Source organism: Bos grunniens, chromosome 14 (genome assembly GCF_055505025.1).
Source record: "Bos grunniens cultivar Pamir isolate PY7600 chromosome 14, Bosgru_T2T1.0, whole genome shotgun sequence".
Classification (NCBI taxonomy): Eukaryota; Metazoa; Chordata; class Mammalia; order Artiodactyla; family Bovidae; genus Bos; species Bos grunniens.
In genome coordinates this window covers 10,340,080-10,459,398 of record NC_141178.1, presented here as the reverse complement: position 1 = coordinate 10,459,398, position 119,319 = coordinate 10,340,080, and the positions used below count along the sequence as shown (strand labels likewise).

At 38.9% G+C, this 119,319-nt stretch overlaps 1 long non-coding RNA gene across 1 annotated transcript; it reads left to right on the top strand.

Moving 5' to 3' along the window:
* Positions 1 to 17,812: 17,812 nt before the first annotated feature.
* On the top strand, positions 17,813 to 85,538 carry LOC147359025 (uncharacterized). The gene is made up of 2 exons (XR_015140137.1): positions 17,813 to 17,925; positions 84,564 to 85,538. It is a non-coding gene; the product is annotated as an uncharacterized LOC147359025 (long non-coding RNA).
* The last annotated feature ends 33,781 nt before the right edge of the window (positions 85,539 to 119,319 follow it).

Below are 119,319 nucleotides of genomic sequence, written 5' to 3'. Positions count from 1 at the left end.
AGGGATTATGGAAGAGAGAATTTTACCAACAATATGTATATGAAATCAAACACATACCCACAGGTGTCATTCAACAATTTCAACTAATTTGTTGTATGAACTCAGGGTGATATTGATGTAAACTGCCAGTCTTTCTTGACTTGCCAACTAACCTTCACCAGAACAGCTCAGATGTGAGTCTTTTGTCATCCTGTTTTTGCATTGCTCTGTGGTCACTCTGGTTAGTTCCTTTCTATATCCCAGAATGGTCCCCTGACAGAGTTGCTTATAGGCTGGTAGAAAATGCTATATCTGCATAAATACTTTCACTCAGTGCAGTAACTTTCTGCTGCTTGCCTCAAACATGCAAACTTTGATAACCATACATTTTGATATATTAAATCATTTATCACATTTTATAAAGAATATATATATATATGTTGCTATTTATTTGTTAAGTCATGCCCAACTCTTTTGTGACCCAATGAGCTGCAGCCCATCAGGCTCCTCTTGTCCATGGAATTTTCCAGGCAAGAATACTGGAATGGGTTGCCATTTCCTTCTCCAGGGGCTCTTCCAAACCCAAGGATTGGCAAGAGGATTCTTTACCACTGAGCCACCAGGAAAACTGAATATATACATGTTTAGAATAGTATATGTACTTTATTAATGTAGTTATATGTCACATTTTATGTTAAATAATATTTTAATTAAGCAATTATAAAATAATGTTAATCTAATATTTCATGAAACAGTTTTATTTCAACTTTTCCCCAGCATATTCTCCATCAGTCTTCATTATCATTAGGGAACTTCTAGTCATCTAAAATATTCTACAAAGCTCATTTCTGTTTTTAAGTTGAAACAGAATGTCTTTTGACACTCTGTATAGGGCTGTGACTAGGAATTCCAAGCCATACAATCTCTTTTCTATGATATCAATGCAGGTATTTTATTTAACCTAAGTACTATTCTAATTTGTTAAACTTATATAATTTTTATATATGCTTTCTATTTCATTTGGATCCTCCTACAATCGAGGCTGAAACAAAGACTAGGGTGCAGGAAGTTTACTGAGGAGGTGATTCCAGGAAGCAGAAGTGGGAGAACAGGGAGAGTGACCCAGGTTGGAGAGGAGACCTGGTGCTGCTGTGGTGGCCAGCAAGAGGGGGACAGTCCCAGTAGGACCTCCTGGGCAGTATCTCTAGTCCCTTAAGGATTGTCCGCTGAAGGCTGACTCCCAACCTCCACCCACTGGCTCCCATCTTGTCAGTGAAGGGTAAACCTGGAGGGCTTTATTTCCCATCACTGGCTCTTCACAGGTAACCTTGTGCAGTGATTCTAGTGGGCCTCCATAACTCCTGAGAAGCCGCTGGGCCAGAAAGCCTGTGCTTGAGATATGACCCTGTTGGCATCAGGTTTGTTTGTCCTCCCAAGAAATGGCCAAAATTAGTTGAGCAGATGTGGTGCAGACCGCTGGAGACCTTCATCCTGGTTCAAACAGTATTAAAACAGTATTGCGTGGTCGCTCTGAAAACCAATGAGTCCCCTGCCTCATACTTTCTGATCCCTCATTTCCTGAAACCCAGAAAGTTATTTTCAACTCATTTGTCTATTTATAATTTTATTTCCAGTAATGTGCTTATTCTACTATCTACTGATTTATCACCTTATATGTATTTATATATATAATAAACATATATTATTCACAGAGTACCATATAGTGCTATGATTATATTTCCTTTCTGTCCAACTTCTGTTTTCCTGGAGTTACAGGGCATTATTATTATTATTATTATTGCCATCAAAGATTTAGCCTTATTATTTCTATAGAACTAAAATTCTCCACTGCAAGTTCTTCCAGATTTACTTTTCTTAAATGGAAGCATTCCTCCTGGAGTCCTCCATTCCTTCTTCCGTCTTCCAGGATGGTGAAGCTGTCCTCAATCACCCTCCATTTTTCTGCACAGTCATGCTGAGTTTCTCTTTTCTTTTCATCTGTGTTCTTTTTGCTTTGACTCTTGTTCCTTTGAACCCACATCTTCCTCTTATCTGCTCTCTCTCTCTGAGAAAGAGCATAACAAGAGTTTTGATTTTTTTGAGTATTGGTCTGTAAAAAATATCTTTATTTTACCTCACTCATGCATAGTTTGGCTGGGTATATGACTTTAAGTTGAAAATTCTTTTTGCTCAGCATTTGAAAGTCATTGCATTCTAGCTTTCAGTTTTGCTGTGATACTCTAGAGTCATTGGATTTCTAATCCTTTGAATATATTCTGCTGAATTTTTCTTCTTTTTTTTTCTTTTAGCCACAATAATTTAGATGCAGATTGTCAATGTGCTAAACATTTCATGAGTCATTTCAACCTGAAAATCCATGGTCTTCAATTCTCAGAAATTTTCTTCTGTTATTGTTTAATAATATACCTTTTTTTTTCTAATTGATCATTGCTTTGTTTTCCTGATCTATTTTCAGGATGCTTTCCTTTTTCATTATTTAAAATTTTCTTTCAACTGAAACAGAAAGTGCTTTTCCTCAGGCTTGGAGTCTTCCCTTGTGCATTTTTGTTACTCTTTGCTGACTTCTTTTTAGTGTCCTACCCTTGTTGAGTTTGCTTTGCCCAGAGGCTAATAGTGCGTCTTTTGTTGTTAGCTCTTTAATGCCTCCTGAATTGCTATACAAAAACAAATTCTCTAAGGATATACTTTGGGATATTTTGCAAGTTCCCTTGTACTCCCTGCACTTCTCTGTTTCATACAAGTTTTCCTTACCTGTTTATTTAAGCTTGGATCTTGTTAGAAGCATTCCATGAATATATGGCAATCTTTGGCAAATCACTAATTCATCATACCAAGTCACTAAAAAGTTGATTGAAAGGGTGTGTAGGAGCAGCATTTGTCACCTGATGAGTTTCATTGCAGGATGTTTAGAAGGAATTCTGGACATTTTTATAGGGACTGTAAATATTGGAATTCAGACTCTTATTTTTCTAATGGTTTCTTCAGGGATGATTTCTCTAATTTCTGCCTTTCTACTTTGAGATTTCACAGTCCATTTTCTAGGAGCAAACAGAGGGGAGAAGGCTAGAGGTTTCTGTGCAATGTTTATTTTCTCTTGCTATTTCTTTTTCACTCTGGCACCTCAACTCTACTCTCCTTTGTGCCTGGGATTCAGAGATGGGTAATTCTGTGGTTTAGTTTCTTCTGAGAATAAGGTTCTGCCTTCAGAGCAGGATGAAGTCAGAGTCTCACCTTGCTGGGGATGAGGAAGGGGTGGGGAAGTGACAGGATATGAGGGTCTGACTACTTCTTACAGATACATTTAGACTTTCAGGTAACCTTCCTATCTTCACTTCACCTCTTACTCTCATCTTCTAGGGAAGAAAGCCCGTGCCTCAATTCTGGGCCTTTCTGATTTTCTTCGACTTGAATAAACCTGCTTTGCATTGCTATCCCTTTCTGTGATAGAGTTTGGGGTTCAGCATTTTTTGGTCTCCTAAGCTAGATACTTCTCATCCATTCATTTCCTAACTCTATACACATGCCAGCATCTCTCATCCACTTTCACTTCTTCACCCATTGCTTTTGCATTTGTGAGGTGACACTTTTAAAATTTCTTTACAGTAATTTTAAAGGGGGCTTCCCAGGTGGCTCAGTGGTGAAGAATCTGCCTGCCAATGCAGGAGATTCAGAAGATGTGGATTTGATCCCTGGATCGGGAGGATCCCTTGGAGGAGAAAATGGGAACCCACTCCAGTATTCTATAGTATTTTAAAGGGCTTTCAGAAATACAAATACATATGCTCATGCCACAACATTTAGCCCAAAGTCTCAACTTCTGTTGGCTTTAGCTGCTCACATTTTGCTGCTAATTCTATTAAACAAATTCATAAAACAAAGGAACTGTAGGGTGAGCAGTGAAAAAGAAATGACATTCATCAAGTGATGTTTCTCTGACAAGCACAATGCTAGGTGCTTCCCACACAAAATCCTATCAGAACCTTACAATCCTCATGATGTTCTATAATGGCCATTTTACAGATGGGGACTGAAGCTCATAAAAATTTAGTAATTTGGCAAAAATCACAAAGCTAGCCACTGGAAGAACTAAGACTCCATTTTTTTTGGTTTGTTTTTTAAATTAACTTATTTATTTTTTTTCATTTTCTGTTAAATGGTTTATTATCATTTTTTAAATTTTATTTTATTTTTAAACTTTACAATATTGTATTGGTTCTGCCAAACTTATTTATTTTAATTGGAGGCTAATTACTTTACAATACTGTAGTGGTTTTTGCCATACATTGACATAAGACTTCAGTTTGAAGCCTATGTTCTCAGTGCATCAGCAATTGTCCTGCAGGTAATTTCTCTAAGAGGTAAGGGGATGTCTCAGAATGTCAACTTATACCACCATTGTTGAACAAAATTAGAAGCATCGGATGTTTCATGAAGATTCAAAACTATTTTCATATTAAGTACTGTCTCAAAGATTTTGTCTTAAAAGACTTGCCTGTCTCTCTTTAGAAATTACTTTTGCTTGACTGATTGGTGGGGGAAGGGAAAGCTATCTGGGTGCTTTGCCTTGAGGTGTATAGTTTGGTTTTGCTGTTTAACTCTTTAATATCCACTGAGTTGCTATAAAATCATAAGGCATTCTTAGGGAAGCGGGAAAGCAAGATGTTACCATGCTTAGAGATCTGGCTGAAAAATAAGAGCCTTCCTTAGATGAAATTCCAAGAAAGCAAAGCTTCAGCTGTTAATCCTCGAATCAGAGAGCCATAGTCTCAAGCTGAAAATGAAGGGAGGGTTGAAAACATCCAGTCCAGAGCCTGGGGGGTTGATAAGACAGAGCTGAGAATGGAAATGTGAGGGAGACTCTCTAACCATCTTCTTCATTAGCTGCTCTTTGCCTGAGGTCATGAGGGGTGCAATGTGCTGGGTTTTATGTGTGTTCACTTGTTCACCTCTGTTTATCCCACTGGTTCAGTGATTTGCCACATACACTTACTGCAAATTAGAGCTTTGTTCGCTTGGTCTCCTCCAAGTATCCTCGGCTGCCTTAGGAATACAGAGTTAGTGCTGGCATCCATGTTTTAGCTGTCTATGTAGAATCTTCTCCTTTAATCTGACGACTCATTGCCCTTCTGAGAGGCCTTATATAACTTTATAAAGGAGACACATTCCTCACTTTTCCATTTCTTTTTCTGTGTCTTGCGATATCATCTCCTTACCTTATCCCTATCCTGAACAGACTCACATACACAACAGAATATGGGTGTAAATCAAACACTTCATCCCCAAATGCCCTAAATTATGCACAGGAAACAAGTTCCTCTCCTCAGTGGTAAACCTTCCATTTTCTTCCAGCAAATTCTCTTCTAAGCAAGCCTGTATGTCCTCATTTCCCTTCTATTTAAAGGAGACTTCATTCAGAATAGCCTTTTTTATCTTCGGGGAATATGCTGCTGGATTCCAAAATGCATTCGGTCTTTCATTATGATTTATAAAGACACATATGCACAAATATAGTTAATATATTAAATAAAGACTATAATGCACTTCTATAGACATTGTTATGGCATAGAGTTGAGAGGGCTAATTTTACTTGACACTGTCTTTTAGCAGAGCAGAAATAATGTTACACTTAGCACGCCATGTGTCAAGGATAAAGGGTGGAGAAGATAAAAATACACAAGGGTAAGAATCTGTGACAACACAGTCTCATGACATACGGCTTTATTATTACTCTCAGTAAGAATATTGATAGGGTAGAAAATATTTTTGCACTGGGATATCCCTGTAATTATTTCTCAGCTGCATTATACTATGAAAAACAAGTATTTGTTATGTTTCATACTGAAAATAAGAGGAAAAAAACCCAAAAGTATCAGAATAAAATGAGATTAATGCCCTGACTGAAGGCATTGTTTCACCAAGTGTTATAAAGCTGATGAAAAAGGCTGATGCAAAATCCCCAGTGTTACAGGACTGGGAATGCTCTGGGGACGGAAAGTCGATTATGGTCTTTTCACCTTTGTCTTGTTGATGCTAAATGCAGAGTAGGTTTATAAGTTAGAAACTGCTGAGGCTGTGTGAGGCCAGTTGAGCAAGCTCTGTGAAATGATTTACGGTGATCTCAGGCCACTTGTTTGTAGGCAAGAGCCACATTTCACTTGCGACTGGTGTAAATAGTTCTCATGACAGTGCCTCTGTTGGTTTTCCCCATTTTTGCATCATTAGTCAACATTTTCTGAGAATGATTCTTTTACTTCCTGGGCAATAAAAGAAGCTGTTATTATTGATTACGTATAATGTGCCAAGTTCTGTTTTTGACACTTGACTCCTGTTATTTCTAATCCTTAAGACAATCCTGCAAAATGCACATTATTCTCATTTTACCCAAAAAGGGACTGAGGTTAAAAAGGATTAAACAACATAACTAATAAGTAATAGAAGCACATTGCAAACACCTTCACTAGCCTCAGAATCCTGCACAGTTTCTACTAAATTAACATATACTTGCATTTTAAATGTCACCTGGAAAAAATTTTGTCCTTTTTATAATGATGTCTATAAAATACCATGATTTTGATCCTAGGGACCAGGTGCCAAGTACATCAAGATACCTTCCTCCATAGTGTAAGTGAAGATATTTGTAGAAATTTAACATAACTGATGTATGCAGAGTACATCATGAGAAATGCTGGGCTGGAGGAAGCACAAGCTGGAATCAAGATTGCCGGGAGAAATATCAATAACCTCAGATATGCAGATGAAACCACCCTTATGGCAGAAAGTGAAGAGAAACTAAAGAGCCTCTTGATGAAAGTGAAAGAGGAGAGTGAAAAAGTTGGCTTAAAGCTCAACATTCAGAAAACGAAGATCATGGCATCTGGTCCCATCACTTCATGGGAAATAGATGGGGAAACAGTGTAAACAGTGTCAGACTTTATTTTTTGGGCTCCAAAATCACTGCAGATGGTGACTGCAGCCATGAAATTAAAAGATGCTTACTCCTTGGAAGAAAAGTTAGGATCAACCTAGATAGCATATTCAAAAGCAGAGACATTACTTTGCCAACAAAGGTCCTTCTAGTCAAGACTATGGTTTTTCCTGTGGTCATGTATGGATGTCAGAGTTGGACTATAAAGAAAGCTGAGTACAGAAGAACTGATGCTTTTGAACTGTGGTGTTGGAGAAGACTCTTGAGAGTCCCTTGGACTGCAAAGAGATCCAGCCAGTTCATCCTAAAGGAAATCAGTCATGCGTGTTTATTGGAAGGACTGATTTTGAAGCTGAAACTCCAATACTTTGGCCACCTGATGCTAAGAGCTGACTCATTTGAAAAGACCCTGATGCTGGGAAATACTAAAGGCAGGAGGAGAAGGGGACGACAGAGGATGAGATGGTTGGATGGCATCACCGACTCAATGGGCATGGGTTTGGGTAGATTCATGCAGTTGGTGATGGATAGGGAGGCCTGGCGTGCTGCTGTTCGTGGGGTCGCAGACAGTCGGACACGACTGAGCGACTGAACTGAACTGAACTGGTCTTCCCAGTGGTGCTAGTGGTAAAGAACCCACCTGCCAATCTGAGAGACATTAGAAACTTGGGTTCTGTCCCTGAGTCAGGAAGATCCCCTGGAGGAGGGCATGGCAACTCACTCCAGTATTCTTGCCTGGAGAATCCCATGGATGGAGGAAACTGGTGGGCTCTGTTCCATAGAGTCACAGAGTCAGACATGACTGAAGTGACTTAGCACGTACACCCAAAGAAAATTAACTTTATATTTTTAAAAAATGAGTAAGAGACACATGAAAAATTACAGACAAATGGAAGCAAACCTAGAGCAGGGCAATCAAAACAGTGAGCAGCCCTAAAACCACATAACAAGTGTAGTTAGCGAATAAACCAGGAGTGTTTAGTTTGGAGAAGAATCAATTCAGATGGCGTTTTGTCATTTCTATCAATATTTGAAAGGCAGACATAAGGGAAAAAAACTTGACCTGTGCGTATATGTCCAAATGGGTAAAAAAAAAAAAAAAAAAAAAAGGAGAACTTTGAAAGGTCCAGGTCAGCAATAAACAGGAACTTTTTAAGAACCAATTTTTAGATGGAACAGGCAGCCTAAAGAAGTAGCAAATTCTCGACTTTTAAAGGCGGGTAGGAAAAAGCCTGCCTGTCAGCTAAAGGAATTAAATACAATGACCTGCAGAATCCAAACAGTGATTCAAACAGATTTCCTTTAAACTTTTCTTTCAGTCCTGACTGGAAATTGGCAATCCTGATGCTTCTTGCCAAATGTGTGCCACGAACACTTTGAGATAGAATTAAACTGGCACTCATGAGTGCTCACAGTAGTTTCTTGATAATAAAATTGAGTGACTTCATCAAAGTGCTCAGAACTTCTTCCCTTTTCTGTTTCATTCATGTTCAGGTTCACGTGTCCCGCCACAGGGTTTTAGGCCCAAACGGTTAATTAATGCTCAGTCAGCACAGCCCCTATGTTGATGGCTGACTTCTGTATTTGTGTCAGCGATGAAGAAAGTGACAGACTGAATAGAAAAATCTGGACAGGGTGTGAGAAATAATGCAGGATGTGAGCCCTACACCTGGTGCGCTCACCGGTCAGGACATACCCTTCCGCCTTCTGTCCAGAGCTTCTATTTTACAAGCTTTCTGTGCATTTCTGTTTTGCTGCACACAGCCTTGAGCCAGGGACAGCAGTGCATGCTAAAATGCTTCTCTGCTACAGGCATTGACTGATTTCCTTCATGTGTGACTGCCAGCTCTTATTAAAAAGAAAAAGACAAAGTCAGAGCATATCATAGCGTTCAAACCACAGAAGACTGTTAGGTTCCTTTTGCATCCTTGAAGAAGAGGCTTAAGAACAGTTAAAACAAGGCAAACTAAAACTGGTCTACTTTTAATGAAGAAGAGGCTTAAGAACAGTTAAAACAAGGCAAACTAAAACTGGTCTACTTTTAATGAGTCAGGTTAATTATGGTCATAAGCTGCATAGCTCCAATTTTATGAAAGAAGAAGGAAGTTCTGCAGGTACATTTTTTCCTCAATGCTGGAAACTGATAGAGTTGTTGGATCTACCTAAGCTACCTTCTTCTGGTTTAGCACTGCAAAGATACTGCAACAATATATTTTTAAAAGAAATTCATCGCTAGACATCAACACCTGTACTTAAATTCTGCTTAGGCAGGGTATTTCTTTACTGTGATTAAAAACTTTTCTAAAGCTGCTTCTGCCAGGGTGACTTTTCCCTTTGTTTGTGATAACTCTGGATAATCCAGTAACTGTGTGTGCATAAACACACATCCAAGTCTATTTTTATGGAGAACACTTTGCACTTCACCCTCATCAACTCTCACATGCGCTCCATATATTTCTGAACATGTAAACACTGTCACGGGACCTATAAACTGTTGTTCTTCTAGGTGAACAGACATCAATTATTTTCTTCTATTGTGTTTTTCTTGGAGAGAGAAGAACTAGAGCTTATCCAGAAAGCATTTTTTTTTCTTGAGAGTAAATGAATTGAATGAAAAAATCTCAAAATACTTTGGCCTAATTTCTGTATTTGTTTAGTTGCTTTAGTATGCATGCCGATTAAATGCTGAATAAAACCTTTAGCCAAAGAACAATAAAATGTCCTGTCTATAAGAACTGTTAAGAACCAATACAGCCTTCCTTTGTGTTTAAGAACCAGGTGATGAGACCTTGTATTTGCTCAGATTGTGATCTCTGGGATGATTCTTCAGATACAGAGAGGAAAAAAAGTATGTATTGGAAAGCATTACTGAAAAAGTAAAATTGCGGAGACTATATATTTTTTGCCAGGAGGAGTCCTTTCTGGAGAAATACCTCCTAGTTTCCTCCCCTCTCCCTTTCCCAAGATCTGCAGTGCACTTTCAGCTACGCTGTCTTTTTGCTTCTGAGAAAGCACCTTCCTTTTTCTGTGTGTGCCTGTGCATGGGAGACACATATGTGTATATAAACCTGTGTCTTAAAAAACTGTCTATACGATCAAGCCAAATACAGAATTCTCATCATAAATTAGACTCAGAATTCCCACTTCATGAATGATATGATCCTCCCCTGTTTGGTTCTTTGAGTACGTGGTGAGATTCAATGAGACAAAGTAAACATTTATGTGTATATGTGTTTGAACTGCTTTGCTGAAAGACAATCAGTATTTTAAACTATTCCTATCAGGACACCTGAATCTCAAATACACAGCAAACTCTCAGAAGATCCTGAAAACTACCTCCAAGATATCCTGCCCATCGGGAGTTAAGAAACAACAAGGTTATTTCTTGGGGGGTGGGGGGGGGCGGGAATTGTGCTGCTTTGGCAACGTTTTGACAGTGAGAATTCTCCAGGTTCTTAATCCCCACAGCCTGCTTCTACCCAGCCTCAACATAACCAAACTGCTGTTCAATTACATAATGGCCATTTTAATTACTATTTTGTTTAAGTCAAAACTCATATGAGGTCCCACAAAGCTAATTTTGATCAGGAAGGTAAAAGGTAGGTAGCTCCAAAAGGCGGCTTTCCCTGCAACGCCACATGGGTCTGGGTTTTAGGTGGCTCTCTGTTTCTCCCTCCTCATTTAGCAGGTCTCTTGCCATTTTATTTCAATTATTACCAAAAGCTACCCATGCAGGAATAGTTCCATAAAACTGAAAATTGCAGTTAAGTTCACATCTTAACAGCATTTCAAGTGCGCATTGTAACAGAGACTCCCAGTAATCAAGTTGCAGGAAGGCTGTTATAATAGTCTTTCTCTCTCTCTCAATTGCAGCAGGAAAGGCAGATGTGGAAATTATGAGTAATGTAATTGATGATCTTTAAAGCTTTTAAATACCCAAGCTCTCAACAATCAAGATCTATTTGAGTTCAGAATCTAATAAGAAGTAAATACAATAGATTTCAATAAGACATTTTATCAAGAGCTCTGCAGCTCTCTCCCTCCTTCTGCTTTTATGGGCAACATTATCATCTCATCAGCAGACAAGTTGGAGAATTTTATTGTGACACATAATCATTTTTAGTTCATCATATTTCTCCTTTCCTTGTGCAGTTTTTTAAAAAAAATAAAGTTTGCTCATTAAACACACCATTTCAGAGGATTTTGTCCCTATTAGATCTAATAGGAAAGGAAGCAGAGTGTTGTTAAAACAAGCTGTTTATTGACAACTAATTTATTGTCTTCCATGGTAGGAGGCTCTATAAAACACATCAATGTGTTAAAAATAATACCAGTAAGATATCTTCTAGATACCTAGGTTCACAAAGCCTAGCTAGTGACAATTATTTCCAAATTCACCCTGCGATACATTTACTAGCCTGACTCCAAATAACTTGCATGCCATTAAGAGTTAATTCAAATGCCACATTAAATACACCTCAATATTATTTTCGTTAATATGCAAATCATTCATAATATCAGGGTGATCTTACATTCAGTGGGAATAGCAATAATGCCTGCTTAATGATGTATTCATCAGTGCCGTAGGTGTCTTCATACTATTACTATTATATATTGTTTTCAGAAACAGACTTGACTACAAAGAAAATTGTATTGTCTCAGCAATAATGGTTTCAAAAATTTTTTTTCCCTCTTTTGGTGGAAAAATACCTTTGTTAAGCACACAGAAATACTGGTAATCTTTCCAGTGCTACCTTTTCACATCCAGATGTATCGCTACCACTAACCTGGCTTCTGAGATCTGGAATTATTATCATTACATTTTCACCACATAGGAAACACACACACACACACAATGGCTTGTTATTTTGTTTACTTAGGGGGAAAAATCATTTTGCATTTCTGTCATTTTTTTCCTCCTGCATTTCCTAATAAGACAATAGGGAAATCATTTATAGATGGTGGTTTTCCTAGCCTGAAACAAAACAAAAAAAGGTGTGTGAGAATGAATAAATAATTTCTTGTGAAATAATGCAAAGTTTTTGTAGCAACAATAACTTAAAATATAAATTAGCGTTTACTTTTCTGAACATGTTTTTTCACTTTCCAGTGGAGCAAAAAAGATAAAAATAGCTTATGGAGAGGGAAATGTGAAATTTGATCATGACTGCTCTATCTAGTTTAAAAACTTGTACTGTGATAATCAAATAAATCAGCAAAATCTCCAAAGGGCTTTTACATAGCTCTGCCTCTTGCATTTATGGCTTTATTTTATGCAAAATGTAATCATTACATATTTCAAAATTCCAAATTAATTCTAAATATATATTTTTAAAAAATCTTCTTGTGATTGTAAGCCCTAGGTTAAACCACGAACCATGCCAAACCATAATGCCTTTCATCACAAAGCTGACTTTCAATCAGAAACCTTCCTGACTTGGTTGTGCACTCAGCTCCAGATGACAGGAAGAGCACATCGATTGATTATAAATAACATTCAAATTACATGTATAGATATGAAAGAGGAGGATAAAAGAAGCGGAAGAACGCTCCCCTCTTCCAAAGCTCACCGCCCTAGGATTTCCCAGAGATAAGAATTAAAGCTAACTAAAGGATCTTTTGGAAACAGGATTGTTTTGCCATGGATGAGGGATTACTGATTGGCTTTTTAACTTCAGCTTTTCCAAATAGTTTTTCAGTTATTTAATTTACTCTACATGGAGTCTATTGATTATTCAAGTTGGCAGTCAATTTTATAGGGCACCCCGCTGTTTCTTTGCTTAATGTAGTCAATGATTGTAATTGCTTGATCAGTGCAGCCCATGAAATAGGTTTTGTGTCTTTTTTTACAATGCATTGATGGCTTTATCTGATGCAGCCTTGGCAGGGCCGGGTTTTACAGCACTACCCGGAACTCCCAGAGGTCTCTAGATTAATGGCTATGGCGAGCTGCTGATGCTGCTCTCCAGAATGTATTCACACATCTGGCATGCCGCACTTGGCGCCGGCGCCAGCTTTGTGTTGCGCAGTTACAGAATCTCTCACCAGTGCCTAGTTAACTGTTTTCACTAAGGGAATGAGATAAAAAGCCATCCAGAGAGCTCTTGGCACCCACTCTCTGTCACTGTAGTCACACATTAAAAAATTTTTTCAGTCTTTTTTTTTTTTTTTTAAGAGGCAAATGATGTATGGAAACAACAAATTACGTGGAATGTTTATGTTTTGAACTCTGTTTGGATTCTGAAAAGCATCCCATGGGTGTTCGGATTTCCTGTAAACCAACAAACAGCCCTCCTCCTTCCCTTCGCCGCCGCCTACCCTTGGATGAGAAAACGATAGCATGAAACGCATCCAAGTTTTCTGTACAAGCTGACAGGGGCTTTAGATTTTGAGAGAAAGGTGGATAGCAGAACCACACGTATGAAAAAGCAGCCTGAGCCACCCTCCACCGCTCATTACAATAAAGGTAATTCTCCTGTCCTTCAGTGAATCAGGTGAAACTGCCCAGGCATCATTTCCCTGGGCCTGCACGTCAGTATTTCATATTTGGTACAATTTGAATTGCATTATTAGACATGTAAAATGTAGTTTTAATAAGTAGAGGAAGAAAAAGTAATGAAATATGCAACAGAGTTGCGTAAATCCATGGACAATATAATTATATAGTACACATGCATGATTTACAATGCCCAGGACGACACCCACCAAAAAAGGAAAAGTGGGGTAGATTTTTTTTAGACCAACTAGACTCTGAGTTGATTTTCTCGGCAGAGTTTGACATTGAAACTGGACAGGTGTAGTTTCTTTATTAATACTTTTCTCTCCGAGTAATAAACTATAAATGAATAATGCATCTCTGAGAAGGAAAAGTCTACTTAGAAGACAGAAAATAATACTTTAAATTCCTTGGTCTACGTGGAATCAAAATTTCCATTAAAGTAAGAAACAGTGTAAGAATACCATATATGTATGCAATACTAACTGCCGCCTGTATGCAAGAAAAATATTTAACTTTACTGAAAGTAACCATTCTCATGTTTAGATTTTATCATCATTGTGTGTGATGTCATCGCTAGGATAATTTTGCTAGCATCATTTCACTATTAATTCAGATTTTAATACCTTTGTAAGAGAAGACTCTCCAGCAAATTCCCTCGCTCCCTCTTTATGTTCCTGGCCTTTAGACACACTCTAAATATATTTTACCCATTGCATACATAGCCCTATATATTATCCAACTCTCTTTCCTTATACAGAATGTTATTTAATCAGCCGAACAGAAAGAAGCCAAGTCAGCAATTTAAACCAGTTTACTGCCAGTCCAGGCTTAGAAATATGAAGAAATGCCTTTTTCTTAAGGACTGTGGAAAGCATCTTACCACTCCTCCACTCCTAATTTCATTTTACTCTGAAACGCTATAAAAATGACAGTCGTTTTTAAATGGATGTCTAAGGCACTTTACCATTGCCGTGTGCACCCAGGGGGGTCTGCATGACTGTGAGCCTGGCTCCCACCGCGTCCTCAAAACACACCCACATACAAGGAGCGGCACAGCAAAGAACGACATACCAGCTAAACAAAATACTCAGGAACTGAAGGACTCACGACAGCCGATGAAAAGCCTTGTTTCAAACTGATTGAACATAACTTGTGATGGTGGATGAGGAAGGGAGCTGGGCAAACCTCAAGTCTGGCTAGATCATCTCTGTCCAGGTGAGGATGGCCATACCCCACCCTCCACCCTCTGTCACGGTGATGGAACCTCAGCTAGCCAGTCCCTGAGGAGAGACCCTGCGTATTCATCAGGGATTGTCCTGTGCCCGGACGACCCTGATTCTATCTCCCCAGTCATCTCTCAGCTTGCCAGAGGGCTGATTTGAAGGCTGGGTCCCCTTGCCAAACCCCTGACCCATCTGTTATTGATTGTAAAGTTCCAGAGGGCAGGGCCTTTGTCATTTTCACTTGCATTTTATTGTTCCTTTTGGTAGCAAGGTGTTACGCAGATGTGGCCACTTTGTAAATACTACAGCGCAGAGCTTTCCTGTCCTAAACGAAAGGAAACACATGGCCCAAGTCAATGCAAATTGCAAGTGCGCTTATCCTCCACCTGAAAAGTCAGGGGATGTATTTGAAAAACAGCAGATGTTAATGAGAAAGACAGGGTTCCCTCTGTGATTGTCTTCTTCCCAAGGTACAAACTGTAGAAGGAGTGGCCACGATAGGAACGGATTTATTCAAGAGAAGTAGATTCGAATCCCCGCTCTGGCACTTGGGGCCTATTTGATGTTGGACAGATTACCTTAACTTTCTGAACCTCAGTTTCCTTTGAGGTAAAGCATTCAGATCGCCCAACATTGCTGGAAGGATGAAACGGGCTGGGAGGCTCAGAATCAGCCACATAAAGGTGCTCCATAAATGGTGGTTCCACCTAAACTATACTTAGCAGAGAATGAAGTCCACTTCCTTGTTCTTCTACTCCTGAGCGCCCGTGGTGCACCTCTATCTGTGGTCTCCTCTATGTCCCCTCTGCCTCTGCTTCTTTATTTCAATCCAACATGGCAAATAGATGGGGAAACAGTGGAAACATTGGCAGACGTTATCTTGGGGGGCTCCAAAATCACTGCAGATGGTGACTGCAGCCATGAAATTAAAAGACGCTTGCTCCTTGGAAGAAAAGCTATGACCAACCTGGACAGCATATTAAAAAGCAGAGACATTACTTTGCCAACAAAGGTCAATCTAGTCAAAGCTATGGTTTTTCCAGTAGTCATGTACGGAGGTGAGAGTTGGACTATAAAGAAAGCTGAGCGCCGAAGAATTGACACTTTTGAACTGTGGTGTTGGAGAAAACTCTTGCGAGTCCCTTGGACTGCAAGGACATCCAATCAGTCCATCCTAAAGGAGATCAGTCCTGGGTGTTCATTGGAAGGACTGATGTTGAAGCTGAAACTCCAATACTTTGGCCACCTGATGCAAAGAGCCAATTCATTAGAAAAGACCCTGATGCTGGGAAAGATTGAAGGCGGAAGGAAAAGTGGACGACAGAGGATGAGATGGTTAGATGGCATCACCGACTCAATGAACATGAGTTTGAGTAAAACTCCGGGAGCTGGTGATCTACAGGGAGGCCTTTCACGCTGTAGTCCATGGGGTCGCAAAGAGTCAGACACAACTGAGAGACTGAACTGTATTGAACTTTCATGCCTTGCTTATACCAATTGCTACCTGAAGATATAATCTAAATGTAATTCAGAACAGCCAATCTAATACAAAATGTGATAGACAAATATCATCAGGTTTGGGAGAATATTACTGTTTCTCCTTTACTACCTGTATTTTGGAATTTTTTTTTTTTTTAGTTTATTGTAAATATTACCATATTTTTATTCGTCTCATTTATGGATGTTCCTTTGTTGCCATGGCAGTGGGAGGAAAGAGAGAAAAAATAAAGAGAGACACTTTCTTCAAGCATGCACAAAGGTGGTGATATTAACTGAAGACAAAGGTGAAAATTTCCCCACGTGCTTATGCAGACGGAGGGGCCCTGCGCTGAACCTTGGATACAAATGAGTTCCAGTGCCTGAACCGCCCAGCATGTGGAGTGAGGAATCCTTCCTCCTTGCCCTGGGACGTAGGAGAAAAATGTGGCCTGTCCAGGTCCGGAGTCCGCTGTCCTACCTGAGCAGAGAAAACCACCCCAGGAAGATCGGTGAAGAGTCCCCGCCTGCCCAGCGACCCAGATACATTCCGCTCATTCGACTGCCAATTGTTCTAGAAAATATTAAATTTTAGTTGATTCTGTTTGTTGCCTGAATTTCTTTGGTTGGGACCCTCCTTAGGTAGCAGAGAGAGCTGAGAATTGAGAGCCAGGAGTCCGCCAAAGCAAAGCCTACTGGCTGAAAGACCCTAACCTGAGGTGAAAAGAGCCATAGAGGTGTATCTTAACTACAGTTTACAAAACAAAAAATTATATAAAAAAAATTAAAAGCAAAGGAAGGCAAATGCAAAGTCTATGGTATGAGAGATGGGTGCTCATGTCTGGTGAATATGGTAATGGCAAAGACACAAGGTAGAGAGTCCTGGATGCTGAGCTCGAGCCAGACTGTGGCTAACTCTGCCTTGAAGAAGGCAACTTGGAGATGGTCCCGGATGATGAGAAACCCTGTTTCCTGTGCTGGTCAAAGAGGTCCTTCAATGAAGGGAGGAGCTCGACCGTCTCGCCCCTCTTGACAATCCCGGGTTCTATCCCTGATGCTGCGGTAAACAGAGAAGTAGTCCGTGGCGTCTTCTATCAAGTCTTCTAGCTTGGTATACGCTATTTCCAATTGACTACCCATGACAGACATTTTCTGTTTCTCTCAATATTTCTCAGAAGAGGGTACATCCACAGAGGGTACATGTCCACAGAGAATGTAGGTGGAAAAATCTAGATACTCTGACATCAATGGTTGTAATATTCTCATATACACTGGCCCCATTCTCCTAGATTTTCTGTAAACACTTGTGAATATCACACCATGAATGTCAAAATGAGAACATATTTTGATAGTTAATAGTAAACTGAAGTTTTACCCATTTTCTGTAAACCACATTGTTGGTGGTATTTCCATCATAGACTCAGGGGCATTCCAGTTGCGTCAGGAGAGGACAGACATCAACAAGGTTATGGAAGACAGGGGTGTGATAGGGCCACATCCCCAGTCCTGATAAATTACAAAAACTCTGGTAATAACCAGAGGCCATTCTTCAAATGAGGAAGGAGAGGTCACTAAGAGAAAAAACACCTTAGTGGGGAATAAATTTTAAATTATTTGACTAAAGATTTACCAAAAGTGGTTTGCGTTTTAACTGCCCACTTTGTCACCCTCCCACGTGAAACACCAACCATTCCTCACACTTGGCACCCATTTCAGCTGCAACCAACAAGAACAGGGACTGAAGAACAGGAGAGGCGGCTTCAGAAGTGAGAAAGTTACCTTTCCCAAAATGCTGAGTCATGGTGAGTACACTTCATTTCTACAATAAAGGCCATTCAGCGAGCAATCCACAGAAATTGTGACCCTTTCTCTCTTACATTAAGTCTGGCCCCGGTAGGATACTCTAGCTCATATTCCAACAGAAAGAAAGGGAAAGGATCTAAACCAGCATTTATTGATCACTTAGCATGTCCAAGCTTCCCTGGTGGCTCAGAGGCTGCCTGCAGTGGGGGAGACCCTGGTTTGATCCCTGGGTTGGGAAGATCCCCTGGAGAAGGAAATGGCAACCCACTCCAGTATCCTTGCCTGGAAAATTCCATGGACAGAGGAGTCTGGCAGGCTACAGTCCATGGGGTCACAAAGAGTCAGACACGATTGAGTGACTTCACTTTCACTTTTCACTTAGCAGGTCCAAGAGACAACTAAATATGTGTATATGCTTTCACTGATATGTATGCACGGAGGTATATGCGTATATTCTCTGACTTAAGTTTGTTTCAAAACTATGGGAAGCTGAAGCTCAGAGAGAGGTTAAGCGACTCCCCTGAGGTTACACAGCTAGTAAGGGATGGTTGCGTGATTTACCCAAGGGCGGTTTACTGCAAAACTGTCTTTCACTCTTCATCTTGCTGACAGTTAAGTGCTGAAGGAAGGCGTGATTCAAGATGGGTGCTTGAGGACTTCCCTGTGGGTCTAATTCCCGAGTGTCATAAGCATGTCTGCTAGTAACACTAAAGAGGGTCCTACTTGCTTCATTTTGGACGTGCTGGTTGTGGAGTTACGCTGAAAGGGCGTGCCTCAGTTGTTTGTTGTGATCCGCTCTGTATTGTCATGTGGAACTCCTAACTTGGCATGAATCAAATTTAGTTTGGACACTCTGGACTTTGAATATTTAGGGGAAAATTGTCTATTAAAAAGTTGTTTTTTAAAATATACTCTACACAAATACAGAACACTTAGTATTCAGATATTACTCAGAGAATAATTTCTTTCCAAACATATTCACCTCAATTTTTTAATTAAAGAAAAAGTTTATTATATATGTACATAAAACCTCTGATATAAAGCACATATATTTAATGTGAATTAGATACATAAAATTCTTTTCACAATAATTCAAACATTGTCCTCAGTTCTTGAAAAATTTCCTCCTCCCTCAAATCCAAGAATTCAAAAATTTTTTAAATCAAAATGGTATATTTCTTATTGGGGCTGAATGCCTTGAAGGTGGTTTCAGCCTTTTGCAACCTATGGGCCAACAGAGCCATGCTGTCTTCATGTTGCCGATGAGAGTGTTTGCTCATACTTTGGTTTCTTAAACATGCCATTGAGTCAGTTATCCCCCTGGCACGTTCATCCCAAATGTTCATCATTCCCATGATGGAAACTTAATCTGACTCAAACCCAGTCTTCATAAAAGGCTACGAAAAATATGTTGTCTATGGAAATCTTAACCCATGCTTTCATAAACTACTTTGTTCATAAAGCTATGACCATTTAATCCAAGAGAATTTTTAAATAAAAAAATTATCTGTGATTGGGGAAATTTGTAGGATATCTTACAAAATAAAAAGGAAAAGTTTTATTTATCTGCTCTTGCCTCCTCCAAGTAACTATTAGTATGTTAACTGTACATTACACTTACTATATTTTATCAAAGTCTAAAACATGATACTTACATGTTTAACCTCACTTATTAAGCAGCTCTTTGAAAAATACCGCCATTATAGAAATATTCTATTTTTTAATACCAATAGCATCTCTTTAAAAAATACCAAAAAAAAAAAAAAGTTTACTATTCTTTCTATATACCAGTCAGTCTCGTTTGGGGTAATTCAGTTCAGTTCAGTTCATTTCAGTCGCTCAGTTGTGTCCGACTCTTTGCGACCCCATGAATCGCAGCACGCCAGGCCTCCCTGTCCATCACCAACTCCCGGAGTTCACTCAAACTCACGTCCATTGAGTCAGTGATGCCATCCAGCCATTTCATCCTCTGCCATCCCTTTTTCCTCCTGCCCCCTATCCCTCCCAGCATCAGAGTCTTTTCCAATGATTCAACTCTTGGCATGAGGTGGCCAAAGTACTGGAGTTTCAGCTTTAGCATCATTCTAAGCTGTCTTTAATTATAAGGAGCATTTTTAAATGCTTTTCCCCCATAGATGGGACTGAATGAGAAGTTGCTAGCTGTAAATCTATGTGCACATCCTATGTATTCTACCTTAAAGACTTGTGCTGAAAATGAATCATGGGGGTGTTGGCTGGACATCAACTATGTCATTAGGGAAGCAGTGCTCGTTTAGTCAGTGTTCTCATGGATGCTAGCATTAGATGTGCTCCCACGTTGTTTGTGGCCCTGATTTGAGACTTTTCAATCAGTTTCAATTTTCATATCCCTTTGCACGTCCAGATTCTGGCTGTGCCTTGCAGGGGAAGTGCCAAAATTCCATGAGAAAAACAATCCCTATGGAATTTTTGGCCTAACCAGAAGCAGGAAGAACAGGAAACATTATTTTTAAAAGTCCCGTTTTTCACACTGTTGATGTCTGGAGAGTCAAGATAAGCTCTGAGCCTACTTCCAAATCTTTGGGTGCCCCTCCAAGCATACTCTAAATGGGGTGTGAAACATAGTTTGCTGGGGGTGGAGGCGGGGCAGGGAGGGAATTGAAGCGCAATCAAGATGCGATAGAATTGGCAGCAGGGCTTTTCTCTGTTTAGTTTCCAGAATGATGGAGGTGAAGCTGGAGGTTTCCCATCCTTAATGCCTTATCTAGGAGACAGCTCTGTGAATACTAGTCCAAAATGTTACTTTTCTCTTTTGTAAATATTATACTCTGAGTTGTTGAGTTTTAGTGAGCCAGAGAGCACAAAAATAATCTTTATTCTTGAAATATTTATACATAGAAGCGTTACTGAAATAAGAATGCATGATTCCTTGGATTGGATTACCAAGTTGTGACATAATTACTTTATTTTTAGCTCTTAGAGCTTAATGGAAACACGACATGGAAAGGGCTGTTGGGGCAGAAACCAAGTTGTGTAAAGTATTGTGAATGGTTATTAATGAAACTGTTATTGACTTTCCTAAAGTTCTACATCCTTTTGCTTCATTGAGTTATCAACTAGATCCTTAATTTTACCTGTGAATTTAGAAAAGATGTAAATCATTGCATTTGGAAAGCATCTGTGATAAAGCACTATAGCGAGACCTCCAAAGATGTTTAATACAAGAGTATCTCCAAACCTGAAACTATATTATAAATATCTTACAGCTGTTAAAGATCTACCATATATATATGTGTGTGTGTGTGTGTGTATATATAGATATAGATATATACACATATTTATTTATTTATATATGAGGAGTATAACTGTTCTTCCAAGTTTGGTAAAGAAAAGCATCACATACATAGCTCAGTTTTGAATTTGAATGTCATCCTTTATAACAAACCACATGTGTTTACCTATTTCATAACAAATGTTCTTTAAGCAAAAGGGAGAAAAGTACATTTTGCAAAATGTACAATTCTTCAAATAATGCTGGAAGTGATATTTGACTTTTTCTTAAAATGTACAGGATTTATTAACATTTATTTTCAGTTGTCTAGGAACTCATGAGAATAGAGAAAGCTCAAGACATGTTTTCGACATTGCACTTCGTTGCATGGCAATAGATGAGAACAGCAATTCACCTGCCTCTGCTAATATTCAGTGGTGTTCACAACTGAATTAGCAACCGGAATGACTGAGTAATTTAATGATAACATTTAGTAAGTGGAATTCTTGCAGATGCCCATGCTTAGGGCTGAAATAAAGGACACTTTCTTACCATGAGCAATGTGAAATTGAAAACTACTTTTCATTTTCTTCTTGTTCTTGTACTCTTCAATCAAAAACATATATTTCTTTAGTGTCTCCTTAGTACGTCTAGTCTCTGAGCTTTAAGTTGGTCATCTGTAATACTCATATTTTCTCTGAATTCTCAAGTTATATTATGATAGATAGATAGTAGACAGATAGATTGCCATATGAGTGTGTGTGTATGAAAGAGAGAGATGGAGTGAATGATATTGCATCTTAATAAATCAGGAAACAATAAAACCCATAAGGTCAGTTCTCCTATGCATTTATTATCAAAGTTGAAGAAGATAGTTTCTGTAAGCAGAGGCTCAAGTTTTATCTACTTAATGCCTTTACAATGAAGTCATTTAGGAATAGTTCATATTGAGGTCACCTTGTCCATTACTTGAAAAGGAAACTTCTTAGAGTCCAAGAAAAACTACAAAATTTATGTAAATATTTTTTGGCCAAGTCCTAATTTTCAGAAGTAAGAAGATGCTATAGGGACAGGTTACTGGGGAGATTTCTTTCCCTTCAATGCAGTCACGTCAGCACCATCAGCCTGGTTTGCTCAATGACTTAAATAGCATTTCCTCTCTTTCTGAATATTAAATGTACCAATGCTATTTAATAAACAAGTTTGTGTTCATGGACAATATGCAAGATAGAGAAAAATGAACACAGAATTAATTTCTTCTAGGACAAAATGACTGCATGAGAGAGAGGTCTTCTTCTGCTGGAAGTAACAGCTAATGATGGTATATTTGGGAGGAAATCTTTCCAATGAACTATAAGTTGAAATAACATGCGATTTGAGGCAGGGCATAAATACATAGATGCATAAACAAGATGGTCTTGTAATTTTCAGGGTGTTTTATAATCTTTAACATGTTTTCACATAGATATGCCTCACATGTATGAAAGGGGAAGAGTGAAGTTTACAGAAAACAGTCAGAGAAGTAATTAACAGAGCTAGGTCTGGAGTCAATTTTTTTGACTCTCTCTCTCTCTTTTTTTTTTGTTCCTGTTCCCATTTCACCATACACCTTCTCATTTGAGAATGACTAGGATAAAACTTTGATTCGGAATTTCTCAAGGCAACAGAAATAGTATTAGCACAAGAACTGTATTTTTCAAAAAAGAAATAATTGATTCCTTTTGATTTCATCACACTACCATTTTTAGGTAAACACACATGAGTGCACCCTTTAAGAGTTAAAATGAGTTACTACATTTATTCTCTTACCTTGGCATCAGTTACAACATGACTTAAAGGCAGTGACATGTGGCAGAGAAAAATCAATAGCTAGAAATAGTTAGCTATGCCACGACTCTACTTTGAAAGGTCAATCATTTCATTTTTCTCTGGTATTTCATGGACTTTGTCACCCTAAATTAAAAGAGAGAAGAAATCAAAGTGGATCTTAAAGTTTAATATATGTTTGAGAACTCCTTTTTAGAATAGCTAGCAGCCTTCAGTGTCTCTTGCTTTTAGTCTATTGTGTCCAATAGCCAGTATCATGTACATTTCACAAGAACTAATTTGTGTTATTTAGGAAGAAGAGTTAGATTTATTTGCTCAGCCTTGATTAGATTAGACCTGGCCATATTGGCTGGGTCATTGTGTTTAACTCCTTATACTTAAGTTTTATAACATTAGAATAAAAGGATGGGCACTGCCCATCAGTGCCTGCTCACAATCAGTTATCCTTAATGTGCCTGAAAGAAACAGAGAGAAATGAAAGGAGACACTTTCTCATTCATGATTCTTTTAAAAACGGTTCTCGCTGTCTTCCCCCTCCCATCCTGATATGGCATGCATGGCTTGTTCTCAGCCTGCTCTGAGACAAGCTGGGGCAGGCCCTGTAATATGATTCAAATTGCAATCTCATGTCTTGCATCCCCCAAACACCTCATCTCCAGTGCAACCTGGAACCTTCATTTCAGTCCCCAATTAGACTAATATATCTGCCCAGCTCCGATTGGGGGTGATGGATCTGCTGGGCAGGTTGGGGGAAGACAAGGAGATTTTCTCAGCTCCTCTGCATTCCCATAGGCACGCAGCGTTTGACAGATTGGGCAGAGCTGCCACGAAAGAGTCTGACACAGATGGTGTAATTAGAAAACGCGAAGTGCGAGTGTGAAATTTATCTTTGATCAGCACCTCCTTGCCAGATTGTCATCTATGTTAATATGATGATGGCTTCTTGGAGATGGATAGAAGGAAACAGCAGCCTGGAAGAGGAGAGGGAGACTGTTCACTCCATAGAGAAGATTTTCTGTTTACTTCTGAAACCCAATCAATTTCAACGGGCCAGAATGAAATTGTTCTTATTTAATTCATATGGAAAATGAGCCTAACCTGATTCGAACACTTTATTAAATGTGATCAATATGGTAAAATTTGAGCTTGAGTTAGAAAGGAGACACGTTAATTTTTATGGAGTAATAAATACCAAAATACAATCTCTAACTGTAGGAGCTGTTAAAGACCATGTTCATCTCTGTTTATCAAGACTCTATGAAAAACATATAGAAGAAAATCACTGCATTCCATAGCATGAAAACTTCACACATTGCCACCAAAGTTTTATTTACTACCTTTCCTCCACTCATTCTGCTCCAAAGTAACACATATGATTATTATTCAGTGCAAAGTACACAAGCCTATCTCCTCTCATGTTTTAGATTTTATACTTATTTTTCTATATTTAGCAATTTGCAAAGATTAATAAAATGCATTAGTAGTCAGGACTTGAGGAAATTGCTTCCTTTTGATGTATTTTTCTGAGAAATCAGGATATTTACCATGAGGGGGATCAAGGGTAGCCATAACCCATTTCTTAAGTTCACTATATTTAAGAACAGTAATCTTTTCTTTGGATGGCTCAAAAGGTTCAGGTTTACAAGCAAACTATGACAGACTACATTTTCCCATAATCTGCTCAAATGTTCACGTTGATGGTGCTAATTTTCAGTAAGGTAAATTAGCATAATTAATGAGCAGCCAAATTTGGGGGTAATACAGTATGTAATTAACATTAGAGAGTTCTGTTGTGCCACCTGCCCCCACATTTCATTGTTGCAGGGATCGAACTGTACAGGAGGAAATTTTCCCCTTTGCTGCACTGAGCAGAAAGCAGCTTTCTTCATCAGAATAAGCCATTAGCCGTAATGGCATGTAGGTGTAATGGAATGTGCTCGAAACATCTGTGCTGAGAGCAGGGGAGAAATTGCTGCATGCAGTCGTAGGCCTTTGGGGAGCTTGATTAAGGGTTGCTTCAGAGAACTTGAGATCTGGCTTGGGATGCAAAAACACACACACAGACAAAAAAAAAAAGAGAGAGAGAGACACGGGGAGAGAGAAAGGAAAATAATGCTAATAGATTTACGGACGTACTGCAGGGAGAACAAAGGATTTTTAATTTTTTTCTTCCTTTATTGCTCTTATATTGCATCTGTTCTCTGTTGGGCTTTCACTTATTGAAGTGATCTGGAAAAATGTGGCTCTAAATGTAGTTTAAAGGGAAAGATCATAGCTGTAGAAATAAAATAGCTTGATTTTTTGGTACCTTTTGCTTAGCTAAAGGAAAGTTTCTCACAACATGTAAAGAAAAATTCTAAATATTATTTATGCTAAGTGCTATCTTAAAATTCATCTCAGAAAATGAAATGAGAGTCCAGGTTTATAGCTAGAAATAAATTTTTTGTTTTTTCCTCAGTCAACACACAGCGGTTCTTGTACTGTATCTGCTAACTGACTGATTTGTTTTGAACTGCTTGATTCAGTGCTTAAAAGGAATGCCCTGGACTCATTTTTAAACTCACCTTTTCCACAGAATTTTCATAAATAGGTATATGATAGATAATAACATTGTAACTTCTGAGGACAGTGGGGAATTTTTTTAGTCTTTTTTTTTTTTTTTTAGCAAATCCTTATTGAGCACTTGCTATGTGAAAAACACAGTTTCTTTACCCAGTGTTTGGTCACTATTGCTAGAAATATAATAAATTACATTTGGCAATGAGCATGGCCAATTGCAACACCTCAGCCATCTCCTTATTCCATGCTGACTGCTGAAACTGAATCCAGCATGCACTGATACACATCGATTGATAAACAACTCAACTAAACACATCAATTCTGATGAGCTTTGACCATTTCAGAAGTGTTTAAAAAAAAAAACAAAAAAAACCTGTCTTTTAACCAGAGCCTTCATGGTAAAGATTAGCCAAAAGAGAGTCATATTTAAGTAATGAGCAAGAAAAGGGTTAAACATCTGTGAAACTGATGGAACTGAAATGGAATTAGTATTCTGCATGGGACAGATGTGAATGTATTGCCTAGAAAATTAGAAACAAACCTGAAAATATTGGGTGATTTTATGATTAGGTAAATCTTATACTTTCTAATTATAAATGACAATGAAGCACTCTATTGGCTGGAATCTATCTTCCTTATGAAATAAGAAGCTTGCTGAGCTGGTGCCAAAAATTCCTTACACTGAAGTTTAAAATATGTAGGGAGGCAAGAATGTAATAAAAATTCAAAAGCTAATAATATTATGGTGACTGGCATTGTTTACAATGTACAGCACCTGCTGTTTGGGGAAAAAAAAGGAAGAAGAAAAAGTGAACTCATCAAACTGTTCCTAAATGGAAAATCTGGGCTCTCTGCCAATTACACAATGTGCTTCAGGTGTGCGGTAAATAGGAACAATAAAAGGTGCAGAGCAAAGAATAGGAAATGTTAAATCTCAAATACACGAGAATATTAAGATGATGTTTCTTGAAAGAAAATCTTGGGACTCTTCCAGGGTTCTCCTGTGGAAGGAGAGGGTTTAAAATTTTACACAGCATATGTAAAGTTCTAAAACTTTTAATTGCCTGTATCTTAAAAAGAATATATATGAATGCAAACGCATTTGCTTCAGCAGCAATGCCTTGAGTTGTTTCAGGCAGAAAGGTCCATCTAGACCTGCAAACATGAATTGCATTTCTTCCAACCTCTCTTTATTACTGTGTGTGTGTGTGTGTGTGTGTGCGCGTGTGTGTGTGTGTGCGCGCGTGCGCGCGCGCGCGCGTGTTTTGAAGTTGGCGGTGTGAAGGAGTAAATCCTAAGAGTAAGAAGAGAGGGAAAAGTAGCTTCTGTTGCTTATTGTTGAATGCTAACTTTCTGCATCAAAATTAGCATTATGAGCCACTGCAAAATATCAGACACAAGTGGGGGTGAGATGTTGCATTTCTATCTTTTCACTATGAAACCCCTAATAATGGATTCCTCCAGAATTGGACACCTATTTTTACCAGCTAACAACTCACACATACCAAACTTCCCTTTGTAGTTCAAATGTTTTTCCTTTCTCAATCAGATATTTTAAAATCAAGTCACCTTTGGAATATCTATTACATTTTCAAATGCCAATCTTTCATGAATCAAACTGAAACAACATCTTAATGCATATATTTTAAAATAATGTCTAAGGTGACATAGTTGTTTTACAGTGATAACTGGAAACTAACCTTCAAGAATAGAACACTTTTCAAATATTCAATATTTTAGTGAGTAGAAGTAAAATGAGTTTAGGTGTGTTTCTTAGACACTGAAAATTGTGGAAAACTAAGCAGGTGCAGAGTATCTGAAACAAGTTTTGTTCCTTTCAAGTGGGGAAATAAATGAAACCATGGTAGACCTCCTAAATGTCCCTAGCAGACGTAATATTAAGTCAAAGAGATGGGTCCTCCAATGAGTCAAAATATGTAGGAACAATCTCTGCCAATTCTACATGGAAACGTATTTACTCTTCACCATTTACTGGGTCATCCTAAGGAATTTACTTAAGCTCAGTTTCTCATTTTTAAAAGGCAGTTAAAATAGTAGCTAACTTGTATGATTTTTATGAAGATTAAATGAGATAAGCAAAGCACCTAGTCTAGTAACTAACACATAGTAAGGATTTGGTTAGGTTAGCTAGTGTTATTACTATTATTATTTCTTAAGTTTTCTGAGTTTTCTGTGTCAACAGCTGTCAAGAGGTAAGATAGAGCATTTGCAGTTGGCACTGTTTCAAAGATCTCCAGCAACGGAATATTATGAAGAAATAGAGCTCAACTCCACTGACAGTTCCTTGCAGAATATGAATCAGAATTGTTAAGAAGGTGAAGGAGCTAACGAAATAGGAAATTCACATACCGACCATGAAAATCTGGAAGTGCACAGTGTAATAAAGTAGAAAGATTAGAAAAAGTAGAAGATTAGAAAGATTATAAAGTGAGTTTTGCTTTAGACAGACTCACTTTTGATTCCTGATTCTGTTTATTACTATCTACTGACCTTTGGGTAAGTGATTTATCTTCTTTTAGCCTCAGTATTTCAACTGTAAGATGGGGGTGTTGATATCTACCTTACTGTGAGAACTAAATAGCAAAATGGTTGGTAAATTGCCTGAAAAAATATGCATATAAATATTCGTTCCTATACCATAAATTGTCTGTGACCTCACCTCCTTTTCTAGATCTATTTTCCCAATTTTACATACATATATTATATGTACAAATATATATATGAAAGCACTTTTAATAAGGGATCTTGAGCTCTTTTGATGAAAAACAATCAGGAAATTTATTTCTAAATAGTTTCATGATTAAGTTTCAAGTATCAGGCTTTCCCCATGTTCTTTGATTCTACAATATGCAAAAAGTACATTAATTCCACATAAGTCGTCATGTGAATATGTCAATATGAGTTGCCAATATTCTTCCAAATTTGGAATGAGTAAAACAGCAAAAACATATTTTCAAGATAGCGATATTTTATAAAATGTTCAGGAATGACCATGGTATTAAACTCATCACTAAAACTTCCAAGGGGGTACATATTTTGAGTCAAGCTTTTAGTACTGTCAAATCATTTAAACAAGTGGTGGGCTTTAAATACCACCTAAATATTTGGTAGAGGTTCTGACTGAGCACCTGGCATCTTGTGCCTCAATTATTAAAACTATATTCTTATTAGCTTTCATTCCCTTCTCCAAATACCTTCAAAATCTTCCTTGGAGGGCAGTGATGCTTTAATTGTCCTTCCTTTTAAATTATCTTCTCACTTAAATTTTGAAAATCACCTCATAAATCATAATCATGAAGAATGCACACAGTTAAATATTTCCTTATTAATATGATGAATATTTTGACTAGACTGTTCTACAGATATTAGCCCATTTACATTAGGGCAACTTACTGAAATTATCCTCAATGTATAATATTGCTTTCTGAGTACAAAGCATAAGTTCTACAGAGGCAGTAATAGCATTCAACACTGAGTGAATATCCTCTCATATTGATGGTAATGATGGTGATTACTTAGATGATGGCACTGAACACGTGCCATGCACAAAGTAGAACCAAATGTCCAATGAATGAGCGATGAATTCTGCCTGTGGTCAAAAGAAAGGAGCACTCTCAACCCTGCAGCCCCTAAGGGTTGATCTTGTTTCTCTTGGCTGCTGCTGCTGCTGCTGCTAAGTCTCTCCAGTTGTGTCCGACTCTGTGGGACCCCATAGATGGCAGCCCACCAGGCTCCCCCGTCCCTGGGATTCACCAGGCAAGAACACTGGAGTGGGTTGCCATTTCCTTCTCCAATGCATGAAAGTGAAACGTGAAAGTGAAGTCGCTCAGTCGTGTCCAGCTCTTCTCGATCCCATGAACTGCAGCCTATTAGGCTCCTCCATCCATGGGATTTTCCAGGCAAGAGTACTGGAGTGGGTTGCCATTGCCTTCTCCAGTTTCTGTTGGACCACCTTACTAATGACATCAGAATAAAGATTTTCAGAATTATGAACAATCGTTAACTATTTACACCAATAATTATTGCAGTCACAGTAAGACCCAAGGGATGTTTCTTTGGATAATAAAGGCATATTTGAGCCCATTTCCACTGAAAGACATTTGACACATTTTCTACATATGAGAAATAATACATATTTGCATTCATTTTTTAAAATGATTTTCAATAAAGAGTTAAACTCTTTCAAGATTCTCTTCATTATTTATGGCAGGTTCCCCAGGATTTTGTGAATATAGACATTTGAAAAAATGATCGTTATTGTTCAGTCGCCCAGGTATGTCCTACTCTTCCCGACCCCATGGATAGCAGCAAGCCAGTCTTCCCCATCCCTCACCATCTCCAGGAGTTTGCCCAAGTTCGTGTCCATTGTATCACTAATGTCATCCAGACATCTCTTCCTCTGACGCCTTCTTATCCCTCTGCCCTCTATCTTTTCCAGCATCAGGGTCTTTTCCAGTGAGTTGGTTGTGTGCATCAGGTGACCAAAACATTGGAGCTTCAGCTTCAGCGTCAGTCCTTCCAATGAGTATTCAGGGTTGATTTCCTTTAAGACTGACTGGTTTGATCGCCTTGATTTCCAAAGGACTCTCAAGAGTCTTATCCAGCACCACAATTCGAAGGCATCAATTCTTCAGCTGTCTGCCTTCTTTGAGGTCCAGCTCTCACAACCGTACATGACCACCGGAAAGACCATAGCGTTGAGTATATGGACCTTTGTCGGCAAAGTGATGTCTTTGCTTTTCAACACACTGTCTAGGTTTGTCAAATGATAGCTAATTTTAATTCCTTGCCAGATGCTTAAAGAAATGGCACAATCTACTGCTTTTAAAAATATCTTGTGCAGGATGAGAAACACATGTACACCCGTGGCTGATTCATGTCAATGTATGGCAGAAACCACTACAATATTGCAAAGTAATTAGCCTCCAATTAAAATAAATAAATTAATTAAAAGATAAAAACTCTGTTGTGCAGTATTAGAACTTTGGGACTCAAATCACATACTTACAAAAATAACAAATCTGCTTAAGCAAATAAGGAAATTTTCTAGATCATTGGTGGAAAATCCCTGAGGCATCATTGACTTCAGGTTTGACTTGGTCTAGGGTCTCATACAATAAGTAGGGTGCAGGTTCTCTATCTTACCATTTTTCTCTCCATGTTGGCTTAATGCTCAAATTTCACCTAGGGGCCCACTGACAACTCCAGGATTAAATCTCCCCAAGTTCAAATCCAATGGAAAAGCAAAGAGCCTACCTGTGTATATATTATAAATCCTGGATTTAGCCCAGACTGATTTTCTTGTTTTTTGCCCCATAGTTTGGTTGATTTAGTCGCTAAGTTTTGTCCCGCCTTTTGTGATCCCAAGGTCTATAGCCCACAAATCTCCTCTGTCCTTGGGACTTCCCAGGCAAGCATACGAGAATGGGTTGCCATTTCAATGAGCCAACTCATAGGAAAAGATCCTGATGCTTGGAAAGATTGGAGGCAAAAGGAGAAGGGGGTGGCAGAGGATAAGATGGTTAGATAGGCTCATCGGCTCAATGGACAAGAATTTGACCAACTAAATGAATTTGAGCAAAATCCAGGAGATAGTGGAGGACAAGGGAGCCTGGTGTATTACAGCACACGGGGTGGCAGAGTTGGACATGATTTAGCGACTGAACAACAACAGATTTTAATGAGGTATTTATCTTTCAGTAATAGTTTATCATATGGGCTATAATAGGGGAATAAACAAGGGAGAGTGATGTGGACAGCAATTTCATATAAAGCTTATAGTAAAAGAAATGCTTTGTGTGAGGAGGTTGTGAACCTTGATCAGACTCCATCATAGGTTGTGTGGAGTTTTACCAAATTACAGCAATGATGAAGGTATATGCGTTGATTGCATAGTTGGATATGCATTGATTGTATAGTTATCATAATGCCTACAAAAATTGTGTCAGTCACCTGTATTTATTCATTACTTCTCAGAAATCTTTTCTGTGCTCATCATGTATCCCTTAATCAGACCATCTAAAGTATGGGTGGTCTTGAATGCCTTATTAAGGACCTTGGCTCTTCTCAGTAGAGAAAAAGGGACTTGAAAGAATTTTAAGAGGATCAAAATATAATCTGACTCTGAATTGCTGCAGAAAAACAGCAAAGTAAACCATAAATAACAGAGAGTGCAGGGGAGGGATGTAGGGAAGGAGGAAGAAACAATTTTTCAAAAGAAGTGGTAAGAAGGGGGGAAAGTAAAAACTAGCATAATCATTGAACAAACAGTGATTTCACATGTTTATCTGATTTTTCCTTTTCCACTCTGTTATCAATTTTATCACCAGAGAATTACATGTTATTTTAAATATATAAATATATATATATATATATGATTGTATATAATAAATGTTTAAATTGCCCCTCCATCACTCTGCAAGGTTATTAGTAGTATTATGGCATGTAATCCAGACTATACACGCAAATTCCTTCTTTCCTTCCTTCCTTTCTTACTTTTCTTTTCTCTTTCCTTCAACAAAAATGGTACTATCATCTATATATTATTTCATAACTAGATTTTGCTTTCAATGATATATCCTGAACAAGCTTCTAAGCCAGTCCATCTGTATAAGATATAACTAAGTTTTTTTTTTTTCCTGAAGGCTATATAGAATGTATCGTGGTTTTACTTTAATATATTTAATCATTTTCTTGTGATGGTTGTTAGATGGATGTCTAAATGGTCTCATTTTTTTTTTTTTACTTTAAAGAAAATGCTGCAATATGTACATGCTGTACATGTTCCTTCCCTAATCATGTGAGGATTTCTATGGAATAGATTCCAAGAAGCAAAATGTTGGATTGAAGGAGGTACAGATTGGAAAGACACTGCCAAAATGCCTTTCAAATTTTGTACCAATTTATAGCCGCAGCAATGGTGTTTAAGACTGCCTGTTTCTATACAATGTTGAGAATTTCATATTTGTCTAGTCTCTTAAATTTTTGCCAATATTATAAAATTAACTTTTGATTTACATTTCCCTGATCATCTCATTTAATCCTCACCATAGTAATCTGAAGTATGTATTATCATTTCCCTCAACTTGCAAATTTGGAGACAAGATTCAAAGAAGTTTTTGTTTTTTTTTAACTGTGCTGGGTCTTCATTGCCTGTGGACTTTTCTCTTGTGATAACCAGGGGCTATTCTCCAATTGTGGCGCATGGGCTTCTGACTGTGGCTTCTGTTTTTGCAGAGCACGGTCTCCAGGGCAGGCAGGCTTTGGTAGTTGGGGCACATGGACTCCGTAGTTGCAGCTCTCAAGCTCTAGACTGCAGGCTCAAGAGTTGGGGCACACAGGCTTAGTTGCTCTGCGGCAATGCAAGATCTTTCTGGATCAGGGATCCAACCCGAGTCTCCTGCATTGGCAAGCAGTCAAAGAAGCTTTTATTTTGGTTCAGGTCATTTGTTTTGAAGACTTCTAGTGCTTAAAGGTTGTGGAAACTACCACCCCAAATACATCTGCAATTGATGTATTATTCCAAATATTATATTTGGGTCTTGTTCACAAGTATGGATAACTTGTGAGGCAAACCAAGACAATCCTCTTATGAGCCTAGGTGGAGAAAAGCCAGCTGTTGACTTTTACCTCCCTCACAGGAGGCTCCTGAATATTGATGAGAGGTCATCACTAATATTTTCATATTTTCAGCAATTTGCAAAGTAATACCAATTAGAATAGATGTGTCATGTGAACGGGTTAGATTAAAACACAACTAAACAACTCAGGATCTCCTAAGGAAACTGACATACACCTTGTGTAATTCCTGGGGTCCAGATTAAAAGAACAAGTGGTTTTCAGGCATTCACCTGCCCATGTTCCCAGATGTCATACTCAGGCCCCATAGGTATGCCTTAATTGCCAATTAAAACATATGCCAACTTTAGATAAGTGTGATAATAAGCCTTTTTAAAATTCCTATTGCAGAGATTCCATTTTGACTAGTTAGTAGTTACTAAAAACTGGTTTTGGATTTTGAGTTAATTCCTTCTTCTTGAGTAGCAGGTATTGCCCATTTCCTAAATGTGACCACATTCCAGCCATTAAATGATTAGGCATGTGAGATATCTAACAATTCCTATCACATATGAGACAATCAATATACATCAGTTCATCTTCCATTTTCCTTGCCTTTTCTGTTTCTAGAAAGTGAGCACAAAAATCAAACGGATCTTTATTTTTTTTCCCATTTTCACTATGTTTCCACTGATCCATCCTGTCCACATATGTTTTAGGGCAGTTTGGTAGAATAGCATTCTAAAATTTTAAATTCCACTTTCCAACATTACAACAAAAATAAGATCCGAATTCCAAGACACATATCAAGTTTATTTTTTCTGATAAAGACATTTATTATACATTCTAAAAATAATTCCTATTCATTGGACTAAATAAGGAAAATGTAGTTTGGAAAAGAATGTAACGATGTATATGTGTGGCTGTATCCCTCTGCTGTTCACCTAAACCTATCACAACATTGTTAATCGGCTATAACCCAATACAAAATAAGAAGTTAAAAAGAAAGGAAAAGAAAATGTAGACTTTAACAGAACACAATAAAACCTTTACATAGCACCACTATACAAAGAAAACTGCTGGGTGCATTATACGGTGTATCATAGCTATTATTTTCTAAACAAGAACCCAACCACCACTATTTGCTTCTTTCATTATATTTTTCCATGCCTATAAAATTATTATATCGTTTAAACATTTTTCTAATCTTTTATTGAAGCACATTTATACCTATTTTTTATATTAAAAGTTAAGATTAAGTTAAAAGACACTAACCACTGTGTGTAAAATAAATAAGCAACAAGGATATATTGTGCAGCATAGAGAAATAGAGCGATCGTTTTGTAACAACTTTGAACGGAGTATAACCTATAAAAACACTGAATCCCTGTGTTGTATACCTGAAACTACTATAGTATTGCAAGTCAACTATACTTCAATGAAAAAAAAGCTAGGTTTTATATTCTTGTGTATGTATTTTTGCTCACTTGATCAGTTATTTTTCGGTGAATTTCTATAAACCAAATTGCATGATGAAAGACTGGTATATCTTTAAAGAACAGACTTGCGACAGAGTGGAGGAAGGAGAGGATGAGATGAGTTGAGAGAGCAGCCTTGAAACATACGTTACCATATGTTAAATAGATAGCCAGTGGGGATTTGCTGTTTGATAAACCCTGTGCTCTGTGACAACCTAGAGGGGTGGGACGGGGGGGCAGGTGGGAGGGGACATATGTATACCTATGGCTGACTTCCCTGGTGGCTCAGACGGTAAAGCATCTGCCTATAGTGCAGGACGCGGGTTCAGTCCCTGGGTTGGGAAGATCTCCTGGGGAAGGAAATGGCAACCCACTCCAGTACTCTTGCCTGGAAAATCCCATGGATGGAGGAGCCTGGTAGGCTACAGTCCATAGGGTCTCAAAGAGTCAGACACGACTGAGTGACTTCACTTTCACTTTCATGGCTGATTCATGGTGGTGTGTGGCAGAAACCAACATAAGATCATAAGGTAATTATCCTCCATGTAAAGATATTAATATTTTAAAAAAAAGATTGGTATGTCTTAAATTTTGATGCATCATCTATAATTGTCCTTAAGAGAAAGTGAAAGTGAAGTTGCTCAGTCATGTCCGACTCTTTGCAACCCCATGGACTGTAGCCCACCAGCTTCCTCTGTCCATGGGATTTCCCAGGCAAGAATACTGGAGTGGATTGCCATTTCCTTCTCCAGGGGATTTTCCCGACCCAGGGATTGAACCCGGGGTTCCGGCATTTTGGGCAGACGCTTTACCGTCTGAGCCACCAGGGCTATGATCCCATTTTTTAATCTTTGTCATCTGATAAGTAAATATTATATCATTTTAATATTTTACTGATCTGACTAGTTTTATATATTTTGCATATTCTATTCCTCACATGTTTCTATTGTGATATAAATGTTTTTCATACATAAGCTCTTTTTATTTTAAAAAGCATGGTTATGTATGTTGTGTTTAACAGTTTATTGCTGTTTTATTGCTGAAAGATTTTCATCAAACGGATGTATTTGTTTTAATTCTTATGTGATCAAATTTATCAGTTCTTCACCTTAAGTTTCTTGGATTCAGTATCATTCTTTAAAGAATTTTCCCAGCTCAGAATTTTTAGAATCTTTGTCTAGTTTGTGTATTTAATTTATCTGAAATATATTTACAATATAAAGTATGAGAGGAATAGGATTGAAAATTTTTACCAAATGCTTGAGAATTTATCCCAAAATCAGTTATTTAAAAATCCATCACTTCCAAATAAATTTTAGTGGCTCATTTATCATATTTAAAAGTTTATACATATTTGGCCTTGGAATTTGGCATTTGAAGGCAAAGAAACACTTTAATTCTCAATATAAAAAATATGTACAGCATTGTGAACAAAGCATAAAACAGATGAGATTTTAGGTGAACTTTTCTCCCATAAAAGTTACAAACTTGAGATTATTGTTACTTATGAATCACATTTCATTCTCAGTAACATTCAAGTCTAAATTGTTAACTTATTGGATGGGTTATAGTGCTATTTGTTGACTCTGAGAATATAGAAAAAAAGAGAAGATTAGGTGGAGGGAAGATAGCATGTCACATGTGAACATTTTTGAGTATCTAAGGCAGCTGAGCATGTAAGAATGGAACTCAGCAGAAACATCAGAGAAAACCAATGCTGTAAATGTGACTTGGGTCTCTACTGTTGCTGGAAGAAAACAGTTGAGACCACCCAAAGAAACCATGTCCCAGAGAAATTCTGTAGAGCACAGTAGATAGTTTCATGTCATTCAGACATGAATGGAAAATTTTTTTGTAAAAACTAAATATCCAAATGTTCTAAATCAGGATTTCTAAGTAGAACTCTGACACTCATATGGATAAAAAAAAAAACTCCACAGATGAGCCTAATTATAGCTAAGACTGAGAACCATCAATATAGAGAGTAGTGTAGAGAAAGGGACCCTGGTTGTCATAAAATTTGAGGGTCAAGGTGAAGCAATAAAAAAATTTTCCATAAAAATTGCATACATATCAGTTCAGTTCAGTCACTCAGTTGTGTCCGACTCTTTGCAACCCCATGAATCGCAGCACACCAGGCCTCCCTGTCCATCACCAATTCCTGGAGTTCACTCAAACTTACATCATCGAGTCGGTGATGCCATCGAGCCATGTCATCCTCTGTCGTCCCCTTTTCCTCCTGCCCCCAATCCCTCCCAGCATCAGAATCTTTTCCAATGGGTCAACTCTTTGCATGAGGTGGCCAAAGTACTGGAGTTTCAGCTTTAGCATCATTCCTTCCAAAGAACACCCAGGGCTGATCTACTTCAGAATGGACTGGTTGGATCTCCTTGCAGTCCAAGGGACTCTCAAGAGTCTTCTCCAACACCACAGTTCAAAATCATCAATTCTTCGACGCTCAGCTTTCTTCACAGTCCAACTCTCACATCGATACATGACCACTGGAAAAACCATAGGTTTGACTAGACGGACCTTTGTTGGCAAAGTAATGTCTCTGCTTTTCAATATGCTATCTAGGTTGGTCATAACTTTCCTTCCAAGGACTAAGCATCTTTTAATTTCATGGCTGCAGTCACACATAGTTATACACATCTTGGGTATAAAACAGCTTGTTGGTCTAGAAATGGAGTGTAATTGAGGGATTTAGGTGGGATTTCCCCAGTAGCTCAACAGTAAAAAATTCACCTGCAATGCAAGAGCCACAGGAGACACAGGTTCGAGCCCTGGGTGGGGAAGATTCCCTGGAGGAGGGCATGGCAACCCACTCCAGTATTCTTCCCTGGAGAATATGGACATGGACAAAGGAGCCTGGCAGCCTACAGTTCATAGGGTCTCAAAGAGTCGAACATGACTGAAGTGACTTAGTATGCATTCATGCACAGGGATTTAAATAGGAATAATAAAAAACTAAAAACTCCTATTTATTTATTAATTACTTGTTTTTTTAATGCCAAATACTACACATCTTTATTTATCTATCTAAATGTACATATAGCTAGATGTAATTGTAACCATTACAAAAGAGTAAACTGAAGCTCAAAACGTTTAAACAACCTGATCAGAGTTGTACAATTAATTAGTGATGAAGACAAAATTTTAAATCAATATTCCTAACCACTGTTGCTTTAAAATTCTTACTCTGACATCATAACGGATAGAAGTAGGAACCAACCTGACAGCAGAGAGACCCGGTAATTAAGGTGAGAAACGTTAGCCCGTTATATTTCCTCTCCTCCAGTGATTTCCATCTGTATTACATGTACTCTACACCTCTTACTTTTGTCATTGTGTTTTCCACCCATTTTTCTCTCCATTTTCTTTGGCCACATATTCCAGTCTACTAGTTCTCCTTCTAGCTGAATTTGCTGTTAAATCTACTGATTAAGTCCCTTACACAACAAGGAGGTCAAAGTCAATCTTATAGGAAATCAACTCTGAATATTCATTAGAAGAACTGAGTCTGAAACTCCAATACTCTGACCACCTGATGTGAATTGTTGACTCACTGGAAAAGACCCTGATGCTGGCAAGGATTGATGCAGGAGGAAAAGAGGGTGACAGAGGATGAGATAGCTGGATGGTATTACCAACCCAACGGACATGAGTGTGAGCAAACTCCAGGAGACAGTGAAGGTCAGGGAAGTCTGACATGCTGCAGTCTATGGGGTCACAAAGAGTTGGACATGACTGAGTGACTGAACAGCAACAACAAAACTACCGATTTAATACTTAGTTTTAAGTACTTAATTTTTTAGTTTTTTTCTTTTCTTAGTAGTTTATTCATTCTCTATTGAAGTTCTTAATCTTTTCTTATATCTTTGAACATAGTAAAAGCTATTTTAAAGTGTGTCTCATACCCAAGTGTCTGGAACTCTTACAAATCTTATTGTATTGTCTGTTTTCCCTTACTGATTTTCATTCTTTTATCATGTCTCTTTATGTCCCTGGTTACTTTTTATTGATGATTGAAATTGTATTCACAAAATTGTTCAGAGAAATTATTTGAGGTCTAGGATAATATCATCTTTGTCTAGATTAGATTTATGTTTGAGTCTACAGAGCACTTAGGGGCATTAACAATGACCTCAATTCAATTTCAGTGAAAAAGATGACTTAACTCTGAATAGCTGTCTTTTCCATTTCACACTTATTCCTGTTGTGCAGTCTTCAGAACTCCAACACAAAATCAAGGTAATTCTCTCTGTTTTTTTTGACTCATAGACTTGCTGAGTTTTTGTTCTACCTCTAAACTCTCAACTGGCTTCTTGGATATGAGCAAATGTACCAGAAAAGTGGCCCTAAACATGAAGCTCATTCTCTATACCTTTGTCTTAGTTAATTCTTCACTACCTTGTGACCTCTTCAAAAATGTAGTTTAGAAGAAAGAATCCTAAAGTAAATAAGACAAATTCAAGTATTAAAATATCCAGAAGTAAAATAATATAGAGAATTACTGAATTAGGGCAGGAAAATATTTTGTCTGGGTTGATCAGGAAATTATCTTCATGGAGCTGGCATTTGATTTGAGATCAGAATGATGATACAGAAACAGTCATTTGAAAATCTAAGGGAAGACCATTTTAAAAAGATATGGGACAAAAACAGAAATATAGACCAATGGAACAAGACGAAAAGCCCAGAGATAAACCCACAGACCCATGGGTACCTTATTTTTGATAAGAGAGGCAACAATATACAATGGGGCAAAGATAGCCTCTTCAATAAGTGGTGCTGGGAAAACTGGACAGCTACTCACAAAAGAATGATATTAGTACACTTCCTAATGTAAGGATACAAAGATAAACTCAAAATTGATTAAAGACTTAAATGTAAGATCAGAGACTATAAAACATTTAGAAGAAAACATAGGCAGAACACTTGAAGACATAAATCAAGCAAGATCCTCTATGACCCACCTCCTAGAGTACTGGAAATAAAAACAAAAATAAGATAGTAAAACCTATTTAAACTTAAAAGCTTTTGCACAGCAAAGGAAACTACAAACAAGGTGAAAAGACAGCCCTCACAATGGGAGAAAATAATAGCAAAAGGAACAACTGACAAAGAATTAATTTCCAAAATATACAAGGAGCTCATACAACTAAATACCAGCAAAGTGAACAACCCAATCAAAAAGTGGGAAAAAGACCAAAACAGACATTTCTCCAAAGAAGACATACTGATGGCTAACAGACACATGACAAGATGCTCAATGTCGCTCATTATTAGAGCAATGCAAATCAAAACTACAATGAGATACCACCTCACACCAGTCAGAATGGCCATCATCAAAATGTCTACAAACAATTAATTCTGGAGAAGGTGTGGAGAAAAGGGAACCCTCTTGCATTGCTGGTGGGAATGTAAATTGATATAGCCACTATGGAAGATGGTATGGAGATTCCTTAAAAAACTAGGGACTAAGCCAACATCTGACCCAGCAATCCACTATTAGGCATATACCCCGAGGAAACCAAAATTGAAAAAGACATGTATACCCGAATTTTCTTTGCAGCACTATTTACAATAGCTAGAACATGGAAGCAACCTAGATGTCCATTGACAGATGAATGGATAAAGAAGCTGTGGTACATATATATACAATGGAATAGTACTCAGCCATAGAAAGAAACACATTTGAGTCAGTTCTAATGAGGTAGACAAACCTAGAGCCTATTATACAGAGTGAAGTAAGTCAGAAAGAAAAGGATAAATATCATATACTAATGCATATATACAGAATCTAGAAGGATGGCACTGATAAATTTATATGCAGGGCAGCAATGGAGAAACAGACATAGAGAACAGACTTGTGGACACTGGGGGAGGGGAGGTGTGATGGGGTGAGTTGTATAGAGAGAGTAACATGGATACTTACAATACCATATGTAAAATAGATTAAAGAAAGAGAGAAATGAGGATGAGCTTGGCATGTGTGAGACACAGACAGAGGCTGCAAAGTGAAGGACCATGTGGAGAGCAAAGGGAAGCAGCATTGTAGAGGCAGGAATGGGCCAGGCCAAGCAAATTAGGAATTGAGGTTCATGTATTCTGGTTTCTGTTGGGGAAACCACTGGTCGATACTCAGCTAGAGATATATGCCTTAGAAATATTACTTGGTCTGTGGTGTAGGGATTGGACTGTGAGGAGTCACAAGCAGGCCAGGAGATCAGAGAAGAGGATGCTTCAGAAACCCACTGAGTGGTTATGTGGGTTGAAAAAGGGGTCAGCAAAAGACATGGTGATATGTAGTGGGAATCAGGGTATATTTCATCTCCTTTTTGAAATGTCTGTTTGCTCTCTAGTTCTATGTCCACGTTTATGAATTCCAATATCTTTCTGGCTCAGATCTGTTCAACAAAATAACTCAACTTCTGTCTATATAAAACTCAGCAGGTACAAGGCTCCCATTATAAGTAAATAGAAGAAGTGAAGTGAAGTGAAGTGAAGTCGCTCGGTCGTATCCGACTCTCTGCGACCCCATGGACTGTAGCCTACCAGGCTCCTTGGCCCATGGGATTTTCCAGGCAACAGTACTGGAGTGGGTTGCCATTTCCTTCTCCAGAGGATCTTCCCGACCCAGGGATCGAACCCCGGTCTCCTGCATTGTAAGCAGCCGCTTTTTATAGTCTGAGCCACCAGGGAAGTCCCTTTATAAGTAAATAAGTGAATAACAAAGCTAATGCAGATGAGGCCGAGCAACGTCCTATGTGCTTCACATGTATTTATATAGCTAATCCTTTCAATTATTCTGCAAAGCTGGTACACATATCATTATGCTCACTTTACAGAAGAAGAAACAGGAGCAAGATCTGGACAGTTTCTCCAAGGTCACCCAGCTAGTGAACTGATGTCTGCCTGCTGCTATTGTTGTTCTTTTGCTTCATCATGCTCATTCCCTCATTTTGTTAACAGCACCCCAGTTCTCTCCTGAGAAATCACTCCTTCCCATCTCTTAGTCTCTGTGGTTCCTATGGGGCCAACTTTGCTCACAGCTCCAGGGGAGGCTGTGGGACTCAAGCCCAGCCAATCAGCCAATCAGACTAGAAGTAATGGTCCAGGATGAGCCAATCAGAAGCAAGGACACTGCTGAGGAGTTGGAGGTCTGCTGTCCTGGCTGTCACCATGACGTGAGATGTGTCCAAGTATGATGTCAGCAAACAGAGAGTGAAACTGATGAAACTTCATTCCAGACCCCATGTTCCAGGCCCCAGACCCCCAAGACCCCTACTACCTGGGACCTTGTACTGCTTCAGCTCTGCAAGTGTTATTATGTTACTCATTGAATTTCTTATTTCACTAGGCAAATTTGAGTTACGTTTTTCTATTACTTGCAACTGAGAAAGACTTAAAAGTGCTTATTATTTGAGGACTCCTCTGCACTGTGTAAAGAATCTGAAAACAGGGAAATTGTAATTTCAGAAAAAGTCCATATTTCCTCAGAGGACTCAGACTCTTGCTGCACCACAATTGCTACTCTTTCTCTCCCATTAATTAGACAGCCTAACTGACAGAGAGTCAGTCTCAGTAGTCCTACCCTAAGACTTTTCACTTTAGGCTTCCAAAGGAAAATATTTAAAACACTGCTATATGGCATATTTGAAAGTGGTTAAGGGAGTAAATTCTCAGAGAAGGCAATGGCACCCCACTCCAGTACTCTTGCCTGGAGAAATCCCATGGATGGAGGAGCCTGGTAGGCTGTAGCCCATGGAGTCACTAAGAGTCGGACACGACTGAGCGACTTCACTTTCACTTTTCACTTTCCTGCATTGGAGAAGGAAATGGCAACCCACTCCAGTGTTCTTGCCTGGAAAATCCCAGGGACAGGGGAGCCTGGTGGGCTGCCGTCTATGGGATCACACAGAGTCAGACACGACTGAAGTGACTTACTAGTAAGGGAGTAAATTCTAAGAGTTCTCATGACACACTTTATCTTTTTCATTTCTTTTAAATATTTATTTGAGATAATGCGTGCTAACTAAATTTATCGTGGTAACCATTCCATGATGTATGTAAGTCAAACCATTATTCTGTACACCTTAAACTTGTACAGTGCCATATGTCAATTGTATCTCAATTAAATTGGGGGGAAAAACCCTTAACTGTCAAAATGGAGTGCAAAAAAAAAAAGATTATCTTTTTGTTCTTGAGATAGATAAAATTCTTAAATGGTACCAAAAAATAGAGCTAGCATAAAAGGAAGATTGACAAATTAGACTATATTTAAATATTTGTTGTCATTCAGTCAGTCATGTCTGACTCTTTGCAACCCCATGGACTGCAGCATACCAGCCTTCTCTACACTTTACCATCTCTTGGAGCTTGCACAAACTTATGTCCTTTGAGTCAGTGATGTCATCCAACCATCTCATCCTCTGTCGTCCCCTTCTCCTCCTGGCTTCAATCTTTCCCAGCATCAGTGTCTTTTTCAATAAGTCAGCTGTTTCCATCAGGTGGCCAAAGTATTGGAGCTTGCGTGATGCCTCAGCATCAGTCCCTCAAATGAATATTCAGGATGGATTTCCTTTAGAATTGACTAGTTTGATCTTGCTGTCCAAGGGACTCTCAAGATTCTTCTCCAACACCACAGTTAAAAAGCATGGATTCTTTGGTGCTAGCCTTCTTCATGGTCCAACTCTCACATCCATACATGACCACTGGAAAACCATAGCTTTGACTATGCAGACCCTTATCCGCAAAGAAGTGTCTCTGCTGTTTAATATGCTGTGTAGATTTGTCATAGCTTTTCTTTCAAGGAGCAAGCATCTTTTAATTTCATGCTGCAGTCACCATCTGCAGTGATTTTGGAGCCCCCCAAAATGAAGCCTGTCACTATTTCCATTGTTTCCCCATTACTTGCCATGAAGTAATAGGACTGGATGCCATGATCTTAGTTTTGTGAATGCTGAGTTTTAAACCAGCTTTTTTACTCTCCTCTTTCACCTTCATCAATACACTCTTTAGTTCCTCGTCACTTTCAGCCATAAGGGTGGTGTCATCTGCATATCTGAAGTTATTGGTATTTCTCCCTGCAATCTTGATTCCAGCTTGTGCTTCTTCCAGCCTGGCATTTTGCATGATGTACTCCGCATATAAGTTAAACAAGCAGGGTGACAATATACAGTCTTGATGGACTCCTTTCCCAATTTTGAGCCAGTCAGTTGTTCCATGTAAGATTCTAACTGTTGGTTATTGACCTGCATATAGGTTTCTCAGGTGGCAGGTAAGGTGGTCTGGTATTCAAGTCTCTTTAAAAATTTTCCATAGTTTGTTGTAATCCACACAGTCAAAGACTTTAGCATAGTCAATGAAGCATAAGTAGATGTTTTTCTGGAATTCCCTTGCTTTTTCTATGATCCAACATAGAAAACATAGATCAGTTGGCAACTGATCTCTGATTACTCTGCCTTTTATAAATCCAACTTGCACATCTGGAAGTTTTCAGTTTATGTATTGCTGAAACCTAACTTGAAGCATTTTGAGAATTACCTTGCTAGCATGTGAGATGAGTGCAATTTTGCGATAGTTTGAACCTTCTTTGGCATTGTCCTTCTTTGGAATTGGAATGAAAACTGACCTTTTCCAGTCCTGTGGCTACTGCTGACTTTTCCAAATTTGCTGGCATATTGAGTGCAGCACTTCAACAGCATCATCTTTTAAGATTTGAAATAGCTCTGCTGGAATTGTGGGCATTTCAATTGGCACTAGTGGTAAAGCACCTACCTCCATTAGGTTTGTTTGCAATGATGCTTCCTAAGGCCCACTTGACATCATAATGCAAGAAGTCTGTCTCTAGGTTAGTGATCACACCATTATGGTTATCTGTGTCATTAAGATCTTTTTTATACAGTTCTTCTGTGTATTCTTGCCATCTCTTCCTGATATCTTCTGCTTCTACTAGGTCCATAATATTTCTGTCCTTTATTGTGCCAATCTTTGCATAAATATGCCTTTGATATCTCTAATTTTCTTTTTTTAAATTTCATTTTATTTTTAAACTTTACATAATTGTATTAGTTTTGCCAAATATCAAAATGAATCCACCACAGGTATACATGTGTTCCCCATCCTGAACCTTCCTCCCTCCTCCCTCCCCATACCATCCCTCTGGGTCGTCCCAGTGCACTAGCCCCAAGCATCCAGTATTGTGCATCGAACCTGGACTGGCATCTCGTTTCATACATGATATTTTACATGTTTCAATGCCATCCTCCCAAATCTTAGAGATCGCTAGTCTTTCCCATTCTATTGTTTTCCTCTATTTCTTTGTACTGTTCACTTAGGAAGGCTTTCTTATCTCTCCTTGCTATTCTTTGGAACCCTGCATTCAGATGGGTATATCTTTCATTTTCTCCTTTGCCTTTCAGTTCTCTTCTTTTTTCAGCTATTTGTAAGGCCTCTTCAGACAAACATTTTGCCTTGCTCCATTTCTTTTTCTTGGGGATGATTTTGATCACCTTGTTCTGAATAATGTCATCAAGTTCCATCCATAGTTCTTCAGGTACTCTGTTTATAAGGTCTAATCCCTTGAATCTATTGTCACTTCTACTGTTCAACACTTCTACTGTCAAACAGGAGATGGCAAGAGTGAATATCGACATTTTAAGAATCAGTGAATTAAAATGGACCAGAATGGGTGAATTTAATTCAGATAACCATTATATCCATTACTGTGGGCAAGAATCTCTTAGAAGAAATGGAGTAGGCCTCATAGTCAACAAAAGGGTCTGAAATGCAGTACTTGGCTGCAATCTCAAAAATGACAGGATGATCTCAGTTCATTTCCAAGGCAAATCATTGAATATCACAGTAATCCAAGTCAATGCCCCAACCACTAATGCTGAAGGCCTGAAGTTGAACAGGTCTATGAAGACCTACAAGACCTAGAACTAACACCAAAAAAGATGTCCTTTTCATCACAGGGGATTGGAATGCAAAAGTAGGAAGTCCAGAGTTACTTGGAGTAACAGACAAGTTTGGCTTTGGAGTACAAAATGAAGCAGGGCAAAGACTAACAGAGTTTTTCCAAGAGAACTCACTGATCATAATAAACACCCTCTTCTGACAACACAGGAGATGACTTTACAGATGGACATCACCAGTTGGTCAATACCAAAGTCAGATTGATTATATTAGTTGCAGCCAAAGATAAAGAAGCTCTACACAGTCAGCAAAAACAGATCATGTATTCCTATTGCCAAATTCAGACTTAAATTGAAGAAAGTAGGGAAAACCACTAGGCCATGGAGGTATGACCTAAATCAAATCCTTTGTGATTATACAGTGGAAGTGACAAATAGAATCAAGGGATTCGATTTAAATAGATTTAGTGACAAATAGAATCAAGGGATTCGATCTGGTAGACAGAGTGCCTGAAGCACTATGGATGGAGGTTTGTAACACTGTATAGAAAGCGATGACAAAAATCATCCCCAAGAAAAAGAAATGCAAAAAAGGCAAAATGGTTGCCTAAGGAGACCTTACAAATAGCTGAGAAAAGAAGGAAGTGAGAAGCAAAGGATAATGGGAAAGATACACCCAACTGAATGCAGAGTTCCAAAGAATAGCAAGGAGAGATAAGAAAGTCTCCTAAGTGAACAGTGCAAAGAAATAGAGGAAAACAATAGAATGGGAAAGACTAGAGATCTCTTCAAGAGTATTAGAGATACCACAGGAACATTTCATGCAAAGATGGGTGCATGCCGGACAGAAATGGTAAGGCCTTAATAGAAGCAGAAGAGATTGAGAAGAAGTGGCAAGAATACGCACAAGAACTTTACAAAAAAAGGTCTTAATGACCTGAATAACCATGAAGCTGTGGTCCGTCACCTAGAGCCAGACATCCTGGAGTGTGAAGTCAAGTGTGCCCGAGGAAGCATTACTATGCACAAAACTAGTGAAGATGATGGAATTCCAACTGAGCTATTTCAAATCCTAGAAGATGATACTGTAAAAGTGCTGCACTCAATATGCCAGCAAATTTGGAAAAGTCATCAGTGGCCACAGGACTGGAAAAGGTCAGTTTTCATTCTAATCCCAAAGAAAGGCAATGCCAAAGAATGCTCAAACTACTGTGCAGTTGCATGCACTCACATGCTAACAAGGTAATGCTCAAAAATCTTTCAAGCTGTGGATTTTAAATACATGTACCGAGAACTACCAGATATACAAGTTGGATTTGGAAAAAGCAGAGGAACCAGAGATCAAATTGTCAACATCCATTGAATTTTAGAGAAAGCAAGAGAATTCCACCAGAACTTTCATCAGAGGTACAGGACAGAGCCTCCAGAAGGAATCAATCCTACCAATACCTTGATTTCAGTCTTCTGGCCTCCATAGCAGTGAGAGAATGGATTTCTGTTGTTTTAAGTCATCTAGTTGAATGTAAGTTATAGATAGCCACTTACAAGTTTAGGAGACCCTATATTGTGGGCTCTTGCCTGCCACTCAGATTAAACTTTTCACACTTCCCAACCTCACTGTTAATCTCTCCTCACATTTACCCTTCTGTTTATGTAACACACAAGTATTTCTACCCTTAGGGACTTTGTCTATTGCTATCATGTGCTTGAAAATCCCCCTTCCATCCTCACAATCGGCTCACAGAAGGCTTCTCCTTGTCACGTGTCTCTCAGCTGAAATGCAGCTTTCTGAGAGGTCATGCTGAATCTCTTAACCACCTCCTCTCGCAGTTAGTGTCTATCACATAACACTTCTTTCCTTCACAGAAGTCATCACAAATGATAAGTATCTTGTTCATGTGCTTACTAGATTGTGAGCTCCATGAAGGTAGCATTATTGACCACTCATTTATTTGAAAATTATTACTTGATGGTCAATTATACCTGAGGCAGCACTCTAGGCATTTGGAGAATGCAGTGAAGCAAACAAAATCCATCTCTGCTCCTATGATTGACATTCTAGTCCATTTTCCAAGGCTGTCTCCTCATATCTGAAGCAGTCTTTGCTATTTATTGGTCATTCATTCAATATTAATTGAATGTTAATTGAATTTTAGCTGAAAACACGAAGTTCTTGTCACAAATTCTCTCCCCTTTTTCCAGCCAAAGCTTGGTTCTACACTTATTAAAAGATTCAATAAGCCAAGACAATTTTGAGAGAATTTCAAACTTGCCATTTCCAAGATTTTTATGTTACAACGATCTCAGAACTTCCTCAGCCATCTTGTCTCATCCCCAGGTTTTTTTGCCACTTCTAATAGTGTGATCGGATGAAAGAAACATTTCCCCTTGGAAGATGTACTGGGAAACCAAACAAAAGATCGAGTCACACTGGACTTGCAAGGGTTCGCCAAAGATGGCAGACCCCAGGGCCGTTGGCTCAATTAACCACTGCCATGTCTAAAGGTCAGACTCTGGGACTGTTTAATTGTGGCTATTAAAGGGCTCGAGCAGCTGCTTCGTGGCAGTAATTTGGAGCCCAGGAGAAACCAGAGGCAGCAGCAGCAGACCAGGTCATTTGAAAAAAAGCCAGCTGGGCTCCCCATACACAGCTTGATAACAGTTGGGAATTTCCACAAGTACTTAACCTGGCTCAGAAGTCATGACCTCACTAAAAGTAGACCTCTCCTCCTCCCCAGATGAAATTGCAAAGCGGTTCTTTGCCGCTCTCCTCCCCTGACCATCATTCTTGGCTCCACGTTTTTCATCCTTGACCCTGAATTCCAGATACCTTGCTATTCAATTTATCAGTTAATGAATTAACATGTAGTTACTTAGCAACTGTTAGATACAAGCAAAGGCAAGGATGCTACCACATTTCCACCCCTTTAAGCCCAGACCTCATCTCAAAGACCTGGCTTTGTATTGAAGATATAGCTAGCTCATCATGGGCACACTTTTCTGCTGAGCCTAGATATGGACTCACAATTTTTCTCAGCACCACTTTCCAGCCAGTCAAGACGCATTGCCCAAGCCTGGCACTGAACCAAAATCTTTTTGCTATCTCTGAATTTTTCTCCAAACTCCACCTTTAACCAATGAATTGCAGTGACTCACTGAAGCTATGCAGCTGGTTTGTGGTAGACTTGCGAATCAGGCACCCTGTCTTCTTGTCTAGGGCTCTTCCTGGAGTTCCGTATAAACAAGCAAAATAACAGGTCAAAGTCAGCTAGATTTATTAGCCAAAACAAAAGTAAGAAGTACAAAATAAAGAAATATTTACCATTATATTATAATTTTTTTGTGCTGTGCTCAGTCACTCCAGTCGTGTATTACTCTTTGCGACCCTATGGGCTGTAGCCTGCCAGGCTTCTCTGTCCATGGGATTCTCCAGGCAAGAATACTGGAGGGGGGTGCCATGCCCTCCTCCAGGGGATCATTCTGACCCAGGAATCTAACCTGCATCTGCTGTGTCTCCTACAGGCAGATTCTTTATCCACTGAGCTACCTGGAAACTTTGGAGAATAATATTATAAATTACATATAATATGATTACTATGTAATCATAGCTACTATTTACTTTGCAAACCATCTTATTTAATTCTTGTAGTATCTTTATGTGATAGATAACATCCTCTCTATTTGATATAGATGAGAAAATTGAAATTCTGAGAGTTTAAGTAGTTCCCCTGAAAGGTGCTAAACGCTAATGGTGGAGCTGGATTTGACCCGAGATAGATTCAACTCTTCACATGCCTTATTTCTACACACTGTTACCCTTGTTAGGAAATAATTCTCCACGGATCTCTTGAATTTCTGCACATTTGATGGGCAGAGACAATGACCATCTTTTGCTCTAGACTATCTTTTCAAGGATGCCAATAAACAGCCTTGAAGGATACAGCTAGTGTCTCTCTTCAAAGAGAACACACTTGTCTGCTGTCCAGGGTAATAAAGATAATATCTCCTCTGGGGCAAAGTTTAGGAAAGCTTGCTTACAACTTACTACAAAAGACTGGAATTTCTTAACTTCAGGGTTGTGACCTGATATGACCAAAGCCCACTTGGATGTCCACTGTCCCTATGATACTTGGGTGCCAGGAAGAGAAAATGTAACCCCAGCAGCTCCTGCTGTTCCATGAGCCAAAAAGTCTTTCATCTCTCATGCAGGTATCATGTGTCTCTTGATAGCTTACAAGTAGAGCAAAAACCTCAGACCCTTCACAATTCTTAATGACCATGAGTTCTGTAGTATGAAAGATCCCAGAAGGTTGTCGCCGCTGGCTGCCTACTCCACCAGGAGCTCAAGCTGTTAGTTCATCCTATTTTCAACTGAGGTTAGTCACCCAGGGCCCTAGTCCCTCAGTGACTGAATAAGCACTGCTGAAGATTAGTCTGAAGTAATATCAGCCACTATTCTATTTGCCTCTCATAGATAAGATGGCATGTTCACAGCATTTATCCTTATGTATTAGAAACGTAGCTATTTCAGGTACCACAGGAAGCCAAAAGTAAGGGGTGCTGTTAGTGAGAGAGGCTTCTCCCTGCCCACACTGGACTGCACTATTCCTCCCCACCTGGTGGGCACTGCCCACCCCTCAGAGGGGTCAATGGCTGGCACAGGTCACCTGGCCTCCCAGGCCAGTTTCATTGGTCATTTTTTCTCCTGTAATGAATCCTCAGCTTTGCTTTGACTGTGGAGACCAGTTCATTCTGCTTCTTGTCGGAATGAAGATTTGAATAGTCCTTATTGTGATTTTTCGCTTCTCCAACCACGGAAGTTGTTATTAGATCAAATCACAGGACGAGGTAGAGAACTTTATTCACTGAAAATGTTCTATGAGGACATTACCAGAGAAGCTGGTGGAGGAAATTAGAGCCACATTTGCAGGAGGCGGGCACCTTCCTTCATGAAGCAAGAGACAGAGCCTGAGGTTCATGTCCGTGTATGCACTGTTCTGGCAGCAGGCAGGGGGAGAAATTTCATCACGTTTCTCCAGCAAGGAGATAGCAATGAGCAAGGAAGAGTGAGGGCAATGATGACTCTGATGAAACCAAGTAGATGAGCGATGGGAGAGGTTTTTAAGAGTTTTCATGGGTGCGAACCTGGAGGAGAGAGTCTGATGTCTAGAAAGTGTTTCTAAGATTCTTTGTACAACATGCTTATGTAAAATCCCCTGGCAGCCCCTTTGAGAAAATTAGTAGTGATCAATATCAACCTTCAGAGCTTCTGGAGTCCTTTTTAATGTGTTTCTGCTTAATGTGACTCCGCTTAGAGACTGGCCCCAAAGGATGCCAGCATCTGTCTTACCCTGAACTAAGAATGCACAGCAGTGTGTCATGCCCTCCTACGAATGGCTTATTTAAAATCTTGGTTCTTTTCCTACAATTTTTCTCTGACTAGCAAGCAGAATTGGAGTAAGAGAATGAGAACTAGAACATTTTCTTTTTATTGTAACAAGGAAAAATATAAGTACCTCAAAAGAGGAGGAAAGTAACTGGAAGACAAGTAAAATAAACCACTCAAGGGTCCTCATATGAACTTTAAAAGATAGGTGTGTTAGCCCCCTTCTACAAGTGAAACTAAAGCAGAAAATTAGTCATCTTATTCAAATGTGGAAGAGTAAACTAGCTGCTCCATCAACCTCAAAGCTTCATTTTTATCTTATTTGCATTCCAAAGTAGTTAGGCCATGAGGCAGAGTAGAGGTCATCATTGGGAGGACCTCAGTCCTGTGACCCCCACCTGAGAGCAAAGGAGGCTGGGAAATGAGGTCTGGCTGTGTGTACAGGAAGAGAAAAGTGTTGAGGATCTGTGACAGGCTGTGCTACCAAGCTAAAATAATTAGTAGGTAGCAGGGGCAGCCTTCAGATCTAGGTCTCATGGTCTCCAAAGCTAATACACTCAGCTAAAATACTGGATCATTTCCTCTTCTGAAGGTTTATTTATTTTTTTATTAGGACAAGTTTGAGTAAACAGTAAAATCTGCTTTTCTCACTACACTTTTTTAGCATCCTTTTAACAAGATTCCCCCGTCCCCCGTTAAAAAAAAAAAAAAATCAACCTCAGAGCTTTTTATTTATGAAATGAATCTTATCTGAATTTAATTTCCCATTCCCCTTTTTGAAGGAAGATTTGGCATTCAGTAAAAAGAAAATACATTACATACTCTTATCGCCTCCCTGCAACAGAGGATGGGAAGGGGATGCTCAGCTTGAACAAACCCCATCCCTGACAGAGGGCCAGAGAAGAAGGGGAAATCCAAGATGATGGCCTTCAGAAGCTCCTCCAGAAGCTTGTGCCCAAAGATAGGCCCCAAAATATCATAATATCATATGATTGCTTAAGTGGTTCATGTTAAGCATCACACCAAAAAAACAAAAACACCCTCCCATTTTTAAATGTAAATACTTTTCCTTTTCTACATCTGAAAGCCACATGTGATTTCCAATCCACCAGCACAAACAGACTGACAGACAACATCCCTCAGGAAATGCTTGCTATGCCATCAGGTTTCAGCACTCTCCCCCTTTCCCCTCTGGAGCAAGCCCATAACTCTGCATTTGTGTAACAACACATGTGTGGCATATTTATTCACAGGCTGCTGGGCAGAGCAGACGTCCCTGCAGCCCTTCCTGGTTATGCACTCATGAAGTGACTGCATGCTCCCTGCTTTGTGTCTGTGCCCACAAAACATCAAGTAGCCCGAAGCTAGAGCCTGCCTTGCAAGGGTAACAGACGCTTCTGGGCCATCCAACCCCACCCCCAAGGAGACGGGGTAGGTGCTTCTTTCTCCGTGCTCCCTCCTCAGTGTTCCCCTGGTTCTGGATTTTGACGTTTATCGTAGTGTAAACGCTGTGTACGTCTGTTCTCAAGTTTATGGGCAATCCATCCATTTTAGAACCTAGCACAGCCTACTACACGCACTAATTCTGTAAAATTTTCTCTGATAAATGAGTGAATTAATGAAGAAAAATTCAGAATCCTGAACAATAGCTTGTGTTAACAATTCAGGGACCTAAAGCTTTACATATAATGATCACTAAGTTTTCTGGTTCCACCTAAAAACAAGCACTTGATAAACCTATATAGTTACTGATGTGCTTTTCAGCTTGACTCATGGTTAAAAATTTAAATGTAATTCTTTAAATTGTGAGCTGACTTTTCGGAGCACATGTGATGGTCAACATATGCATTCTTCCTCTTTGTTGCATGCCTGAACTAATTTAAAATTGACAACTCGATAAAGTAGGTGCTATTACCATCCCCTGAAGATGAGGAAACTGAGTCATAAAAAGGATAAGTGACTTGTTCACAGATACATAGATGCCAAACGTCAGAGCCGAGACTCACTAAGAAGACTGGCTCCAGAGAGTGTCTTAACCACTAAGCTAAATTCATTCATTTAACAGCAACTTATTGACATCTACTGATGTGCTCAATTAAAATAAATTAATTTCAAAGGTTAAAACCTCTGAAGACAATGGCCTGAAACAGTGAGACAGAGGAGCACTGGTTAGCAAGCCGAGGGAAGTTCTCTGAGGGCTGGCTTTTGAGTTGAGACTTGTTTGCCAAGAAGCGACCAGCCAGGTAAAGCTGAAACAGGAACAAGTTCCCAGAAGACGATACTGCAAATGCAAAGGTCACAAAACACAGAGAGCTTGACACGTTGAGGAACAGGGCAGTGTGGCAGAAGGATAGTGAGCAGAGAGAGGGAAGTACATGATGAAACCAGAGAAACTGGTAGATGCATAAGAGTTGTAAGGTTCACGGTCAGTGCAATAGGGAGCCATTTGCTGTTGTTCAGTAGCTAAGTCATGTCTGACTCTGCAATCCCGTGCACTGCAGCACACCAGGCTTCCTTGTCCTTCACTGTCTCCCGGAGCTTGCTCAAACTCAGTCCATTGATTCAGTGATGCAATCCAACCATCTCATCCTCTTCCATCCCCGTCTCCTCCTGCCCTCAATCTTTCCCAGCATCAGAGTTTTTCCAAAGCATTGACTCTTTGCATCGTGTGGCCAAGGTATTGCAGCTTCAGCATCAGTCCTTCCAACGAATATTCAGGGTTGATTTCTTTTAGGATTGACTGATTTAATCTCTTTGCAGCTCAAGGGGCTCTGGTGAGTCTTCTCCAGCACCACAGTTTGAAAACATCAATTCTATGGTATTGAGCCTTCTGTATGGTCCAACTCTCACATCCGTACATGACTAGTGGAAAAACCATATCTTTGACTATATGAATCTCTGTTGACAAAGTAATGTCTCTGCTTTATGATATGCTATCTAGGTTTGTCATATCTGTTCTTCCAAGGAGCAAGTGTCTTTTAATTTCATGACTGCAGTCACTGTCTGCAGTGATTTTGGAGCTCAAGAAAATAAAATCTGTCACTGTTCTGCTTTTTACCATCTATTTGCCATTAAGTGATGAGGCTGTATGTCATGATCTTAGTTTTTTGAATGTTGAGTTTTAAGCCAGCTTTCCCACTCTCCTCTTTCTTTCACCTTTATCAAGAGGCTCTTTAGTTCCTCTTCATGTTCTGATATTACGGTGGCATAATCTGCATATCCGGAGAAGGCAATGGCACCCCACTCCAGTACTCTTGCCTGGAAAATCCCATGGATGGAGGAGCCTGGTAGGCTGCAGTCCGTGGGGTCGCTGAGAGTTGGACACGACTGAGCGACTTCGCTTTCACTTTTCACTTTCATGCATTGGAGAAGGAAATGGCAACCCACTTCAGTGTTCTTGCCCGGAGAATCCCAGGGACAGGAGAGCCTGGTGGGCTGCCGTCTATGGGATCACACAGAGTCAGACATGACTGAAGTGACTTAGCAGCAGCAGCAATCTGCATATCTCAGATTATTGATATTTCTCCCAGAAATTTTGATTCCAGCTCAAGCTTCCTCTAGCCTTGCATTTTGCAGGATTTAATTTGCATATAAATTAAATAAGCAGGGTGACAATATACAGCCGTGATGTACTCCTTTCCAAATTTTGAACCAGTCCATTGTTCCATGTCAAGTTCTTACTGGTTCTTCTTGAACTGCATACAGTTTCTCAGATGATAGATAAGGTGATCTATTATTCCCATCTAAGAATTTTCCACAGTTTGTTTGGAAACAAACACATTCAAAGGCTTTAGAGTAATCAATGAAGCAGAAGCAGATGTTTTTCTGGAATTCTCTTGCTTTTTTGATGATCAAATGGATGTTGCCAATTTGATCTCTGGTTCCTCTGACCTTTCTAAATCCAGCTTATACATCTGGAATTTCTCAGTTCATGTACTGTTAAAGCCTAGCTTGAAGCATTTTGAACATTACCTTCCTAGCATGTGTTCAGTTCAGTGCAGTTCAGTTCAGTCGCTCAGTCGTGTCCGACTTTTTGCAATCCCATGAATTACAGCATGCCAGGCCTCCCTGTCCATCACCAACTCCCGGAGTTCACTCAGACTCACATCCATCGAGTCAGTGATGCCATCCAGCCATCTCATCCTCTGTTGTCCCCTTCTCCTCCTGCCCCAAATCCCTCCCAGCATCAGAGTCTTTTCCAATGAGTCAGCTCTTCGCATGAGGTGGCCAAAGTACTGGAGTTTCAGCTTTAGCATCGTTCCTGCCAAAGAAATCCCAGGGCTGATGTCCTTTAGAATGGACTGGTTGGATCTCCTTGCAGTCCAAGGGACTCTCAAGAGTCTTCTCCAACACCACAGTTCAAAAGCATCAATTCTTCGGCGCTCAGCCTTCTTCACAGTCCAACTCTTGCATCCATACATGACCACAGGAAAAACCATAGCCTTGACTAGACGAACCTTTGTTGGCAAAGTAATGTCTCTGCTTTTGAATATGCTATCTAAAAGTAAGTGTCTTTTAATTTCATGGCTGCAGTCACCATCTGCAGTGATTTTGGAGCCCCCCAAAAAATAAACTCAGCCACTGTTTCCACTGTTTCCCCATCTATTTCCCATGAAGTGATGGGACTGGATGCCATGATCTTCGTTTTCTGAATGTTGAGCTTTAAGCCAAGTTTTTTACTCTCTACTTTCACTTTCATTGAGGCTTTTTAGCTCCTCTTCACTTTCTGCCATAAGGGTGGTGTCATCTGCATATCTGAGGTTATTGATACTTCTCCTGGCAATCTTGATTCCAGCTGGTGCTTCTTCCAGCCCAGCGTTTCTCATGATGTACTCTGCATATAAGTTAGATAAGCAGGGTTATAATATACAGCCTTGACGTACTCCTTTTCCTATTTGGAACCAGTCTGTTGTTCCATGTCCAGTTCTAACTGTTGCTTCCTGACCTGCATACAGATTTCTCAAGAGGCAGATCAGGTGGTCTGGTATTCCCATCTCTTTCAGAATTTTCCACAGTTTATTGTGATCCACACAGTCAAAGGCTTTGGCATAGTCAGTAAAGCAGAAGTAGATGTTTTTCTGGAACTCCCTTGCTTTTTCCATGATCCAATAGATGTTGGCAATTTGATCTCTGGTTCTTCTGCCTTTTCTAAAACCAGCTTGAACATCGGGAAGTTCACAGTTCACGTATTGCTGAAACCTGGCTCGGAGAATTTTGAGCATTACTTTACTAGCATGTGAGATGAGTGCAATTGTGCAGTAGTTTGAGCATTCTTGGACATTACCTTTCTTTGGGATTGGAATGAAAACTGACCTTTTCCAGTCTTGTGGCCACTGCTGAGTTTTCCAAATTTGCTGGCATATTGAGTGCAGCACTTTCACAGCATCATCTTTCAGGATTTGAAATAGCTCAACGGGAATTCCATCACCTCCACTAGCTTTGTTCATAGTGATGCTTTCTAAGACTGACTTGACTTCACATTCCAGGATGTCTGGCTCTAGGTCAGTGATCACACCATCGTGATTATCTAGGTCATGAAGATCTTTTTTGTACAGTTCTTCTGTGTATTCTTGCCACTTCTTCTTAATATCTTCTGCTTCTGTTAGGTCCATACCATTTCTGTCCTTTATCAAGCCCTTCTTTGCATGAAATGTTCCCTTGGTATCTCTAATTTTCTTGAAGAGATCTCTAGTCTTTCCCATTCTATAGTTTTCCTCTATTTCTTTGCATTGATCGCTGAGGAAGGCTTTCTTATCTCTTCTTGCTATTCTTTGGAACTCTGCATTCAGATGCTTCTATCTTTCCTTTTCTCCTTTGCTTTTCACGTCTCTTCTTTTCACAGCTATTTGTAAGGCCTCCCCAGACAGCCATTTTGCTTTTTTGCATTTCTTTTCCATGGGGATAGTCTTGATCCCTGTCTTCTGTACAATGTCACGAACCTCATTCCATAGTTCATCAGGCACTCTATCTATCAGATCTAGGCCCTTAAATCTATTTCTCACTTCCACTGTATAATCATAAAGGATTTGATTTAGGTCATTCCTGAATGGTCTAGTGGTTTTTCCTACTTTCTTCAATTTAAATCTGAATTTGGTAATAAGGAGTTCATGATCTGAGCCACAGTCAGCTCCTGGTCCTGTTTTTGCTGACTGTATAGAGCTTCTCCATCTTTGGGTGCAAAGAATATAATCAATCTGATTTTGGTGTTGACCATCTGGTGATGTCTATGTGTAGATTCTTCTCTTGTGTTGTTGGAAGAGGATGTTCCATATGTTCCTAGCATGTGAAACGAGTGCAATTGTGTGGTAGTTTGAAAATTCTTTGGCATTGCCCTTCTTTGAGATTGGAATGAAAACTGACCTTTTCCAGTCCTGTGGCCACTACTGACTTTTCCAAATTTGCTGGCATATTGTGTGCGGCACTTCAACAGCATCATCTTTTAGGATTTGAAATAGCTCAGTTGGAATTCCATCACCTCCACTAGCTTTGTTCATAGTAATTCTTCCTAAGGCCCACTTGATTTCATACTCCAGGATGTCTGCCTCTAGGTAAGTGATCCCAACATCATGGTTATTCAGGTCATTAAGACCTTTTTTGTATAGTTCCTCAGTATATTCCTGCCACCTCTTCTTAATATCTTCTTCTATTATGTCCATACTGTTTCTATCCTTCATTGTACCCATCTTTGCTTGAAATGTTCCCTTAATATCTCTAGCTTCCTTGAAGAGATCTCTAGTCATTTCCATTACATTGTTTTCCTCTATTTCTTGGCAGTGTTTTCTTAAGAAGGCTTTCTTACCTCTCCTTGCTATTCTCTGGAACTCTGTATTCAGTTGGGTATATCTTTTCTTTTCTCCTTTGCCTTTCGCTTCTCTTCTTTTCTCAGCTATTTGTAAGGCCTCCTTAGACAACCACTTTGCCATTCTGCATTTCTTTTTCTTCGGAATGGTTTTGATCAATACCCCCTGTACAGTGTTACAAAGTACCATCCGTAGTTCTTCTGTCACTCTGTCTACCAGCTCTAATCCCTTGCATCTATTTGTCACTTCCACTGTGTAATGATCAGGGATTTGCTTTAGGTCATACCTGAATGGCCTAGTAGCTTTCACTATTTTATTCAATTTAAGTCTAGATTTTGCAATAAAGAACTGATGATCTGACCACAGTCAGCTCCAGGTCTTATTTTGGCTGACTATATATAGCTTCTCCATCTTTGGCTGCAAAAAATAAAATTGGTCTGATTTCAGGATTGACCATCTGGTGATGTCCACATGTAGAGTCATCCCTTGTGTTGTTGGAAGAGGGTGTTTACTATGACCAGTGCGTTCTTTTGGCAAAGCTTTGTTAACCTTTGCTTCATTTTTCACTACAAGGCCAAACTTGCTTGTTAGTTCGAGTATCTCTTGACTTCCTACCTTTGCATTCAAGTCCACTATGATGAAAAGAACATCTTTTCAGTGTTAATTCTTTAAGGTCTTATAGGTTTTCATAGAACCATTCAACTTCAGCATTATCAGCATTAGTGATTGGAGCATAGACTTGGATTACTGTGATATTGAATGGTTTGCCTTAGAAACAAGCTGAGATCATTCTTTTGAGTAGATATCATGGTCATCTGACGGAGAAGGCAATGGCAACCCACTCCAGTACTCTTGCCTGGAAAATCCCATGGATGGAGGAGCCTGGTAGGCTGCAGTTCATGGGTTCACTATGAGTCGGACACAACAACTGAGCGACTTCACTTTCACTTTTCACTTTCATGCATTGGAGAAGGAAATGGCAACCCACTCCAGTGTTCTTGCCTGGAGAATCCCAGGGATGGGGGAGCCTGGTAGGCTGCCATCTATGGGGTTGCACAGAGTCAGACATGACTGAAGCGACTTAGCAGCAGCAGCAGCATGGTCATGTGAATTAAATTCTCCCATTCCCTTCCATTTTAGTTCACTCATTCCTAAAATATCAACTTTCACTCTTGCTGTCTCTGTTTGACCATTTCCAATTCATCTTGATTCATAGACCTAACATTCCAGGTTCCTATGCAATGTTACTCTTAACAGCATCAGATTTTACTTTCACCAGCAGACACATCCACCACTGGGAGCTGTTTTTTGCTTTGGCTGAGCCTGTTCATTCCTTCGTGTGCTATTTCTTGCTCTTCTCCAATAGCATATTGGACATCTACAGACTTGGAGGGGAGTTCATCTTTCAGTGTCATATCTTTTTGCCTCTTCATACTATTATGTGGTTCTCAAGGCAAGAATGCTGAAGTGGTTTGCCATTCCCTTCTCCAGTGGACCACGTGTTGGCTGGGGCTCTCCACCATGATCCATCCAACTTCAGTGTTCCTACATGGCATGGCTCATAGTTTCATTATGTTGCACAAAGCTGTGACCCAAATGATCATTTGTGTTATTTTTCTTGATTGTTGTTTTCATTCTGTATGCCCTCTGAGGTTGTAATTATTCTGATTATTTTGTGTGGAGTTAACTAGTTAATTATTAACTAGTTATTCACCTAGTTAATAATGAGGCGAATTATAATGGAAGAAGAGAGACAAATAGTGAGGCTCCTGCAGTAGTTCGGGTAAGTTCAGGCAGGAGCTGATGGTAGCTCGGCTAAGACTGCAGTGGTTGAAGAGGCATAGGTGGTATCTAGATGCAGTGGAGATGATGAGAGAAAGCATTCAGAAAGTATTTTGGTGATAGTGCACCCATGCTGCTGCTGCTGCTAAGTCACTTCAGTCATGTCCGACTCTGTGTGACCCCATAGACGGCAGCCACCAGGCTCCCCCATCCCTGGGATTCTCCAGGCAAGAACACTGAAGTGGGTTGCCATTTCCTTCTCCAATGCATCAAAGTGAAAAGTGAAAGTGAAGTCGCTCAGTCGTGTCTGACTCTTCGAGACCCCATGGACTGCAGCCTACCAGGCTCCTCCATCCATGGGATTTTCCAGGCAAGAGTACTGGAGTGGGGTGCCATTGCCTTCTCCAAGCGCACCCATAGGACATCGTAAATGGAAGCAACCATCAAGAAAGGGCTACACCTGGAAACTGGCTCTGATATTAACACACCTTAAACAGGCATCAGGGGCCCAAAATTGGGGAGAACTCTTTCTTGATCAGTAGGCATCATCAGTCCTCTAGTTTCTGCCTTGGAGTTGTGCCGTGTGGACTCTTTTTAGTGAGAGATCATCATTCAGAATCCATTAGAGTGACGTCTAGGAGCTGTCAAGACTGTTTACCTTCCCTGCCATCAGGGGATTTGTGTATTCACAGAACACTGAAGGGCGTTCACTCATGTTGAGTGGATGGGAATTTGATAGGTAGATATGTCCAAGCAGAGGGAACAGGTGGAAAAGAATGTAAGGTCTGGAAAGTAGAGGGAGAATGCAGTGCAAGTATAGAAAGAGATAAAGGCTAGAAAGAGTGCTTTTATGAAGGCTGTTGAATCCTTGTGTACTTTATTCTTAATAGAGAATCTGCAAAGGATTTCAGAAAGGCAGAGAGAACCATGAATTGTTAAAGCTGAAAGGAACCCGGCAATTACAGATTCCACCTGCCTAACGTTGCAAACTCTCCTATATCCCTTTTAAAGAAATCACCCCAGCATCAGTGTGCATTACTGATGGCTAAGCCTACAGATTTCAACATATCAGCCCCCAGTCTTTGCAGGAGTCTTTTGCTGAGGATAAATCAACTGATAGTTTGGAATGCTTACTGTGTGCCAACTTCTCTGGAGGAATCATATATGATGAAGACCAGTTCAGTTCAGTTCAGTTCAGTCTTTCAGTCATGTCCGACTCTTTGCGACCCCATGAATTGCAGCATGCCAGGCCTCCCTCTCCATCACCAACACCTGGGGTTCACTCAAATTCACGTCCATCAAGTGGGTGAAGCCATCCAGCCATCTCATCCTCTGTTGTCCCCTTCTCCTCCTGCCCCAAATCCCTCCCAGCATCAGAGTCTTTTCCATGGAGTCAACTCTTCACATGAGGTGGCCAAAGTACTGGAGTTTCAGCTTTAGCATCATTCCTTCCAAAGAACACCCAGGACTGATCTCCTTTAGAATGGACTGGTTGGATCTCCTTGCTGTCCAAGGGACTCTCAAGAGTCTTCTCCAACACCACAGTTCAAAAGCATCAATTCTTCGGCGCTCAGCTTTCTTCACAGTCCAACGCCCACATCCATACACGGCCACTGGAAAAACCATAGCCTTGGAATTTAGAAAGATGGTAACAATAACCCGGTGTACGAGACAGCAAAAGAGACACTGATGTATAGAACAGTCTTATGGACTCTGTGGGAGAGGGAGAGGGGGGGAAGATTTGGGAGAATGGCAATGAAACATGTAAAATATCATGTAGGAAACGAGTTGCCAGTCCAGGTTCGATGCACGATGCTGGATGCTTGGGGCTGGTGCACTGGGACGGCCCAGAGGGATGGTATGGGGAGGGAGGAGGGAGGAGGGTTCGGGATGGGGAACACATGTATACCTGTGGCGGATTCATTTTGATATTTGGCAAAACTAATACAAGTATGTAAAGTTTAAAAATAAAATAAAATTAGAAAAAAAAAAAAAAACCATAGCCTTGACTAGACGAACCTTTGTTGGCAAAGTAATGTCTCTGCTTTTCAATATGCTATCTAGGTTGGTCATAACTTTCCGTCTAAGGAGTAAGTGTCTTTTAATTTCATGGCTGCAGTCACCATCTGCAGTGATTTTGGAGCCCCAAAAAATAAGGTCTGACACTGTTTCCACTGTTTCCCCATCCATTTGCCATGAAGTGATGGGACCAGATGCCATGATCTTTGTTTTCTGAATGATGAGCTTTAAGCCAACTTTTTCACTCTCCTCTTTCACTTTCATCAAGAGGCTTTTTAGTTACATGGTCTCAATTCATTCACACCTGTAATTTCAAACTTATCTAGTATAAAAATGTAATTCCTTGCCATACCAAATTAGATTCTCTATTCTACCTTCTCCACAAGCTTTGATATGGGAGTGTCCCCTGACCAAATCTTCAGGCTCTTCAAATTGAACATGATATTACACAGATGAGCAGAGACACCCAGATCTTAAACTCTACAAAGTGAACATATCCAGAAAAGAAGCAACCTTAGAAATTGAGACATTTAAAAGCACTTTGCCTGAACTTTCTGAACATTGAGTGCCTTTTTTAGCAAGTGTATTGGTTAAAATACTGGTTTAGTTACTTAGCAGAGAATAGCAAAAAAAAAATAATAATAATAATAATTAAAGTTTATTTCTCTAATGTAAGAACCTGAGCTGGTAATTAGTCAGGTTCCCATACCTGAAATTCTGTACAGTTGCTTTGTCACTCACTAGTGCTGGCCTTATTTTCATGGGCAGGGATGGCTCACCACGGCCGTGTCCCCAGTCCAACTAGTGAGAAGGAGGAAGAGAGAAATGGATAGCAACCGGAAATACCACACCTCACTTCCATTCACATCTCATTGACCAGAAATTAACCCAAGACCACTCTCAGTGTGAAGGTGGCTGGGCAACTATGTGTTGGCTACTATTCTGAGGAGATGGTACTAAAAGGCACCAGAGGAGAATGGATCTTGGAGGCCAACAGGAACCTCTGTGTCATGAGAATCTGTGACCTGCCTCTGTAATTCTTAAATATTATTAATATCATGTTGACCACAAACTAGGCAACCTATCAGAGAACTATTTCACTCAAGTTTGTTCTCAAATTTTAAGATATAAATGGATCATCCTCAGAATTGTTCAAAATAAACATTTTAAGCTCCAGTTCTAGAAGGATGGGGATCTAAATTTTTAAAGGCCACCACATGTGATGCTTACACAGTTTTCACAATATGAGACGGGTGACCGCTACTATGAGCTGCCTCATACACAATTTTGGAATGGTTTACAAATCTTGCATAATTAAATCTTACCACTTGTATCACCTAAACTTGAACTTGGGTTTAAACCAACTTTATAATCAGGTGTGGATGACTTAAATTGAAAGAACTTTGATTTCCTCATCACCGTTGAGATATATTAATCAAACTTTCTTACCCAAGATTGAGAATTCCTTGAATATAGCAAGATAATTCCATCTTAAAAGCATGAGTAATTTACAGTCATGATGTTACAATAAACACAGTGATAATAAACTATCATTTTATATGATTTTACAACACTGACATGGGTCTTATTCCATTCAATCTTCTCAACAAACAAAATTTTACAGAGAAAGTATTTGAGAGGCAGAATTACCTTAGTCTTAGGCCCCAAACCCAGATCCTCTTCCTCTCAGTCCCGGTGTTCTTTCCTTTATGCTGCAGTGCATCTCTTTGCTTTCCATCCTAAATTGAGATCAAAATAGAAACAGTTAAAAATAGAACAGGAGCAGTGAGCAGAATAAAAAGTAGACAAATGCATTATAGAAAGCATAAGGTAACAATATAGACGGACCTCACAAACATTATGTTAAATGAAAGAAGCCAGGCACGAAAGACCTCATATTGTATGATTCCATTTCTATGAAATGTCTAGAAAAGGCAAACCTATAGAGACAGAAATAGATTAGTAGTTGCCTAGGGCAGAGACTAGGAATAGAGATTAACTATAAACAGGCATGAGGGATCTTACTGGTGAGAATACATTCTAAACTGGATTATGGTGCTGGTTACACAATTCAGTAAATTTACTAATAATCACTGAATTATAAACTTAAAACGCATGAATTTTGTGGCATGTGAATTATAACTAAAGTCTGTTTTTAAAGAACATGCAGTGTTAACATTAGCTATTGGTTTCATTTTTGACTCTGCAACTTAAAACTTGGATTAAGTTTAGAAAGTAATACAATATCCCTAAGACCTTGGATTCTCATCTCTTAAGTGGGGATAAAAATAATGTTTGTTTCATATGGCATCTAACCTCTTAGCATATTGGAAGAGCCAAATAATGCTGAACTTCATCAGAATTCAGGCTTAAAGCTTAAAATCACACACAAACAAGTTATAATTATTTGCAATTAATGCTTCTGACTAGGAATAAAATTGTCAATAAAAGATCATTAAATGACACTTAAAATCACTAAAGACCATATGTGAGGGTTCATGATGTGATTCAGTATGACTTCAAGTTTAGTGCTCTACCCTTTATCTCATATCTATATACAAATATATGAGTTTATACATTCCATACATATACATATTTATCTCCCAGGTTATATTCCATATTTGTTCCACATACAAACACACACACATGCACACACAGACATTCCCTTCAAATTCAACACGAATTCCATCCCAGAGACTTGGATCATTTGAGTGTGACATTGAAGCAGCCGATGAAATATATGCTGTCTCATGAGACCTTCTGGTTCTTAAATTCTGCAAAACAAGAATAAGTTTGGAGGGTGTCTGTCCAGTTGTACTGGCATTAGATTTGTGAGTACCACCTAACATTCCCCTTTACTTCGGGCCTGAAATACACAAACTGATCTCCTGTGAAAATATACATTTGAAGAATTAACTTCTGTTTTGCCTTAAGATTAAGGTTTAATCATGAAGTAATGGCACATGCTAGACTGCGTGTCTGAGTGACACCCTTTGGAGTTCACTTCAGAGCATTATAGCAACAACAATAACCAAGATGACAGCTCTGATTACTAAACACTATTTCCATTAGGCCAACGCAAATATGCCAGGCCTCCTCTTTCCCTAGAATTGCTTTCTGACAAAAGACAATTTAAATCATTTTAAGGTGTTCATTTTATCATCTTCTTCCTTCCTCATGTGATTCTTCAGCATTTAGCTTTAACACATTAAGTTCCTCTGATAAAGCCTTTTAATGTCAACTTGTCAAAAACTAATTACATTTTCTTTTAGGTAGAAAACATGCGATGGCTGATTTTTCAGAAATTATTATTTAAGTCAACATCACTTTTCTACCCAGCATTCTGGAAAGTCTACTGTGTACATGCTCAGCCTTGTTCAGTTCCAGGATGTAACTGCAGAGCAGATGATGCAGGACTCTAATGTGGAAACACTGCGCTTCCCTCCTGTGTTGTAGGCGTTTGCTGCAGTGTTCAGTGCATCTTTAGTAGATTGGCACACCAGTTTCTTGGTATAATTTCATGTTAAATAACAATCTTACGACCATATCAGGAAATAAGATATGTGTAAAATGTCACCTTTGGAAAAAAAAAAAACAATTATAGTTATGACATGCAATTTGCATCAACCTCTTCTGAGATAATCAAAGAAAGATAACAGAATACACTAGCAATAAATGGGCTAGCAAGGAGGGAAAAAAGCAGAGTCTTTGTATTTCCATGGTTCCATATTTCCTTGGCACATCACAGCCAGTCTTTTTCTGAGTCCACTGAACAAGCATTTGTCATAAGCTTTATTGTACCATGAAGTTATGATTAATATTATAGCTCAAGTACAGCGGGTGGAAAGACCACATTCATTTTCAAAGTCACGTCGCATTGATTAGAATTCACTGCAGGTTATTCAAATAACGATCCTCTCTTTCCCCAGGAGAATCTCTGTCTGATTTTTCTTTAGCCTCATTAAAGATCCCAGGTGCAGACAAAGCTTTACGTATTTCTCATTTGCATCATCCTTGGGAAGGAGGTAATTCACATGCCTTCAGTATATAGCGCTTGTTCTTGTAGTTTGCTCTTTCCTATCATCTATTTAAATAAATCAAGAAATTTAGCCTTTATAAACCCTCAGACAATAGAAAATGCCAAATTTTATTATCTTTAGTAATGAATCCATGGATCCCAAGCCCTCCATGATAATTCAGATAAAGTGAGGCATTTTTATTCTGTTCTTGGCTGTACTTGGTTTTAAAAGACAAAGGTTATTTTTTTTCCTTTCCTAAGGAAAAAGATTTATTTTAGGAGTAAAGAGCAACACAGAGCATTTTCCACCTCACCAGAACTGAAAATTAAAGGTTCGTCATACAATAAATGCAGTACTCATAATCGTCAACAAAACTTGAAATGTTATTTGGCTAATTAGATAAATTTCCATGCCAGGACTGATCAATTATTGCCTGTGTTGAGATAATTTATTAGCTACTCTTCCCAATTTAGCGTTTTCATAGAATCACATATGGATTTCATTGGCATAAGGTGTGGGCCTCAAAATTATGACAAAGAATTCTGCCTTGGACTATTTTTACCTTTAGTTTTTGTGTAATGAGTTTAGCCTGAAGCAGACTGACAGCATTGTTGACATTTCATGGAGTTTGCATTTCTCCAGAGAGGAGAAATTTCACCTAATTAAATAATGTTCGAGTGTCTTAGAAACTACAAAGGCAACACGATACCACACAACAGTCACAACTTATTTGTTAGGACCACTGGTATATTTCTGAGATCTTTAGAAAAATTGAACTCTGTATAACAAATCTTTAAACTGACTCAGAGGCTTAAGCTGATGTGGCTGACATAATTGGAAAGGTAGGAGAAGAACAACTGGGAAAGAATTTCCATAAAAACTATCATTTTTTTCATAGTGGAGGTGAGGAGTGAATATGACTGTTTCCATGGTGGGACAGCAGCTTAATAGTTCTGAAAGGAGTGTACGGGTGTGCGCGTGTATTTCACAGTGAAACGTGTGTTATTTGCAGAATGGAATTCCAACTTTTAAGGCAATAAATCAACATTAACCATATATTTAGGTATTAATGAAAATTCATCTCTGGCCTCTTCATCCATTTCTCAGGGACAATATGATTCCCCGTGATCTGTGAACCTGCTCTTGGTAAGCTTTTGCATGCATAGCTAATACAGAAGGAAAGTAAACATTTTATTGGCATTCATTTTCATTTGTTTCCGCTAGAAGGATATGTAATGAGGCCCAGAATCTCACTGACTCTGATTAAAATGAAATGGAGTATGCACTTGAAAAAAAAAAAGTAACTCTTTCAGTTCAATAAGGTACTATTTAACATAGAGTGAAATTGTAATGAAAAATAACTGGAAGTTTTACTCAGTTAAATCTTTTCAGTTGAACTTGACAGAGCAATACTGTAGGTTCAATATAAATATGAGTCAATGACAGAACCCAAAGGTAAGACAGAGATGTTACCATGGCCACTTTGAGAAATATGCACAGTCATTCTGACTGGTGGTGCTAGTGGTAAAGAACCCACCTGCCAAAGCAGGAATGTGAGAGACACTGGATCAGTCTCTGGGTTGGGAAGATCCCCTGGAGGAGGGCACAGCAACACACTCCAGTATTCTTGCCTGGAGAATCCCATGGGCTGAGGAGCCTGGTAGACTATACTCCATAGGGTCACAAAGAGTCTGACATGACTGAAGCAACTTCGCATGTACATAAGATTATAACATAGCTATAGACATTCTGGAGCCATGTTACAAATGACGATAAAGCAATGTGTGGACCTACTCTCCAGTAAGTAAAGTCTTTAAAAGAGCAAGCATTTCATAATTAAGTAAACACCGACTGTGTGTGTGCATGTGCGATATGTATACATGTGCCCACATGTTCACATCTGGGATTTGTGTTTGTGTGTGCATGTGTGTATCCAATCTGAATATCTCAGAGAGGAAGGCGTGGAGAACCCACTGAGATTTATTTCTCCTTTAAGCCTCAGGGAACCTTTGAAATTTCATTGACATTAATTAAGCCCACCCCAGGGTCATGGGCTTGGTGGGCTTGGTGGACCTTTGTTTTAAAAAGCAAGCTTTCTTGCCAGAGGAGTTTTTTTTCCCAAGCCCTCATTTTATTGTGGTTTGCAGCAGGGGATCTTGTTTCAAGGGATATGATCAAAGTAAAGGATATTTCTTCTGGGACATATTTTACATAGATTAAATCTCATTATGCAACTTACTCTTTAGTCTATATTCTTTTTTATAAGCTCCTATTGTAAGAACGAATTTAACATAGAAAAGTGTGCATTTATTACATCAGATATATTAAACTCCGATGCATGTAAGGTGCAGTAGAGTCAAACACTTTTTATTTTTCTTATCAACAGTGAATTTCAGCTTACAGAATTCTAGTGTAATCTTAAATGAGGTTGCAGTATGTATATGACTGTGAACTTAAGTTTTCTACAGCTTTTGCATAACTTCATTTTAAAATGTTAAACAATTCTTTTAAGGGACATATTGCTATCTTTTGGTCTTTCTTCCTTGTTTTTAAACTATTTCCTCCATTCCTTTTCATTTTAAAGGTAAGCAAGTTACTTTGGTTATATTAAAGAAGTATACCATATTAGTGATCATAAGAAGTTATGTTTTCTCATTGAACACTAGAATGTGGAAATATGAAATAGTGCCCAAAATATCTTACACTAGAGAATAAACACTGAGAATAGGCATTGGTTAAATCCTTAGAGCTAATTCAAGCTTGCACCAAAATTTACAGTTCGAAAGAATGATCATCCAATAGCAAACTCTTTCATGATAAATATTATTGCCCTAAGTTTAATATCTTAAGAAACTAAAAAGGACAATGAGAATACCAAATCTACTTTTCTACAGCCTCAAAATTGGGAAAAACATCACAAAATACAATGTAAGATTCAGCAGCCCCTGCCCAGAATGCTGATATTTAGACAAAATAGAAATGTAGTTTTTCAATTACCTCCTGTCAAAACTACAATATGTTTAGGTTAGACAGGACACACACATTTCAGAATATGTTAAAAATGCATGCTGGGTATACATGTGGAAAGAATGATGTATTTTTAGTAGTTTTGTTGTTGTTTGATTGCCAAAGTAAATTATATATTTTCAAATCCAATCTCATGTCTACATTTCTGTGATTTCATCAGCCTTGCAATTAAAACATCAAGAGTAAGCTGAGGAATTGATTTTTCAGTTGGACAAAAGGATATGATGCCCAGTCAAGTTTCAGGTTAAACTGTCCTGCTTGTTCTAGTAATTTTCTTCACCATTTGGTCTCTGTAGGCACGGTTTCCTTCAGTGAATGAAAGTCCTTTCCTGTTTTAGTTCTCAGGCTCTCTACTGTGCGTTTAGTGAAGAACAATTTATAGGCTATTTTCAGCTGTTTTGCAGTATCTGAGGAGGTCCTCGCACATCCTTTATGTGCGCTGGGTGCTTAACTCTGAGCCTGTGAGAGAACCGTCTAAAGAACCAAGATGGCGGACAGTTAAACAGTTAATCGGAATACAGACCTCTTTTTTCCCTGATCAATGAAAGTCAAATTCATTTTATAAGTGGTTAACTCATCTTTAGAACTAGAAACATAATTAAACCAGAAGGAGTCTGTTATGATTAGAGACGAGAAGCTGGGGCCAGTTAAGCCATCACAAAGAAACTGAAGTTCATATCAGGTTTTTGCACAAAATGAAGTTTTCCTTTTCTGATCATATTATGTAAAATGTATTTCCTGTTACTTTTGAAAAATGAAACTATTTGTAGAACTGTTCAAAAAGTATTTTCATGCAATGTCTTCACAAACACATATTCTGTGTTTTGTGGATTTTGGACTCAGTATTCCACTGAGTCTGTTTTCAGAATCTTTCTCATCCCTCTCAGTGGTTTAATGTCTTTATGGTGGCCTTAATAGTCTTTGGATCCTTATTTAGTTTACTTGTGAATAAATATTGCTCTAAACAACTTCCCCATAGCTTGACAATGTATGCACTACCTACCCCTTACATAGTAAATTTTTAAAAAATCTATAGCATTTATTGGGTTCTAATTCTTTATGGCTATAATAATTTCAGTTGAATTTCCACTATCTAATTAGATTTTATAGCTTTTATAGGATAGCATAGGAGATTTTTTTTTCCTCTTGATGTAAGTTAATCTTAGCTAACTTTAAATAAAATGAATATAATTATCAAATTTGTGAAAATGTTTAGAAAAATGTGCCTTTGTCTATTTCATTGTGAAATACCCTTTTTCAAAGCCACTTATTTAGCTATTCTCCCCTAGATAGCTATGTTGAATAAAGATGCAAGTAAAGATAATCTAAGCAAAACCAAAATTACCATCACGTGAATTTTGGCCAAATATGAAGAGTGCCCTATTTGCTGTTAACCTGTCGAAGGTACAATTGGTGACGTCAGCCTGAACTGCAGCGTAGAATACCATTCTCTATACTGACAACAATGCTCCCTTCTGTAGCTCTGAGAGCTTGGTATCTCTATACGTTATTTGCAAAATGAATGAACGAAACATGCTCTGATCAAGTGTTCCCTTTATACTGCAGCAGACAATGAGATCTTCCCTCAGTGCTTTCTAGGACCCAGAGACAACATCAGCCTGGCAGGCTCCTTAGCATTCCAGGCATTCCTCTGCAAAACACTAGTGAGAAAGTAGTTACACATGGGAATCTCGAGTTTTTCTATAAAAATGTATTTGTAAACCCCACACCTAGCAGCGTTTGTTTAATAATCGGGAGGGAGAAGGAGTGCATATGTGTGTGTGTGTGTGTGTGTAGTCTGCTATCTAAGGTAGTTTGTAAAATACAATACTGCAAGAAATGTGTCTCTTTCAATGCATCCAGACTTAAGAGTACAACAGTTTGCTCTGTTTATGTGAGGGGTTCTATTTGAATTTAAAGATAATCTTGTCTAGGCCATTAGGAGAAAAACAAATACAGGAGAGAGTCTGGTCCAGCAGCATGAGAACTAGGCTTAACCTGACATCCAGCTGGGCAACGTCGAGCAATCTCTGATGGAAAAATAAACTAAGGTCACCATGCCAGATGCCCCATAAGGTTCATTTCAGCTGTAAAACTGCACCTTCTTCATACCTGCAAACATACTTAAGGAACTTTTAGTCAAATATCTTCCTGATTTTAATAAGCTGAACCATTTTCTTATTTTACCATTTAGGTTGTAGAGACTCATTTGCTAGATCTTACTTCAGATGAGGCCTCTTGAAACTTGACTCCAATCTCCAGACCCGGGACCATAGAAGGCATCCTAAGGGAACTAGTCTTTGAGAGCATCCTTTGGGCTTTCACTCTTTGAAGTGTTCTCCATATTTAGCTCATTCACCTTCGTAACTACCCTGTGATTTATATGTTGTGAATAGTCCCATTTTGAAGATGAGCAAACTGAGGTACTGAGAGCCCAAGGTTTCCTCTCCTGCAAACATGTCAAACTGGAAACTGGCATGAACTCAAACCAGCTTTAAAAATTGTGTTCACCTTTAGAATCTACCCTCGCTGATGGTAGTTACTTGGTAGTCTGGACACCGTAAGATTCTATTAAAATAAATATATGTATCCTTATGGTTGATTCATATTACCATGTGGCAGAAACCAATACAACATTGTAAAACAATTATCCTCCCATTAAAAATAAATTAGAAAAAAAAGAATTTTTTTAACCTCATTGTCCCATTGCCCAAGAAAGAGAGTTATGTACATATCCCAGAGGCCGGGACTGGACCCTCTTCACCAGTCAGCAACACATCCACAGGCACAGGGATGGCCTGAGGGGCACAAGCCAGGAGCCAGCTTCAGGCCGTGCAACTTTGACTTGCGGGTGCTATCTAGGGCCTCTGGCAGGGCTTCCCAGGTGGCACTAGTGGTTAAGAATTCATCTGCCAATGCAGGAGACAGAACAGACAGGGGTTTGATCCCTGGGTTGGGAAGATCCTCTGGAGGAAGGCATGGCAACCTATTCCAGGATTTTTGCCTGGAGAATCCCACATACAGAGGAGCCTGGCAGGCTACAGTCAGACACAACTGAAGCAACTTAGCACAGCACGACAGGGCCTCTGACAAGAAGGGACTGATTCCTGGGTACTGATTGTGATGAGCCCAACATCTAAGAACCAGAGCTATTCTGTTCAAGTATTGGACAGCTTTTATTTAGCAGCTCAATAACTATCTAAGTGTTGCATGATCATTTGTTTAGTTTATTGGTTTCAATTTTGCAGTAATAAAGGTGAATAAGTATTCAGTAAAAAAAAAAAAAAATGCCACGCTCAAATTCCAAAACTCCCATTTCAGTGAGGTGTACGTTTTCTTCTGACGATGTGAACCTACTCGGTGCAGACACGTGGCTGGCATAGTGGACAGAACACCATACGGACCCTGTTCTCCAGGAGCTCACAGAACCACAGTAATAAGGATGGTGCTTTACTATCAGGGGCCAAGATGTTATGAACATTGCTGTATTACTTATTGCTCTGTTCTCTTCTGAAAAGGTGTATTTCATTTTAATGACAGAAAATCCTTTGGAGCAAATGTCACAATGTGAAAGTCATATTGGCTTTTAAATATGCACGACTCTGCTGAGTGAATGAACCAATGAACTGGAACAGGACCCAGGGATCAGTGATGGTTTGCAGCCCTCTCAGAAGTCATTCCATCTCCACATTCAGATGCAGCTAGGCAGGCATTTTCTTTTCTCATTTAACTGTTGCTGCTTTGGAGGATAAAAGATACTTAGAGGAAAGTGAGGCTCAGAGAAGTTGAGTCGCCCAGGGTCCCCCAGCTGGTAACTCAGAGAGCTAGGATTCTAATCCAGGTTTTTTGACAGGCAATTTCGTATTTTTTTTTCTATATCACAGTTGTTTTTGATTATTCCATCTTCCTTTCCATAAACGTTACAAATGCTTCTTTCCACCTGGTTTCCGGGTAGGAAAACCAAAAGAAACTTTTCAGTCTTATTTTTTAACTGTTAAAAATGTCACCTGTGTTATTTGTAGAAATATTTTAAAATACAAGTTAAAATGAAAGAAACCACTCATGACATAGCTAAAAAGTGAACTGTTAACATTTTGTTGTATATCTTTCCAGTCCACCCTTTATTTTATACAACTACATGTAGATGTACTGATGTTCAGTGTTTTTTTGTTTTGTTTTATTTAAAGGCATTTTAAATTATTCTACTGTGAACATGTTACTTTTTTACAAGAAAAAATATTCTAAACAATAATTCTAAACCTTTGAAATATCTTCAAAATTAATGAAGAAACTATATCTCACATAACCATTTAAACACCAAGCACATTATATACAGTTTGGTCACTTGTGAGTGTCTGTGTGCATGTGTGATGTGTGATGTGTGATGTGTTTTAGTCAATCAACAATATATTCTAAATGTCTTTCCATTTACAATATGTCTTTCCGTTTATAAAATGTCTTTCCATCATTAAATGGTATTATATATTATTTTAAATTATTGAAGGACATTCAGCTGTACTAATGCACCATAATATATTCACTAATTCCTCACTTCAAACATTTAGGATGCTTCCAACATTTTTACTGTCTTTAAGGCTTATAGGGTCTAGATGGACAGTGTATATAACTCTTTGCATGCATTCATAATTATTTCCTGAGGTGAAACTCCCAAAAGTAAAATTTCAGAGTGAAAACACGTAAAACTCTCAAAATTGAAAAATGCATAGGCTCTAAAGGTGGTTACCTTTAGAAAAATTGCATCATTGTACATCTCACGAGTGGTATATGTATATACACGATTCATTTTCCTTCACACATATTAAATATTATTCTTTATTTTAATCTTTGCCAATTATAGGCAAAAGAGCTAACTGTTTTAAATTAGCATTAATTGATTGATAAGGAAGTTACAATCTGTATTGCATTTATTGATAATTTGTATTCATCTTTTGTTAATTTTCTTATGTGTATAGAATTCTCCTTTCTTAAAACTCTTTCAAAATAATTTTTATTTTAAAATGTTCCATGTTGTACATTTTATATCAGCTCAATAGTCAAACTCAAATTAGTCAGCAGCTCAGCTCTATATGAAACGTAACGACTGAAGATGGGATTTGTAAGGAGGGTGTAGACAGTGGAAGACGACTCCTTTTAAAATGGACATACCTTTGTAGATACTTGATTCTTTGGGGCTAATGCAGAGTATAGACAAATTCAAACATGCTATGAGATGAAGTCTTAGTTGCCATCCTCATGGAGACAGTTTGAGCAAAATAAATTACAATGAATTGGAGTTTATTATATATAGATTATTACCTAGATAGTCCTAGGTAGAAGAAACAGATTATTACACTTACCTATGTTTTTCATGAAAAGTTAAATTTACAGTACACACCAACCACTTCCCAGGTTAGGAGTCTAATGTGAATGATTATAACATATCTAAGACTTCTTTGGACACCAAATACTATGACACTGAAGTTTGTGACATTATGGAGTAAAGAAAACTGTTAAAGCAAATCTCAGCATACAACTTTAGTCGTCAACAGAACCGAGTCTGGGTAGTTCATGAAAAGATCTGTGTAGATTCAATGGTAATAGGTGAGACAAGGTTTTTTTTTAATAAAATGTGCACTTCATAAATACAAGAAATTACACTTATATTGCATAAATTGGATAATGAGGTTAGAACTATTTGCTATTTTTTAGCTTTCATAGTTTAACAAACAGGAGTGTCATTTACTCCTTGAAATTAAAACATACATACAGTAACTCCCCACACTGCCTTTGATGGAGAATTTGGCCTTCTAGTTCATTTAACATGAAATAACAGATTTGTGTTGATGGTGCTTTTGTTCTTGATAGTGAGAGAACTTGTTACTGAAAAATTAGCTACTCACCCTCAAGCAATCACTAACATTCCAGTTCCTGAATAGAAAAGGGGAGAAGTGAGCAGATGGAAGCAAACAAAAATTGTATTAATAATACATAACAAAGTACTGCTACAAATGATATTTCAGCACAAGAAAACAATAGGAAAACTGCAGTTTTCATTGGATCTTAATGTATTTATCAGTCTCTAATGCTTCCATCTTCAAGCAGTTCTCTTTTATTGACACGGCAACACAAATTGCAGAAGTAAATTGAATCACAGACTCAGAATGTAAAAATCGATGAGAAATAATTTTGTAGCACTAAAGTGAATAGTGTAATGCTAGGTATTCATTTAATTAACCATGAGCTTTTCCACATAATGCACAATCATTGCCAGCTTTTCAGCTCATAGTTGTTCCAGGAATAATGGGTTTGGGATTCATCTTTAGAAAAACTGCATTAATATTTGAAAGCATTTAAATCCATTAGGGGGTCATCTGAACACTGCAGGTCACTTTTACATTGCTAATTGAAACAATAGTAATGGGTTATAATCTACTGTCTAATAATGCCTGGAGTGTTTTACCGCTTTTATATCTGCAGATTCCAGGAAATATGTAAATTTGTTGCTGAACTGTTATAAAAATATGGAAATTTAAGCTGCAGACATCAAAGTATTTTTTCCTAAAAAAAAAAAAAAAAACACACAGCATTAATAAACTGAAGAGTTACACTACATTCTGGTGTCAGGATAAATTCCTTACTCTAGACCTTCCCTTCATCTCTCTTCTCCGCTCTGGGCGCAGCATCTGGCACTTACATTTTCCACGTTGTCATTAGGAGAAAGTGAATATCATTAAACCAGTGAGTAAACAATCATGTCATTGTTTCCATATGCAAGCTATACATTGACTCAGCCTGCTGGATTCTGGCTGCTTTTTTATTTGCCCTACGTGAATTTATGCAAACATTTTATTTTTCATGGGGATTTTCAAAATATATTAACATTTTCTTGGATGGGGGCAGGACATGTGGCAGCAACTCTAGCATATGAAATGAGAATATGATTTCAGTGTGAAAATACACATGCGTGTAAACTTATACACACATATAAAAGGGAATACGTGAGAGAGAAAAAGTTGTTTTTTGAATCTTCCTTGTAAATTGAATGCCATAAAAATGGAAACTTACCCAGCATTTTCTCTTTTGATTAAACATACATCTCATGCACTTACCTGTATCTTTCTATGCTTAATTGCAGACTGACTGTGCAGAAAATCCAGAAAGATGCATTTCATTATAATAAAGAAAATGCTTTGGCATAGGTAGAAATTTTGTATGTGTGCAGACAACTTATATAAATGAAACACGATTTTTAGAATTTTTATACCAAGACTTAAAGGAAAACAAGAACCTAAATCCATTCACTCTCTATCATTGTCAACATGATCACATTAGTAATATCAGAGAAAGGAGAAGATATAAGAAGCATCATGGATGGCACTGAATTTGATGCTATATCAAGAAAAGCAATGTTTTAGTTTCTGGCTTTCATTATCTTAGTAAATATATTTACATCCGAAGAAGATGCTATGATTTAGTATTGAAATTCTAATTTCATCTACAGAGCCTTGGTGAGAGAGCTTCCAAGCAAGCTAATATGAATTGCATTACACAGAACCCAAGTATTAATTGTAGTGTATGAAGAACTAAAAAAAAAAAAAAAAGCAGAACAAAACATTTTAATGACTTTAGTGAGGGTTGTGGATAAGAAAGGGGCCAAACATCCCTTGCTTCCTGAAATAGAAAGACAAAGTTGTTTGAGATGTGCATAAGGAAATTTCAGAAAGGAATCTTGACCTTGTAGAGTCCTCTCTTAAATATTCCCACCATGTCTCCTGTCTTTCTACATGTACTATTAAGCTCCCTTTGAAGTCAGTAAGTATCACTCTATTTGAGTCAGTGGTACAGGACATGGAGAAAGATGAGAAAATGACCCCAGAAACCAAACTGTTTATCAAAGAAGGACAAACACTGTTAGCCTATTGAGCAATAAATAGCATTTTCCAAGATATTTTTCACTTAGAGAATTGACAAAAAGATCATGACTTGATGTGCCAAATGAGAACCCTGTTATGATTAAATGGGATGACAAACTGGGCTTTGTGTACCCAGTTACAATGCTCATGAGTTTTATTGTGCCTACAATACGGACAGGTACTTAAGGGTTAAGAGAAAATCCCATAATAATGTCATATTTAGTCAACCAGGAAATCCTATGTGAAGAACAGAAATCCCTCTCCATCCCCTGGGAGTTTCTACCATTTTGCTTTTCTTATTTAGCTGTGTTCTGATGATATTAAGTATGTAGAAATCCAAGAAACCAAAGTCTTGCCTTTCTCCTTTAGACAAGTCTTGGTACATTTTCAACTACAGTTATAAGTGCTTACATAACTGAACTTAACACAAGTGAATCCCATCGCTTCTCACTTGCCATATCCTATCTTACTGTAATAACAATTCTGTTTTAATTTGGGGATGGTGGGGGCTTTGGAATTTTATTTGCTTCCAGATTTAGGCACATACCAGTCATGAGTGATGATTCGCTCCAACTTGTCATCGAGAACATGCCACTTTTCCTTTAATTTAGTCAGCTTTCCTTTTTAACTAAACCATTGGTGCCCACTTGAAGATGTAAAGGAAGCTCTTTAATGTAAGGGCTCTTCCAGTTCTAGGTTGCTGATCATTTCCCTTTAGTGTATTGAAGGAACATTCATTTGGGAAACCTGATTCCCATAACTTAAGACATCTATTAATGATGTGTCATTCATGGGCTCACTGGCTGCTAGCAAAGGAAATGCCTGACCTTACTGCCATTGGTCAGGGAAGGAAATCTCTCCATCCTAGTTGTTCTCTTTGCTTTGTCATTCAATGTCTTAGTTGAACAGACTTTTTCTGAGCTAATCAGTTAGGCAATATGTTTTCCTGTCCAAAAATGTTCTGATGCTGGTTCTGTTTGCTATGACAAGGCCAGCACTTTGGCTGAAATGTGAAGTCCCTTCTTTGGCCATTACATTTGAGTTTACTGCTTCATTTATTTATTTTTTATTTGTTCACTTAATTTGCTGTTTCATTTCCTCATTCAGTTTTTCAGTAAAGAGTATTTATTATTTCCTACTTAAAAGAAAGACTTAGGAACTTACTGCATTCAGGTGCTTATTTATTCTTTATTAAAGTCATCCAAGTTTTAGTATGAGAATGACTATAGAGCTGAAGACATAAGTATACATATATTCATAGCCCATAAAAATCTCAATTTCGTGAATAAGAGAGTAAGCTGCGTGCATCAGTAAGTTAATCTTATTTTCTGTTATTTTTGAGTTTCTAAACTGAACTGTGGTGTTGGAGAAGACTCTTGAGAGTCCCTTGGACTGCAAGGAGATCCAACCAGTCCATTCTGAAGGAGATCAGCCTTGGGATTTCTTTGGAAGGAATGATGCTAAAGCTGAAACTCCAGTACTTTGGCCACCTCATGCGAAGAGATGACTCATTGGAAAAGACTCTGATGCTGGGAGGGATTGGGGGCAGGAAGAGAAGGGGACGACAGAGGATGAGATGGCTAGATGGTATCACTGACTCGATGGATGTGAGTCTCAGTGAACTCCGGGAGTTGGTGATGGACAGGGAGGCCTGGCGTGCTGCGATTCATGGGGTCACAAAGAGTCGGACACGACTGAGCGACTGATCTGATCTGATCTGAAACTGTTATAAAGATTATAACGGATCATTCATTTTTACACAGAAGCTCAGAGAGTTCTTTGGAGTTTCTAGTAGGAACAATGGGGCCTACTTGACTGAGGGACAGTTCCTTCACCCACCAGACAAGGCTCTGTCTTCATCAGCAGTTTGTGGCTTTGGGAGATATGGTGCTTTCCAAGCACTGTTCCCCTTGTGGTGGTTTTAGTTGCTAAGTTGTGTCTGACTCTTGCAACCCCAAGCCCGCCAGGCCCCTCTGTCCATGGAATTCCCCAGGCAAAAGTACTCAAGTGGGTTGCCATTTCCTTCTCCAGGGGACTCTTCCCACCCCAGGGATCAAACCTGGGTCTCCTGCATTGCAGGCAGATGCTTTACTGACTAAGCTACCAGGATCTATTCCCCTTGAGTCACCTTTAAATAGTAAAATGCCAACTAATATTATCAGATGAAATATTTGTTTTGTGGAAAGACACAATTATCCCTCTCCTGAAGAAAAAAATGGAAACACAAATACATCTTACTAATCATTTTTAGTATGATTACTACTTGACCATTTAAAATAATAATTGCTAACATTCAATACACATAATATAATTTTCCAGACACTGTTCCAGATACTCATGTGGGCCATATTTTTATCAACTCATCTACAATTAACATCTTTAAAATTGGGATATGTCTGACAACCTCTAGGAAGTCAAAGCTTATTTGGTTATTATAAGTAATATTTTATGAAATAAAGTATGATCTCATTCAAAAATCACAATTCTGTGAGTTAAGCACTATATCTATTTTATAAATGTAATTTAGATACAAATACAATTAAGTAGCTTGCTCAAGTCTACCAGTTATTAGGTTATAGAGCTAGGCAGTGGATGTGAGGTCCTGTGCCCTTAACCTCAGTATTTTATTACTTCTCAAAGGACGACATTTTTTAGCTTGTTCTTTTATTTTCCTTGAATAGTGTTGGGTGCATTTTGTCATCCAGATTTAAAAATTATGCCCTTATATCTCTTACTCTATTCCAGGTTAAGATGAAAGTTAATGGAAGCCACAAAATTTCTGATTTTGATATCTGCAATAGAAACACTACATGCTGTTTTCTTAGTGTGTTTATTTCTTGTCTTTAAGATCTGAGATTCTGAAGTCTACCATCAGTGTTGATTTAGTGATATGATACAATCTACTGTTAGTACATACTGATTTCACAAATTAGACTCATGTTGTGAGTTTGAATCACAGAACTGAGAGACAACAGGGATGAAGAGAGATACAACTGTGGAAGTAACTGCAGTCTTAAGGCTTATCTCTCTAGAACCTTTAGTAACTTATTTAACCTCAAAATATTTTCATGTCAGTTTTTTTTTCTGGATTTAAATCAGAGAAGATATCGGATGTGATATCTTTATGGGTGGGGAAAAAGAAATGAAAATAAAATTTGCTTCAAAACATAATAATAAAAAATAAATAAACATGTTTAATATTGTCACTTTCACTACCAAAAATCAAAATATCCATGTAAATGGAATCAACAGATGTAATTCTACTAACTCAGCCTCATGTACAATGATATCATTATTTCTCTTTACTAAAATCACAAGTTTACCATAATTGCTTAGAACACTAACATGACAGTCTTCAGTATACAGGATAGCTTTGTCTAATAATGTAGCTAAAGTTAATGAGTTCGGGTGAATGTTCTCACTAATTTGACTGTTTATATAGAGGCCACTTGAGATGTATACACTAAGAAGTACTCTCTGAGCAGAGAGAGACTCGGGTTACATAATGAGGGCAAAAACAAGTTCAATATGTCATGTTTGTTGATTATGAACGATAAGTTGTATCATGTTCATATATGTCTGTATATAGAGTTCAAATGGTATGGATGGATGGATAAAACCTCATTTCAAGAAAAAAAAGTACCATCTTATTTGAACACAATTGGAAGATGTAGAGGGAACAATTTGGGCCCTCCTTTGAACTACGGAATTTACTAAAGAATCACTCTTGCTAAACTTACACATGTTTCTTTATTAATAACAATTGCAAATGGGACAAATCATGCCTAAGCTGAAAAATATCATTGATGTCAAATAACTCATTTAAAACTGCACTTGCTATTTTTAATTCATGGCACAGAAATACAACTCCATCAGCAAGAAGGCACTGGGCATTTTTTTTTCCCCCATGCACTTACCTCTTTGCCCAATGTAATCATTCATAAGTGTTTGTGGAAGGATGCAGGGAGAAGAGAACAAGAAATAAGTGAATCATTCTATATCCTTCAGGTGAATAATTTACTTGTTCTGTTTAAATAAACCACACTGAGGAATATCAATTATTTAAGGTTAGTTGTGTACATCTCAGTATGTTATAACCTTGTGTAGCAAATTCTTGGCCCTGTTGCCTCAGTGGTTTCAAAGAGTTTAATGCCCTATTTAGAGTCAGAAGAAGTTTTTTCTTCTTAGGATCTAGATTCATAAGCCATTTGGTCTCAACCACAACCTGACAATTAGTTCAAACCTAGATCAAGCACCTCTTTATCAACCGGTAAGAGTTTAATCATTTGTTTTTATTTTATGTATATTTTGTAGTGCCTTTCCTATTAGATAGGACATTTTCACGATAGATTCAAAATCACATTTTGAATTTCATTCAAGTGAAATAAAATTTCATTCATAGGAAAAGACATTATTTCCTATGTGCCTAACATTGTATTGGGGCTGTGAATAAACAGTTAGCAATAAATAAACAACTCTCACCTTCAAGAAATTTGCCATTTTACTGAGAGGTAGATGAGAAATTCATGTAAAAGTATGATTAACCTTCTGCATCTGAGGTTCTTGCTCAACAAAAATACAGTTAAAATCATAGCAAGGTATGATTTGACGGACTAATTGGCCTTCTAAGTTGCTGCAGTTATGTCCAAATCTGCGACCCATGGACTGTAGCCCACCAGGGTCCTATGTCCATAGGATTTTCTAGGCAAGAATACTGGAATGGTTTGCCATGCCTTCCTCCAGGACCAACTGGCAATGAATTATAATAAACAAAATAGGAAGTTTGTAGAAGGGTACAGTTATAAGAGCCTCAGAATAAGCTCCATGTTGAAGAATTTCAGTGTTTCCTGACTTTTGCTTTGGACCCACACAGGGGTGTTGCCAGGCAGGTTAGGGAAAGACATGAGCATTCCTTATTTAGGGATATAGCTTCCCAGGTGGCACTAGTGGTAAAGAACCCACCTCCTAATACAGGAGACTTAAGTTCGATTCCTGAGTCAGTAAGATCCTCTGGAAGAGGGCATGACAATCCACTCCAGAATTCTTGAATGGAGAATCTCAGGGATGGAGCAGCCTGGTGGTCTAGAGTCTATAGGTTTGCAAAGAGTCAGACACGACTGAAGCAACTTAGCAGCAGCAGCGAACTCCTAGAGGCAAGAAGAAGCAAGAAGTAACTGGAGAATAGGAAAGGACAATGGCTCATGTTAAGAGTGTGGCTGAATGAAGATAGAGCTGTAATAGCTTAGAATTTATTCATTTAAAAAGTATTCACTTGAGTACCTACTATATGAGACACCAAGCTAGGAATGACAGATGTAACATTTAAATAAATCAAACACAGAACTTGCCATCTTTCCCGGACAGAAGAGACAAGAAAAAAGTATAATATTTGGCTAACATGAGGTTAAAAACGTAACATGAAAATCACTAGAGAGGTACCTAGCTCTAGTTTGTTGGATTAGGAAAAGCTTTTGGTTAAAAACCTAAAACTAGAAGGACATGGGGGAATTCACCAAGCAGAAAGATGGTGGGAGAGGGGAGGTCAGGTCTCCAGCTTAATACAAAGGTTCAGAAAGAGTGAGTTAAGAGCTGGTTGAGTCACAAACTCTGCAATTGTTTTCAACACGGTGGAGTAATTGGTGATGAAGCTAGAGCAATAAACAGAAATCAGATCACAATAGGCCTCAAAGGCTGTGCTGAGAAATTTGAATTTATACCCTGAGGGCAGAAGGGAGTCATTAAAAATTTTTACACTAAGTGGTCATGTAATCAGTTGAGAGGAGCAAAAGTGGACACAGTGACACAGGAAATGACAGGCCCTGAACCACAGTTAAATCAGCAAGACATGACATGGTGAGCACTTGGATGTGGGGACTACAGGAAAAAGAGCCTGAATGCTTGTGCAAAGAAAATGGGGCTTTTTCTGTAGGCGATGGGGAAGGCTCGAAGTCAGTTAAGGACTTTTGATGGAATAATCAGCAAAATAGAACCAGTATTGCAAGAGTATCAGACTTGAGGCGATTGAAGGATGGTTTGGGGGGTAAAGGTAAGAAAACCAGATAGGAGAGACGAGTAATAGTTTTGGAGGAAGGACAGAGCTAAAAATAAAGATTTTGGAATAGCCCACATTTAGAAAACATAAGGAAGAAGATAATATACTAAATTTAACTGAAACATATCTGACTGATGAAAGGTGTATCAGGAAAGTGCAGAATCCAGCATATCTAGGGAGGAAAGATTGCTCTGTAGTGGCAGATGTCTCAGAGAAGCCAGCATCTCTGCTGTCACCCAACACAGAGTGTTTGCCATGTGGCAGCCACTAGGGCTCGTGTTGTAAGGAGAGGCCGACAGGTTCAGTCAACCATCCCCAACATCCCTATGATGTTACATCTACAACTGCAAGAGAGCATGCAGTTAACCCTGTAGATAAAACTATGCACTGCTGCTGCTGCTAAGTCACTTCAGTTGTGTCTGACTCTGTGCGACTGCATAGACGGCAGTCCACCAGGCTCCCCCGTCCCTGGGATTCTCCAGGCAAGAACACTGGAGTGGGTTGCCATTTCCTTCTCCAAGGCATGAAAGTGAAAAGTCAAAGTGAAGTCGCTCAGTCGTGTCCGACCCTCAGCGATCCCATGGACTGCAGCCCTCCAGGCTTCTCCATCCATGGGATTTTCCAGGCAAGAGTACTGGAGTGGGGTGCCATTCCTTCTCCAAAACTATGCACTAGGTAAGAGCAATTTGAATTCGTTGAGCACTTTGGCCTACGGAGTTTATATATCTTGTCTCATTTTAGTCTCCACAGCTCTTCCTAACTTTTAAAGAAAGGAAAACTTGGAGAACTGCAAACATTCTAGATGGTTCAAATGTAGGTGTAGCAGGAATGAGTATGATCCATTGGTTTGTTAAAGAAGGAACATTTGGTTGGCAAAAGGGCAATCCAGATAGATGAAATAATATGTGAGAAGGTGTGAGGGTAAAGATAAATTACAGGTAGGTCCTCCTGGGATTTTTAGGCTGGGTCATATACAAAGGTGGAATATGTATAAAATTGAGATGGGAGAGATGAGCTAGGATGTATACGCTTTACTAAGTAGGAACTTTGAGTTTCACACTATAGGTGATAGGGAACAATGGCTAACGGACTTTAGCCATTCTTGCCTATGAAAAATTAATTTAGCAGCCCTATAGATAACAGATAGAAGAAAAGGGAGCAGAAAGACAAGTGATTCAGCGGAGTCTTCCTCTGAGAGATGGTAAAACCTGACATAAGGCCAAAGAAATAAGAAGAAAAATGAAGGAGCAGATTCAAATGATGCCAAGAAGTGGAATATTCAGAACCTGATGACAACACGACATCAGAGCTGAGGGGGCGGATGGGTTCTAGCTTCCTGATTTGGGCTGGGGAGCGCTTGGCAGGGCCACTGTTTGAGAGAGGTCTTCAGATGATCTTTCCTACCCTACCCACACCCCACAAAACTGCCTTCTGAGCAAAACTACAAGAGAAATAAATCCAAAAAAATCACAGTAATAGATAAAGAGAGAATGTTGCCGTATTTCAGATGGGGGAGGGAAAATTCTAAGAACTGTAGGAAAACAATTTGTAATTCAGAATTTTTCACCATCAGTGAAAGAAAAGAAAAGTAGAAAATTTAACCCCTCCAAATCATCAAGAAGGTTTGTAGAAAGAGTAGAGAATTAAAACCATTGAAAACCATGAAGAAACATTTTGAATATTTTTTTCAACTCCTTAGGTCACTTAGATGTCAAGAAGTCTCCAAGTTGAAATACACTTAGATTTCACTAAGCAAGATTTCCTCTGGGGGGCCTTATTTGGGTGGATGTAAAAGGCCATGCCCAGGGCTCATCCCCAGTCACTGCTGTGATGCTGACGATAGGATGTTAATGTCACCCTCTCCCAGGGACCGGGCTGTGACAGGGAGGGTCAGGTGCTCTCCTTGCCCTTTATGACACCGTAATGCTATGAGAAGGAAGTGTAGCCCACGTCTACTTGAAGTTTCAATGTTATTTTCTAAGGCGTCCAGCAATATATCTTCTGCTTTTTTTTTTTTCCCCCTAGGAAGAAAAAACCTGTCAGTCTCCAGGCCCCCATCGCATCGCTTCACTTCAGGAGACTCAGCACGTGACCAATGGCACGGGGGATGCACACGTCCAAAACGTTAGACTTTCTCCATGTTGGAAGGATTACCTTGACAGACTGTGTCTGTCAGACTGTCTGACAAACTGCAGGGACAGAAGCAGAGACACATAAGGTTCAGAGATTTGATTTGAACCATCACCCTTTGAAACACAAAGCAATGGATGTTTGGAGCAAACTGGACCACACGAACTGCCAACCCTGTGATCTCTAGGGAAATGTATCCCTGGAGAGCAGCCCCCCACCCATCCCCTTTGGTAACAGTTCTGAACAAGGATCAACTTCAGCTGTGCAACATGCTGGCCAAGATTTCAGAAACTCTGGAACCAATTTATTCCATCTGGAAATTAGTTTCAGCTTTTATTGCTGCAGAGCTGAGTCCAAACCAGACCGAATTTCCAAAAGGAATTCTCTGCTCCTTTACTTGTCAGAATTTTCTCTTTTCTAAAATGCACTCACTTAAAAGATTTAAAATGATAATCAACATCAAAGATCTGTGCCTTTTGTATAGCAACTGCATTTTCCCACATAGTGTCTCTCCCAGGTTATTTTTTCAAGAACATGAGGAAATTTTATTGTTGGTTACTATAAAAGGGAGGACTTGAAGAATTTAAACTGTTCCCTGGTAAATGTGTATTTTAGCTAGCTTTTCTCTTATGCCAGGTAGTGACTCAGCTGCTTTCCTAAAACAGCAGCTAAATGGACTGCTTAATCCTTTTGAGAAAAAGAAGGAACAAAATTCTAACAGTAAAGTTTAAATAAAAACATAGGCCCTAAAATCCTTTTTTACAAACATTAAAAATATGCAACATTGAACATTTCAAATAATCTTATACATAAGATTTCTTTGTTCCAGTCCATCTGCTACTGATTAAACATTTTATATTTCCATTGTGATTAATTGTGCTATTTATATACTTGAAAATGATTTGTTTGGAAAGGTATGGTCTAGTGTAAGTCTTTCATTTCTGAGAATGACAGCCCTTCAAAAAGTAGAGCAACACTGTGCACTCAGGAAATCCACCATCTGCTTTCTTAGGCTCACATTAAAAGTTACAAACCTATAGCAAAACAGAATTGAGAGAAAACAGAGTATAAATAATGCTAATGGCATTCATCTGAGATGTTCAAAAGTGTATCCATTTTTAATTAAGCCAAAATACTCTTAGTCCCCAAAGAAAATTGTCATGACTTTTTCACCATCTACAATCAGCCTTATACTGACAAATGGCCAGATATTTTCAACCAAGTCTAGGAGGCACTCAATTTATTCGAACCTAGCCTGAGTTTCTCAGGTGTTAAAGCAGACCAAGATGGTGTACATGAGGCCTAGGTATAGCTTTCATCCCATGAAGAGAATTGGATTAGGGTTATAGTCAACATAATTGAGGGGGAAATAAAATGCTGTGGAAAGTGTGCAATAAACCATTTTCCAATGTAAGTGTTTGTTGGTGCCAACAGACAGTAAGGACCCAGTGCCAGCAATTTCCCACCATTTGAAACTTAGCTATTGTTTCATTTTTGCATGACCAAACAGGCATCTGAAACCACAGAATAAAACCATCCTTATTCTGCCTAGTCAAACCACTTTTAGTGAAATTTTGTAAACCAAAATGCAATTACTCTCAGACTAAACTTGTGTCAACTATCAAACTAGGATTTTTTTATAATGACCTTTATTCACTCCCAGAAAGAAGTGTGCGTTAAGCAATTGCCTCCCTTTTGTCAAAGCGGGCAGAAGCCACACTTCCGTGAGGCTTGCCCATTTCCTAGTGACTCCTCTCATAAGCATACCCACGGCCTTGGGGGATCTGTGCACAGCACAGTGTTTCTTGTTCTCTGTGTCTCTGATTATCTTCCTTCTCCTTTTTCTCCATCCCAACTGAAAGCTCTTCTATGACTTCTGGCGTCTCTATTAAGTAGTGAGCCACATGGAAATGATTAACTTTTGAACTGCAAAACTGAAAACACTCTCAGGCACACGGTGGAAATGAAACATGTCATGTAGCAAAAGGGTCCCCTGATGGAGTTTGCAGCAAGGAAGAGAAGTCATTGGCTGAGATTGCAGTTTTGTTGTCATTGTAGATCAAAAGGATGTGATCATCCTTTCTGATAGCTCTCTTTTCCCCCTTGGTAAACAGCCTCTGAGTGAGTTCATTAAATATTTAAACAGCCCTGGTATCTATTAATGTTATCAGACACATGAAATATGTCTGATGGATTTATTCTGCCGTTAAGGAGCCATACCCCAGTGTCCTCCTGGGACAGTGCTCCAGCTGTTTAAACTATAATTCCATCACTGGGAGGAATGGTGAAATCACTGACCTCTTTGAAACGGACTCGTTGCTACTCAGCCTGTAAATTGCAAATGAAACCTTTCTGTAATAATGTTAAAATATGCATGCATAGGAATTAAAGCACTTGGGGTCACTGGCAAAGCCTGGTGCATTTTCCGTACCCTCTAAATAGCAGGTTAAAAGAATCCAGTAAATCAATGCCTGGAGAAGATTAGTGATTAGGAGGTTTATGAATCTTTTTGAGTTCAATGGCTCTACCACCAGGTATGGGAGAATCTTAATCAATTCTCTGAAGCTTTTAAGTTTTTTAAATTCCATTTTTATTTCATCCTGATTCTCAAAGGAGATGAATTGTGTTGGTATCGTGATCCATACTTATCCTCCATAAAATCAATCTAATATGAAATTATACAGAAAGTCCTCAAGCTGTGAACTACTTCGTTGTTCTGTTTTTACCTACTTCAAGCTTGTGAGGAATAACAATTCATGACAAATAAGATAAAGGATGTCTGTCCAAATCCTTCCTGTAAAGGAAAGAAGTGTTTTCTTTCATTGGTAGGTTAACGTCATCACAAGTATGTTTGTTTGCTTTACATCAATTTAACTTGTATGAAAGTCCTTAAATGGTTTAGAAGAAATATTGATAAAGCCAGGTGTTGATATTTCCTAGAGATTGTAGTTTCAAAGACATGGACTAATTATTTTAAGATACTTGCTCTTTCTGAAGCCATCAGAAATGTGGCAGACTCAGAAGATAGAATATGAGCCAATTCTCTAGTACAATCTTCTCTCAGTATCTGCAGGGAATTGATTCCAGGATGCCTGGCTATCCCCAAATCCTAGGATGTTCAAGTCCCTTATGTAAAATGGCCTAGTACAGTCAGCCCTACATATCCACGGGGTTTTGCATTCACAAATTCAACCAACTGTGGATAGAATTTTCACTCCACGGTCAGTTGAACCCTCAAATGTAAAACCCAAATATACAGAGGGTATATATCCACACATATGCACCCTATATTTATTGAAAAAAATCTGAATATAAGTGGATCCACACAACTGAAACCTCTGTTATTCAAGGGTTAACTGTCTTGATAAATATTGGATATGTACAGGCCTAGTTACTAATTAATAATAAGCAGATCAAACTAGTAAAAAAAAAAAATCTGGGAGGTATAGTGAATATACAATAAATAACAAAATAAAGATCCCAAAAGATCTGATAAGTAGAACAATGACCTAAACCTAAACAGATGACAAGTGGCAACAAGTGTACAATCCTACATTTGATGCTGTAGGAAAAATTGTATAGAAATATGGGGCTGGGAAAAGACAAATGAGGTAAATGGAAGAAGAAAATGTTTCCTAATCAAATTCTGGGATCCATGAAATCACTCCAGCCTTTGCTCGTTCTGGTATCTGTAAAGGAGGTCCATGCTAAAACGCGTGTATGAGGTGGACGCTGGTTGCACCAGATCTGTATTTCTCTGCTTTGCGCTGGAATGGCTTCAGGTTTATTGTGAGACAATGCTATAAAGATCGTTCCTATAATCCATTTATACTTCAACTTAAAAAAAGAAAAAAGACTCTCTGTAAAGGTAAATGTAAACTTATTTTTCATTGGTCCATATAGAAGCTAGTCCAACACTGATGAGAATAGGCCCTATATAATGCACTGATCACACCACTCTTTGAATATCATTGCAGAGCACTATCCTTTAGGAAGGACAGAGGTGAACTAGAGCATCCGAAGAGTAAACCAGACTGTAAAAGAGCTGAAATGATCTCAAATAAGCAATGACTTCTGCACACAGAGAGTGCTCAGTATGTGAGTTAAACTGAATCAGGAGCAAGTACTGGAGATGTAGAAAGGGGATCAGATCTGAGCTGTGTGGTAGCAATTACTATTAGTTAGTTGGTGAGTGTCATAAAGAAAGTATCAGAACACGAAGGGCTTTCTAACAAGTGTAACCCGGATAAATAGGCCGCCTTGGGATACAGTGAGTTCTCCAATAGTGGAAGTGCAAATTATAAGCTGTTTGGTTTGGTGTAAGTTTCAAGCATGGCTTGAGAGACTGGATGAGATGATCTGCATACCCTCAGATTGAAGAATCGACAACCTTTTAGAGCTCCGAAAGAAGGACGAGATAAAGAATATTCCAGAATGCATAAATAGAAAGTCTCTAAAAGAGCAATTGACAAGCAGATGCTTCTAGGACAACACTTCTAAAGTAGTAATGTATATTTCTTCCATGTTAAAAGAAATTTACATGGCAAAAGAATAGTTTCACAAATTCAGTGAACCCAATTTGGTGTCCCCATTAGAGAGCAACACTTTAAGTAACTAAAATGCTACTTGAATTTCACTGGAGCTTTGGTAAAAGATATATTTAGTGGTTATTAACCCAGTACTTATCCTTCCATTGCACAAAATGCCTCTTTTCCTGAAGAATCCCCTGCAGAGAATTCCCGGGCTGGGACAGGGCAGCAACCTTGCAACTGGCATCGAAACCGCAGGGCATAGCCAATAATGATTTGCAGTTAAAGTAGCTGCAAAAGAAAGATGGTAGTCATTTAAAATAATTTCTGCAGCTGGATTTTTTCCTTTTCATTTTTAATCGCTTAAGGGTCAATTCACCTAGAATTCTGGGTTTAACCCCTTTAAATAATTTTTTATATTCAAAAGGATCAAGGGTACAAAATGTATAGGCACAAAGCAATGTGAGTACTCCTTCATGGGACATAAGCTTTAGGGAACTAAAGATAGGTTAATTCCATGCCCAATTCATTCCATGGGCCATTTAACGAGAGCCTCTGGAATTGTTCAGCCAATAATGAACTCATAGGATCTAAAGGTAATCACTGCTGCAATTATTAAAATTTACACCAGAATTCTATTACCCTTTCTACAGATAAGTGTCTTGTATTAAGTGGTCTAGAAGGAATGTGTGAACTGGTTCAATAATACCAGAAATCTCTCTTTATTTGTTCTTGCTTACATCCCTTCTCTTTTGCCCCCACAGATATGAAACCATGCTTCTAGTTAATTCAAAGGAAATATTTATTATTTTTGATATAGTAATTTAGAACTTAACTGTCTCCTTTTCTCATGTATACTAGCTCATTTAATTTCTACAATCCAGGCTCTTTTCATTGTAAATAATATTAAAAGCTAATTTCTGTTGATTTCATAGCTACTAAGCACAATTCTAAGCATTTTTCATGTATTATGTCATTTGATACAACAACTCCCGTAAGATCAATACCATTATTCTCCCCATTTTATAGATTAAATAAATCATGAAAAGGTTAGGGATCTCACTCCTGGCCACATAGCTAGTAAGTGATGAAACCAAGATTCAGTTTCGAGTTTACGTTTGACCCAGCATCCATGCTTTTAATGAGTACCCTACATACCATCTTACCTTACAGTGGCCTCGACTGTGTATTACATTTTAGTATGTAAGCTGTAACAAGGTAATGGAAGGCTTTGAAAAGAAATATGGCCATACATGTCTTTGTTTTAGGTAAAGACAGTCCAGTGGTTCTTCTAATAAGACACGTAATGTAAACACAAAATTCAACACTTCTGATTAATGTAAAGGTAAACAGTGTGACATTTTCAGTGGGTTAATGAGCTCGGTAATGTTACTACAGGAAGACAAAAAGCTCAGTTTCTGCCCCAGCGCAGTACAGATGAGAACTCAGACAACAACTGAAGAGTGAGCAAGCACCAAATACAGTTTTAATAATCTTGCCTGGTGATTATAATAATTAATTTAGAAATCAACAGATTCTCAGTGTGTGGGTGTGGGCTGGTGGCTCAGACGGTAAAGAAGCTGCCTGCAGTGCAGGAGACCCATGTTTGATCCCTAACTCAGGAAGATCCCCTGGAGAAGGAAATGGCAGCCCACTCCAGTATGCCTGGAAAATTCCATGGACAGAGGAGCCTGGCAGGCTACAGTCCATGGGATGGCAAAGAGTCAGACATGATTGAAGTGACTTAGCACACACACATTCTCAAAATGATATAAAAAAATGTGATTTTTACCTGAAAGTTTCATGTTTAATGTGAAATGCAATATATATATATATATATATACACACATACACACACACACACTCACACATATATATATATATATATGCTGCCGCTAAGTCACTTCAGTCGTGTCCGACTCTGTGCGACCCCATAGACGGCAGTCCACCAGGCTCCCCCATCCCTGGGATTCTCCAGGCAAGAACACTGGAGTGGGTTGCCATTTCCTTCTCCAAGGCATGAAAGTGAAAAGTCAAAGTGAAGTCGCTCAGTCGTGTCCGACCCTCAGCGACTCCATGGACTGCAGCCTACCAGACTCCTCCGTCCATGGGATTTTCCAGGCAAGAACACTGGAGTGGGTTGCCATTGCCTTCTCCATATATATATATATATATAAAACCTTGAATACTTATGCAAGCAACCTGAACACAGAATCCTTTAAAAGATGCTTGATTATCAGCCCACAGAAGAGTAAGCTGTATGTATAACCATAAGGAAATTTTAATTTCTCCTTTTCTGCTAATTTCACATTGAAAACAGAAAGTACCTTTTAAAAATATGAGTTATATTCTATAGAAATTTCAAAATAATTCTTAGTAATTATAAAAAAGTACTCTGGACAGTTCTCAACCCGATGGTTCATATGTTGTGGGGAAATTCGGAGAAGCTGAATCTCCTTCAGTATTTGATATTCATTTTAAAAATGAAATACTATCACTGTAGGCTCAGTAAGTGGGTGTCCTCAAAACTGGGAGAAGTCAAGCACATTTGATTCCAATGATTGCTTTAAATTATTTTTCAAACATTTTGGGTTTGAGGAAACTCAAAACACATTTTTTAAGTTCTCTTTTCTTTTTAAACTCATGTGCTTGGTAAGAGAATGTTAATCCATATGTTTCTAATTCATTTTAACTCATCAAATTGTTGATTTTTAAAATCTATTTGATGTCTAAAAGCTTTTTGATGGTTGTGATTTTTCCCTCTGAAATAGCATTTTGTTTTTTATATGTAATCACACATGGGTCTCAAAGATTCATGCTCCATGTACCAAGGGTTTAAGTGGGTACTAACTCATTCAAACCTATTTCAGACATCTGGGGAAATTACGACATATATAAAGCTCAGAGTACTCAGGCCAGTTTTTATTTAAATTACTTTCTTTAAGCCAACCTTAGTCATGCTATGTATACGTTTTATAAAATCTAAAAATATTTTTAATTACATCTGATTTCACTTAAGCAGGAAATCAAATCATTGTAACTTTTATTAAAACATGTCATTGGTAGGAGGGCATGTAGGTATTGAAGCTGAAAAAGAAAAAAGAAGAACCTTGCCACAATAAAAATTCATTTGTTCATCCAATAGACCCACAAAGGAGATAGAATCATAACTTGTTTGGGAGATGTTTAAGTAAGTCTTCATAATTCACGTTATACAATTTAGAACAAAGGAATCTAGCAGTTTTAAAGATTGAGATATACAGAGCGTAAATCTCCAACCTTGCTTTTGTTTTTCTTTTCTTGGAATTGAAATGGAAGGAAATGAATGGTAAATGTTGGTCTGCCCACATGATTAAAATGCTCTGGCCCAAGGCAATGTGTCCCATCATCAAATACCACTGATTTTAGCACCCCCACTGAAAGAAAGGCTATCAGATGAGGCCTCAATGAGTTATTTCCCATGAATAGAGAGGGGGTGAAGAAAAAAGGATTTCACAGATCTTGTGAAATCCTAGACTGCCCTGAAGCCTAAAGCAGTATGCACATAAAAGCTAGCATCCATCTTCTCATGGTCAGAGAGAATAAGTTCTTTTCCTTGCCGTGAAACATCACAGAGAACAGATTTTCATGCACGAATGTCTGCCCAATGTACAAATGTGCAAACAAAACTAGCCCGATAAATGATCTTAGGTTAATCGGTGGATGCTTGCATTACAGAGGTTTTTACTGTGAATAATGTAGATTCTCACATTGGAGCCCCTAAAGGCTTCCTGAAACATGTGTAACTTAACCTCAGGTGTGAAAAGTAGAAGCATTCTGGTACATTGGTTAATACCAAAAAATAGAAACGAAGGAAGTGTTTCCTCTCCTAGCCAATGGGCGTGGCAAAGCTGTTCTTGGCCCCAAAGCACTTTTATGCCCATTTCTCTGTATGAGAAAACTCTGGGGAAAAGAAAGATGAGCAGTTCAGTTCTGTCAGTCAATCATGTCTGATTATTTGTGACCCCATGGACCGCAGAACACCAGGCTTCCCTGTCCATCACCAACTCTTGGAGCTTGCTCAAACTCTTTTCCATCGAGTCGATGCCATCCAACCATCTCATCCTCTGTCATCCCCTTCTCCCGCCTTCAATCTTTCCCAGCATCAGGGTCTTTTCAAATGAGTCAGTTCTTCGCATCTGGTGGCCAAAGTATTGGAACTTCAGCCTCAGCATCAATCCTCCCAATGAATATTCAGGGCTGATTTCCTTTAGGATTGACTGGTTTGATCTCCTTGCAGTCCAAGGGGCTCTCAAGAGTCTTCTCCAACACCACAGTTCAAAAGCGTCAATTTTTCAGTGCTCAGCTTTCTTTATGATTCAACTCTCACAACCACACATGACTACTGAAAAACCAGAGATTTGACCAGACAGACCTTTGTCAGCAAGATAATGTCTCTACTTTGCCGGCAAAAGTAATGTTCCTGTTTAGATGTGGGAAAAAAAACTGTTGTTTCCCAATCCATTGTTTTAAATGAACTCAAGTCAATTTCAACTGGATATTCATTTTTTTTATTGGGTTCTTTGTCATAGCATTATCTTAAGAATGAAAAATTTTAAAATCAGAACAGTTCATTCTAACTAAGAAATTGTATCCTAATGCTAACCTCTTGATATTAAATTCACTGGCCAAAATCATCCTGCAGAAACAACACAGAGAAAACTTGCACCATGATGGTCTTTATAGGAATATACAAAACACACGCACGCGTGCACACGCACACACACAAAGTATAGGATTCTATTATTGACCAACTTAAAGATTATTGACTTAAAGATGTTTGACAAATTGGCAGTAATACTTAATAAAATGAGAGCAAAAGGGGACTTCCTTGGTGGTCCAGTGGTTAAGAATCCAGCTTCCAAAGCAGGGGATGTGACTTCCATCCCTGGCTGGTTGGGGAACTAAGATCCCACATTCTGTGGGGCAACTGAGCCCATGAACCACAACTAGGGGAGAAGCTTTTGCACCTACTCTAATACTAACTAAGAGCTGATATGGCCAAAAATAAAGAATTATTTTTAAAGATAAAGTAGAGCAAAAGTTCATCCAGGTAGCCTGCCTTTTCCTATTTTGTATCTTGAAACTGAAAGAATCTTTAAAGCTAAAGGTGCAAAGGGATGACAGACTTCTGAAATATATTTGCTACATCAGTACAAACTGAAATTTACCTAGCAGTCTTGCTTATATCTCCATCTAACTCATGCCAGTGAGTGATAAATTCTTTCCTTATGAGGAGCAGGTACAAGAAACCTCTATCACAGGGGTCCTTAACCCTACTTCCTATTAGAATCATCTAGAGAGCTTTCAAAAAACTTCAATGCCCAAGTCTTACTAGAGATAAAAATGTATCAGAATTTGTAAGGTTGGGGCCCAGATACCAACATTTTAAAAAACTCCCCAGTGTTTTGTAATGTTCAGCCAGACTTTGTTTTTTTGTTTGTTTTTGTTTTGAGAATGTCCTATCACTTTGGCCTGTAAGCTCCAGAGAGTGAATACTGGGAACTGGCGATGAGAGAAAATAGGAGGGTGCCCAGAAGAGCTATAGCTGCTATGTGTAAATAATGATGCCCATACACACATATCGGAGAAGGCAATGGCACCCCCCTCCAGTACTCTTGCCTGGAAAATCCCATGGACAGAGGAGCCTGGTAGGCTGTAGTCCATGGGGTCGCTGAGGGTCGGACACCACTGAGTGACTTCACTTTCACTTTTCACTTTGATGCATTGGAGAAGGAAATGGCAACCCACTCCAGTGTTCTTGCCTGGAGAATCCCAGGGACGGGGGAGCCTGGTGGACTGCCGTCTATGGGGTCGCACAGAGTCAGACATGACTGAAGTGATTTAGTAGCATGCACACATACACACACTCCGTAAAAGAAGACATAACACCCAGTAAACATGACTTTAAAACTGAGGTTCCTGTTTGCAATCTTTGAGGCACACTTCAGGGGTAAACTACTGACTTCTCAAGATCTTTAACTAATACTATGATAATATGAAACAAAATGATATTTATAATTGCCTTTAATCATAAATCTTGAATTTAATATTTTTCTAATTTTTATTTTATGTCTTTTGTTATATTTTAAATAATGCTTCATTTAGGTCTCTGTCCTGGATAAATCTCTCTTACCCTGAAAGTAACTTTCTAAACTTTAATATCATTCTCTATGTCCACCTGGAGTTTAAAAGAAGATCCAATTTTTGGTGTTCAAAACATCAAATTTATTAATCAAATCTGCTATCCTTTGTTTAACCTCCATCAAATTCATCTTAAGTGCTGATTTTTAAAAAGTGTAGTTGTTCAGTCGTGCCCAACTCTGCAACCCATGGACTGCAGCCCACCAGGCTCTTCTGTCCATGGGATTTTCCAGGCAAGGATTCCTTGTAGTGATTTGCCATTTCCTTCTCCAGGGAATCTTCCTGACCCACGGATTGAACCTGGGTCTCCCACACTGCAGGCAGATTCTTTACCGACTGAGATACCAGAGAATCCCTTATTTAAAAAATATATATATAACCAAAAATAAACATTTCATAACTTATTTACCACATAATTTAGGTTCTTGTATTTCTTAATTGAAAATTCTGATTACACACTTGGAAAAAATGTTTCTATTTTCCTTATAATTTTTGCGACTTTTTTTTTCTTTTTCTCTCTTTCTTTTCCTTCTTCTTTTCTTTAACATTGTATTTTTGAAATTCCAAACTTTACTCTAGATTTTTAATTTTTGCTTTTAGGTATTTGTTACCAATTTTGTACCTTTAAGAACCCAATCTTCAGTACCCATTTTTTACTTGGGAGCGAGATTACTGGCTTGACTGCTCTTTCCCTTTTTGGACTCTCCTTTTTCTCCACCAGGTTGCCTCTGTCTCCTCCCTCCCCCTTCTCTATTCAGCCCAACTCTGTGAATTTCTGTGTGTTCCAGATGGTGGAGAACATTTAGGGAACTGATTACTGGCTGGATCTGTCTCTCTCCTTTTCATTCCCCACTTTTATCCTCCTGGCCACTTCTGTCTCCTTCCTCCCTCTTCTCTCTGTATAACTCCGTGAACATCTCTGAGCTGTCCAGTTGTGGAGTGCACATAAGGAAGTGACTACTGGCTAGCCTGCTCTCTCCTCTATTGATTCCACCTCATCTCATTCGGGTCACCTCTAACTCCCTCCTCCCTCTTCTCTTCTCCATGTAACACTGTGAACCTCTCTGGATGACCCTCATGGTGGAGAAACTTTTCATCTTTTTTTTTTTTTTCATCTTTAACTTAGATGTTTTATCAGTGGTGCTGTATAGAAGGAGAAGTTTTGAGACTACTGTAATAATAAGACCAATAACTGGAAGCAGGAGGCTTAAGTCCAAACCCTGACTCCAGGGAACTCCTGACTCCAGGGAACATTAATTGACATGAGCTCATCAAACACCTCCATACCTACACTGAAACCAAGCACCACACAAGGGCCAACAAGTTCCAGGGCAAGACATACCAAGCAAATTCTCCAGCAACACAGGGACACAGCCCTGAACTCCAATATACAGGCTGCCCAAAGTTACTACAAAACCATAGACATCTCATAACTCATTACTGGACACTTCATTGCACTCCAGAGAGAAGAAATCCAGCTCCACCCACCAGAACACCCACACAAGCTTCCCTAAACAAGAAACCTTGACAAGCCACCTGTACAAACACACACACAGCAAGGAAACTCCACAATAAAGAGAACTCCACAAACTGCCAGAATAAAGAAAGGACACCCCAAACTCAGCAATTTAAACAAGATGAAGAGACAGAGGAATACCCAGCAGGTAAAGGAACAGGATAAATGCCCACCAAACCAAACAAAAGAGGAAGAGATAGGGAATCTACCTGATAAAGAATTCTGAATAATGATAGTGAAATTGATCCAAAATCTTGAAATCAAAATGGAATCACAGATAAATAGCCTGGAGACAAGGATTGAGAAGATGCAAGAAAGGTTTAACAAGGACCTAGAAGAAATAAAAAAGAGTCAATATATAATGAATAATGCAATCAATGAGATCAAAAACACTCTGGAGGCAACAAATAGAATAACAGAGGCAGAAGATAGGATTAGTGAATTAGAAGATAGAATGGTAGAAATAAATGAATCAGAGAGGAAAAAAGAAAAATGAATTAGAAGAAACGAGGACAATCTTAGACACCTCCAGGACAATATTAAACGCTACAACATTCGAATCATAGGAGTACCAGAAGAAGAAGACAAAAAGAAAGACCATGAGAAAATACTTGAGGAGATAACAGTTGAAAACTTCCCTAAAATGAGGAAGGAAATAATCACTCAAGCCCAAGAAACCCAGAGAGTCCCAAACAGGATAAACCCAAGATGAAACACCCCAAGACACATATTAATCAAATTAACAAAGATCAAACACAAAGAACAAATATTAAAAGCAGCAAGGGAAAAACAACAAATAACACACAAGGGAATTTCCATAAGGATAACAGCTGATCTTTCAATAGAAACTCTTCAAGCCAGAAGAGAATAGCAAGACATACTTAAAGTGATGAAAGAAAATAACCAACAGCCCAGACTATTGTACCCAGCAAGGATCTCATTCAAATATGAAGAAGAAATCAAAAGCTTTACAGACAAGCAAAAGCTGAGAGAATTCAGCACCACCAAACCAGCTCTCCAACAAATACTAAAGGATATTCTCTAGACAGGAAACACAAAAATGGTGTATAAATTTGAACCCAAAACAATAAAGTAAATGGCAATGGGATCATACTTATCAGTAATTACCTTAAATGTAAATGGGTTGAATGCCCCAACCAAAAGGCAAAGACTGGCTGAATGGATACAAAAACAAGACCCCTACATATGTTGTCTACAAGAGACCCACTTCAAAATAGAGGACACATACAAACTGAAAGTGAAGGGCTGGAAAAAGATTTTCTATGCAAATAGAGACCAAAAGAAAGCAGGAGTAGCAATACTCATATCAGATAAAATAAACTTTAAAACAAAGGCTCTGAAAAGAGACAAAGAAGGTCACTACCTAATGATCAAAGGATCAATCCAAGAAAAGGATATAACAATTATAAATATATATGCACCCAACATAGGAGTACTGCAATATGTAAGACAAATGCTAACAAGTATGAAAGGAGAAATTAACAATAACACAATAATAGTGGGAGACTTTAATACCCCACTCACACCTATGGATAGATCAACTAAACAGAAAATTAACAAAGAAACACAAACTTTAAACGATACAATAGACCAGTTAGACCTAATTGATATCTATAGGACATTTCATCCCAAAACAATGAATTTCACCTTTTTCTCAAGCGCACACAGAACCTTCTCCATGATAGACCATATCCTGGGCCATAAATCTAGCCTTGGTAAATTCAAAAAAATTGAAATAATTCCAAGCATCTTTTCTGACCACAATGCAGTAAGATTAGATCTCAATTACAGGAGAAAAACTATTAAAAATTCCAGCATATGGAGGCTGAACAACACGCTGCTGAATAACCAACAAAAATCACAGAAGAAATAAAAAAAGAAATCAAAATTTGCATAGAAATGAATGAAAATGAAAACACAACAACCCAAAACCTGTGGGACAATGTAAAAGCAGTCCTAAGGGGAAAGTTCATAGCAATACAGGCATACCTCAAGAAACAAGAAAAAAGTCAAATAAATAACCTAACTCTACACCTAAAGCAACTAGAAAAGGAAGAAATGAAGAACCCCAGGATTAGTAGAAGGAAAGAAATCTTAAAAATTAGGGCAGAAATAAATGCAAAAGAAACAAAAGAGACCATAGCAAAGATCAACAAAGCCAAAAGCTGGTTCTTTGAAAGGATAAATAAAATTGACAAACCATTAGCCAGACTCATCAAGAAACAATGGGAGAAAAATCAAATCAATAAAATTAGAAATGAAAATGGAGAGACCACAACAGACAACACAGAAATACAAAGGATCATAAGAGACTACTATCAGCAATTATATGCCAATAAAATGGACAACGTGGAAGAAATGGACAAATTCTTAGAAAAGTACAACTTTCCAAAACTGGACCAGGAAGAAATAGAAAATCTTAACAGACCCATCACAAGCACGGAAATTGAAACTGTAATCAGAACTCTTCCAGCAAACAAAAGCCTAGGTCCAGATGGCTTCACAGCTGAATTCTACCAAAAATTTAGAGAAGAGCTCACACCTATCCTGCTCAAACTCTTCCAGAAAATTGCAGAGGAAGGTAAACTTCCAAACTCATTCTATGAGGTCACCATCACTCTAATACCAAAACCTGACAAAGATACCACAAAAAAAGAAAACTACAGGCCAATATCACTGATGAACATAGATGCAAAAATCCTTAACAAAATTTTAGCAATCAGAATCCAACAACACATTAAAAAGATCATACACCATGACCAAGTGGGCTTTATCCCAGGGATGCAAGGATTCTTCAATATTTGCAAATCAATCAATGTAATACACCACATTAACAAATTGAAAAATAAAAACCATATGATTATCTCAATAGATGCAGAGAAAGCCTTTGACAAAATTCAACATCCATTTATGATAAAAACTCTCCAGAAAGCAGGAATAGAAGGAACATACCTCAACATAATAAAATCTATATATGACAAACCCACAACAAACATTATCCTCAATGGTGAAAAATTGAAAGCATTTCCTCTAAAGTCAGGAACAAGACAAGGGTGCCCACTTTCACCACTACTATTCAACATAGTTCTGGAAGTTTTGGCCACAGCAATCGGAGCAGAAAAAGAAATAAAAGGAATCCAAATTGGAAAAGAAGAAAACTCTCACTGTTTGCAGATGACATGATCCTCTACATAGAAAACCCTAAAGACTCCACCAGAAAATTACTAGAACTAATCAATGAATATAGTAAAGTTGCAGGATATAAAATCAACACACAGAGATCCCTTGCATTCCTATACACTAATAATGAGAAAATAGAAATTAAGGAAAAATTCCATTCACCATTGCAATGAAAAGAATAAAATACTTAGGAATATATCTACCTAAAGAAACTAAAGACCTATATATAGAAAACTATAAAACACTGGTGAAAGAAATCAAAGAGGACACTAATGGAGAAATATACCATGTTCATGGGTTGGAAGAATCAATATAGTGAAAATGAGTATACTACTCAAAGCAATTTATAGATTCAATGCAATCCCTATCAAGCTACCAATGGTATTCTTCACAGAGCTAGAACAAATAATTTCACAATTTGTATGGAAATACAAAAAACCTTGAATAGCCAAAGCAATCTTGAGAAAGAAGAATGGAACTGGAGGAATCAACCTCTACTACAAAGCCACAGTTATCAAGACAGTATGGTACTGGCACAAAGACAGAAATATGGATCAATGGAACAAAATAGAAAGCCCAGAGATAAATCCACACACATATGGACACCTTATCTTTGACAAAGGAGGCAAGAATATACAATGGATTAAAGACAATCTCTTTAACAAGTGGTGCTGGGAAAACTGGTCAACCACTTGTAAAATAATGAAACTAGAACACTTTCTAACACCATACACAAAAATAAACTCAAAATGGATTAAAGATCTAAACGTAAGACCAGAAACTATAAAACTCCTAGAGGAGAACATAGGCAAAACACTGTCCGACATACATCACACTATGTATGTGTGATGTATATGTGATGTGTGTCCCACCTCCTCTGTGACCCACCTCCCAGAATATTGGAAATAAAAGCAAAAATAAACAAATGGGACCTAATTAAACTTAAAAGCTTCTGCACAACAAAGGAAACTATCAGCAAGGTGAAAAGACAGCCTTCAGAATGGGAGAAAATAATAGCAAATGAAGCAACTGACAAACAACTAATCTCAAAAATATACAAGCAACTCCTACAGCTCAATTCCAGAAAAATAAATGACCCAATCAAAAAATGGGCCAAAGAACTAAATAGACATTTCTCCAAAGACGACATACAGATGGCTAACAAACACATGAAAAGATGCTCAACATCACTCATTATCAGAGAAATGCAAATCAAAACCACTATGAGGTACCATTTCATGCCAGACAGAATGGCTGCTATCCAAAAGTCTACAAGCAATAAATGCTGGAGAGGGTGTGGAGAAAAGGGAACCCTCTTACACTGTTGGTGGGAATGCAAACTAGTACAGCCACTATGGAGAACAGTGTGGAGATTCCTCAAAAAACTGGACACAGAACTGCCTTATGATCCAGCAATCCCACTGCTGGGCATACACACTGAGGAAATCAGAAGGGAAAGAGACACGTGTACCCCAATGTTCATTGCCACACTGTTTATAATAGCCAGGACATGGAAGCAACCTAGATGTCCATCAGCAGATGAATGGATAAGAAAGCTGTGGTACATATACACAATGGAGTATTACTTAGCCATTAAAAAGAATACATTTGAATCAGTTCTAATGAGGTGGATGAAACTGGAGCCTATTATACAGAGTGAAGTAAGCCAGAAAGAAAAACACCAATACAGTATACTAATGCACATATATGGAATTTAGAAAGATGGTAACAATAACCCTGCGTACGAGACAGCAAAAGAGACACTGATGTATAGAACAGTCTTTTGGACTCTGTGGGAGAGGGAGAGGGTGCCATAATTTGGGAGAATGGCATTGAAACATGTATAATATCATATATGAAACGAGTTGCCAGTCCAGGTTCGGTGCACGTTACTGGATGCTTGGGGCTGGGGCACTGGGACGACCCAGAGGGATGGTATGGGGAGGGAGGAGGGTTCAGGATGGGGAACACATGTATACCTGTGGCGGATTCATTTTGATATATGGCAAAATCAATACAATATTGTAAAGTTAAAAAATAAAATAAATAATTAAAAAAATGTAATAAAAACACAGAGGAAAACTTTTAAAATCACTTTGTCTGTCTCTAAAGGTTGTAAGTGTGTTTAAAAATGTATAATCTTTTCCCAAAGACTAGTGTCTAAATATCTGATTGTTAAAATCATATGAATATTATAATGACTAAAATAAAAGAGTGAAACTCTAGGAATAATAACGAGAATAAATTGCTTGAAGAAATGTCAAAGATCTAAAATTTCCCAGAGGAATATACTCATGTTAAAGCATTTAGTGTGTCAGACATTGCTCTTGTCATGTGTTGTATTCTTTCCATTGATTCTCTGTGCCTTGAAATCTGTCAAAATATTTTTCTCCTCATTTACGATTACCAATGGCCTCTCTGTTTTGAAAATGGGTGAACACCATTAGTCCGTAGATCTCTGAAGCCTTTGTTTTATTGACCACATTCTCATTCTTGAAACTCCTCCTCTGTCTACTATGAAACTTGGCATTGCTTTTATATCCCTGGCTTTAATGCCCTTGTGGGTTTTCCCTTCTTAGACCACATAAATGAAGCCAATCCCTAAGTTTCTTTCTTTGATCTTCTTCTCTCCCCATAACACTTTCATTTGCATACCACTTTAGCCCCTCTTGTTGCTTCCATTTCCACCTATTTATGAATGTCTCCTAATTTTCTCATTTTAGTCTATGTCTTGCTCTGGACCCTCCAGATGTCTGTATACACATCACTACTTAGAATTCTCATGGGCACCTTAAATTCATTCTCTCCCCCATTCCATCCCCAGTCTATTGCTCCTCTTCCATTTTCTGATTTCAGTGAGCCCATTTTACTTCCAACCAAGTCTTAAACTCCAGTCCTTCTAAACTTTTATAACTCTCTGAGTCCGCAGCCAAAACATCTGATCTGAATTGCTGGATTCACCGTTTTTAACCTGTCTAGAATTCGTTCCCTTTGCTCTGGCCTCATTCCTACAGCCTTAGTTCCAATCTTCATTCTCCTTCTCTTGGATAGCTTGTAATTCCCCCAAGCTTGTTGCCTCACTCCTCATCTTGCTTGTTTCTATCTATATTTCACAAAGATGCTATGGTATTTTTTAGTGCACACTTAAGTTGCTTCCTGCTTGAAATCTTCCTTGGTGCATTCTCAAGCCTTTCAGATAGCCAAGAATTCTTGGCATGTCATACAATCCCTTAATAATCTGTCCGCCACTAGTTTCTCCAGCCTAGTCTCACTCTTCTGCCCCCTAACACCCTTAGCAATATAACCTCAACCTTGCACTCTGTATATATTCCATTATTTTCCTGGAATATTCTTCTTTACTTCACCCTAACTTTCCCCTGACCTTCCTGGCCATCTTCTGTTTACCCACTAAAAATATGGATGGACTGACACAGGTTAGCCTCTCTAGAAGCCTTTCCTAACTTGTCAGAGCACTTATACTCAACTTTTTCTCTGCTCTAGCACTCTTGATTCACTAAGACATTATCTTCTTTCTTCATCACTAAACTGTAAATTCCTGGAAGATGAGTCCATGTCTTAGCATCTTTTAAGCATTCAGTATTTCCAGTACGAAAAAGATTTTAATAAACATTGATTGAATGAATGAGTGAACATGTAAATGAATGAATGAATGAATAAAAGAAGCCCTTCTCAAGGAGTATGCTGTGCTAAGTTAAGTCTCTTCAGTCGTGTCTGACTCTTTGTGACCCTATGAACCGTAACGCACCAGGCTCCTCTGTCCATGGGATTCTCCAGGCAAGAATGCTGGAGTGAGTTTCCATGCCCTCCTTCAGGGTATATTCCTGATCCAGGGATTCAACCTGAGTCTCTTATGTCTCTTGCACTGACAGGCAGGTTCTTTACCACTAGTGCTACCTGGGAAGCCCTCTCAAGGAGTATAGTTAAATTTTAATGCACGTATTCTTAACTTGGATTCCCTGGAGAAACTTCAGGTGGGATCTAAACTTGAGCCTTCTGAAATGTCCACATATATTTCCTGGGAAGAGTGCTCATAGCTTTCTCCAGTTTTCCCTCTCTTCCCCCTTAATAGTTAAATACATTGTGAAAGAAACCTTAAGGGATTCACAATCCACCTCAGTTTTAGATATGGGAAACCTGAACTGTTTTCCAAAAGTCAATACTGACCAGTTAATATGTTGGGGAAAGTATTAAGACCACAAACTTCTGCTCCTAATTAAACCAAGCTGGTGCTTTAAAGAAATCAATTACCAAACATGTATAAAGTTTATGAACTATCTCTTGGATGCATTTATATTTGTTCAATCAAACAAATTTACAAAAATTACTTTATCTCCTGCTCCCAGCAATGTTGAGATATCATCATCTTTAATAAAAAAAAAATTGAGAAATTCAGGCTCAGGATGAATGGCCACACTCTGTGAGAAATCACCCCAGCCGGCACTGTTCTTTTCCAGTTTAAAAAATAGATGAAGCAATGAAATACCCAGTTTCTAATTCAGATGTTGGATAATCACAGATTTGACCACTCAGCATCAATTTAACCAATAACTTCTGAGGACCACTTGGTGCAAAGGGCTGGCATCTGAGAGCCCATGGCATTAGTCAGCACTGTGTGGGTCACAGTAACCTATGGAAAATTCTGAAAGAGATGGGAATACCAGACCACCTGATCTGCCTCTTGAGAAATTTGTATGCAGGTCAGGAAGCAACAGTTAGAACTGGACATTGAGTAACAGACTGGTTCCAAATAGGAAAAGGAGTACGTGAAGGCTGTACATTGTCACCCTGCTTATTTAACTTATATGCAGAGTACATCATGAGAAACACTGGACTGGAAGAAACACAAGCTGGAATCAAGATTGCCGGGAGAAATATCAATAACCTCAGATATGCAGATGACACCACCCTTATAGCAGAAAGTGAAGAGAAACTCAAAAGCCTCTTGATGAAAGTGAAAGTGGAGAGTGAAAAAGTTGGCTTAAAGCTCAACATTCAGAAAACGAAGATCATGGCATCCGGTCCCACCACTTCATGGGAAATAGATGGGGAAACAGTGGAAACAGTGTCAGACTTTATTTTGGGGGGCTCCAAAATCACTGAAGATGGTGACTGCAGCCATGAAATTAAAAGACGCTTACTCCTTGGAAGGAAAGTTATGACCAACCTAGATAGCATATTCAAAAGCAGAGACATTACTTTGCCAACAAAGGTCCGTCTAGTCAAGGCTATGGTTTTTCCTGTGGTCATGTATGGATGTGAGAGTTGGACTGTGAAGAAGGCTGAGTGCCGAAGAATTGATGCTTTTGAACTGTGGTGTTGGAGAAGACTCTTGAGAGTCCCTTGGACTACAAGGAGATCCAACCAGTCCATTCTGAGGAGATCAGCCCTGGGATTTCTTTGGAAGGAATGATGCTAAAGCTGAAACTCCAGTACGTTGGCCACCTCATGAGAAGAGTTGACTCATTAGAAAAGACTCTGATGCTGGGAGGGATTGGGGGCAGGAGGAGAAGGGGACGACAGAGGATGAGATGGCTGGATGGCATCACTGACTCAATGGACATGAGTCTGAGTGAACTCCGGGAGTTGGTGATGGACAGGGAGGCCTGGTGTGCTGGGATTCATGGGGTCGCAAAGAGTCGGACACGACTGAGCGACTGATCTGATCTGAATGTGGTATTTCAAGCACCAACGACCCAATTGTTTCTGAGCTGCTCAGTGATTTTTTTTTTAAGATGCATTTACTTATTTTAAAAATTTAGAACAGTTTTAAGCTCACAGCAAATTTCAGCAGAAAATAAAAAGATTTCCTATATACCCTCTGTCACATACAGGCATATCCTTCCCCACTATGAACATCCAACACTAGAGTGATATATTTGTTACAGCTGATGAGCCTACTTGACACATCATTCCCATCCAAAGTCCATAGTTTACATTAGGGTTCACGCTTCATGTTGTGCATTCTATGGATTTGGACCAAAGCATCATAACGTATACCCACCACTGTAGCAGTCTCATACAGAGTAGTCTCATTGCCCTAAAAATCCCATGTGCTTCATCTATTTATCTCTCTCCCTCCCAACTCCTGGAAACCACTCACCCTTTTATTATCCCCCTAGTTGAGCTTTTCCCATGCTATCATATAGTTGTAATCATATAGTATGTAGTCTTTCTGCATCAATTTCTGTAACTTAGTAATATGAATTTAAGACTCTTCCATATTGTTTCATGGCTTCATATCGTATTTATTTTTAGATTTGAATGGTATTCCATTGTCTGCTGGATGTACCTCAGTTTATTAATCCATTCACCTGCTGAAAGACATCTTGGCTACTTACAAGTTATGACAGTTATGAATAAAACTGTTATAAACGTCCATATTCAGGTTTTTGTGGACATAAGTTTTCAACTCCTTTGGGTAAATCCCAAAGACTGTGATAGCTGGATGATATGGTAAGAGTATGATTGCTTTTGTTAAGAACCGCCAGAATTCCCAAGTGATTGTTTCATTTTGTGTTCCCATGAACAATGAACAAGAGTTCCTGTGGCTCCACAACTTCACGAGCATTTAATATTGTGAGTTCAATGATCTTTATCCAGACTAGTGGTTACTGTAGGAGTCACACAAACAAGATGAGTTAAGCAGAATTTAAATTTGGAATTGTAAATTTTTATACTGAAAAATTTCCTTTAAAATAAAACCTAAAATTTCTATAATATCCATTCATAAATTGAATTCCTTTCATTCTTCTAGTGTAAATCTTAATGAATCTCATCTTCTTACCCTAAGCAGTACCCTCAAACTTTAGTGAGAATAAAAATCACTGGAAATTTATGGTCCAGTCTTCTCCCTTGCTCCCCTCCGGTTATGGTTTAGGCAGTGAGTGGTGAGCCTATAAATCTGCTTTTTAACTGTGTGCATTTCAAGTGATTCCAATGCATGTGCAGGAATCACACTAAGAATCATCCTTGGAAACTCAGGTCCTGGCCATAAATTTCAGGTACAACAGCCTACAGTAAAAAACCTTTTAAATGACTTCTTCTATGTGCGAATATGTCCTATCGTCCAATCATAGCCCTGATTATCACCTACGTTCATGTCCAGCCCCCTTGGTACACAGGATCAAGAGAACTATGCAACTTGGATCCTAATTACCCCTGACAGAGGAAGTCTCAGGACTGTTTTCCCTCATCTTACTACTATGTGCTGAAAAGTTAATTAAATTCTTCTTTAAAGAGTTGGTCTTGGCTTATAACCAAATATAAACTGACAATTTTGGAATGTTCATATACTTTAAAACATTACATAATGCTGCTTATATATTTAACCCTAAATTAATTACTTCATGTGAATGGCTTTGGTCTGTCTTTAAATATACTTTTTTTCTGTTTATAAGACCACAGGAAATAACCTCATCTGATGCCCCAAACCACCCAGGCTCAGAGGGAGATGTCCAGGTTCTTAACAGTCGTGTACCTCGGTCTTTCCCTACAGAGCATGTATTAGCCTCTGATTGTTTCCAAATTGGGTAACTGGAAGCCAGTGTCTCTTCATTTCTCATCCTGCCATGTGAATGTAACAATCCTTTTCCTTAACTGAGATATGTGAGTAAGCCTTTCCCACATCCACTTACACCTAGTTAGGTCAAGCTTGCTCCAAAGATTCAGGTTCTAATGTGAGTGCTAGCCTGTGATTTGGGATTGAGGGTAGGGAATGTTCTATTTTCCACACCCCAGAGTTCACTAGGTTTGATTTGCAAAATTCCTTCTGTTTCTTTTGTTTGAGCTCTGATGTGATCTTTATTTCAATGAAGTCTTATCATACAAACTTTTTTTTTTAATGTAGTTGCCATTAAGACAAATAGACTTAGGGCTTGATGAAGAAGAAAAAAATAACTCACAACCCGCTAAATCAGATCACATTTGTTTTTCTCAGTGCACAATTTTAGAGGATTCTGTTGTTTCTCATCTTAAGACCAATAACTCTAATAGAATTTATAATGATCATTGAATTGTGACATTGGTTTCTCTAAAGGATATTTAAAAGCATTCTTTATGCTTAGTCTTTGAACCATTTAGTTTTTTACTCTGATTTACCCAGTGTTGGATCCTTTGCCACACTGGCCTGTGTTTTAGTTCCTGGAACACAAAAGCATGTCCTACCTCTGAGTGTTTGCACGTGTAACTTCACTGCCAAGAAAACACCTGTTACACTCTTCATGATCAGCATCTCTGCTTCATGTCTGCTTCAGTGAAAGGCTTCCTAGTGATGCTCATAGTAGTTTCATTCATCTCAGACCTGGATATTGTTCATGGAGGAAAAAGAGTCAACCTTGTTCTCTGAGTACAGGTCCCCACACTGCCTAGTGTAATAACCTTGGTTCAGCATAAGCACTTTTACATTTCTTAAGGCTCAGTGAAAAGCGATGTATCTACAATTTATCTGGGCTGTGGGCACATGTTCTCAGTGTAGCAGCAGACATAACTCCCTGTGCTAAGGGAATGTGGACAGAAGACCAGCAAAATCCATTCCAGCCAGCAGAGAGGCTGTGTCGTAACTTGGCTTCTGAAAAGAAAACATAGCTAGCTATCTGCACAAACTAATACTGAGCGTGTCTTAGAAGTTGCTGTAATGTGGGCAGGCAATGCTGAGAGTGGGACACTCAGCCACACACCCTTGTCAAGTAAATCAGTGTCAAGTAAGTTGGTTTGATTTCAGGGTGACAGAATGACAAGTAGAAATCTGGCTTCCGTGAGGTGGGGACTTACCTGTAGCCTGAATAATCTCTTTCTTTTTAATTGACTAGAGTTCGGAGGAGTTGGATGGGGGAAGAGAGGAGTGGAAGATGAGTGAAAGGAACCCAGGGGATAGAAGAGAAACAGGGCTCTGAATAACTACCAGTCTGAAGAATGTTCTCTGTAGTTGGGGAGATGATGCTTTCGGGGGGCGCCAATCTTGCTTCTGTTTGCAGACATTGGCGGGTGCATGCCTGCAGGAACATGAATTATATGTCTCTGTGCCTGATTTGTAACTACACCTGTACACTCTTAGAAATGCTAATAGAAAAATATAAATTTAGGTACAAAGGAAAATCTAATAAGAAGAGCATTTGAATGAGTAAGAAATGTCTAATTTTTTGCAGTCATTAGGACTGGAGGAACATGCTTAGAGTAATTAGGTAAGATTGATTTCGAGGCCGAACACCACCCACAATTTGTGTAGTCTGGGGGTCAGGCGGGCAGCTGCAGAAACCGCTCAGCTAATTATGAGAATTCACTGTTCGTTAATAGAATCTCTCTCCACAAACAGCAGCTGTGTGTTTGCTCACGCAAATTATTAATTCTGGCCTCGCCTCAGCTGCAAGTTTCTGCTACTCAGAAAGGAATCCTCAGATAGAAGTGTCAGTTATCACCCAAGTGATACTGAGGAAGGAAGAAAAATATGAAATGAAAGTAAATATCCTCTAATCACAGGTGTATAAAGATTTTGCATCTCCCTCCCTTTTCTGCCTTTCACTCCCAAACAATTGAATGCCAATTTGGGAACTCATTAATCTGTAGGCAACCCAGCGAGATCTAATTTATACCTGTCAGGGGCAATGGGCAGCAGCTAATAGGAAAGTAATTGCAATATAAGTCTGCTTTCCCACTTGATAGTACGCAAGATTCTAATGACAGCCCTTCTCTATTGGAGTATCAGACTGGTCAACAGATACGTCTTCTCTTTTCCAGACTCACATTGTGAACAACAGAGATTCTCCTTGGTTTTATTATATACTACGAAGAAAGTGGTAACGGCATAGTAGAGGGCCCACGGACGTGCACCCGCTTATTCTCTGGAAGAAATGAAAAGCAGCATTTTCCCTGCCACACAAACTGTGAAGTAATATTCTCACATTTTTATTTTGCTACAAAAAATATCTGGCAGGAATCTAATATCTACATAATGTATTTTCTCCTGTTTCAAATTGAGATTGAGTATCTGTATTTAGTAATAATGTGGTTTGAGAGGTCAAGGAACTTAAAGGGACTTAGAATTTCTCATCCTGTATCAGAGTGTTTAGAAAACAGAGGATAGTATTTACTACATAAAAAGGAGGGAGGTATCTGTTTATTCCACACCTTTCTTATTCTTCCTGGGATTGTCTTACATGGACTTTTTCCATGAACAAATAGGAAACATTAAAGGTTGCCTAAGTTTACAGATTTTGTTTGGTAAAACTGTCTTTCAGACCTGACCTCGTATTTCTTTAGCCATGGTCCTCACTGAGTGATCTTCTAGGTGGTCCTTTGGTTCAGGACAGGGTCTGCAAAAAGCATAAGTTCTGGAACATGAAGCCTAAATCCAGATCCCCTGATTTACATGTGTTCTTTGTGTACCTTTGAACAACTTCATTAACCTCTCTATCATATGCTCCCTCCCCTTACAAACCTTCACGGGGTTATTATGGTCTTGAATTATCTAATTTGCCTGATTTCACTAAGATCTACAGTTTCAATAAGAATGGCCAAGTTTCTGCTTCACTATGTTCCATTTGATTGAAGATTGCATAGGATTCAGAGAGACCAGGGACCAGTGCCCAGTCATGCCATTCACTCTTTAAATATGTGATGCTGTGAGTATTAGCTAACATTTCTGAACTTCTGTTGTTTCATCTGGAAAAGAGGAAAGTTACGCCTTCTTGAAAATATGTACAGAGAAAATCGTACATTCTTTCTAGTACACAGGTGCCTCTAAGGCAGAAAACATTCTGCTTTCACATAACTGGACTTAGAGAAAATATTAGAACCAGCTCTGTCACTTGATATAAGAGCTATGGACAGATCTCTTGTCTTCAAAATCTCCTCCCATCTTGTTTGTAATGTCATGCCCCAACCACCTCATATCTGGGTCTGCTTAAGGGGAACCCAAACTATGAAAACACTCTCTGGCCTAGATTAGACATCCTGGTATTAATTCTACAAATATTCTGGTTTAGAGTGTGTTCCAGATAGCTATTGCTACATAGCACACCACGAGAAAACCTGGAGACTTAAAACAGCAGCAGAGTCTTCTGATGTTTTTATCTAATTAAGAAGGATCAGTGTCCACATTTAATCAGTTTCACCTTATTTAAGAGTAATGTTCATAATAAAGCCCTGGAATTAGGGGTGTGTGTGTGTGTGCTAAGTAGCTTCAGTCCTGTCCAATTCTTTGCAACCCTATGGATGTAACCCCCCAGTTTCCCTGTCCATGAGATTCTCCAGGCAAGAATACTGGAGTGAGGAATTAGGGATAGTAGAAAGGCAAATCAAAGAACATCAGACTGGCAAAATGATATTTACTATAAACTTTATAGTGACTTTTAAAAAGCCTTTGTAAACTTTTGCTAACTTTATAATCTGCACCCCCCCTGCCCCCCAAGCTCCTGAGTCTTCCATTTGGGCAGAGTTCAGCAGGGAGGGCTCATCTTTATTCCCTGTGCCATCAGCTGGGCTTCTTTTCCTGGGGCTGGAAAATCCTCATCCAACATTTCTCATTTATATGGTTGGTAATTCAGTGCTGCCTATTGTGTGACTTCCTCACAAATTAGCGTCTGCATTACAAGAGTCCGTGTCCCAATAGACAAGGAGTGGAAGCTGCCGATTTCTTAAAACCTTAGAATTGTGTCACTTCTGTGTGCTATTAGTCAAGCAGTCACAAACTCTGAATCCAAAGGGAGATTCCACCTCTCCATGAAAAATATGTGCAAAGTATTTGGGGTCCATGTTTCAGAACTGCCTCAGTAAATGGTGGAACCATGGTTCAGTGCAGGAAACAGCTCTCACTCTAGGTATTTTAAGTAAAAAGTATGTAATAGAAATAGATGCTCATGAGAGTTTAGGATAGATAGAAGAAGCGAATTTTAGGGTGATCCTCCTCAGACTTCCAGAACAATACAGGTGGCCCACTAGGTCACCTCCTGTCTGGAGGCTGCCTCTGAAACCACGCTAAACACAAGACACCAAGGTGAGGGATATCATTGCTTCTCATTTCAGAGAGTCGGGAGAATGCACACTCTTTTCAATCAGGAAGTCAGATCAGGAAGATGCATCTGCTTGATTGCATCTCAGCATTCAGGAAGGTAGAAAATGGACTGTTGTGCAAGGCAGCCTTGTGTCCACTATGTTCCTAATCAGCTACCAATAGCCTAACGGTGGTTTCAAACTTCAGTGTACATCAAAATCAAATGGAAAGCTTAAACGAAAACACGGATTGCTGGAGCTACCTCAACAGTTCCTCTGTAGGTTGGGGGTGGGGACAAGACTTTACACTTCTAACAAGTTCCCAGGTCATGTTACTGCTGCTGGTTCAGGGACCAAACTTGGGGAACCACTGGCCTAGAAGTCTCAGAAGGTGACCCTTCCTTCACGTCTACCCACCAAGTCTCTATAATGGGTAGAAACTGGTTTGTAATCAGAACCATGCTTGTGAGATAGCATAAGAAATCCAATTTTTAACTTTCCAACACTTTCAAAAAGAAAAAGGTTGTAATGGATAAAGGAGCTAATCTAGACACTTAATACTCAGAAATCTAAACCACTTATCACGTAAAACCATCCATGTACTATTCTGAGTTGTTTCCAGAAATTCAGAATGGATTAACGTTCACCACTATCAGATTCTGCTGTGTGTCTTTTTGCAATTATTGTAAAAGCAGTAAAGCCATCATTGTGAACATCAAAAAACTCTATTTTCTATGTGTGTGCATGTGAAAATTAAGTTTACAATGGAGTTTTCCATGGCTTGGTTTCCAAAAGAATCCCAGTATGCACATGCATTCTGTATGTGGAACATTTTCATGAAACCTAAAGGAAAGATATATATCACACTATCTTAAACTAAATTGGCACTTTCTCAATAAGAAAAATAATTTTATTTTTTTTATTGGTTCTCTTTCCAAATAATAAATTTTGGTACATGTACCTTCCCATCAGCTTTTTATTTCCCTTTCTCTTTAGCAGATCAGCTTTGGTAACCATAAATATGCCTGTCTTATATTAATTCAATATTTCAAATATAAAATTGGAGATGAGAAATCTATATTCAGTGGTGATTTGAAGAAGGAGCAGATGAATTTTATGCTGTTTGCCAAGTTAGTTTTCATTTGATTAAATAACGTGTTTGCACTAAAGAGAAGAAGCAGGACAGGTATAAGAAGGAAGACAGCCTACCAGCAGACAATGAGTTGGCACAGATGATGATCTGAACATCCCATGGGTGATGGTGGCTCGTGTGATAATTATTTCACAGGTGAGGCAACCTCATTATTCAGGTACATCAGGAAGTGCTAAGACAATTCCCAGCAGAAGTAAAGGTGGTGCTCAAATAGTAGAAACTCAGCTGGGTACATCAAATGACATGGGGTGTTTCTGAGTCTGAGGCTTTCTGATAGCTACAGGCTTGTAATAGTTTTGCCTTTCCTCTTCATAAGTAGATATTTTTGCTCTATATTCTTGTTTGATACGCAAAGCTGAGGGTCTCACTTAAAAGTATATGTATGTAGTTGTTGTTTAGTTGCTAAGTCGTGTTCTACTCTTTGTGACCCCCCAGTGGACTGCAGCCTGCCAGGCTCCTCTCTTCACGGGATTTTCCAGGCAAGAATTATGGAGTGACTCATTTCCTTCTCCAGGTTTCGTCCCGATTCACGGACTGAACCCATGCTTCCTGCATGGGCAGGCAGAGTCTTTACCACTGAGCCTTCTGTTTAATTAGGCAGATATGCATCCAGAGCATAACTTTTCAACTATCTAATCCATAACTCACTCCTGATTTCAGCATCCATATCTCCATGCCACTAGACAATAATCAATATTTTTAAATGGCCACATAAATTAGAGCACCTTTAAGAGCCTTTCTTGAAAAAATAAATATCCCATGGCTACCTCCTAAATGATGATTGCTAAATCGGTTTTTAGTGAAAATGGCTGATGGTAGCCCTCTCTTTGTTGAAAGAAATTCCCCAAACAGATCTGCTAAGTTGTTGCAGCAATTTTTTGTATTAACTTCTGTAAAAAAGAGCATTTCATTAAACATGAATATAAAATTTTGCAATGAGTCAAATGCTATGGAAAAATGAGAAATAAGAAAGGGAGCTAAATAAGGAATTCTTTTGAAATGTGACTAAAATGTAAGTAAATTGAGATTTGTAAAAGCAGAAGTGTCTCCTTTAGGATTATATAGGTCCAGATTTCCTTTCCTCTGAATGTCGTAGTATCAATTCGGATCCAGTCATTTGGAAATCAGGCATTACAGCACTGCTGACCTGTTCATCGTCAGGACCACTAATTTGGCACCTAGCATATGCTGCCTAGTGTATTTCTCTGTTCGTTATCTTTAAGTTTGCTAAAAATAAACATATATTTTATCATTCAGAAAAAAAGTTTTAAAGTAAAACAGGTTACTCTGTGACTTTACAATGGTTCTCTGTCAATGTACTACAATTAACACAAGTATTTTGGATAGTTTATGTCTGAATAAGACCCATTTTTTATCTGGGAAAGTATCAGAGTCTCAGATGGATGGCATGGAACGCAAGGACTGAGAGGAGAAACAGAAAATGAAAACATAGGGCAATGGAGGCAGAAACTTCTTCCTGCAGCCTTGATTAACACGGCAAATGAGAAACAGCAGGGTTTACATACTCTGAGTTTTAATCTACATTCTTTAATTTGCTTTCATTGAGGTGCAGAAGAAAATGAGTTTTTGATAGGTTGTTCTAAAGGACTAAGGCTAAAGTTGCTTTTTAATGTCAAAGCTATACATTTTTAAAAGACGGAGAATTTTGTTTTAGCAACAATGTTGCAGTAATATCAATAGAAGAAAAATCATGGTCAAGCAAAATTATAATTTTTTAGTGATGTGAAGGAATATTTGTTCAAGAGTTCTAAGAACTGTGAGAAGTAATGACTGGTGAGATACGCTAAAACTGTGAGAATCCAGAGTTGGGCAAAAGACAAACAGATAAAGTTGCGTAGGAATTCAGGCAATTGTATCTGAGGGGTTGGGAAGAAGGTGGTGAATCATTTATTCCTCCACTCATTTGCTCATTCATTCACCACATATTTCCTGAACGTCCCACTATATGCCAAGTTTTTGCTCATGTCGCTAATAGTCAGGATAGATCAGGAGGGGAGAGAGAATGAGACGCGTAACATTCTTACATAACGAGACTTACATAAGAAAATACAAGAGCAGGTTAATTTCCAAAAGGATTAGCATATAGAAAACAGAACGTAGAGATAGAACAGGTTTTGGAGAATAAACAAAAAACAGACAATGTGTTGAAAACAGTTAAGAATCGGGAATACATACAGCAGGAGCCGAATCAAAGCGCCTAGAAGAAGGGGCTTCCCTGGTGGCTTCTCTAGTGGCTCACACAGTAAAGAGTCTGCCTGCAATGCGGGAGACCATGTTCAACCCCTGGGTTGGGAAGATCCCCTGACGAAGGGAATGGCAACCCACTCCAGTATTCTTGATTGGGAAATCCCATAGATGGAGGAGCCTGGTGAGCCCCAGTCCATGGGTTCACAAAGAGTCAGACACAACTGAGTGACTCACACACAGAAGGGCCCAGGCAGGAATTAGTGAGGTTTGAACTGACGTGGGCCTTGAAAGGAGTTCAGTGGCTCAGACAGTAAAGAATCCAATTGCAATGTGGGAGACATGGGTTTGATCCTTGGGTTGGGCAGATCCCCTGGTGGAGGGCATGGCAACTGCACTCCACTATTCTTGCCTGGAGAATCCCCATGGACAGAGGAGCCTGGAGAGCTGCACTCCATGGGGTCGCAAAGAATCAGACACGACTGAGCAGCTAAGCACATGGAAAAGAATGAAGGGAAACTGGACACAGAAATGTCAACAGGATTGGCTAAGGACCCGAATGATAGAAAAGATCCAGTGATAAATTTACAATTTTAGGCCTGACAATAAAGACATTAGAAACAGCATCCTTCCGAAATATAAGGTAGAGAAATGTATTTTTCTAGAAAGTTGTTTGGTTTGGGATGTTATTTTGTTTGAAATAACTGCAGTTAGCTGAAAATGTCCAGCAGACAGCTCAAAATGCAGGACTAAACATCAAACTTAAGGCATGAGACTTGGATGTGAGTGAAACCCTAAATCAAGTGATAATTGAATAAAGCTCAATATCAATAATTCCTCATACATATATATTATATTATTAATTTATATGTTTATTTATCTCATTAGTCTTTGATTCTTTCATTAAAATTGTGTTTATCTATCTCTATATTCCCAGTACCAATAGAGCAAGTGGACCCTAGTATATGTGTAATAAATATGTAATAAACAGATGCATAAATGAACAAAATTGTATGTCTCCCCAGAACTTTGTAAGCAAGATAAGACTGATAATCAGTGACTGGTCTGGTCATATTTGTTGTTTATAACTAATCTATTCTGATTAGCCAATGTACCCATTCTGCTTGATCAGGATCCATGAAATATTAATTGTGAAATATTTTTAGTATCACCCCTGGAAATAGTTGTTCAGTTCAGTTCAGTCGCTCAGTCGTGTCCGACTCTTTGCGACCCCATGAATCCCAGCACACCAGGCCTCCCTGTCCATCACCAACTCCTAGAGTTCACCCAGACTCATGTCCATTGAGTCAGTGATGCCATCCAGCCATCTCATCCTTTGTCGTCCCCTTCTCCTCCTGCCCCCAATCCCTCCCAGCATCAGAGTCTTTTCCAATGAGTCAACTCTTCGCATGAGGTGGCCAAAGTACTGGAGTTTCAGCTTTAGCATCATTCCTTCCAAAGAAATCCCAGGGTTGATCTCCTCAGAATGAACTGGTTGGATCTCCTTGCAGTCCAAGGGACTCTCAAGAGTCTTCTCCAATACCACAGTTCAAAAGCATCAATTCTTTGGCGCTCAGCCTTCTTCACAGTCCAACTCTCACATCCATACATGACCACAGGAAAAACCATAGCCTTGACTAGACGAACCTTTGTTGGCAAAGTAATGTCTCTGCTTTTCAATATGCTATCTAGGTTGGTCATAACTTTTCTTCCAAGGAGTAAGCGTCTTTTAATTTCATGGCTGCAGTCACCATCTGAAGTGATTTTGGAGCCCCAAAAAATAAGGTCTGCCACTGTTTGCACTGTTTCCCCATCTATTTCCCATGAAGTGGTGGGACCAGATGCCATGATCTTCGTTTTCTGAATGTTGAGCTTTAAGCCAACTTTTTCACTCTCCTCTTTCACTTTCATCAATAGGCTTTTCAGTTCCTCTTCACTTTCTGCCATAAGGGTGGTGTCATCTGCATATCTAAGGTTATTGATATTTCTCCCATCAATCTTGATTCCAGCTTGTGTTTCTTCCAGTCCAGCGTTTCTCATGATGTACTCTGCATATAAGTTAAATAAACAGGGTGACAATATACAGCCTTGATGAACTCCTTTTCCTATTTGGAACCAGTCTGTTGTTCCACGTCCAGTTCTAACTGTTGCTTCCTGACCTGCATACAGATTTATCTAGAGGCAGGTAGTTTTACTATTCCTAATTTGGGCTTCCCTGATAGCTCAGTTGGTAAAGAATCCACCTGCGATGTAGGAGACGCTGGTGTGATTCCTGGATCGGGAAGATCCCTTGCAGAAGGGATAGGCTACCCACTCCAGTATTCTCGGGCTTCCCTTGTGGCTCAACTGTAAAAGAATCCGCTTTTGATGCAGGAGACCTGGGTTAGATCCCTGGGTTGGGAAGATCCCCTGGAGAAGGGAAAGGCTCCCCACTCCAATATTCTGGCCTGGAGAATTCCATGGACTGTATAGTTCATGGTGTCTCAAAGAGTCGCTCAGGACTGAGTGACTTTCACTCTCACTTTCATTCCTAGTTTACCAAATAGGAAAATGATGTTTGAAAAGTTTGGAAATGTTCACACAACGTAAGCCAGTAAGAGCTAGAGGTGGGCTTCATGGCCTCTTCTCAGGTTGTCGGATCCTAAACTGTCTGTCTTTCATCAGTCTTCTGTCATAGTTTCAACTAGATGGCCAAGAAGCAAGGAAGTTTAGCTTCGACTGTTGTGATATAGTGACTTAAGAAATGCATAGTCTTTGTCCCCATTTCTGGCACAGGGCTCCTAAAACTCTTGAAATTTCCAAAGTGATGAGAGTCTTTTGTTGTGATAATCGTGACTTTTGGAAAGCATCGTAGGATGGGAACTGAGAGTTGGGACAGCCAGCCCTGTGACTTCTGACTTCCAGGGAGGAGAGAGGACCTAACGGTCAATAGTTCAGTCAATCATTCCCGTGTAAGAATCTTCTCTTAAAAATGCCCAGAAGAAGGTGCTCAGAGAGCTTGTGGGTGAGTGACCTAGAAGGGCCGAGGGGGTAGTACCTGAAGAGCTCACGAAAGCTCCCCACCCTTTCCCCACACCTTGTCTCTGTTCTTCTTGTCCATCTGGCTGCTCCCGAGTTATATCCTTTTATGATAAACTGATGATCTAGTAGGTGAGATGTTTTCGCAGTTCTGTGAGCCATACTAGCAAATTAACTGGAGAAGGAAATGGCAACCCACTCCAGTGTTCTTGCCTGGAGAATCCCAAGAATGGAGGAGCCTGTGGGCTACCATCCATGGGGTCGCACAGATTTGGACACGACTGAAGCGACTTAGCATGCATGCATGCATGCATTGGAAAAGGAAATGGCAACCCACTCTAGTGTTCTTGCCTGGAGAACCCCAGAGGCAGAGAAGCCTGGTGGGCTGCCGTCCATGGGATTGCACAGAGTCAGACACGACTGAAGGGACTTAGCAGCAGCAGCAGCAAATTAACGAAACCCGAGGGAGAAATCTTGGGACCATGCAGTTTACAGTCTGTCAGAAATCCAGGTAACAGCTGGGCCCTTGGCTGGCACGTGAAATGCCCTTGGTTGGGGCGGGGAGAGGGGTGGGGACATACAGCCTTGTAGAACTGAGTCCTTAACCTAGGAATCTAACACTCTCTCAGGTAGGGTCAAAACTGAGTTGAGAATTCCCAGACACCCTAGTGCTGTCTGAGAATCGCTTGTTGTTGTGAGCAAGCCCTGCTCCCCCCACCCCCACAAAACACACACACACACATTAGCTTCAGAATTGGTTCCATGAACCCCAGAGAGCTATACATTGTTGAGAAGCTTTATTTTCAACAAACTGGATCTGTCATGTTTCACACACATGCA